This window comes from Phocoena sinus, chromosome 9 (assembly GCF_008692025.1).
Source record: "Phocoena sinus isolate mPhoSin1 chromosome 9, mPhoSin1.pri, whole genome shotgun sequence".
NCBI classification, from domain to species: Eukaryota; Metazoa; Chordata; class Mammalia; order Artiodactyla; family Phocoenidae; genus Phocoena; species Phocoena sinus.
In genome coordinates this window covers 96,367,702-96,484,919 of record NC_045771.1, presented here as the reverse complement: position 1 = coordinate 96,484,919, position 117,218 = coordinate 96,367,702, and the positions used below count along the sequence as shown (strand labels likewise).

Here is a 117,218-nt window from a genome sequence, read left to right as displayed (position 1 = left end):
CCAACCTTAGCCACTGGGGACAGACACAAAAAACAATGGGAACTACGAACGTGCAGCCTGCAAAAAGGAGACCCCAAACACAGTAAGTTAATCAAAATGAGAAGACAGAAAAACACACAGCAGATGAAGGAGCAAGGTAAAACCCCAGCAGACCTAACAAATGAAGAGGAAACAGGCAGTCTGCCTCAAAAAGAATTCAGAATAATGATAGTGAAGATGATCCAAGATCTTGGAAATAGAATAGAGAAAATACAAGAAATGTTAATTAAACAAGGACCTAGAAGAACTAAAGAGCAAACAAACAGTGATGAACAACACAATAAGTGAAATTTAAAATGCTCTAGAAGGGATCAATAGCAGAATAACTGAGGCAGAAGAATGGATAATTGACCTGGAAGATAAAATAGTGGAAATAACTACTGCAGAGCAGAATAAAGAAAAAAGAATGAAAAGAATACAGGACAATGTCAGAGACCTCTGGGACAACATTAAATGCACCAACATTTGAATTATAGGGCTCCCAGAAGAAGAAGAGAAAAAGAAAGGGACTGAGAAAATATTTGAAGAGATTATAGTTGAAAACTTCCCTAATATGGGAAAGGAAATAGTTAATCAAGTCCAGGAAGCACAGAGAGTCCCATACAGGATAAATCCAAGTAGAAACATGCCAAGACACATATTAATCAAACTGTCAAAAATTAAATACAAAGAAAAAATATTAAAAGTAGCAAGGGAAAAACACCAAATAACACACAAGGGAATCCCCATAAGGTTAACAGTTGATTTCTCAACAGAAACTCTGCAAGCCAGAAGGGAGTGGCAGGACATATTTAAAGTGAAGAAGGAGAAAAACCTACAACCAAGCTTACTCTACCCAGCAAGGATCTCATTCAGAATTTTTTTTCTTTGTTTTTTTCACACACACACTGTATTTTATTTTTACAAGAGATAAACAGACTGACACCAAGCATTGTAAATGGATAACTACAACAAAAGCAACAATGATTGCAATTACCAAGCATGAAGCACACTCACACTATGTCATAATATTGACATTCAGTCCAGGAATCCTCCACTGTAACAGCTCCTTTACTTTGCAGTGAAAATTGATTTGTATATTTTTTGCCTCTGAGTCCTTGTGGGATTTTTTTTTATTCAAACAGAAAGTCACAAAAATTATAATCATCCTCATCAGTTCACTCAGTCCCGTGTAATTAATTTTTTTTTCATCTTGACCTTTTGTTAGCACTTTTATGAATTCATCAGTTTTCCATTAGATTTCTGAAAATGCTTATTCATTCAGTTCAGCAGTATAGTCAGTTACCAGAAACCTGTACTTGTCAGAGTCTTTTCCATGAATTCCTTGAAGATGAAACCCTCCTATAGGAACATATTTGCAAAAGCATCAGAGTACACCCAACACTGTCTGTAAATGACAAAAGACTTAAAAATGACCACAGTTAAAGATTTGATGAAAGTTCATAATAATGCAATTGACAAGGAATTTAGTTATTTCTGAGATATACATTTTAAAGTAATAACTAGAATTATGACTTATAACATTATACCAGAACATATAAGATTTTTAGAAATTTCATGCAATGTCTGAAATGTTTATATTAACTCTCATTCAGATTTGATGGAGAAATTAAAAGCTTTACAGACAAGCAAAAGCTAAGAGAATTCAGCACCACCAAACCAGCTTTACAACAAATGCTAAAGGAATTTCTCTAGGCAGGAAACACAAGAGAAGGAAAAGACCTACAAAAACAAACCCAAAACAATTATGAAAATGGTAATAGGAACATACATATCGATAATTACCTTAAATGTAAACGGATTAAATGACCCAACCAAAAGACATAGACTGGCTGAATGGATACAAAAACAAGACCCGTATAATATGCTGTCTACAAGAGAACCACTTCAGACCTACGGACACATACAGACTGAAAGTGAGGGGATGGAAAAAGATATTCCATGAAAATGGAAATCAAAAGAAAGCTAGAGTAGCAATTCTCATATCAGACAAAATAGACTTTAAAATAAAGACTATTACAAGAGACAAAGAAGGACACTACATAATGATCAAGGGATCGATCCAAGAAGAAGATATAAAAATTGTAAATATTTATGCACCTAACATAGGAGCACCTCAATACATAAGGCATGTGCTAACAGACATAAAAGGGGAAATTGACATTAACACACTCGTAGTAGGGGACCTTGACACCCCACTTTCACCAATGGACAGATCACCCAAAATGAAAATAAATAAGGAAACACAAGTTTTATATGACACATTAAACAAGATGGACCTAATTGATATTTATAGACCATTCCATCCAAAAACAACAGAATACACTTTCTTCACAAGTGCTCATGGAACACTGTCCAGGATAGATCATATCTTGGGTCACAAATCAAGCCTTGGTAAATTTAAGAAAATTGAAATTGTATCAAGTATCTTTTCCGACCACAACGCCATGAGACTAGATATCAATTACAGGAAAAGATCTGTAAAAAATACAAACACATGGAGGCTAAACAATATACTACTTAGTAGCCAAGAGATCACAGAAGAAATCAAAGAGGAACTCAAAAGATACCTAGAGACAAATGACAATGAAAACACGACGACCCAAAACCTATGGGATGCAGCAAAAGCAGTTCTAAGAGGGAAGTTTACAGCAATACAATCCTACCTTAAGAAACATCTCAAATAAACGACTTAACCTTACACCTAAAGCAATTAGAGAAAGAAGAACAAAAAGACCCCAAAGTTAGCAGAAGGAAAGAACTCATAAAAATCAGATGAGAAATAAGTGAAAAAGAAATGAAGGAAATGATAGCAAAGATCAATAAAACTAAAAGCTGGTTCTTTGAGAAGATAAACAAAATTGATAAATCATTAGCCAGACTCATCAAGAAAAGAAGGGAGAAGACTCAAATCAACAGAATTAGAAATGAAAAAGGAGAAGTAACAACTGACACAGCAGATATACAAAAGATCATGAGAGGTTACTACAAGCAACTCTATGCCAATAAAAATGGACAACCTGGAAGAAATGGACAAATTCTTAGAAATGCACAACCTTTTGAGACTGAACCAGGAAGAAATAGAAAATATGAACAGACCAATCACAAGCACTGAAATAGAAACTGTGATTAAAAACTTCCAACAAACAAAAGCTCAGGACCAGATGGCTTCACAGGCAAACTCTATCAAACATTTAGAGAAGAGCTAACACCTATCCTTCTCAAACTCTTCTAAACTATAGAAGAGGGAGGAACACTCCCCAACTCATTCTATGAGGCCACCATCACCCTGATACCAAAACCAGACAAAGATGTCACAAAGAAAGAAAACTACAGGCCAATATCACTGATGAACACAGATGCAAAAATCCTCAACAAAATACTAGCAAACAGAATACAACAGCACATTAAAAGGATCATACACCATGATCAAGTGCGGTTTATCCCAGGAATGCAAGGATGCTTCAATATATGCAAATCAATCAATGTGATAAATCATATTAACAAATTGAAGGAGAAAAACCATATGATCATCTCAATAGATGCAAAGAAAGCTTTTGACAAAATTCAACACCCATTTATGATAAAAACTCTCCAGAAAGTAGGCATAGAGGGAACTTTCCTCAACGTAATAAAGGCCATATATGACAAACCCACAGCCAACATCATCCTGAACGGTGAAAAACTGAAACCATTTTCACTAAGATCAGGAACAAGACAAGGTTGCCCACTCTCACCACTATTATTCAAAATAGTTTTGGAAGTTTTAGCCACAGCAATCAGAGAAAAAAGAGAAATAAAAGGAATCCAAATTGGAAAAGAAGAAGGAAAACTGTCACTGTTTGCAGATGACATGATACTATATATAGAGAATCCTAAAGATGCTACCAGAAAACTACTAGAGCTAATCAATGAATTTGGTAAAGTAGCAGGATAGAAAATTAATGCACAGAAATCTCTAACATTCCTATACACTAATGATGAAAAATCTGAAAGCGAAATTAAGAAGACACGCCCATTTACTACTACAACAAAAAGAATGAAATATCTAGGAATAAACCTACCTAAGGAGACAAAAGACCTGTATGCAGAAAATTATAAGCCACTGATGAAAGAAGTTAAAGATGATATAAATAGATGGAGAGATATACCATGTTCTTGGATTGGAATAACCAACATTGTGAAAATGAGTATACTACCCAAAGCAATCTACAGATTCAATGCAATCCCTGTCAAACTACCACTGGCATTTTTCACAGAAATAGAACAAAAAATTTCACAATTTGTATGGAAACACAAAAGACCCCGAATAGCCAAAGCAACCTTGGGAAAGAAAAACAGAGCCGGAGGAATCAGGCTCCCTGACTTCAGACTATACTACAAAGCTACAGTAATCAAGACAGTATGGTATTGGCACAAAAACAAAAATATAGATCAATGGAACAGGATAGAAAGCCCAGAGATAAACCCATGCACGTATCGTCACCTTATCTTTGATAAAGGAGGCAAGATATACAGTGGAGAAAACATAGCCTCTTCAATAAGTGGTGCTGGGAAAATTGGATGGGTATATGTAAAAGTATGAAATTAGAACACTCCCTAACACCATACACAAAAATAAGCTCAAAATGGATTAAAGACCTAAATGTAAGGCCAGACACTATCAATCTCTTAGAGGAAAACATAGGCAGAATGCTCTATGACATAAATCACATCAAGATCCTTTTTGACCCATCTCAGAGAAATGGAAATAAAAACAAAAATAAACAAATGGGACCTAATGAAACTTAAAAGCTTTCGCACAACAAAGGAAACATAAACAAGATGAAAAGGCAACCCTCAGAATGGGAGAAAATATTTGCAAATGAAGCAACTGACACAGGATTAATCTCCAAAATTTACAAGCTGCTCATGCAGTTCAATCAAAAAAACAAACAACCCAATCGGAAAATGGGCAGAAGACCTAAATAGACATTTCTCCAAAGAAGATATACAGACTGCCAACAAACACATGAAAGAATGCTCAACATCATTAATCATTAAAGACATGCAAATCAAAACTACAATGAGATATCCTCTCACACCGCTCAGAATGGCCATCATTAAAAATCTTCAAACAGGGGTTTCCCTGGTGGCGCAGTGGTTGAGAGTCCACCTGCCGATGCAGGGGACACGGGTTCGTGCCCCGGTCCTGGAAGATTCCACATGCCGTGGAGTGGCTGGGCCTGTGAGTCATAGGCCACTGAGCCTGCGCATCCAGAGCCTGTGCTCCACAACGGGAGAGGCCACAAGAGTGAGAGGCCCGCGTACCACAAAAAAACCGCAAAACCAAAAAACAAAAACAAAATCTACAAACAAATGCTGGAGAGGGTATGGAGAAAAGGGAACCCTCTTACACTGTTGGTGGGAATGTAAATTGATACAGCCACTATGGAGAACAGCATGGAGCTTCCTTAAAAAAACTAAAAATAAAAATACCATATGATCCAGTAATCCTACTACTGGGCATATACCCTGAGAAAACCAGAATTCAAAAAGAGTCATGTACCAAAATATTCATTGCAGCTCTATTTACAATAGCCAGGACATGGAAGCAACCTAAGTGTCTATCAACAGATGAATGGATAAAGAAGATGTGGCACATACATACAATGGAATATTACTCAACCATAAAAAGAAACAAAACTGAGTTATTTGTAGTGAGGTGGATGGATCTAGAGTCTGTCATACAGAGTGAAGTAAGTCGGAAAGACAGAAACAAATACCGTATGCTAACACATATACATGGAATCTAAGGAGAAAAAAGGTTATGGAAAATCTAGGGGCAAGACGGGAATAAAGACACAGACCTACTAGAGAATGGAGTTCAGGATATGGGGAGGGGGAAGGGTAAGCTGTGATAAAGCGAGAGAGTGGCATGGACATATAAACACTACCAAATGTAAAATAGCTAGTGGGAAGCAGCCGCACAGCACAGGGAGATCAGCTCGGTCCTTTGTGACCGCCTAGAGGGGTGGGATAGGGAGGGTGGGAGGGAGGGAGACGCAAGAGGGAAGAGATATGGGAACATATGTATATGTATAACTGATTTACTTTGTTATAAAGCAGAAATTAACACACCATTGTAAAGCAATTAAACTCCAATCAAGATGTTAAAAAAAAAGAAACAGGCAATAAATACTGAACATTCATCACATCCTAATTATTTTACTACTTTATGCTATTATTTGTGCTTTTGAGGTACTTTTTGCGTATTGAATCTATACGGTAGAAATTCCGATTAATGATCTGACACTGTAAACCTCTTCCCAACTGCTTGTTCAGTGGGATCACACTGGTACCTGGAAATCAGACATGGTGGGGGTATTTACACCCTTGGAATTGATAAATGCTACAAATCAGGACTTGGTTTATTGGGTTTTTTTAATTGTCTATTCGTTAGAAAGTGATGGAGAAGATGTTAATAATGCAGATTGAAGTGTGTCTTTTCTATACCTGTTACATTTGGAATAGCACAAAACTGAGGAAATATTCTCCCAGTATTCAAAAAAATTATCCAGTTCATCATGGATGAATGAATGAGGGTCTAATACACGTTTTCATTGTTTCACTTTTGTCTTTCTAGTTAAAGTAAATGAAAATATCAAACAATATTCACTCATCTGTCAGGTGTAACCATAGGATGACTATGGATACAAAAATTTGCCAAAAATCAACATAAACTTTCCATGAAAATCAATTGACTTTATAGAACTTACAGCAAGAAGACTGTATATTTCATTATAATTTGTAAGAGGTTTGCTACACATCCTTTATATCAGTAAAATTTTCAATAAATGTGTGTATATTTCATTAGAAAAAAAAAAGCCAGTTTTTAAACATTTATCAGTATACCAGTGACACTAACTAACGCTGACTACAATACGTAAATTATTTTTCTTAACAGTAAGCCAACACTGATTGGCAGGGACTATGCTTAGGGGCAGGTATGTTAGGGCATCTTTACCCGAGGGCAGGATCAGGAGTGCAAGAACAAGGCAGGAGAACCAGGTATCTAGTCTCCAGGCAGATGGGTCTACAGGATCCATCCAGATCTACGGGATGGAGGGCTTGTGGCAGAAGCTGTTTTCACAGGGGAAAGGTTTAGGAAGCCAGTGTTACTGTGACCTCAACTGTAACCTAAGCAGTGAGGCCAAATGTAAATGACAGGTGAGCACCTGCACACAAAGACCACATCTTACACTCTTTGCTTCACAAACCAGCACCCACCCTCACAGAGCCTAGCAGACACTTGATAAATATTTGGTGAAACCTGTATTAAAATAAAGATGGATTGAGAGTTGCTTTCACTTTTTAATTGATAATTGTATACTACCGGCAGGGGTTTTGTATGTGCACTTCAGGGATGTCTGGGGAGGTTCCCTTGAAAGTTACAGCCAAAGTGGCACTGAAAATATACAGAAAGAAGAATATATTTGGTGCAAACAAGCCTAAGTCGATTTGGATACTCAAAACTGTTGGGTCCTTTGGATAGCCTCTAGCCATCAGAGGGGATGGAACTAGGGAGGCTTGTACCAGGGGCCATGGTGCAGTGGCAGGAAAGCTCCATCTCAGTTGGAAGCAAGCACTCATCACCCACAGGCTCACACAGTCATACAACTTGTTCTGTAGACTGGTCATGTCCCCAGGCTTTGTCTGATTATTTTACCCTCTGCAGGCAAAGGTGACTGTAAAACCTTCCAGGTCACATTGGACCTTTACTCATTTCACCAATGAAAAATTACTCCTAACATCCCTTGTGCTAATTAACGAATCTTTTAGGAATGATTTGGCTGGCGATAAATAAAGTTCAGCCATGCTCCGGGTAAAGAACTTTTGTGGTTTTACACAACCCTGAGGTATGGGCTTCTGATTAGGAAAATCTGGTCGTTACCTAACTTCTCTAAGATATAAATAAGGTAATCATAGTCTATGCTGCCGTATTTAATATGAACAATACACAGTACTAAATATATTAAAAACACACTTTTTTTGTATTCATCTGTTTTTAAAACTGGAAGTATCATTTTTGCATTTAGATATATTTGATCTCTCAGCCAAACAAACAAACAAAGCGTATATAAAATTTCCCCAAGTAACCTCTGGTCTTCCTTTTAATGGGTGAACATAGCCACATTAAGGGGTTCGGGTCCTAATAAAATATAAAAACTGTTCAATTTGAATATCACACCTAGGCTCTCACACACAGGGAACTTCTACTGAAGCACAGAACAACTCAAGCTAAGGTTGGCATTAATAACACACTTGGAGCTCTAAGATTGGGAGTAAGAACGTGATGTTACAATCTCCTTTGCTCTCAGTGCAGTAGATTTCAGCTTCACCTTTCATGTCTCACAAATAATACAGCTTGATTCAAACTGGAGCCCTTCGGTGGAGCTGTCAGCCGCTCTCTCCAGCATCCTAGGATGGCTATTTTCCGTGTATTATTTCCCATGGAAAGCAAGTATCTCTTCTGAGTGTCAACAACTTTGATGGTTTCTCATTGCAGGAGAAAAGTGGATGAATTATTCTGGAGAAAATACTTTCTGCTCTCTTGGTGATATCTGTAAAAGGCCCGGCACTTCCAAGAAACTGGTTGCTATTTTCTGGGGCCTTATCCTCTAGACAATATTATGTTCACGGTTTCATTAATTTAAGTCAGGTATTATGCTCCAGAAAGAAGATATTTTTCAGGAAGAGTTCTGAAAACGCCACTTTTTCAGTTGAGCTTTCCATTTCACTGAGCCCTCTCTAATTGAAAGAATATACAATGAAAGGAGCTCTGCAGGACTTAGACTGGCCCAGGACAGGGCTGGGGGCATCAGAATGGTGCAGCAGTTCGAAGCGTGAGCTACGCTTGGCTGTGTGGATGAAGAGCGTTGCCTGCCATATCAGTAAACAAAGGATGTTGCAGCCATCAAGCCACCAGCCACTGCAGCCACCACTGACTATACACCCTGAGAGGAAAACAGGTCCTAAATAGTTACGGTGCACATCAAAGGAATGATTTCAATGAACCCAGACTCTTGCATTTTCCCATACATAGAAAAGCGCTGAATTCACTACCTTGAGATGTCTGGTTTTCTCTAATTAACAGTAATCGTTTGATGTTCCCACTACCTGGGGTTTTTTTTCTTCTCCTTTTTTTTTTTTTCAAAAACTCCTATATATCCTGGCTCGTCCCTTACCTCTTCAGAGCAGTCCCTTAGAGCTAACTGAGAGGCTGCCTCCTGGGCTTAAGTCCTCAGAAAGTCTGCCAAATAAAACATAATTCTCAGTTTTTTTTTTACATCATTATTGGAGTATAATTGTTTTACAATGTTGGGTTAGTTTCTGCTGTACAACAAAGTGAATCAGCTATATGTATATATATCCCCATATCTCCTCCCTCTTGAGCCTCCCTCCCACCCTCCCTAGTTCTCAACTTTTGGGTTGTTTGTTTTTTTTTTTTTCTTTTTTTTTTTCAGTCAACAGCTGTACAGTCTCTAACTGTGGGAACCTGGGCACCTCTCCCTCACCTCTTTAAGCACCCACATTCTCACTTTTAAATTCAGGTGTAAGAGAACCCATGTCAGAGGGCTCTTGTAAGGATTAGATGAGGTAGAGCTTTAGAGTGACCAGTGCATAATAAACACCAAGCAGCTATTCAATAAATATAAACTATTATATAAAGCAGATGATTGGTAGACAGCTGTCTGGAGGCCAAGCTGTAGAATCATTTGATATTTGATAACGTCTTCTGGGTTACAAAGTCCCTCGCTTACTCCACCTAATTTATGGGCAACGTGGAAGACACGCTAAATTCCCGTCTATTATGACTAGCATTAAAACTAACTCCTACCTAAATGTCCGTCAACAGAGGAGTGGATAAAGAAGATGTGGTACTATATACAATAGAATATTACTCAGCCATAAAAAAGAATGAAATAATGCCCTTTGCAGCAACATGGATGGACCTAGAGATTGTCATTCTGAGTGAAGCAAGTCAGACAGAGAAGGACAAATATTGTATGATATTGCTTACATGTGGAATCTAAAAAAATGGTGCAAATGGACTTATTTACAAGACAGAAATAGAGTTACAGATGTAGAAAACAAATTTATCCTCACCGGGGGGAAAGGGGTGGGGAGGGATAAACTGAGAGATTGGGATGGACATATATATACTACTATATATAAAATAGATAACTAATGAAGACCTACTCTACAGCACAGGGAACTCTACTCAGTACTCTGTAATGACCTATATGGGAAAAGAATCTTAAAAAAGAGTGGTTATATGTATATGTGTATGTATAACTGATTCGCTTTGCTGTACAGCAGAAAGTAACACAACACTGTAAATCAACTAGACTCCAATAAAAATTAAAAAAGAGAAAAAACAAACCAACTTCCAATTCAGTACCTTCTATGTGCAAGAAGGCTTTTGGCTGTGTTCCTGGGGATAATCAGACAGGAATCCTGCCCACAGGAAGCAGGGGAGATAAGACAGGTACATGAAAGTCACACACCTTGTGATAACTTTTGACTTATTTTTCCTCTTTTCACTTAACTTCAGATATCTCAAAAGGCATTTCAAGTGCCATTTACCTGAACCGCCCACCAAAAGGAAACAGCGCATTTGACACAAACTGTCAAGAACTAAGCGTCTAGTTAAGTTTTCCAAATAAAAAATTTTCTCCTGTGAAATCTGATATCTTCTACTCTAAACAATGACATGTATGTATGGAGCAGACATTTTATCAAATGAAAAAATTATTTATACTTTCAACAGAATTTTGAAAAACATGTCACAGTTTTTTTTATTTTAAAAACTAAACTAAAATAAAAAGTTATCCCAAAATAAAGTTGCTGAGTACAAAAATGGCAAAAAAAAAAAAGTCACACAAAGTAGGGAGTGGTCAATGCCAAAGAAAGATAAGAATAAAATGTTACCGGTATTTAGGAGAGGGAGAGAGCACCTCCTGCAGCGGGGAGTAATGGGAAGATCCAAGAAGACTTCAAGGAGATGGACAGGCAGGGGGTAGAGAAGAGGGAAGGCAGAGGGGCAAGAGCAAAGGTGCCAGCATTTGTGCCCTTCCCTGTGTGCCAGACACCATGCTAAGCTCCATGTTTGCATGGACTCGTTTAATACTCCCAGAGGTTTGCTGAGGCACGTGCAATCATTCTCATGTTACTAACCATGAAACTGAGGCTCAGTGTGATTAAGTTACTTGCCTAGAATCACACAGCTGACACGTGGCAGTGCCATGGCTGGAGCTCAGGACTGTCTGACCCTGCAATACGTGCGGAATAAAATGGATGACAGAGCACATGGAGGACGGCTGGGTGGAATATACTGAACAACTTGCTTAGGGACCAGCCCAGCCCAGACCGATTCTTGTATCAGGTGAAAAACTCATTACGTAGTGGGAAGCACAGGGAATTTTTGAATGAGGGGTAATGTGACCAGAACTGAGAACTGGTAGAATAACTGGGAAAGTCCTCATCACCTATGGACTAGAGAGGGGAGCCCTAGGGCTTGGTTCTGCCAAGTTCTCTGAGCCATTAAGCCTCTTTGGGTGCCATTTACTATGGAAGCCAAGCCACTCAACCCGAAATCATAAAAAAAGGTAGTATTAATTCCTTCAGGGCCCAAGCGTTCTGTTTTCCAGAGTAGTAGTTCCAAATATTTTAACCATCATGGAAAAATGTTCATATGCAAATCACCAGAATATCTGCATACAATTTCAGGAAACTTCCGACCCTGAAACTCTAAAGAAGTGGTTCTCAAACGCCATTGTACAATAAAGAACAGCCAGAAGGGCTTGTTTAAAATGCAAATTCCCTAACTCCAGCCCTCAAAAGAGTAATCCAGGGGCTCTGGGGTGAGACCCAGGAACTTGCCTATTGACAGGCACTGCCAGGTGATTCTAATGCAAGTGGCCTCTACACAAACTTCCAGAAGCTCTGATCTAGAGGTCCCCAGACCCCAGAGGAAGAACCTCTATTCTACAGCATCACACACACATACTGAAAAATGGCCCCCAAATACAAAATAACAGCTGCTTCACAGCCCCTCACTATAGCTCCATTGTATAGGTCTTCTGGCTGTAGCCTGTCTCTTTCTTCTTCCTGAAAAAAAATATGGCACAGCAAAAGGAGACACTGGGGGTCTCTTTTACAGTGCCCCCACAAAGCACTTTGCACACAGTAATGGACTCGAGAATTGAATCCCGGGTTACAAAAGGTCCACTGTCATTTATCAGTAATTGCCCACTTTGCCACTCTGTGTGCAAATACCATCTCCATCAGGTAATCCATTTTTCCTCCTCAAGGGATACTTGCAAAATACATAAATATTATGCCAAGAAAATACTATGTGGCTCCCTGAGAAGAATTATCTAAAAGGTTACTCAGATGTGAGCACGCCATTAGCCACTGTGAATATTAAGAGGCAATGTGCTCTGGTGGGACAAGGGAAAAATAAAACTTGAGACATAATTAGATATTGAAAAGGCAGCAGAGCTCAGAGACTGTTAAAAATAAGGTATGACTGTAAGAAGGACTAGAATATCAAAAAACCCTCCATGAAAGGAGTGCTTTTATCAAAATGGGAAGTTTATGGAAAGGAAGTGAGTAAAATGCCACCCCGGCGCCCCCATGAGTTCTTTGTTACGTAAAAGCTTCATGCTCTTCCCAAAATGTTTCATCTTACACCATGGAGGAGATCTGACAAATGTTAGTAGATTTACTCTGCTTGCCTTCAAATCAGTAGCATTTTGGCAGCGATTTATTGTGTTTATAAAAAGCCTTTCATCTGAAAATTCACAATCTATAAGGTGAAGGAATCTCCTACCTACGTGAACAAGAATCAACCAGCATTGATGGAATATTTTGTTACTGAAACTCAGTCTTTGACATTCCAGAAGAAATTTTACTTTAAAAATGGAAATGTTCACACTAAAATTCTTTTAACCTTCCTACGTGATCGGAAATTTTCACAATAAAATATTGGGGAAATGATGTCAGGAAATCAGGAGGATGGGCGAGGATAGCACATAGGTAGTTGTGTAAACTACCCAGTTGTGCAGGACCCTAGGGGGCCTTCCCAGGACAGACCTCTCCATGTCCTCTGCCTGCCTTTTGTCTGTAGAAGAACTTTAGCCAAAGAATAAGTTTAATCAGAGAAGCAAGAAAATGCAGAAGTAAAGGCAAGCAATCAAACAGGACAAAGCAATAATGGTTTCGTCATTAAGCAAAGTCAAGGACTTCTAGTTCCTCCTTGAGGGCTACAGATAATATTCTGGGCCATTTCCTTTGAGCTGTTTTGCAGATACTAAAACCCCCACCGGGTGGAAGATGTTAACTACATGATGACCAGACTGTAGCCATGACATAGCTGCTTCATCTTACACAATTCCAATAACTGGCCTCAAGAAAATGGGAACTGACCCTGGAACTGAAGATGATCTGTACTTAAAACAATCAATGTGATGTTGATCAGACTACTGCATGACTAATTTCAAGGTGACTGTCAGAGCTGACTGTGCTGCTCTGCACATAGCCCCCTCCCTTTGCCTATACACCCTATACACTCCTCTAACTCCCCTTTAAAAGCTCTTGCCCCCTGATCAACAGTGGGAAGTTGGCTTTTTGACAAGAGTCCGCCTTCTCCCCAGGTTGCCAGCCTCCTGAATGAAGCAAACTTTCCTTTCCTACCAACACTTGTCTCTTGAAAGTACTGGCTTTCAAGTGGGAGCAGCTGAACCTGAGTTTAGTAACGGTTTCAGCTGTTCTAATTCTTAAATTGCAAGATGGGTTGGTTTCATTAATATGCCTCATCACTTACATATACATACATTTCTTTTTACCAAAGATTATAAAATAAAAATTTTAAACAGAACAACAACAGAACATGATCACAGGAAATTAAGTGTATCCCATTTGAGTTGCTTTGTGGTCAGAGAAAATGTCAACTATTTTAAATCATTCTATTTTGCTTACTATCCATGGACAGCCCAGAAGAGGCGTTTTGACAGTGTTCCCCATGGGTCAATGAGTTGGTTGAAATAAAAACTTTGTACATCTGGCAATAAGGAAACAAAATTCTCTAGAGGTGTTTTTGTTACTGTGAGCTGAAAATCTTGTTTTGTGAGCAAAAAAAGCTCTGAAGACTGAGGGCCCATTTCAGCACCTAAGAAGGTCCAAGGTAGGGCTGGAGAGTTATTTCTTGGTCCAGGCTGACACTGGGAGAAGACTGAGGAAGCAGGGCAGGAATTAGGGGTCATATCTTGGTCATATCGACAGTACACAGAACAAAGACAGTTTGGAGTGAGGAACAGAACAGTTGCAGAAGCTAAGGAAGAGAGAGTGTTTGGGGAGTGGGCTGGGAGGGGGCACTGCTCTGACACCACCTACCCATCATGACCCAGGAAACCCAGATTAATAATGTTCCAGCTTCTTCAAAAGAGATTTCCATGGATCCTTCAGTGGCAAAGATGATGCTTCAGACACTGGGGCTTTGTCAGGCACTAGGATAAAAAACCCCTCCCTATGCAGTAGGACATTTATGCCATCTTTCTGAGCCTACCTGAAATTCCACTTATCAGGATTCTTTTAAAATAACAGGCATCGAGGTAGGTGGTGGTGGTTATACTGTGAGTCATCCACACCCTGGGTAACTTAATTTAATCCGATTTTTTTCCTGACACAAGGTTAGGAGTGGACATCCTCTGGAAGGCAACATATGGTCACTGGTGCCACGGGAGTAACAATCATATCAGAACTTTACATCTGACTGTCCGTAAGAAGGTTAGTGTCTTCTCCTTGAGTCCCAAGATTTATTGCTTTCTTCACTACATAAGGAGCCTCCACTCCATGCCTAGTTTATCACCAACCTGAGGACCACTCTCAGGTGGCCCAGGTATGGTGGTCACTTACAACTGAAATCTGGGGTTTGCTGTCTTTTTTTTTTCCCCAGAGAACCCTAGTTTCAGATTAAATTTTACACAAAATCAAATTGTATCAAACAGAGAACCTTCAGCTGTAAGGGGTGGGAGGTCTGAACTCTTCCCCAGGACCTGAAACTTCTGTGAATATAGAGTGTGAATCACTGCCTTGGAGGGAATCAGGGTTAAGAACCCAAAACAGTGGGTACTTCAAGGCCCAGTTAGGGATTTAACAAGAGCAAACTAACAACCCAGGTAGGAGTGAAATGGTCTGGTTGTTTGTGTCCTCCAGCTGCTCATCTGTTCCATCCTGAGTTAAAAAGCATCCTTTTCACTGCACACATGGCTTTCTACAGAATCTCTTCATGCCGTGACCAAGGACTGCTTGTAATGCAACTGAGAAAATAAGAGTATTTCCCAACACCATGTATTCCTTTGAGCCTCTTATAACGAGGGCAGCTTTCTAATTGTCACATTGGTTCCCTATAGGGATCTGTGCCAGTTAAGAGGATTCTGAGCTCTGGGAGAGTAGAATAGGGTGAGAAGGGCTCAGCCCTAAGCATCTCACATCTCTTTTGATTGTTTATTTTCCTCAAACCTGAAACATGTTTATAAAAGTAACATTGAACCTTAATTAACACATTACATTCAAGTGACTATATAGTTTAATTAGTACATAAGTATAATTTGACCCTGTCTGTATGTGTTTGATTTCAAACACAGGCATACGTGAAAGAACTTATTTAAAAATTCCTAAGTCTCTAAAGCCCATAATGAAAATACTAAGAGTTGTAGTTTTCTTGTTTTTCACGTATAATGGACATAAATAACACTCAGTGACTGTAAAGATCTGGCATCTGCTCAAATATTCAACTCATCGGAACTTAAAGCTCACAGCACACAAATGACATTAAACTAATCTCAAAAGCTGTCAGACGAAATACCCAAAAAGTATTTTACTTTTATTACCTACAAGAACCATCTTCCTGGAAATGATTTCCTGCAGTGCAGCTGACAACAGGGAGAGGGTAAGAGCCTTTGAGGAAGAGTCTGTATTAAACACTTGCAAGTCTGATAGCTTATCATTCACAGGAAATTCTTTAAAATTTCAGAATTGGAGATTTTTCTAGGATATGATCTAAAATTCCCTCCCTTTTCCTTCCATTGTTTCTCATACCTCTGTTATGGTCCATTGCATTGAATTATATTTTATGAGACTGCCTTTTCCCACTAGGTTGTCTGAGCGGGGCTCATAAGTGTCCTATCCATGCGGCCTGGCCGGCGCATAGTGGCTTTACTGAAAGCATGATGTTTAAATTTTAAATGTTTACTCAAACTTTGAGCAGGACCTAAAGAAATACGACTTGAAAAATGAGATTTTATAACAACAACATAACAGAACTTAAACGTGTGTGTGTGTATACCTAGTGACTTAGAGTGGCTCAACGCTGAGTGAATTACGTTTCCCATCACTCAGGATCGTTTTGGAACTCCTTGATTGTAGAGTCATAATTTTCATCCCATGTAAGAAAGTCAACCACTTTATTTTTTTAATAAAATCACACACTTTCATTTGTTTTTATTTTAAAATTAAAATTTGAGAAAAGGAAGAATCAAATACAAATACACGAGCTTTTCATGCTTGCAGTCTCATGTCTAGCCCACCTGCCAACCTTTCATAAGTGGGCATGAATGCATACCAAGCCTTGATGGTATCACATTCTCCAAGTTAAAGGATGCTGGTTTCTTTAATGTTCCCCTTACTGCCTAATCTTTTGCAGGAATATTCTCCTTTCCTCGCTGTGTGCAAAAGGACCTTTGCCCTGCATATGTGCTGCTCCAGCCCCATTTCCGGCTGAACCCATCGTCTGACTTCCTTGGGATCTGCACACTTGCTGTGTCCCCACTGGCACCATGATCAGCAGAACCACTTTCACCTCTCATTGGCTGCTGGTATCTACTCAGTGGCTTCTTCCTCACCCTGCTCTCGCTCCCCAACCCAGCCTCCAGGCCTGGACGTTCCGTGACTTAACACCTTCTCTTCCCTTTGGACAAATCACACACAATCCCTAATGCTGCTGACAAGTTCCCCTGCTATCACTCTGACTTTGTTTTCCAGCTCTCTGATCTCTGCCTGTGCCTCCTCCCTTAAGGGTCTGTCCACAAGCTGTAATCTTATGGTGGCTGACCCCATCTTTTGGCTTAAACTAGTTTGTGTGGGTTTCTGTTACAACCGAGATCCTGAATGCATATATGACTAGAAGCCAAGTGTGTCCACTGGAATGATCATCTGTCCAGAGGCTCTGATGATGCTCAGCAGACAAAATAACCACTTCCTCTCTGTACCTGCACCACTCTGAGCTACCCTGGAGGGTCAAAACCTACCAAGCCTCGGCAAGTGGAGAGTTGCCCCTACCTGGGCGTGGGGAGTGTATCTAAGGTACCAAGATAAAAAAGCAACAAATATAATTTTGTCAAGGAATGTATAACAGCTGTTGTTTTAGGGAACAGCAAAGTACCATATATAAAAATTAAGTCCATTCTATTTTTTTCTCGCAGACATGGAATTGGGCTAAGTGTGATGCTTAAGTTCTTCTTCTGGGCTTTCCCTAGACCCATGGTTTTCCTTGGAGGTATGGGTGTGCCACCCAGGGGAGATCTGTCAATGTCTGGAGACATTTTTGGTTGTCCCAAATTGGGAGATGGGTATGTAACTGAGCAGGACGCTACGGGGCCTTCCTGGGACAGACCCTCCCACGTCCTCCCCCTGCTTCTTGTTTGCAGAAAAGTTTTAGTTTCCCAGGCCTCCCCTGAGTCACAAAAGCCTGGCTCAAGAATTAATGATTGAAAGAATGTGAACATCTAGTAACAAAAAAATAGCAGTTGGGCCAGGAAAACTCATAACAATTTAAACAGTAAATCAGCCATATAGCAATCACAGAATCTTTAGTTCCTCCCTGAAGGACACAGATAACAGTCATGCACAGTCCTGAGTTGTTTTACAGATACTAAAACCCCCACCAAATGGACAAAGTTAACTACATGATGACCTTGAACACGTAGCCCCCAGACCAGCTGGAGCCTGAGAATTGATAACATTAACCCCTGTGACACCCCTATTACCATGAACCAATCAGAGAATTGTGCACAAGCTGGTCACACACCATGCAACTTCCCTTCCTCACCTTGCCTTTAAAAGGTCTTCCCAGAAACCCATCAGGGAGTTCTGTCCCTTGAGCACAAACTGCCCTGACTCCTTGCTTGGCACCTGCAATAAACACTGCACTTTCCTTCACCACAACCCAGTGTCAGTAGATTGGCTTTACTGCGTGCAGTCATGCAGACCCAAGTTTGGTTTGGTAATCAGCAAAAGCCAGGGATGCTGCAGCACATCCTACATTGCAGAGGACAGCCCCCAATAACACAGAAATGCCTAGTCCAAAATAATAGTACTCCTCTTGAGAAACCCTGCTCTAGACACGATATTTCCCCTCTGGAAACTGCTATTTCCTTTATTTCCAGATTCCACCTTACTAATCCTTAAAATGTAATGGAAAGATAACAGAATTGGTAATGAAAGTCCTAATTTTTCTGCTGTGAAAGTAACAATGAATAACACAGATCATGATTCCTTGTAATTATCCAATAACGCAAAATGAGGAGAGGCAATGATTCCTTTCTTTATTAATTTAAAATAGACAAGTAAGGCATGAACACATTCTCCTAGTAAAACAATTTAAACATTACAGATAAAAATAGAGTTTCCCTAGCAACCACCTCCCTTTGCCCTCAGAAATAACCATTTCAGTTTATTCTCAGTTTGGTTTGTATTTTTCTGTGGTGATAACACAAATTTCCTGCCCTCCTTAAACTGTTTATCTCAGCAATCTGGTGGGAGTAAAATAATATTTCTTGTTGCTTAACTTGCATATTGTTAATTACAGGTAAAATTGAGTATATGATCGTTGACTCTTTATTTCCTCTGAGAATTGCTTTTTCATTTCCTTTGCTCATTTGTATCACTATATACGCATGACAATTACATGCGTATGTACTGCAAGTAGTCTCTCCCAGACTCTCTCTGGGGAAAAAACATCTCTCTTCTTTGCTTATATTTTATTTTTGTTACAGTCTCTTGGACAGAAGCTTTCAACACTGATAAGTCAAATTTGCCAAGTGTTTCCCTTCAAGGTATAGCTTTTGTGTTTTGTTTAAGAAGGTCTTCCCAAATCGGTTGATTTCCAAAACTGCCCCCAACTCTAAAATTCATTCTTTCAGAGTGCAGGCCTCCTACTATTCAGACAGCTCCTCCAATTCAGGGAGCCCAGGATGCAAAACCCAGCCCCTCCGACAACTGCACACAGAGCTGCACAGCTCACCAAGCCCCAAGCCAAAGCATTAACTCCCTTTCTCCCAAATGCTCCTCCCCTGAGGCCCACATCATAAGTCAATCTTGACCCCTCCTTTTCCCCACCCCCGCTTTTTTTTTTCATAGTGACTTGTACATATGTAGCAACAACATCATTTGTCACACTTCTTGCAGTCCCATAAAAATTAGTGTTTGGACAGTCATAACCTGACAATGTGGGAATCCTGCTACCATCTCTCCCAGCTTTTACTCACATACGGAAAGGAGAAAAAAATGACAAACATTAACTAAAAGGATGCTTATAATATGATACAGTGTCACTTATATGTACCACAACATATTACTTGGGTTAACATGAAACTCTCATAGACAGTTTGTGCGGTTGTCATTTTTTGCCTTCCACATCCTTCCCACAGTCAGTGGTTTTGTCTGGATAGACAGAGCCAACATAGTTATATTTGAAACATTCAGAGACACAGAAACTAATACTTAGCTACAATCCTTGATTTTCCTGAGACCTCGAAGCTCAGTGAGAAAAACTCAAATCCTATACCCTTCAATTAAGCTAAAGCCTTATGGAGACATGGCTGATGAAACAGGATAGGCATGCAAGGTCATGGCCAAGATAAAATCATCACAAGTTGTTAATTAGATAGAAAGACACGACTTCACAAGAGTGCTTGGACATTGGAAAGAACTAGTTGTGTTCTCATCTTTTCACAGAAATCTTTCTAAAATAGATTTACACAAAGGTGCTGTTTGAAACAATGAATTCGCTGATGTTTGAATGGGCTTTCAGTTACTTTGATGTGTTTTTGCTCTGAGAACCCTTCCAGGCCCACTCCCACTTCTGCCACCAAGTTCTTTTGATCCTACCTTCTAATGGCCACCACTTTTTTTTTTTAATTAAAAAAAATCTATTTATTTGGCTGTGCTGGGTCTTAGTTGCGGCATGTGGGATCTTCACTGTTGTGTGTGGGATCTTTGTTGTGGTGTGTGGGATCTAGTTCCCTGACTAGGGATCAAACCTGGGCCCCCTGCATTGGGAGTGCAGAGTCTTAACCACTGGACCACCAGGGAAGTCCCTGGTCACCACTTCTCGTCCCCTCTCTACACCTGGGCTGTCACCCCTGGCTTCTCACTGCCCATACTCTCCTCCTAGATACACAGCTGGCTCTCAGCTGACCCTCCTTCCTCCAGCCTCATCCCCTTTTAGCCTATCTTCCACCAGGAGGATGCCTAACAGCTCTCACCAGCACCTGAGTTTGATCCTTTGACTCTTCCACTCTTTAAAGTCTTTCCATCGTTTCCTCTGAATAAAGGTGAAACTCCTTGGCACAACACAAAACGTTCTGACGGTCTTGCCGCTGCCTACCCGACCAAGCTGATCTCTGGCCACCATCCTTCCCTCCCCGCCTTCAGCTATACTGAGCCACATGCAGGGCTCCAAACAGACCCTGCTCTGTCTGCCTGGAACCGTCCCCTCCAGGTGCAGCTCAGGCCTCAGAGCCCAGGAACCTGCCCTTCTCTGAACCTACCCTCTCCCTCCCCAGCAAGTCTGAGGTAAGTGCCCCCCTCTTAGGCACACCTCAAAGTCCTTATGCTCACCTCTACCTGGCACACAACATACTGTTCAATAACTGTACGTTTCCTTGTCTCTCTCTCACACAGGCAGGACATCTAATTGTATTCTGGATTATTACTATTCCTTTAGTCAGTGGACACTCATGAATATGATCTTTGTGCAATGCAAGGTGTAAGACACTGGGGGCACCAGGCAAAAGTGAAACGGGTCCAGATCCTGCCCTCAGGACATGTACACAAATCTATATATAAAAATAAACTAGCTAGAAATTGACAAAGGCCCAAAGAGAACTACAGACCACATGGCATGAGGGTTCAAAGAAAGGAAGACTAACTTTACCAGTAGGGGGTAGGGGTGGCAGTGGGAACATGTGATGTGTGAGTATTTGGGAGCCGTGGCTTTGGAGTGCCGTAGGCTGGTTCAAATCCCAGTTACAACATTTCTTTCCTAGCAAGTCACCTGACCTCTCCAAGACTCAGTGTTTTCATCTTTTAAATGGGGTGGGTGATCACAATAGTACCTGTTTCTGAAGAATGTTTAAGACTTAAATGAGATAATGCTAGCAACACTCTTAGCACAGCGCTAGCCATAAAGTGAGGGATAAAAGTGTTAGAGAGAGTGGCATATGAGCTAGGACTTAAATGACAGAAAACACCTAGATGTGTAGACAGCAAATTTTGTGAAGACTGTATTTCTAATCCATAAGCGTTCATCCTTCTTTTTAAACTTTCCTCCCTCATTCTGCCTAAACACACTCTTATTGAAACCTGCCTACCCAAGCTCTCGCTCCCTCCCCTTGTAGGTGCCTCCCTATAATATCTTCCCAGGTCCTTCTAGAATCTGATTATCTGAATCTCTTCCAACCTCTTCCCACCTGTAGTGGACTGACTAGTGTGCCCCCAAATTCATGTCTTCTTGGAACCTCAGAGTGTGACCTTACTTGGAAATTGGGTCTCTGTAGATGAATTAACTAAAGACCTCTAGATGAAATCAACCTGGATTTAGGGTGGATTCTAAATCCAATAGCTAGTGTTCTTATAAAAGGGGAAGTGCCCCCAAAGACACAGGGAAGAAGGCCATGTGAAGACAGAGGCAGTGATTGGAGTGATGTTGCCATAAACCAAAGAACGCCTGGGGGCCCCAGGTGCTGGAAGACAATATAGCAGGATTCGCCCCTACAGCCTCTGGAGGGAGCACGGCCCTACCCATACTTTGATATGAGACTTCTGGCCTCCAAAACTGTGAGAGAATAAATTCCTCTTGTTTTAAGACACCATATTTGTTATACAGCCCTAGGAAACGAATCCACCGTCCATCAGAGCGTAATCACCAGGATCTTTCTGAAACACCCCTCTCTAATCACGCCTCTTGCCTGTCTAGCATCCTTCAGCGGCTGCCCAGAACTCTGGCCTTCCTATCGGGCCATTTCTGAACTCTGCAGATGCTCCTGTCATCACTCTTGACCAGACACGCTTGTGCTGCCTTTCCTGGCCCCACCACCCAGCCTGGCATCTGGTAACTTCTACCCTTCTCTAAGATCAAGAAATCTGGGTATACATCTGAAGAAAATACTAATTCGAAAAGACACACGCATCCCAATGTTCCTAGCAGCATTATTTACAATAACCAAGATATGGAAGCAACCTAAGCATCCATCAACAGATGAATGGATATGTGTGTGTGTGTGTGTGTGTGTGTGTGTGTGTGTGTATACACATACATACAATGGAATACTGCTCAACCTAAAAAAAAAAGAATGAAATTTTACCATTTGCAACAACATGGATGGACCTTGGGGGTATAATGCTAAGATTATAAGACAATAGAGAAATAAGACAAAGAGAAAGACAAATACTCTATGTTATCCATGGAATCTAAAGCGTCAAACAAATGAATGAATAAAACAAGAAAGAAACAGACTCACAGATATGAAGAACAAACTAGTGGTTACGAGTGGGAGAGGGAAGAGCAGAGGGGCAAAACAGGGGTAGGGGATTAAGAGATACAAACATATAAAATAGGGCTTCCCTGGTGGTGCGGTGGTTGAGAGTCCACCTGCCGATGCAGGGGACGCGGGTTCGTGCCCCGGTCCGGGAAGATCCCACATGCTGCGGAGCGGCTAAGCCCGTGAGCCATGGCCGCTGAGCCTGCGCGTCCAGAGCCTGTGCTCCTCAATGAGAGAGGCCACAACAGTGAGAGGCCCGCGTACCACACACAAAAAAAAAAGAACGAAAAGAAAAAGAGATACAAACATATAAAACAGATAAGCTACAAGGATATATTGTACAGCACAAAGAATATAGCCAATATATTGTAATAAATTTAAATAGAGTATAATCTATAAAAATATTGAACCACTCTGTTGTACACCTGTAACTAATATACTATTGTAAATCAACTATACTTCAATTAAAAAAAATTCAAATGAACACCTCCACTCAACACAGAATGACTACAGAACCATTAAGGCCATTCACCTTAATCCCTTATTACTCTCTAATGGGCAAAGGCTCCTACTATACTTTCTCTCAAGTAACTAACCATCTATAATAATCTATAAAACATAATCTGAAATGTAATACACAATCTGTAATGTGAATTAAACAATTATTAACATTTTTTGGCAAAGGAAAGCTTTTTTAAAAAAAAAATGTGGTTAACTGCCATCCTTTCTAAAAATATCAATAATAATGCAGATTTGGCTCAGACGTCAACTTCCCCAGGCAACCTTCCCTCGCGCATCTCTGCCTTGCAGTTTGATTAGGTGTTTCTTTTATTTTTTTTAACATCTTTATTGCAGTATAATTGCTTTACAATGGTGTGTTAGTTTCTGCTGTACAACAAAGTGAATCCGTTATACATAAACATATATCCCCATATCTCCTCCCTTTTTTAGACTAGATAACGTTATATCCTGGGCAGCTTCTAGCTTAACACTTAGCATATTAAAATCATCCGATTCCTTGCCAATCTCCTTCACCAGATTGTAAGGCCTGTGCCCATGTACCATTCATCTTTGTGTCCCAGTGACTGTAAATGTGCTTTGAACCATGTGGGTGCTCATAAACACCGGTTGAAAAACTGAATGAATGAATGGACAAGGAGTTAGAAGGGAGGTCTCCTTTTGGGACCCAGAATCTCAACACATGCCAGTGGCTTATAACATGGTTTTTTACGTCTGGCACAATTGATTGGTAGACATAGTCTCTAACTTTATTTGTCTGAATATAAAGCTCATAACATGTTTTCATAACTGCTGGCATGATTGATTGATAGGGAAACCACTACCAAAAGAGTTAACTGATTATACTATGTTCACAATGCTTGTCTGTAGATTAAAAACTTCAAAGAAATGCAAAAAATTCTGTACAGGAAAGCCATGTCCTTTCCAAACACACAAAGAGCAAGAGGAAAAACACTCCAACGTTCTCAAAGTAATCTAAACTTCACAGAATAAAACTCTTATACCTTTATGGATAATTGAGTTGTTACTAATAACCTGTGATAGTGAAAGAAGACTGGATGTCAGAAGATGCTTTATTCACACTCACACACACACACACACACACACACACACACACACACACGTTTCCAAAAGTCCAGGCTCCTTGAAATTATTTTCTAATTTTGTAACCTCGTGATATGTATATTCTAACATAATTCATACATAGTGTATTAAAATTAGAAATTTCATATAAGTGGCTACCAATGTGTTTTGGAAATCTCCAACTCTGGACACATGAGTCTTTGAAAACTTCGGAAAAGGAAAAAAATATACATATTAATTTTATATATACACACATATATACACAATAAACATCACAAACAGTTCAGGAATGACCTGTAGTCACACTTGAAATACGTGCCAGTGAAAAATGAAAATCCTTCATTTTCATTATTTAGGGACTGAGAAACCCTTGACGTTAAAGCCAAACTTCAAACTAGACTAATTTATGGTATTTCTGAAAAAGTGGAAAGGTTCCAAAGCAGGTGAGTGGTTAAAAATAGACAGATATATTCCCAGCTCACAGACGGGAAGGGGCCAGTTCTTTCTTCTGCTACCAACCAGGAGTCCCCACTCCTAAGACACCCCCTGATAATGAGTTCTTATTGTCATGACCCGCGGACTGTGTGACAGCATCTAAATAAAGCAGCAGGTAAGTGCTGCTACACTCTCGGCATCTTTTGTGACTCTGTAAAGAAGGGTCTGTGCCTGTCCCCCAACTCTACCACACTAGGGCGTGCTTTCTCCTCCTCCACCCTCCTCCATCACTTCTCCCTCCTTCCACGCTAGGCTCAGCCAAGGTCACCAGGCTGGGCCAAGGTCGTGGCACGTGCAGGAGACCCTGGGGGTCGGCTCCCCCTCTGTGCAAATGGAAACGAAATGTGCCTCACTGTTCAGAAATGGGCTTCCACCTTTGGCTGTTGCTGTACTTTTTGTTAGATGGCTCCACTCTTTTTTTTTAAGTAACTGAGGTATAAATCAATCATAAAAACAAACGAGAAATAGTGAATGGCAATGGAGCAGCCATTCTTCCTCCTGCCTTCGCTGCCAAATCCCTGTCTCCAGTCCTTGCAGACAAGATGCCCACGCTGACTGCCCCTTACAGCCCAGCCTGGTCCGTGGCCTCCCTTCCAGGAAGGGAAAGACAACCCAGAGCATGTGCGAGTCCACGGGTCAGTGGTGACCACAGCAAGCTCAGGGTTGGCTGGCCGGTGGCCTTGACCTTCAGATGGGAGGTCCAGAGCTTGGTCACGGTGGGTTAGGGATGCAGACTGGAGCAGTGCCTGCTTCCATCTCCCGACTCTTTCTGGCACCTCCCTCCACACAGAACGAGGGAGGTGGCTGGCAGACAGACCGCAGTCCTGTCGCTGCACACAGGACAGGAGTGGGTGTGTGTGTGTGTCTCCATTCCATATCTGGTTCACAGCCCTCCCCAAGACCATATCTATTTGGTATCCCCAAACCAATGACAAATCTGATGGCCTTTGCATTCTTTCTCCAATAGCGTGGCAATGGAAGGAAACTGCTCTGGAAACTCAGCTGGGTTTTTTTGCTTTCTCTAAACTGGGATCCCTTCCCAAGGGACAGGACACAGTAGATGGCTTCGAGATTGTTCTCTAACTAACCTGAGCCACCTCACTCCTGGTCTACTTCCTCCCCTGCCTTTGCATGTGCAGGTCACAGGGGAGGCTGGATGGCGTCTGTTACTGTGCTGAACGGTCCTGGTTACCAATACAGGACTTGGAATCTACCAAATGGGACTCTCCCACCTACTGCTCACATGACCTTGGGCAAGTTCCTTAACTTCTCTAAGACTATAAGACAACACTAATAATAGTTGCTTCCTCACAGACCCGGATTAGCTGAAGTGTTGCTAGTAGAGTGAGTCAGAACAGTGCCTGGCACATAACAAGTGCTCCATAAATTATAGCTGCTATTATCGCATTACTATAACAGTCATATGGGATCTTTGTTGATAGAGACCACTAACTCAGCAGAAAGTGGCATCCCGAGGATAACCAAGTGAGACCTCACTCAGTTTCCTTTTCTCCCCACAAGATCTCCTGGCTTATTGCCATAGTGGCATGAATGGTGGTCCCCCAAACAGATATGTCCGAATCCTAATCATGGGAATGGTGAGTGTGACCATATTGGGGGAAAGGGTGCACATGTAATTAAGTTAAGGATCTTGAAATGAGAAGAACATCCTGGATTATCCAAGTGGGCCATAATCCAGTGACAAGTGTCCTTGTAAGAAACACATGGAGGAGAAACACAAGAGGAGGCAATGTGACCACGAGATAGACATGAAATTGATGCAGCCACCAGCCAAGGAACTCTTAAAGCCACCAGAAGTGACGAGAGGCCAGGAACTGATTCTCCCCAGAGACTTGGGAGGAAGCACAGCCCTGTGACACCTTGATTTCAGACTCCTGGCCTCCAGAACTTTGAGAGGATACATTTCTGTCATTTTTAAGCCACCAAGTTTGTGGTCATTTATTCTGGCAGCCACAAGAAACCCATACCCTTCTATGTGCTTTAAATTATCTTGGATTTATTTTTTACTTCCTTTTAAAAGTTTAATTTGTTTTGTAAAACAAAATGAAGCAAACAAAAACTAGCCAAAAGCGATTCAATCATAAAAGAGGTAAACATCCTGATCGATAAAACTTGACGTTCGCTGAAATGGACATCCAACTGTCTGTGGTGTTTAATAACATGGAATCATTTTTCTCCTTCCATCGTTTATAAAAAAAGAGAGATCACAGAGCAAGTGACAGATGGTTCCATCACATTTGCATATTCGATAAAGACAAATGGGCTTCGCAAGCTGCACGCAGATGAAGGGCAGAGGCATTTCCCAAGGAACTACCAGGAGGTGGAGGGTAGCTGCACTCATAATTTAGAGGACACACACGCACGCAAGCCACACAACAAACAAGCTTTGTACAGTAATGAATAAAGGGAACTAGGGCAAGGAGAAAAATGAAAGGAAGATTTTACAACATAAACTTAATTAGCCAGGAATAACAGAATCACTGGATCTTAGTGACACGGGGACCTCACCCTCCAAGAGAATGAAGGTAGTAATCACCTCCACAAAACCCACTGACAGCTATCCTTCAGCCTCTGCTTGAATACTTCCAGGAACAGGGAGTTTACTACCTCACAAGCCTGCATTACCTGAAAGCTGTCTTTGAAAGTTCCTTCTTAATCAAAACAAGATAAAATATATCTCCCTACATCATTCATCCACTGGTGATGGTTTCAATTTAAGAACTTTACAGATTTTTGCATTAGTTCATTGAACAGATAGTGACCAGGCCTATGGGGCAAGCACTATAATACACGAGGATCTAGAGGCTCCAGAACCAGTCTGCTCTCAGGGCTGGGCCAGTCACACAGGGTGAGGCAGGTAGGGAGCAGAAGGGACAGGGCAGCACTGCTCACACAGTTATGACAGGATATCTGAGAGGGGAAACCAGCCTGAAGGAGGAGATTAACAGAGAGTTTCCTGCAAGAGGGAGCCCATTAGTTGAGTCCTTAAAGTTGATTAAGTCTCAGCCTGATGAAGGGAGTGGGTATATGTGTTTTTGTGTATCTGTGTGTGTGCGTAGAAAACACAGGGCGCCTCTTGGCAGGAGAGGGTCCAGGCTTTCAATCGCTGAGTCAAATATTTTTGAGCCCACCTATATGTGCTGTTTTCAATGCTGAGGATACACAGAGAAGGAAATAAAACACCCAAGCCTCATGCAGCTTCCATTCTGGTAAAGGACACAGACAATAAATTAAATTGTTGACAATAGGGACAAAAACAAAATAACCAAGAAAATATATTGTCTATCTGGTGATGGCAAGTGCAATGGAATAAAATGTAAAGCAGAAAAAGGGACCAGAGAGTATTTGGGTGGAGAGGTTGATAATAAATAGGACGTGCTTAGCTGAGCAGAGCGAACCAGGGAGAAGTCCAAGGAAAACCATGTGCTGACTATTCTCTCCTCCAAGCCCCCAGGCTGGCCCTCAGCACATCTGACAGTGTCTAGCCAAACTTCCCTTCATCAGCTCGCTCTTCTCATTCTCAGGCTAAGTCTAAAACGTTATTGATATGAATACCACTAAACAGAATAATGAGAAAATAATTGTATAATAACATTTTAAAAAACCCAAAGTAATCTCAAAAGACAGTATCATAGAAACCAATAAATAACTGCACCTTTTGGGAAAGTGACACTAAATTAAATAATTTTGTCACCCTTCATGCCCAATCTTCATTCTCCATCAGTCAGGACAAACAGCCCCACCTGGACCCGGCAAGAGAGACCCCTGCCCTGGACCCCAAGCTTTCAAAGGCCCTGCCAACCCCTCCAGCCCTGCATCGCCCCCTGCCCTGGGTCAGGGGACACACACACCAGGAGCCCACATCCCCTCAAGAAAACTGCTGATACAGAAGGAGAAATTAGCTATATAATTGAGGGAAAGACAAGTTACAAAAATTAAATAAGGTAAATAAATTGGATAAGGTAAACAAAACAAATGAAATCAATGGACAAAGGGGCAGAACCCTGGACTGGAACAGTTGAAGTGTTGAAACTCATGAAAGAAAGAACTTGTTATTGAGGTGAAATTTGACACAATTTTTTGGCTTCTCTGAGGTGAGACAAAATAACATTTTCTTTGGAAGTAGTAAGCCATTATAATTGCTAAAGATATTTGGGGAGGGGGGAAAGAAACAAAATCAATGAAATGTATTAAAACATTTTAAATGTCAGTTAATTAAAAGTGAGACAGGTTCGACAAATCAATGGAACAAAAAGAAATTCTAAGAACAAACCCTACTACGTTTAAGACCTTGTAGTTGATAGAAGTGGCATTTCCAAATAATGGAGCATGGATGTATTATCCAACAAGTGGTTCTAGGACATTTATGGGGGGAAAACTATATGTCTTCTCAAAATAAAGTCTAAACATTGAAACATAAAAAGAAATCAACAAAAGTATTAGTGAAAAACACAGAGAGATAATTACATCCTGTTGGGGGTAAAGGTGGTTTTTGTTTTCTAACCATAAGGCTAAAACCCAACACCATAAAATGAAGGATTGATAGCTCTAAGAAAGGAAAAAATTCTTTGAAAAATAATCATAAACAAAATCTAAAGCCAAACATGAAACAGGGGGAAATTCTGAAAACATATATAAGACAAAGGTTGATATTCATTATAAATAAAGAGTATCTGAAATTATAAAACAAACAGACACCCAGAAAAATGGGCAAAGGTCATGAAGTTGCCACCCAAAAATCAATAAGTGCAGAGGGACAAAAGCATATGAAAAACCGATTAATCTCACTGGTTACCAAAATAACTTGAAGTTAAACAATAGTTTCATTTTCTCATTTATCAATTGGCGGGGATTTTAATGAATGATAAAATGCTCTACTGTATTTGCAAAGATACACAGAAATGCATACTTTCTCATATATCGGTAGGATTTTAAGTTTATAAAAACTTTCTGATGGGCAACCTGGCAGTAAAGACCAAAAAAAAATTTGCATACACATGGACCCAAGTTCTGCTTTTAGGAAAATTTTTGAAGGAAACTAACAGTTCTGTGTGTAATTTACCTAAAAGGATATAAATGTCAGAGTTACTTGATAAGGGAAAATGGATGGTTAAGTAAACTGTCAGATTCACACAGTGGAACAAATGTTTAGTGCAATGGTTCTCAAAATGTGGTGCCTCCAAGGAACATCTGGGAACTTGTTAAAAATACAAGTTCTCTGGCTCTTCCCAGACCTATTGAATCACAAATTCTCGAGGGTTATGCCCAGCGATCTCTGTTTTAAGAAACATTCCAGGTGATTCTGATGTGTGCACACTACAGTTTGAGAACCTCTCGCTGTGTGTAAATCAAAGGTTTTAGGAGGAACAGGATGGGACACTCAAATTGGGTAGTTTGAAGAATTTTTAAAAGGGACCATTTACAAAAGTGAGCTAACCACAAGAGGTGGTGCTGAGAGTGATAAGAGTGGGGCTGCATTCTTATGCCTGGAGGGGATGTAGCTAGACCCAGAGAGAGGTAGCTGGATGGGAATGACTATGACCTAGATGGGGGCCTCAGCAAACCCCCAGGGACCCCATAGCAGGGTAGCAGTAGAAAAAATACCTCTGCCTTGCTTGCCTTCCTCTTGCTGATCTCCTGCTGGGGGTCCCCACTGGATGAACCCAGAAGGCAGGGGGGCCCACTGATGTGGTCCACTCCAGCAAGTCCCCAGGCACAGGCAGGATGCAAGGGTAGAGGAGGGCTTGGAGGGGCAACTGAAGATACACAGCACGTGCAGCCATGGAAAAGGATTATGCAAAATATTCACGTGGAAGGTATTTATGAAATATCAAATTTTTGAAAAGCAGAAATATGATCCCTTTTTCATTAAATATATATATCATACATATTTTGTGTATACCCACACATATACATGAAAAAATGCTTGCAGGACATCTACCAAAGTATTAATAGTAGTTATTTCTAGGTCTTGAGATAATGAGTAAGTTCTTATTACCTGATTGTTTTTACTTGTCTCTGTTTCCTTGTTACTTGATTCTTTTTACTTGCCTATAGTTTCTAAAAGTTCTATAATAAACATGTAAGAATAAAAGTTAAGGCACTCAAACAAAATCATGAATAAAGGAATCTCAAAGAACCTTAGAAAACCAGTATGTTTTTCTAATCCTGACTTTATTGTTTATGAATAATACACACCCATATGAGTCAACATTTATTGCCTTTTAACTTTAAGGAATGCTGGAAACAATGTGACTATAGAAAGAGAAAAGGTAATGAGTAACAGTATGAATTAGTGCTGTTTAATAAAATTTCTTGAGTGACTACTATACATAAAGCATGTAAACACAGTGCTTCCTGCCTCAACTTAATCAATCCTCACAAGAAGCTTCAAAGACGGGAGCTTTACTTCTACTGCATAGATAAGAAAACTAAAAGTCTTACACATGAGAGTAACTAGCCTAAGACTTCACATCTTATCAGTGGGGGAGCAAGCATCAGATCAGAAAAAGGCCAAAATCTGTGCTCTACATATCTGCGGATGCGAGTGAATTTGATTTTTAAAAGAACATATCAATTCTATCCTTATAAAAGTAAACCCTGTAACAGAGCAGTTCACTGCATAATTTCACAAAGTAATTAATTAGCTTAAGAGCAGATGATGGTTTCATGTTGAGGTAAGTGAAAATTATTACTTTAATGGTCCAGAGAAAATTTATATATCAAATATGAAAACATTTCCATTTTTTCTGACTCCAGTCTTAGTACAGCCAGAGGAATGAATCTGCTGATAAAATATCTTCTGAGTATTTGACAGAAGCTACTGGTAAGAATTTGTTTTCAACTATGAAACTATGAGTTTAAAGATGTTTAATTCAAGCCACTGTACCTGAAGCAACACCTTCCACAACTTTTAATCCATCCTATAAATGTTAGACTTATTGTACGTACATAGGCTGACTGGCTCCTTTTTGTGCATCTACCTCTCCTATTTGAAGGTAAACTCCTCTGAAGTAAACATGCATATTTTACTAGCACGGGCCTCTGCTATGCCTAGCACAATGCCCATTGTGAATGGGTGTGTATTAGCTGTGAATGAACGTGCATCAGTGAGGACAGGCTAAATCACACTGTGGTAACAAATAAGATGCAACCCCAGGTCTCAATGGCTGAATCCAACCAAAGTGTCTTTTCTGAATCACACTGCAAGTCAAATCTGGGTTGGCAGGGGAGGTCTCTGTATCAGGAACAGACACGGATGGTAGCTTCCAAGTGACACATGCTTTCCCAAATACCTCTGGGTGGAAGAGAATGTGGTGAAGAGCCTCCTAAATCTCCCCCTAGAGGTAATGCCTATCACTTCCACTCACATCCCATTGGCCAGTGTAAGTCATATGGCTACACCTAACTTCCGTGGGCAGGGAAGTACAATCCTACCCCAAGCCTGGGAGATGGAAAGCAAGAAATATCTGATGACTATATTAAGGACTGCCACAAAAGGTTTCAAGAATGAATCATGAAGTTGTTAGTTAGTATTTGTTAATACATTTCCTCACTGGTGATGGTTTACAATGTCAGTTTATCATTTTAGGTACTAACAAGACCAAACAGAGAAATAGATAAGTTTTATATATCTCCCTGACACTACAGTTGTATCACTGCTGAACTATCTATTACTGATACTTCATCATGTGTGGCTAATTCATATTTATTATAAATTTTATTCCCTAGTTTCATCTTTCCATAGGTACAAAGACAAAAGAAATAACCACTGATTAGTAATGGCCAATAAGAAAGATGAGAGAAGAAAAAATGGCTTGAGGGCGCCCCATAATTCATTCACTTGATTCAGTGAACATCTACTGAGACCTGATACCTGAGAGATGCTAGGGTTATGAGGATGACTAAGCCATAGATTCTGGCCTCAGGCTGAAGGAAAGTGCACCAAAATATTAGAGTGTTGGAATGAATGAAATTTTTTCTTTATATGGTAGTCTTTCATGTATTAGACTTTTGATATCATGTGTTTCTTTTATAACTTTGTTAAAAAGTAATTTTTAAAGAAAACCTCTCTAATTATCTATCCTTTTCATCAGAGTTCAGAATTGGTATAATTTACTTTCCCTAATTAAGTGTTCTTAGGTACTTAACTGCAGCTGCTGATTTTCTTCTTTTCTAGCTGTCATAGGATTCATTCTGGATTTAATGTTTTAAACACTTAAACAAGAAAGGGACAAGTGAAATGTTTCTTGCCAGTTCAAGTGGCTTCATCCATGAATAAAAGACTGTACTGAGGGTTTCCCTGGTGGTGCAGTGGTTAAGAATCCGCCTGCCAATGCAGGGGACATGGGTTCGAGTCCTGGTCCGGGAAGATCCCACATGCTGTGGAGCAACTAAGCCCGTGCGCCACAACTACTGAGCCTGTGCTCTAGAGCTTGTGAGCCACAACTACTGAGCCCGCATGCCACAACTACTGAAGTCCATGTGCCTAGAGCCCATGCTCTGCAACGAGAGGCCACCGCACTGAGAAGGTCACGCACCGCAGCAAACAGTAACCCCCACTCGCCACAACTAGAGAAAGCCCACGCGTAGCAACGAAGACTCGACGCAGCCAAAAAGAAATAAATTCAATAAATTTATTTTTTTAAAAAGGACTTTATTGAGCACATGCTTCTTCTGTTCATTCATAAATTTATTAAACATCACACCCGTGAGATGATGCCAGGCACACAAGGTTGGCAGGACCTATCTGACCACAACAAGCCAGTGAGCGCAAGGGCTGCTACCAAGTCCATTTCATAAAACAGGTGTTTGTTGTATCCCACGATAAATGCCTGCTAGCTTTTATTATCTTGGAGATAATAAAAATTATCATAAAGAGCAAAACAATACTCAACAAATATATGAATACAGACTCATAGGAATACAGACCCAATAAATCTATCAACCAGCATGTTTAAATTATCTTCACACATTTAAATAATATATATTTACAATTCTTTTGCCAAAATATAATTCAATTTCCGTAAACACTGCATAGCCATTTTTAATAAACTCAGATTTCTTAAAACATAGATTTGTTTTCCCTGTTTGCTAATTTTACTTTACACTTTCTATGTGTTCTTTTCATGCTGTGTTTTATCAAAAAAAAAATGTCTCTAGTGAGTTCTAAACTTTTTTTGGTGCCAAAGTCCTCTTTGTTTTTCCCATTTCCAATTGCCGTGGATCCTAACTGGCTTGGTGAGTTCTTTGTTTATTGTTTATTTAAAACAATTTTATGTCCTTGAGGACATTTGAAAGAGCTGTTAAGTTTGACATCAGTACAGCACATCTTCATAAGGATGTTTACACTGATGTGCAGTTTCATACTTTGTACAAACTTTCCTGTATGTTATCTCATTTGGTAGAGCAACGTACAGGTTTGTTATTTTGAAGGTTATGCCACCAGTTAACCAGCCACCCAGAGGCTGTTAGGTACATGGATATACTTCATGGTTTGAAAACAAAAGGCAGACTCACTAAGGACTTCAAGCCACAGCCTCTGGTTTGCAGTCTGTACCCCTTAGAAGGTCATGCAAAATACAAACTCCTCCAGAACCAGAGGGGAGGGGGCTGTGAGACAGGCTGGGACCTTGAACCCTTTGCTGCAGTGCTTACACCTGGACAGACACCTCCTCCAGCAGCAGAATCCAAAGAAACGTTAAGGGACTAAAAGTAACTGTGTACATGCACAGTTGAGGCAAATTATGAACAACAAGACACAGAAAGACCAAAAACACAACTGCCAACTCTGAGGGGTCCGGAGGAAAAGCAGGGTACTGTGCATGATTCCTGCACACAGCACCATCAAAGGGATGAGTAGACAACTCAAGCCACCCCTCTGGCCCAGCCCATGGATCTGCCCCTACCCTCACTCCATTTAAGGGACCGGCCATGCCCTCCCCACCTCAGAGAGTGGGCAAGGGAACTGATTTCTTGTTTGTGCTGCATCATTAGTCCCAGTAAAGCCTTGCCTAAATTTCTCGTTTGGCACCTTATCAGTTGCTACTGATTAAGGAGTCCAAGAACCCTGGTCAGGAACAGGTGCACCCAGGTAGATTCAGAGGTGTTCTAATATTCTAGTTCGGAGGTTAAATACCTTCTTTTATATTTTAAAATTTATGTAATTTTAAAAAGAAAAATGATAACCCCTAATATTTCCACAGAATATTATTCAACTTGTTTCACTATGTAAGAAACATTACTCTGCAAAAATACATCTGAGAACCTACAAATGACAGTAGCTGTGAGAGAAGAGAGACACCTTTGGGAGGACTGTGACCTGGCCTTTGATGGAGACGTGATTAACAAACACCCCAGCATAGCTTAACACTCCTGCCTGCCTGCACTCAAATAGAGGGTGTTCTGGAAATTTCCTCATTATAATGCAAACCCAAGAATTGTTTTAAAAAATGCTATCAGAATTGATACGGAATTCAAGTAACACATCAGGATTAAAGATATTTCTCCAGAGAGAAATTGCTTTTCTAACAACTATCAAAGAATACTTAACAATATTGAAAGTAAACTTCCCATTTACTGTAACAACAAAAACATAGAATAAGTACACATGGATCTGGAAGTACCTTATGCTAATGAAATAGTAAAAAGAACTACTGATACCACAGAAGTCCACCCACTGGAGTGAAGGGTTTGAGCCACACATCTGGCTTACCAACCTGGGGGTCTGGCAACGGGAGGAGGAATTCCTAGAGAATCAGACTTTGAAGGCTAGTGGGATTTGATTGCAGGCCTTTGGCAGGACTGGGGGAAACAGAGACTACACTCTTGGAGGGCACACAAAGTCGTGTGCAAATCGGGACCCAGGGGAAGGAGCAGTGACCCATAGGAGACTGAACCAGACCTACCTGCTAGTGTTGGAGGGTCTCCGGCAGAGGTGGGGGGCAGCTGTGACTCATCAAGGGAGAAGGACACTGGCAGCAGAAATTAAGGGAAGTACTCCTTGGTGTGAGCCCTCCCAACGGCCACCATTAGCCCCACCAAAGATCCAGGGTAGGCTCCAGTGTTGGGTCACTTCAGGCCAAACAACCAACAAGGAGGGAAGTCAGCCCCACCTATCAGCAGACAAGTGGACTAAAGTTTTACTAAGCTCTGCCCAACAGAGCAACAGCCAGCTCTACCCACTACCAGTGCCTCCCATCAGGAAACTTCCACAAGCCTCTTAGATAGCCTCAACCACCAGAGGGCAGACAGCAGAAGCAAGAAGAACTACAATCCTGCAGCCTGTGGAACAAAAACCACATTCACAGAAAGATAGACAAGATGAAAAGGCAGAGGGCTACATACCAGATGAAGGAACAAGATAAAACCCCAGAAAAACAACTAAATGAAATGGAGATAGGCAATCTTCCAGAAAACGAATTCAGAATAATGACAGTGAAGATGATCCAGGACCTTGGAAAAAGATCGAGAAGATGAAAGAAATGTTTAACAAAGATCTAGAAGAATTAAAGAACAAACAAACATAGATGAACAATACAATAACTGAAATGAAAACTACACTAGAAGGAATCAATAGCAGAATGACTGAGGCAGAAGAATGGATAAGTGACCTGGAAGACAGGATGGTGGAATTCACTCTGTGGAACAGAATAAAGAAAAGAGAATGAAAAGAAACGAAGACAGCCTAAGAGGCCTCTGGGACAACATTAAACGCAACAACATTTGCATTACAGGTGTCCCAGAAGGAGTAGAGAGAGAGAAAGGACCAGAGAAAATATCTGAAGAGATTATAGTCGAAAACTTCCCTAACATGGGAAAGGAAATAGCCACCCAAGTCCAGGAAGCGCAGAGTTCCATACAGGATAAACCCAAGGAGAAACATGCTGAGACACATAGTAATAAAATTGGCAAAAATTAAAGACAAAGAAAAACTGAAAGCAGCAAGGGAAAAATGACAAATAACGTACAAAGGAACTCCCATAAGGTTAACAGCTGATTTCTCAACAGAAACTCTACAAGCCAGAAGGGAGTGGCACGATATACTTAAAGTGATGAAAGGGAAGAAACTACAACCAAGATTACTCTACCAGCAAGGATCTCATTCAGATTCAATGGAGAAATCAAAAGCTTTACGGACAAGCAAAAGCTAAGAGAATTCAGCACCACAAAACCAGCTATACAACAAATGCTAATGGAACTTCTCTAACTGGGAAACACAAGAGAAGAAAAGGACCTAGAAAAACAAACCCAAAATAATAAGAAAATGGTAATAGGAACATACATATCAATAATTACCTTAAACGTGAATGGATTAAATGCTCCAACCAAAAGACACAGGCTCGCTGAATGGATACAAAAACAAGACCCATATATATGCTGTCTACAAGAGACCCACTTCAGACCTAGGGACATATACAGACTGAAAGTGAGGGGATGGAAAAAGATATTCCATGCAAATGGAAATCAAAAGAAAGCTGGAGTAGCAATACTCATCTCAGATAAAATAGACTTTAAAATAAAGAATGTTACAAGAGGCAAGGAAGGACATTATATAATCATCAAGGGATCAATCCAAGAAGAAGATATAACAATTATAAATATATATGCACCCAACACAGAAGGAGCTCAATACATAAGGCAACCGCTAACAGCTCTAAAAGAGGAAATTGATGGTAACACAATAATAGTGGGGGCCTTTAACACCTTACTTATACCAATGGACACATCATCCAAAAAGAAAATTAATAAGGAAACACAAGCTTTAAATGACACAATAGACCAGATAGATTTAATTGATATTTATAGGACATTCCACCCAAAAACATCACATCACACTTTCTTCTCAAGTGCACACAGATCATTCTCCAGGATAGATCACGTCTTGGGTCACAAATCAAGCCTCAGTAAATTTAAGAAAATTGAAATCATATCAAGCATCTTTTCTGACCACAATGCTATAAGATTAGAAATCAATTACAGGGAAAAAAACATAAAAAACACAAACACATGGAGGCTAAACAATAAGTTACTAAATACCAAAGAGATCACTGAAGAAATCAAAGAGGAAATAAAAACATACCTAGAAACAAATGACAATGAAAACACAACGATCCAAAACCTATGGGACACGGCAAAAGCAGTTCTAAGAGGGAAGTTTATAGCAATACAGGCTTACCTCAAGAAACAATAAAAATCTCAAACAATCTAATGTTACACCTAAAGGAACTAGAGAAAGAAGAACAGACAAAACCCAAAGTTAGCAGAAGGAAAGAAATCAACAAGATCAGAGCAGAAATAAATGAAATAGAAACAAAGAAAACAATAGCAAAGATCAATAAAAGTAAAAGCTGGTTATTTGAGAAGATAAAAAAATGGATAAACCATTAGCCAGACTCATCAAGAAAAAGAGGGAGAGGACTCAAACCAATAAAATTAGAAATGAAAAAGGAAAAGTTACAAGAGACACCACAGAAATACAAAGCATCCTAAGAGACTACTACAGGCAACTCTATGCCAATAAAATGGACAACCTGGAAGAAATGGACAAATTCTTAGAAAGGTATAACCTTCCAAGACTGAACCAGGAAGAAACAGAAAATATGAACAGACCAGTCACAAGTAATGAAATTGAAACTGTGATTAAAAATCTTCCAACAACCAAAAGTTCAGGACCAGATGGTTTCACAGGTGAATTCTATCAAACATTTAGAGAAGAGCTAACACCCATCCTTCTCAAACTCTTCCAAAAAATTTCAGAGGAAGGAACACTCCCAAACTCATTCTATGAGGCCACCATCACCCTGATACCAAAACCAGACAAAGATACTACAAAAAAAGAAAATTACAGACCAATATCACTGAAGAATATAGATGCAAAAATCCTCAACAAAATACTAGCAAACAGAATCCAACAACACATTAAAAGGATCATACACCATGATCAAGTGTGATTTACCCCAGGATGCAAGGATTCTTCAATATACACAAATCAATCAATGTCATACACCATATTAACAAATTGAAGAATAAAAACTATATGATCACCTCAATAGATGCAGAAAAATCTTTTGTCAAAATTCAATGCCGATTTATGATAAAAACTCTCCAGAAAGTGGGCACAGAGGGAACCTACCTCAACATAATAAAGGCCATATATGACAAGCCCACAGCAAACATCATTCTCAATGGTGAAAAACTGAAAGCATTTCCTCTAAGATCAGGAAAAAGACAAGGATGTCCACTCTCACCACTATTATTCAACATAGTTTTGGAAGTCGTAGCCACAGCAATCAGGGAAGTAAAAGAAATAAAGGGAATACAAATTTGAAAAGAAGAAGTAAAACTGTCCCTGTTTGCAGATGACATGATATTATACATAGAGAATCCTAAAGATGCTACCAGAAAACTACTAGAGCTAATCAATGAATTTGGTGAAGTTGCAGGATGCAAAATTAATGCACAGAAATCTCTTGCATTCCTATACACTAATGAAGAAAAATATGAAAGAGAAATTAAGGAAACACTCCCATTTACCACTGCAACAAAAAGAATAAAATACCTAGGAATAAACTTACCTAGGGAGACAAAAGATCTGTATGCAGAAAACTATAAGACACTGATGAAAGAAATTAAAGATGATAAAAACAGATGGAGAGATATATCATGTTCTTGGATTGGAAGAATCAACATTGTGAAAATGACTATACTACCCAAAGCAATCTACAGATTCAATGTAATCCCTATCAAATTACCAATGGCATTTTTTACAGAGCTAGAACAAAAAATCTTAAAATTTGTATGGGGACGCAAAAGACCCTGAATAGCCAAAGCAATCTTGAGGGAAAAAAACAGAGCTGGAGGAATCAGACTCCCTGAAATCAGATTATACTACAAAGCTACAGTAATCAAGATAGTATGGTACTGGCACAAAAACAGAAATACAGATCAATGGAAAAGGATAGAAAGCCCAGAGACAAACCCATGCACATATGGTCACCTTATCTTTGATAAAGGAGGCAAGAATATACAGTGGAGAAAACATAGCCTCTTCAATAAGTGGTGCTGGGAAAACTGGACAGCTACATGTAAAAGAATGAAATTGGAACACTCCCTAACACCATACACAAAAATAAACTCAAAATGGATTAAAGACCTAAATGTAAGACCGGACACTACAAAACTCTTAGAGGAAAACATGAGAAGAACACTCTGACATAAATCACAGCAAGATATTTTTCGACCCACCTCCTACAGTAATGGATATAAAAACAAAAATAAACAAATGGAACATAATGAAACCTAAAAGCTTTTGCACAGCAAAGGAAACCATAAATGAGACGAAAAGACAACCCTCAGAATGGGAGAAAATATTTGCAAATGAATCATCGGACAAAGGATTAAGCTCCAAAATATATAACAGCTCATGCAACTCAAAATTATAAAACAACCCGATCCAAAAATGGGCAGAAGACCTAAATAGACATTTCTCCTAAGAGGACATATAGATGGCCAAGAGGCACATGAAAAGCTGCTCAGCATCACTAATTATTAGAGAAATGCAAATCAAAACTACAATGAGGTATCACCTCACACCAGTTAGAATGGGCATCATCAGAAAATCTACAAACAAGAAATGCTGGAGAGGGTGTGGAGAACAGGGAACCCTCTTGCACTGTTGGTGGGAATGTAAATTGATACAGCCACTATGGAGAACAGTATGGAGGTTCCTTAAAAAACTAAAAATAGAACTACCATACGACCCAGCAATCCCACTACTGGGCATATACCCAGAGAAAACCATAATTCAAAAAGACACACGCACCCCAATGTTCATCGCAGCTCTATTTACAACAGCCACGTCATGGAAGCAACCTAAATGCCCATCGACAGACGAATGGATAAAGAAGATGTGGTATATATATACAATGGAATATTACTCAGCCATAAAAAGGAACAAAATTGGGTCATTTGTAGAGACGTTGACGGATCTAGAGACTGTCATATAGAGTAAAGTAAGTCAGAAAGAGAAAAACAAATATCATATATTAACACATATAGGTGGAACCTAGAAGAGTGGTACAGATGAACCGGTCTGCAGGGCAGAAATCGAGACACAGATGTAGAGAACAAACGTATGGACGCCAAGGGGGGAAATGGCAGGGGTCGGTGGGGGGGGGTGGCGGTGAATTGGGAGATTGGAATTGACATATATACACTGATGTGCATAAAATGGATGACTAATAAGAAAATAAATAAATAAATAAACAAACATTTTTTTTAAAAAATGGGAGTACTGCATCCATGGAGAAATGAGACCAACCTGTAAAAGAAAAAGAAAAAAAATAAGAACTATTACTTTTTATCTCAATTCTGTATGCTTTTTACACAGACTCCTCCTAATTCTCACAACTCCACCAGGTGGCTGTTATGTCCCACTGGGACCAGTGGAAAATGAGGTCAGGACAATTGAGTAAACTGTCAGATGACACAGCTCTCAGCAGAGTCAGGCTAGGAACCTTTGTCCTTCTTCAAAGCCTCTTCAAAGTCTCTTCAGTCCCCACCATCCTTTGATCAGCACGACCCATACAGAGGAAGCTGCAAGATACTGCAGAGGGTGCTCGAACTGAATATAGATTCATCAATGTTCCCAGATGGGAAAACTGGATAGTAAAAAGAAACCTTTTTTTTTTTTCTCAAAATAACATACAGATTTAATGTAATATCAATCAAAATCCCAATGGGGGCTTCCCTGGTGGCGCAGTGGTTGAGAGTCCGCCTGCCGATGCAGGGGACATGGGTTCGTGCCCCAGTCTGGGAAGATCCCACATGCCGCGGTGCGGCTGGGCCCGTGAGCCATGGCCACTGAGCCTGCGCATCCGGAGCCTGTGCTCCGCAACGGGAGAGGCCACAACAATGAGAGGCCCGCGTACCGGTTAAAAAAAAAAAAAAAAAAAAAAAAAAAAAATCCCAATGGGACCTTCTTTTGGAGGGGGATAGCTTTTTTGCGGAAATGTTACTCCTAAGTTCATCGATATGCATAAACAGGGAATCAACGCACTATCTTAGCTCTGCCCCCTCCTTCCAAGCTGATGAGAAAGCAGAAGACTTTAAAAGCCATAAAGCCACAGGAACAATACAAGAGATAACGACAATGAATGAGATAATCCACATATTTTTTTGAACACTGGATGGTGGGGGGATAAGTGATTTAAAAAATAAAATGCAGAGAGCAAAGAACTAGCCCAAAGAAAGGGCAGTCAGTAGGAAACAAGCCAATTCACATCACAAAATCAAAGAAAGTTCCAGAACTGAAAGGGAGAGAAGAGGGGGCCAATAATAGGAGAAAGTGTATATAGAGTAAGCTGCCCTCTTCCCCACCACAGCAATAAATAGAAAGCTTATTTTCAGAGGAAATTTTTGAAAAGAACCTCCAGTTTTTGAGGCACCAGGCACAGAAGAGGGGAGAGGTGCATCAGTGAACTAAAGGATGCTGACCTCTGCCTGTCCCAGCTCCCAGAACTCTGGCAATCAAGCTCTGACCCACAGGAAGAAGTCTGGAGACTGCTTCTCCAGGAGAAAATGACCAGCCCGAGGGAAATACCTACAGATGTTAGGATTAGCAGCCTCTTCCAAAAGTGAGGTCCACCAACTGATAGACTGTCTCATTCTTAAATATGACCAGATAACCAAGGATGACCAGATATTTTAAGCAAGCTTCTAACAGGAAATACAGAGATGAAAACAAATAGGCATGTTAAAAGAATTTGGAAGAAACAAACATCAAGGAGCAGAAGAAAACTAACGACAACAACAAAAAAAGTAATGGTATGCCTTTATATGAGAGAGTTGGTCCATGAAAGGAGAACAAATATATAAATAAATAATAGTTAAATCTTTATTAAAAAAACAGAGTCTGTAAAAATAACAGTAAATAAAGCTCTCAAAAATTAAAAATAAAAGATTCGCCTCTCCACCATGTAATTTTTAGAAAAATCCTATGGAGCCTCAGTTCCAGATTGTTATTATGATGTTAATTTATGTGTCTTATTTAAGGATTTTCTTGTTCATAGTTATATTAAAGTTCCACACATTTCAAAACATATTTTGGCTTACCTATGAGATTACCAGTTTCAGTGCTATTTCGGGCACGCACTTTCCCTTTCATTGGTTCTATATTCCAATGGATTTTAATGAACATTTTTTCCAGAAATAATGCACTGATAGACTATTTCCTAAGAATTGACACGTCACAAGGTGTATTTCTTTTGTGCTGTACAAGTACTGGCTTGTCTCTACGAAGTACTCTAGGTCCACAATCCTGATGAATCTTGTTCCTTTGTCAGCAGGCAGCGTGGCAAATGAGCTATCTGCCAACACTACTGGTCTCCTCCATTTTTAAAAAATTTAAATGTTGATAGAATTTTTCTCTTTACCCGTGAAATTAAAACATATTGTTAGGATATGTATATGTTGTCTGTCTTTTTCAATACCTTATATAGGCTTGGGAGGATTTTTTCACCAGAAACCTCAAATCTTTCTTTAGCACAGATAAATTTTCTTTTATATATCTTTAAATATTACTACTTCCCCATCTGCTCCATGTTAAGAGTGGATGAGGGGAATAAACATATGTTAGATACACTAAATCTATCCTCTCACTTATCTTTTATAATTCCTACTTATTTATATTTTCACTCTATGTTCTGTGAATGTTCCTCAAAATAGTTTCTAAATCCCCATTTCAATTTTTAGCAGTGTTTAATTGGTATTTGTTGCCAATATTGGTGGGACTTTTCCAGCAATCAAATTTTCAATTTCCTTTTGCATAGCAGTCTACTTTTTTAGCACAATATCCCCCTCAACTTTCCTCGAGGTTGGTAATTGGGGTGTATTTAAATGTCTCTTCCGTTTAGATTAATTCTATTTAATGCATTTTCTCTGAACAATCAACATCTCCACCAATTTGCCCTGCTACTTTACTCCAACATAAAATAAAAAGTTAAAAAAAAAAACTTCCAGTTTAAAAAAGAAAAGATTCCTTATTGTTTGCCCATGTTTATCAAAGGAAAGTGTAAATCAGTCTTTCTCTGTGCCAAGCACAGTGCTAAAGTTTGTCACGTAAACCCCAAAATAATCTGAGATAAATGTTGTTATCCTCCCTGAGTGTCACCTGGAGGTGAAAAGACATAGGTTGCTGTGCTGAGTTAGGGATTCTGTCCAAACTGCTGAGGTCTTTTCGGCCCCTCAACCCCACTGGCTCTCCTAGCCTCTGATTGGGACCACAGGTTCATCTGTGCAGTCAGAGCTGCAGGTACCCAGAGGAAGTCTGGGAAGAGACCAAGAACCAATTTTTCTTTCTCTTTTCTCTGTATTTATTTATTTTTAAATTTTTTGGACGTGCCCTGCAGCATGTGGGATCTTAGTTCCCCCACCAGGGATGCAACCCGAACCCCCTGCGGTGGAAGCATGGAGTCTTAACCACTGGGCCACCAGGGAAGTCCCTCTCTGTATCTACTCTGCAAGTGCAGAGTCAGTGGAGACCTCCTGTCTTCTACCCAGGTGGGAGCCAGCCAAGGCCCAGACCCATGTCCATGTAACTAGCCAGGCAGCCACCAAGTAATGCTGGGGGTGAGACTACAGCTGTCCATGGGGGATGCTCAGGGACAACTATCAAAGTCCTTCTTCTCCCACCCCACCCTCCCAACCTCAGTGGCTCAAGGGCAGGAGTTTGCAGGGTCGCCCAGGACACCCATCTTCTCTGGACTCCCTGCTTGGCCTGTACTGGTCTGAGGATCAAAAGCCGCTGACTGACTTCTTGGTCATTCTACTCTCATCTTTAAAATGGTGGTTCAGTGATGCTACCCTTCCATGATAAAAATAAATATATCTGAAATCAATTGTTAATATTATTAAGCAGACATGTAGCTAAAAGCTTAGGTCCTGGACTAAGATAACCTTGGCTCAAATCCTGGCTTTAAAAATTATTTCGTGAGTGCTTCCCTGGTGGCGCAGTGGTTGAGAGTCTGCCTGCCGATGCAGGGGACGCGGGTTCGTGCCCCGGTCCGGGAAGATCCCACGTGCTGCGGGAGCGGCTGGGCCCGTGAGCCATGGCCGCTGAGCCTGTGCGTCCGGAGCCTGTGCTCCGCAACGGGAGAGGTCACAACAGTGAGAGGCCCGCATACCACAAAAAAAAGAAAAAAAATTACTACGTGAACTTGAGCAAGCTATTTTACTTCTCTAAATATTTCCTTTTCTGTAAATTCAAGATAATAATAGGGTTATTGAGAAGAATAAGGAGATAAGGCATTTGAGGCATTTAGCACAGTGCCTGGTTTGCAGTAAACACAATAGATGTTTGTTGTTATTTTTGACTGACCTCCAGAGTCAGTAAAGCTACCAAGGGATCTAAGATCGACACAGTGGTTTCGAATTGTTTGAGTTCTAGCTTTTTGGGGGGAAAGAGAGGTATAAATAAAAAATTAAGGGCAAAACCATCATCATTTGCAAGTGATATGATAAAGAAATCTAAAGTCTAAACAAATCTACTGTATGAGCATTTTTGTATATAAAAATGTCTGAAAAAAGTTTTAAAGAGTATATTCATAGATTTGTGGGGTTTTTACTTATTTTTAAATAATTTAGGCACATAGAAAAGTTGCAAAAATAGAACAGAGTTCCAGTTTACCTTCTACCAAGTATCCCTTACTGCTAACATCTTATACTATTACCATGATGCATCTGTCAAAACTAAGTATTTGTGCAATACTATAAACTAGAGACTCCATTTGCACGTTTTACTGTCCTTTTTTCTGTTCCAAGATCCAATCTGAGGCCCCCGTCCCCCAGTGTATTTGTCATGTCTCCTCGGCCTCCTGTAATCTGTAACAATCCTCCCGTCTGTCTTCCCTTGTCTTTCGTGACCTTGACACTTTTACAGAATGCTTGTCAGTTGTCTTGTAGGATACCCCTCTTTTTGGGTCTGATATTTTCTCATGATTAGATCGAGGTTGTGTGTTTTGCACAAGTATGCCTGTTAGTGATGCGTTCCTCTCAGTGCATCCTGTGGGGAGGTCAACATGTTTTACTACTGGTGATATCAACTTTGATCACTTGGTTAAGGTGATGTCTGCTATAAACTTATTTTCTTCCGTCTGTAATCAGTAAATCCTTGGTGAGAGATGCATTGATAGTACACAGATATCGTGTTCCTCCTCAAACTTTCACCCTCTAATTTTAGCACCCATCCACAGATCCTACCCGAAACAATAATTATAGGGATGCTCGGTGATAGTCGCTTTCCTTTTTTTCTTCTGTATTTACCGACCGGAATTCTTCTGTAAGGAAGAGCTGTCCCTAAATGTTTGAGACCCACTGAGTTTCAGAGCTGGAGGAGACTTAGGGTCTTCTGAGATCTCAGATGCCAGCAGCTTTGGCATCACCGGAGCACTTGTTAGAAATGCAGAATCTCAGGCCCCACCGGGACCTACTGGAACAGACTCTGCATTTTAACAAGATTCTTGAGTGAGTGATTCATGTGCTTCAAAGCTCATTTTAGCTCCACATTAATGGACTTGATAATTGAGGTCACACTTGGAATGAGTGGCAGGGGCAGCCAACGCTCCGTCTCGTGACTCCCAATGCATGCTCCTCTTCTAACTTGGCTGACCCGTTCCCAAAAGAAATCCAGAGCACTCAGGCTTTGAGCTCGGAGCAGAATTTAAATATTTAACACTGTTGTATCTATCTGCCTACCTATTCATTCTTAGGCAAGCTAGTCAACCTCTCTGAACTTCAGCTTCTGTATCTGTCAATTGATGGAAATATTAAATTACATTAAGGATAACAGTGAAGACAAGAGATAACATGTGGAAAGCACCTGGTGGAGTAAGCCGGCACCTGACAGACCCAGATGTGCATGCAGATGTGGCCCAGCTGTCGGGAGTGCTATCCATACACCCCTTCAGCTGTGTCTTCGGCCCTTCCAGGGTCTGCCTCGGTGGTAGAGAGCTGCCTCACCCAAGGTCAGGCCCTTCCAGTGGTGACCCGTATCCAAAGACAGGAATAGCAAGGCCCAGCCATTCTGGTCCCACATTATAACTCTGACAACCACTTCAGCTCCAGAGGCACACTCGGCTAAACATCCTAAACACCGAATCCCATCTCAGAGTCCATTTCTAGGGTGCAAACTGCCGTAGGATACAAAATAGATTCTTAAGAATCGGGAACAACTATTATGAATATGATCGCTATGCCTCGGGGATAACCTTTGCATACTGTCCATATCACTAAATACAAATTGACCCAAATATGTATTAAACACCTATAATGCATCTGGCACAGTGCTAGTTATAGAAATGTAGAGTGCAGCAAAACGATGCTTGCTGTCAAATAGGGAAGACTGAAAACTAAACAAGACCGTGCAATTAACCAAAACACCATTTTGGCAAAATTACTGTTGCCAGTGGCTGGTCCCTTCTCAATCCAAACTCTCCTAATATTTGAATCCTGATACAGCACCATCAAGGACTACCCATCACTGGAGAACCGTGGAGTTGGGAGGTGGAAGGTCACCAATTGCTTTCTAACAACAAAAAAATATAAAATAAAGACACGACCTGATTTTAAACTAAAGAAACTGAACAGCTGTTTCCTGGACAACTCTTTGCTTACCCTTGATACAAAAAAGTCCACAGATAAGTATCAGCAAGTTCCAGACATCCAAATCACAAAGAATGTGAAACTGAGTTTTCCAGCCCTGCTTTTAAAAGCACCTTTAAATGTTTCTCTACACCTTCATTCCAGCTGTTCTGTGATAACAAAAGGAAAACTACACTGTGTTTCTATTGCGACGGAATGTGCCTGAAAGCCAAGTGAAATCAAGTTTCTTCAAGAAAAGGGCAAAATTGCACTCTGTCACTATTTCAACAGGCAGAAATTGTGTAAAGCTCAATTATTTACTCTGATGAAAGCTCTCTTAGCCTGAAGTGTTGTTAAAACACACCCCCACACCACATTACCACATGATTAAATCTTCATTACCATGAGAAAAATCAGAACAGGCACGTTAAAATGCTCACCTGGGCACTACCTATGATTCTGGAGCTCTGGCTTTGAGAGCTTACTAAAGATTTCCTTGGATGACAGACAACCTAAATAGTCTTTCACAGAAAATTTAAAAAGTACAAAATTTCCATGACCTACTCCTGTCCAGAGGCAAGTCCCTCAAGGGGTACACCATTCTACTAGCACATAAAGCAGCCTTCAAATAGTTGTTAGAAGCAATAAGGCCCCTGACCACGGAGTGCCAAATAACCCAGTTCTGTGTCCCAATTTGATAATCTCTATGACCAACTCATGTTCTCTGCCTTGGTTTTTCCCCACAGTGTGTGGACGTGGGGCTTGGCCAGTGCCCTGCTACCGAGGGCTGCTGATCTGCCCCACTTGTCTTCCTGGTTTGTAAACGAGTGGAGTGGCTGTACCCAGAGGAGCTTGTCCATTACACTGCCCCTATTTCTCTGCTTCAGAAGCTTCTCTCCTTAAAAACACGGCGCCAAATTCTGCTCTGGAACCACCAGGTGAATATACCCCCAGGGATTCAGAACTGTTGTAATGATGCTGGGGCCAGACTTCAGACTATACTACAAAGCTACAGTAATCAAGACAGTATGGTACTGGCACAAAAACAGAAAGATAGATCAATGGAACAGGATAGAAAGCCCAGAGATAAATCCATGCACATATGGTCACCTTATCTTTGATAAAGGTGGCAGGAATGTACAGTGGAGAAAGGACAGCCTCTTCAATAAGTGGTGCTGGGAAAACTGGACAGGTACATGTAAAAGTATGAGATTAGATCACTCCCTAACACCATACACAAAAATAAGCTCAAAATGGATTTAAGACCTAAATGTAAGGCCAGAAACTATCAAACTCTTAGAGGAAAACATAGGCAGAACACTCTATGACATAAATCACAGCAAGATCCTTTCTGACCCACCTCCTAGAGAAATGGAAATAAAAACAAAAATAAACAAATGGGACCTAATGAAACTTCAAAGCTTTTGCACAGCAAAGGAAACCATAAACAAGACCAAAAGACAACCCTCAGAATGGGAGAAAATATTTGCAAATGAAGCAACTGACAAAGGATTAATCTCCAAAATTTACAAGCAGCTCATGCAGCTCAATAACAAAAAAACAAACAACCCAATCCAAAAATGGGCAGAAGACCTAAATAGACATTTCTCCAAAGAAGATATACAGACTGCCAACAAACACATGAAAGAATGCTCAACATCATTAATCATTAGAGAAATGAAAATCAAAACTACAATGAGATATCATCTCACACCAGTCAGAATGGCCATCATCAAAAAATCTAGAAACAATAAATGCTGGAGAGGGTGTGGAGAAAAGGGAACACTCTTGCACTGCTGGTGGGAATGTGAATTGGTTCAGCCACTATGGAGAACAGTATGGAGGTTCCTTAAAAAACTACAAATAGAACTACCATATGACCCAGCAATCCCACTACTGGGCATATACCCTGAGAAAACCAAAATTCAAAAAGAGTCATGTACCAAAATGTTCATTGCAGCTCTATTTACAATAGCCCGGAGATGGAAACAACCTAAGTGCCCATCATCGGATGAATGGATAAAGAAGATGTGGCACATATATACAATGGAATATTACTCAGCCATAAAAAGAAACGAAATTGAGTCATTTGTAATGAGGTGGATAGACCTAGAGTCTGTCATACAGTGAAGTAAGTCAGAAAGAAAAAGACAAATACCGTATGCTAACACATATATATGGAATTTAAGGGAAAAAAATGTCATGAAGAACCTAGGGGTAAGACAGGAATAAACACACAGACCTACTGGAGAACGGACTTGAGGATATGGGGAGGGGGAAGGGTGAGCTGTGACAGGGAGAGAGAGAGGCATGGACTTGTATATACTACTACCAAACGTAAGGTAGATAGCTAGTGGGAAGCAGCCGCATGGCACAGGGATATCGGCTCGGTGCTTTGTGACCGCCTGGAGTGGTGGGATAGGGAGGGTGGGAGGGAGATGCAAAAGGGAAGAGATATGGGAACATATGTATATCTGATTCACTTTGTTATAAAGCAGAAACTAACACACCATTGTAAAGCAATTATACCCCAATAAAGATGTTAAAAAAAAAATAATAAGCCTCTAATTTCTAGGTCCATATGTAAATACACCATTCCCTGCTTTTTTTCACCTGTTTAATGCTTATTTCATTATTTATTAATTTAACAGTTTGTACATTGCCTTATAGCCAAAAATATTTTAGTGATGACATAAATACATATAATCCAATGGTTCTCAACCAAGGAGCTATCTTGCTCTCCAGGAAACATTCAGAAACGTCTGGAGAAATTTTTACTTGTTACAACTGGGAGTGAGTGGGGTTGCTACTAGTGGGCAGAGGCCAGGGATGCTGCTAAACATCCTACAAAGCGTAGGGGCAGATCCCCACAAGAAAGGATTATCTGGCCCACGATGTCAATGGTGCTGAGTTAGAGAAACCCTAAATCCAACATTATAAAAAATCGAATGGAGGGACCTCCCTGGTGGTCCAGTGGTGAAGAACCCGCCTTCCAACGCAGGGGACGAAAGTTTGATCCCTGGTCGGGGAACTAAGATCCCACATGCCACGGGGCAGCTAAGCCTGCTTGCTGCAGCTACAGAGCCCATGTGCTCTAGAGCCTGCGTGCCTCAGTGAAAGATCCCTCGTGCTACAACTAAGACCTGATGCAGCCAGAGATAAAAAAATATTTTTTTAAAAAAGTGAATGGAAAAGCAAATAAGGACAATCCAAACATTAGAAGCAGGATGGTAAAATTCAGTCAGAGGCAAATATTTTGCTGTAAATGGACCACAGATGTGGCTCTCAGTTTCCTATCAGCCAAACCATAGAGGAACATACCGTGTGATTGAGGAAACTGACCATAAGATAAAAAACAAATCACCAACCACCCTGGGAAAGTTTCTGCTGGACCACAAGCCTGCAAGAATTCTTCCAGAGGCCAGCAGGAAGGAGATACAGAGTGATGGAGAGGACCCCATCTTCCTTCCTAAAGTCCCCAAATGATAAATCCAAGCGTGTTTCAGTGTGGCTAGTTCTCGCAGCAGCCCACAGTGCAAGGATGGGACAAAAATCAACACAAGAGCAAGTCTACAAAGGACAAAAATCAGTAGACCCAAGGTCCACATCTACTTAGTTTTCTTTTGCTCTTTTCTGCCCTTGGGGTAACCTGGAGAATAAAAAGTGTTGGGTAGGCCATAGATCTTTCAGGAAATGTTTTATGTGCCCTGTTTCTCACAACCACACCCTGATAATGCTTGGGCAGTGGAGAGTTTGAAGTTATCTTCTGTGGCAATAAATTAGAATAGACTTTTCCATTAAGAGATTTCCAGAGGAGTCAACTGAAAGAGCTCACAAGCAGCTAATGCAACACAAGGGACACTCACAGCAGGAAGACACACAGCCATTCCATCTAGAAATTGTTCATTAAGATATAAGAAAAAAGGAGATTAGATTGAGTTCACACAGCTTAACCCATAATCCAATCAATCAATATCTCAAGATTCAAAGGCCAAGGAAAAATTACTTAAAAAGTGTAAAATAAATCCTATTGAGGATAAACCAGTAATTTATTTTGGAAAAATGTAGAATATCTACTTTATGCTATGCACCAAAAACACAGCTCATATATTTAAAGATTCAAATGTTAAAAAATAAAGCCAATGGGCTTCCCTGGTTGTGCAGTGGTTAAGAATCCGCCTGCCAATGCAGGGGACACGGGTTCGAGCCCTGGTCCAGGAAGATCCCACATGCCATGGAGAACTAAGCCCGTGCGCCACAACTACTGAGCCTGCGCTCTAGAGCCTGCGAGCCACAACTACTGAGCCTGTGTGCCACAACTACTGAAGCCCGCGTGCCTAGAGCCCATGCTCCACAACAAGAGAAGCCACTGCAATGAGAAGCCCACACACTGCAACGAAGAGTAGCCCCTGCTCGCCGCAAACAGAGAAAGCCCGCGTGCAGCAACGAAAACCCACTGCAGCCAAAAAAAAAAAAAAAAAATGTTGCTACTACTTCTGTTTTAAAAAAATAAATAAAATAAAGCCAAGAAATAACTAAAAGGACATATGTGCATATTATTTATGTCTAAATTCATGGCATCCATCCATCTATTCTTAGAAAGAAGGCATTTCAAGTTTGTGCTTCTTGCAAAGCAAGAAAGTAGTAAGTAAAATATTGATAATTTTATTAAATAAGACTTAATTGCCATAAAATGCATCAAAAATGCCATAAAACCCAGGACCCAGATTTTAATGTCTAACTTCATTCTCCAGTAAAAGAAACCACCTCCTTGGAGAAATGGCTGATTCTAGGACTGAAACAGGAAAGACTCATGATGAACCTGGGTGCCTTTTTTTGTTTTTTTCTCTGGCCGCACCACGTGGCATGTGGGATCTTAGTTCCCCGACCAGGGATCGAACCCATACCCCCTGCCTTGGAAGCGTGGAGTCTCGACCACTGGACCACCAGGGAAGCCCCCTGAGTGTCTTTTATAGTGCCAGAAAGTAAGGAAATGATAAAAAAAAAAAACCACAAAAAAACGCACACAATGGTGAACATGTCAAAAGGACATGGGAGTCAACTGAAAGAGCTCCCAATGGCCAAATCTGGGACAATTGGAGCAACAAAATAAATAATGCATCACTGGATTTTAACTTGAAATATAAAATAAATACACGAGTCCATACTGACATAAATGATTGAATCAACTAATAAGTGGAGGAGAAGGGACAAATCTGTGGAGAAGAATTCTAAATAATTTACGTAGGTACTCTGCCCACAAGGAGGTGAAAGCATAGTCCTGACTCCTTGTGTGTGAGCTGTACATAGTGACTTCTTTCCAAAAAGCACTGTGTGGAAAGGGGAAGAAAGAGGAACTTTACAGTGGAAAAACCTGACAAGCACCATCTCAGGCAGTTGATCAAGGTCAGCATCAACAGTGACAAACTAGTCACGCTGATAGCATGTACCTCTGATATGACGTGATGAAAACAGCACTTCACCTCTGTGGTCTTCCAACTCAAAACACATAACCCCAGGCTAATCGTGAGAAAGTTCAGACAGAGGGACATGCTACCAATACCTGACCAGTACTCCTCAAAACTGTCAAGATCATCAAAAACAAGGAAAGTGAGATACTGTCGCAAGAAGAGGAGCCTAAGAAGGCAAGAGGACTGAATGCAATGTTGTATCCTGGGCTTAATGAATGGAGGTGTGGGGGTGAAACCGAGCAGGACCCTGTGGGGCTCCTGGGCATGGAAGCCTTTCTGTGTCCCCCATTTCTTGTTTGTAGGGAATAGACTCCAGCCTCCATGACCTTCCCTGAGTTCCAAAGGGCATATTTGAACAGTTGCTAATCAGCGAAGGGAGGGGCAGCCAAGAAACAATAGTGCAGCCTTGGGGCAGGGTCCTGGTTCTGCCTCAAGGGATACACATAACAATATCTCTGAGCTCTTTACACAGCTAAAACCCCCAACAAATGGAAGATGTTAGCATTCTTCATTCCAGAGAAGACCACCTGAAGTCAGAATAAAGGAACCAGAGAAGCTCATCAGGAGACCTCCTGAGACCAGATTAAAGGAGTGCAGGCCCTGCACACACCCTAATCTTATTAGCAGCCCCAGCCTTGAACCATTGCTATAAAACTCCTCACCAAATCCTCCCAGGTTGGAACACACAGTTTTGAGAGGCACAAGCCCGTTGTGTCTCCCTATACCTGGCAAAGCAATAAAGCTATTTTCTACTTCACCCAAAACTCTGTCTCCAAGATACAATTTGTCACCAGTGCACAGAGGCTGAGTTTTCAGCATAAGGGGCTTCCTTTTAACAAACAGGATAAGCCACACTATGCATACGTAGCCCCAGGACCATGCCTTCTCAGGGTTAATGAGGATAAATAAACCAAGCCTCAGAATGTCCTGGGAAACTGCCAATAGCAGAAGGTCTCCACATGTCCCTTACGTGCTCCTCTATCTACTTTGTAGATTAACCAGGCGAGTAAGGCAAAGTTACTGACACCTAATCAGAAAGGAAAGTGAGGTCTACAATATTTAAATGAATGAGTTGTCCTTTGATTAGAAAGCTGAGAAATCTTTTTAAAATTCAGAAGCATCTTCCCTGAGTTATAAAGTGACAAAAAAATTAAACTGTCAACCAGATCTGGGCCAGCCCAGGACCAACCACTGCTCTCAGCCAAACACTGCATCTCCCAAACTCATGTATGTTTTGTGTGTGTGTGGTGTTTTTTATTAAGTTACAGAAAATTTTTAGAAAGATTTAAACTTGCTAAGAAATAGTGGCACCCTTTTCAAATTCTGATTCACGTGTTCTATCACTAAGTGGTTCATTGTGTTTTGCCAGGGGTGTTTGGGGGGGGGGGTAAGTGAGGATATGTGTGTTTGAGCTCATTAACAGTTCTTTTCAAACTAGGAACTGGAATATAAACCTCAAGGTGCAGTAGATAAAATCTTAACTTATTAGGAGATAAAAGGGGAAAGCCCTGACTTAAGCTTCAGGGCTCTTCAGAGAGCACCAAGTCTCCCACTGAACCTGACTCTTTCTTCTCAGCCTGCGTCCAAGGAGCTTCAGGACACTTGTGTGTAAATTAAGATGAGTGTAGAATGAGCACTTGCTAATAATAGTGAACAATTACTGATACTTATTAAAGGCTACTTATTAAAGGGCCAGTCACAATGTTAATCACATTACATGTATTTCCTCATTTAAGCCAATAACAACCCTAGGAAATGAGTGCAAGAATCATTCCAATTTTACAGAGGAAGAAACTGAAGTTTTAAACTTGCCCAAGGCCCACGGCTAAAAATGGCTGGAGAGTTCACACTCTTGACCTCCACATTCGTCCACTCTGACAGCTGCTTCACAGATCTGCACGTTGTAACAGTGCTGAGAGGTCTATGACCCGATGAAGAGAGTCTGAGGTAACCAGGGAGGAGTGAGGGACCCACAAAGGGGTGGAAAGTCCAAAACCAGGTCACTCATCCAAAGATTATCAGAAGTGGACACTGCCAAAGGGAAAGACAGAGTGGGTAGTGATGTCCCAGGTGCTGACATGTCAGCTTCATCCAAGGTGATGGAGGGAGAAGCTGAGGCATCAGGGAGGTGACAGAGTAACACATATTTCCTTAGGGGCAAGTCCTGTACTTCCCGCTGACTGCACTGAAGGGGCTAAAGTAGAGGAGCCAGACCACTCCTCACAGTTCCCCACCCCGAACCAGCAGGGAGGGAGAGGACTCCCCAGTGAGTGAAGGGGGAGGCCCTACTGTGCTCCCATGGGCTGCTTTTCTTCCCAGCCCAGCAGGTGATGGAGCCAGCTGAGGGCAGGATGGTTGTGGATAGAGCAGCAGGCGGGCTACCAGCTCCATGAAGACCGACACCCTGGGCAAGCAGAAATAGCAGCTGGTCCTAGCAAAGGGTCCTCTTTCCTTCTTTGTGATCAGCACTGGGAACAGGTGGGGCTTGGTGAATCCATGTGGGGTGGGTGGCATCGGTGTTTGTGCCTGTGTTTGGCTCGATAACAAGGGCACCTAGGAGCTCTGTCTCAGAGCTTCCCTCCTTACAGGATGCCTCTCCCCTCCACCCTGGCAGAAGACTCCTCCTGGGGGTAGCAGATCAGATAAGAATTGTGGAGATACAAAAAGGAGAAGAGAGCTTTCAGGGGATGTCAGAGCCAATGTTGGTGACATCACTGAGACAAGGCACAGTGTGGGGTTTCCCGATGAGGGTAGGGGCTCAGGGTTTACAAGAAAGAAAGACCAGGGCCCAGGGACATCATGGGCAATGAAACATAGCTCCACCTCTGGGCACATACAGTGGATGTACGGCCCATGGGCCACTCAGCAGCTGCCTCCATCTCCATATCCACGAAGGCAGGTTAGGTTCAAGCAGGCTGTGGGGCAGGTCAGACCAGAGCTTGGCTAAACATTGCATTACCTCCTGAATCTACCCTGATCTCAACCCTGAGACTTGCACCCACTGCTCAAAGCGCTAGGGATGTGGTACTTTGTCTCTCCAGTTGGGAATGATGTGTAATGAGGGGTTTGAGCAAGTCCTCTGCAGTTCTTGGTGGGAAGGGTGTGGTCACTCCACATGCCAGGCTTTTGTGGAGAAAAGCAAAACCCACTCCTACCCCAGGGCATGCGAAGCCATTCTGCCAGGCAGTCAGTCAGGGCTGAGGCATTGTAAGGGAGAAAATACAGGTCCAAGTGGGTGGACAGAATAAAAGGTTGGCAGGGTGCGGGGGAGGGCTAGGAAAAAACCAGAAGCTTCAGGTGCCCTGACCCATTAATTTTGTAAGAATTAATTAATTAATTAAATTTAAATTTGGGGGCAATGATAGAGGTAACTCATTCTGCTCTAGTTGTGACTATAAGGTAGAACCTGGAGCAGCCTGCCCCCAACTACAGCTAAAGGACCCTGGTCAAGTCTTTCTTTTCCCTTAAGGTGTATATTTTTATTGAAAAGTCTCAGCCAACTCCCTGGGAGACCAAAAATCTTCATACACTGAAAGTTGGATGACAAAATAGGGGTCATGACAACTGACCATTCAAACTGAAACAAAATAAAAAGAGCAAGTGTTCAGGCAGAAGATTCAAAAATTTTGGATTACATAATTTACACAAAAGCAATGCTATCACCCTCCCCTGAGTGAACCTGGGTGAAGTCTGGGCCTTTCTCCTTAGGGAGACATGAGGAGGTGTTTGAGAAGGTATGGAACGTCCTCTAACAATGCATCTCATGATATCCGGAATGACTCTTTTAAAAAGGACAGCCAAAACACTCAGCCACATTGCAGATCTTTGGGGGATGCAACTTCAACTGACTGCTATCACCTTCACCATTCAACTTCTTAAATCCTGAGTCAACCAACAGTAAAAATAAATTTAAATAAATAAATAAACAAATACACCATGCCAATGTCATCTCATTTTCTGCACAAGTCAGGTTTTGTCGAGAAAGGATGTAACACACCGTCTACCTAGAAGCATTTTTGGTGGACAGTGGAGAGGCTAGACTCATGGAACTCCTGCTTGCTGATCCACATCTGCTGTAAGGTAGACAGTGAGCCCAGGATGGAACCACCAATCCATGCAGAGCACTCAGAAGTGTGATGATCTCAGTCTTCATCGTGCTGGGAGTCAGAGTGGGAATCTCCTCTATCCTGTTGGTGAAGCCTGGGTACACAGTGGTCCCACCAGAGAGCACCGTGTTGGAAAAGATGTCACATGTTGTGGACACCAATGTCACACTTCACAATGAAGTTGAAGGTAGTTTCATGGATGCTTCCAGATTCCATGCTCAGGAAGGAAGGCTGGAAGGGCCCCAGGGCAGTGGAACCACTTGCTGCCAATGGTGGTGACTTGGCCTTCAAGGCACACAGCTCTTCTCCAGGGAGGAGCTGGAGGTTGCAGTGACCATCTCCTCTCCAAGTATAGGGCAAAAGAGCAGAGCTTCCCTTGATGTCTTGCACAATTCCCTGCTTGGCCATGTGGAAAAGCTCTGTGAGGCAGTTCCTCAGGTCCCGGTTAAGTCCAGACACAGGATGGTGTGAGGAAAGGCATAGCCCTCGTAGACAGGCACAGTGTACGGGATTTCATTGCTGGACTCCATTACATGCCTGTGGCACAGGCCAGAGGCGTAAAGGACAGCATAGCCTAGATGGCCGTGTACGTGGCTGTGGTGCTGGAGGTCTTCAATATGATCTGGGTCTTCTCCTGGTTGGCCTCAGGGTTCAGGAGGGACTCAGTCAGCAGCATGGGGTGCTCCTCAGGGGCCACATACACTCGCTTTATAATGTGATGCTAGACCTTCTCCTTGATGGGCTATTCAGGGTAGAGTTCCCTCTTACTCTGGGCCCCATCACCCACCTAGGATGGGTGATGCCCACAGTCATGCTGTGGTTGCCCATGATGGAAGGGAAGACGGCTCCAGGGCCATGATCCTCTGAAAGGCTGGCCCTACACGTGCTGGAGCCACTGTCGACCATCGATGTGGCAATATCATCATCCATGCTGAGCTTACAGGGGGAGAAGTGGCAAGAGGCCAGTGCTTGGTCTTTTGCTCACCCCAAGATAGCAATCAGATAAGGCAAATAACTCAGTCTCCCCTGTCAGTGTACTTGGAATGGCCATGCACTTTTTGCAGATCGAACAAGCAGTTAGTGGCCAGGGAGATTTTTTCCCCAAAGTTCTTCAGGCAGTTGAAGTAACAGCTGCTTAAGGGTGCAGGGGCCAGGCTCCTACAATCACATCCCCAGCTTCTAACTGGGAGGTGAGAGCTGGCATCTGAAAATGTCCTTCCACTCTCCAGTCTGAAGCACACATTGCTGAGCCCAAGTACAGCTAACGCAGCATCCATCATCCTAAGTGAGCCTCACCCTCAGGACCCAGTCCTCTGTCTCCATCACACCACCGAAAGATGGGAATGGGATCCAGACAAGCAAGGACCCCTCACTTCTGAGCACAAGGCACACAAAGAGAAGAAGAAGATGCTGAAATTTGGGTCCTAAAAGAAGTAACGTTTAAGCTTGACAGATCACCCAAAAGATGTGTTTCAAATGCCAAGGGTAAAACAGAAAAGTGGAAGGCACATCTGCTGGGAAGAGAAGCCAGGCCTGTAGGAAGGGGATGTGGGATGGTGGGGAGCCAGGCTGGTGTCATTCCTGGGCTGAAATTAAGAGGACACATTGGCTCTGTGTGTGAACAGAGTGAGGCAGGGTGGTTTCCTTAGAAAAACAGCCCATCATCCTGGCACAAGGAGGAGCTAACTTCCTCCAGGCTAGTCTCTTGTGCCCCATTCCCTGAAGTGGATTCTCTGTGTAAATAAATTTCTAAGAAGTCTCTATATGGGATACAAAGCTGTACTAGAGGAACACTGAAGTGTGTGCGAGAATTACCCATGGGAACTTGTTTCAAAATGCTGATTTTAGGCAATATCCACAGCACTGTCCAATTCCCAGGGAGCAGATTCCAGGGACATACACTGGAGGGCAGAATCTGTATTTTTAATTAGGATCCCCCAAGTGATTTTGATGCAGGGTATCCAGGCCACACATTAAGAAACAAAAGCATACACTCGTTAACATATATGCACCCAATATAGGAGCACCAAAATACAGAAGACAAATACTAACAGACATAAAGGGAGAAATTGATGGGAATACAATAATAGTAGGAGACTTTACCACCCCACTGACATAAATGGACAGATCTTCCAGACAGAAAATTAATAAGGCAATAGAGATCCTAAATGACACAGTAGGACAGTTAGATTTAAGTGATATTTTAAGAATATTACGTCCAAAAAAACCCCAGAAAACACAATCTTTTCAAGTGCACATGGAACATTCTGAAGGACAGACCACATACTAGGACACAAAACAAGCCTTAACAAATTTAAGAGGATAAAAATTATTTCAAACATCTTTTCTGACCACAACAGCATGAAACTAGACATCAACCACAAAAAGAGAAACAAGGGGGAAAAAATGATTTCATGGAAAATAAGCAACATGCTACTAAAAAACCAATGGGTTAATGACGAAATCAAAGAGGAAATTAAAAAGTACCTCAAGACGAATGACGATGAAAACACAACCATATTAAACGTATGGCATGCAGCAAAAGTAGTCCTAAGAGGGAAGGTCATAGCAATACAGGCCTTCCTCAAAAAACAAGAAAAATCTCACATAAACAACCTAACCTACCACCTGAAAGAATTAGAAAAAAATAATAATAACCTCAAGTCAGCAGAAGGAAGGAAATAATAAAGATCAGAGATGAAATAAATAAAATAGAAATTAAAAAGCAACAGAAAAAAATCAATAAAACCAAGAGCTGGTTTTCTGAAAGGATAAATAAAATTGACAAACTTCTGGCCAGGCTCACCAAGAAGGAAAGAGAGAGGACCCAAATAAGCAAAATAAGAAATGAAAGCGAACAAATATCAACCAATACCACAGAAATACAAAAAACCATAAGAGAATACTATGAACAATTACATGCCAACAAATCGGACAGCCTAGAAGAAATTCTAGAAACATACATCCCACCAAATCTGAATCAAGAAGAACTAGAGAATATAAACAGACTGATCACTAGAAGTGAAATAGAATCTCTAATTAAAAAAAAAAAACTCCCTGCAAATAAAAGTCCAGGACCAAATGGCTTCACTGGGGAATTCTACCAAACATACAAAGAAGAACTTATACCAATCCTGCTCAAACTCTTCCAAAAGATTGAAAAGGGAACATTCCCAAAGTCGTCCTATGAAGCCAACATCACCCTGATACCAAAACCAGACAAAGACACTACCAGAAAAGAAAATATCTTTGAAAAATATAGATACAAAAATTCCTCAACAAAATATTAGCAAACTGAAGCCAACAACACCTAAAAAGGATCAAACACCATGATAAAGTTGGATTCATCTCAGGGTTACAAGGATGGTTCAACAAATGCAAATCAATGTGATACACCACACCAACAAAAGAAAAGACAAAAACAACATGAGCATCTCAGTAGATTCAGAAAAAAAGCATTTGATAAAACTCAATACACATTCATGATAAAAACTCTCACCAAAATGGGTATAGAGGAAACATCTCAACATAATAAAAGCTATTTATGACAAAACCACAGCCAACATAATACTCAATGGTGAAAAGCATAATACCTTCCGGCTAAAATCTGGAACCAGGATTCCCACTCTCACCGCTTCTATTCAACACAGTACTGGAAGTCCTAGCCACATCAATCAGACAAGAAATAAAATGTATCCAAATTAGAAGAGAAGAGGTAAAATTGTCATTATATGCAGATAACATGATACTCTATATAGAAAACCCTAAAGGCTCCACACAGAAACTATTAGAATTGATAAACAAATTCAGTAAGGTGGCAGGATACAAGATTAACATACAGAAATCTGTTGAATTCCTTTGCACTACCTATGAAATATCAAAAAGTTAAAAAAATATCCCTTTTAAAATCTCGTTTAAAAAATACCTAGGGGGGAAGATGGCGGAAGAGTAAGACGCGGAGATCACCTTCCTCCCCACGGATACACCAGAAATACATCCACACGTGGAACAACTCCTACAGAACTCCTACTGAAGGCTGGCAGAAGACCTCAGACCTCCCAAAAGGCAAGAAACTCCCCACGTAACTGGGTAGGGCAAAAGAAAAAACAGAGACAAAAGAATAAGGACGGCACCTGCACCAGTGGGAGGGAGCTGTGAAGGAGGAAAAGTTTCCACACACTAGGAAGCCCCTCCGCGGGCGGAGACTGCGGGAGGCGGAGGGGGGAGTTTCGGGACCGCGGAGTAGTGCACAGCGACGGGTGCGGAGGGCAAAGCGGGGAGATTCCTGCACAGACGATCGGTGCCGACCGGCACTCACCAGCCCGAGAGGCTTGTCTGCTCACCCGCCGGGGCGGGCGGGGCTGCGAGCTGAGGCTCGGGTTTTGGTTTTGGACGGAGCTCAGGGAGAGGACTGGGGTTGGCGGCTTGAACATAGCCTGAAGGGGTTAGTGCACCACGACTAGCCGGGAGGGAGTTCGGGGAAAAGCCTGCACCGGCCGAAGAGGAAAGAGACTTTTTCTTCCCTCTTTGTCTCCTGGTGCGCGAGGAGAGGGGTTTAAGAGCGCTGCTTAAAGGAACTCCAGAGACGGGCGCGAGCCGCGGCTAAAAGCGCGAACCCCAGAGACGGGCGCGAGCCGCGGCTGAGGGCGCGAGCCCCAGAGACGGGCGCGAGCCGCGGCTAAAACCGCGGACCCCAGAGACGGGCGGGAGACGCTAAGGCTGCTGCTGCCGCCACCAAGGGGCCTGTGTGCGAGCACAGGTCACTCTCCACACCCCTCTTCCGCGGAGCCTGTGCAGCCCGCCACTGCCAGGTTCCCGGGATCCAGGGACAACTTCCCCGGGAGTACACACGGCGGGCCTCAGGCTGGTGCAACGTCACGCTGCCTCTGCCGCCGCAGGCCCGCCCCGCACGCAGTGCCCCTCCTTCCCCCATCCCCCAACCCCCGGCCTGAGTGAGCCGGAGGCCCCGAATCAGCGGCTCCTTTAACCCCGTCCTGTCTGAGCGAAAAAACAGACGCCCTCCAGCGACCTACACGCAGAGGCAGGGCCAAATCCAAAGCTGAGCTCCTGTGAGCTGTGAGAACAAAGAAGAGAAAGGGAAGTCTCTCCCAGCAGCCACAGAAGCAGCGGGTTAAAGCTCCACAATCAACTTGATATACCCTGCATCTGTGGAATACCTGAATAGACAAGGAATGATCCCAAATTGAAGAGGTGGAATTTAGGAGCGAGATCTATGATTTTTTTCCCTTTTCCTCTTTTTGTGAATGTGTACGTGTATGCTTCTGTGTGAGATCTTGTCTGTATACTCTTGCTTCCACCATTTGTCCTAGGGCTCTATCCGTCCATGACTTTTTTTAAAAAATTCTTTTTCTTAATAATTAAGTTTAATTGTAATAACTTTATTATACTTTACCTTCGTTCTTTCTTTCTTTCCTTCCTTCCCTCCCTCCTTTAGACAACGAATCACCCCAAATTGAGGAGGTGGTCTCAGGGAGCAGGATTTATGATTTTTCCCCCTTTACCTCTTTTTGTGAAGGTGTATGTGTATGCTTCTGTGTAAGATTTTCTCTGTATAGCTTTGCTTCCAACATTTGTCCTAAGGTTCTATCCGTCCCTTTTTTTTTTTTTTTCTAAATATTTTTTAATTCAATAACTATATTATACTTTATTTTATTTTTACTGTATCATCTTTCTTTCTGTCTTTTTTCCTTCTTTCCCTCCTTCCTTCCTTCCTCCCTCCCTCCCTCCCTCCCTCCCTCCTTTCTTTCCTTCTTTGCTTCTTTCTTCCTTCCTTCCTTTCCTCCTTTCCTTCTTTCTTTACTCATACTTCTACTAATTCTCCCTACTTTTTCTCCCTTTTATTCTGAGCTGTGTGGATGAAAGGCTCTTGGTGCTCCAGCCAGGAGTCAGGGCTCTGCCTCTGAGGTAGGAGAGCCAACTTCAGGACACTGGTCAACAAGAGACCTCCCAGCTCCACATAATATTAAATGGTGGAAATATCCCAGAGACCTCCATCTTAACACCAGCACCCAGCTTCACTCAACAACCAGCAAGCCACAGTGCTGGACAACCTATGCCAAACAACTAGCAAAACAGGAACACAACCCCACCCATTAGCAGAGAGGCTGCCTAAAATCATAATAAGGCCACAGACACCCCAAAACACACCACCAGACGTGAACCTGCCCACTAGAGAGACAAGATCCAGCCTCATCCAGCACAACACAGGCACTAGTCCCCTCCACCAGGAAGCCTACACAACCCACTGAAACAACCTTAGCCACTGGAGACAGACATCAAAAACAACGGGAACTACGAACCTGCAGCCTGCAAAAAGGAGACCCCAAACACAGTAAGATAAGCAAAATGAGAAGACAGAAAAACACACAGCAGATGAAGGAGCAAGATAAAAACCCACCAGACCTAACAAATGAAGAGGAAATAGGCAATCTACCTGAAAAAGAATTCAGAATAATGATAGTAAGGATGATCCGAAATCTTGGAAGTAGAATGGACAAAATGCAAGAAACAGTTAACAAGGACCTACAAGAACTAAAGATGAAACAAGCAACGATGAACAATGCACTAAATGAAATTAAAATCACTCTAGATAGGATCAATAGCAGAATAACTGAGGCAGAAGAACGGATAAGTGACCTGGAAGATAAAGTAGTGGAAATAACTACTGCAGAGCAGAATAAAGAAAAAAGAATGAAAAGAACTGAGGACAGTCTCAGAGACCTCTGGGACAACATGAAACGCACCAACATTCGAATTATAGGGGTTCCAGAAGAAGAAGAAAGAAAGAAAGGGACTGAGAAAATATTTGAAGAGATTATAGTTGAAAACTTCCCTAATATGGGAAAGGAAATAGTTAATCAAGTCCAGGAAGCACAGAGGGTCCCATACAGGATAAATACAAGGAGAAACACGCCAAGACACATATTAATCAAACTGTCAAAAATTAAATACAAAGAAAGCATATTAAAAGCAGCAAGGGAAAAACAACAAATAACACACAAGGGAATCCCCATAAGGTTAACAGCTGATCTCTCAGCAGAAACCCTACAAGCCAGAAGGGAGTGGCAGGACATACTGAAAGTGATGAAGGAGAATAGCCTGCAACCAAGACTACTCTACCCAGCAAGGATCTCATTCACATTTGATGGAGAAATTAAAACCTTTACAGACAAGCAAAAGCTGAGAGAGTTCAGCACCACCAAACCAGCTTTACAACAAATGCTAAAGGAACTTCTCTAGACACGAAACACAAGAGAAGGAAATGACCTATAGTAGCGAACCCAAAACAATATATAAAATGGAAATAGGAACATACATATCGATAATTACCTTAAATGTAAATGGACTAAATGCTCCCACCAAAAGACACAGATTGGCTGAATGGATACAAAAACAAGACCCTTATATATGCTGTCTACAAGAGACCCACTTCAGAACTAGAGACACATACAGACTGAAAGTAAGGGGATGGAAAAAGATATTCCATGCAAATGGAAACCAAAAGAAAGCTGGAGTAGCAATTCTCATATCAGACAAAATAGACTTTAAAATAAGGACTATTAAAAGGGACAAAGAAGGACACTACATAATGATCAAGGGATCGATCCAAGAAGAAGATATAACAATTGTAAATATTTATGCACCCAACATAGGAGCACCTCAATACATAAGGCAAATACTAACAACCATAAAAGGGGAGATCAACAGTAACACATTCATAGTAGGGGACTTTAACACCCCACTTTCACCCATGGACAGATCATCCAAAATGAAAATAAATAAGGAAACACAAGCTTTAAATGATACATTAAACAAGATGGACTTAATTGATATTTATAGGACACTCCATCCAAAAACAACAGAATACACATTTTTCTCAAGTGCTCATGGAACATTCTCCAGGATAGATCATATCTTGGGTCACAAATCAAGCCTTGGTAAATTTAAGAAAACTGAAATTGTATCAAGTATCTTTTCCGACCACAACGCCATGAGACTAGATATCAATTACAGGAAAAGATCTTTAAAAAATACAAACACATGGAGGCTAAACAGTACACTACTTAATAATGAAGTGATCACTGAAGAAATCAAAGAGGAAATAAAAAAATACCTAGAAACAAATGACAATGGAGACACAACGACCCAAAACCTATGGGATGCAGCAAAAGCAGTTCTAAGGGGGAAGTTTATAGCAATACAAGCCCACCTTAAGAAGCAGGAAACATCTCGAATAAACAACCTAACCTTGCACCTCAAGCAATTAGAGAAAGAAGAACAAAAAAACCCCAAAGCTAGCAGAAGGAAAGAAATCATAAAAATCAGATCAGAAATAAATGAAAAAGAAATGAAGGAAACAATAGCAAAGATCAATAAAACTAAAAGCTGGTTCTTTGAGAAGATAAACAAAATAGATAAACCACTAGCCAGACTCATCAAGAAAAAAAGGGAGAAGACTCAAATCAATAGAATTAGAAATGAAAAAGGAGAAGTAACAACTGACACTGCAGAAATAAAAAAAATCATGAGAGATTACTACAAGCAACTCTATGCCAATAAAATGGACAATCTGGAAGAAATGGACAAATTCTTAGAAATGCACAACCTGCCAAGACTGAATCAGGAAGAAATAGAAAATATGAACAGACCAATCACAAGCACTGAAATTGAAACTGTGATTAAAAACCTTCCAACAAACAAAAGCCCAGGACCAGATGGCTTCACAGGTGAATTCTATCAAACGTTTAGAGAAGAGCTAACACCTATCCTTCTCAAACTCTTCCAAAATATAGCAGAGGGAGGAACACTCCCAAATTCCTTCTACGAAGCCACCATCACCTTGATACCAAAACCAGACAAGGATGTCACAAAGAAAGAAAACTACAGGCCAATATCACTGATGAACATAGATGCAAAAATCCTCAACAAAATACTAGCAAACAGAATCCAACAGCACATTAAAAGGATCATACACCATGATCAAGTGGGGTTTATTCCAGGAATGCAAGGATTCTTCAATATACGCAAATCTATCAATGTGATAAACCATATTAACAAATTGAAGGAGAAAAACCATATGATCATCTCAATAGATGCAGAGAAAGCTTTCGACAAAATTCAACACCCATTTATGATAAAAACCCTCCAGAAAGTAGGCATAGAGGGAACTTTCCTAAACATAATAAAAGCCATATATGACAAGCCCACAGCAAACATCATCCTCAATGGTGAAAAACTGAAAGCATTTCCACTAAGATCAGGAACAAGACAAGGTTGCCCACTCTCACCACTCTTATTCAACATAGTTTTGGAAGTTTTAGCCACAGCAATCAGAGAAGAAAAGGAAATAAAAGGAATCCAAATCGGAAAAGAAGAAGTAAAGCTGTCACTGTTTGCAGATGACATGATACTATACATAGAGAATCCTAAAGATGCTACCAGAAAACTACTAGAGCTAATCAATGAATTTGGTAAAGTAGCAGGATACAAAATTAATGCACAGAAATCTCTGGCATTCCTATATACTAATGATGAAAAATCTGAAAGTGAAATCAAGAAAACACTCCCATTTACCATTGCAACAAAAAGAATAAAATATCTAGGAATAAACCTACCTAAGGAGACGAAAGACCTGTATGCAGAAAATTATAAGACACTGATGAAAGAAATTAAAGATGATACAAATAGATGGAGAGATATACCATGTTCTTGGATGGGAAGAATCAACATTGTGAAAATGACTCTACTACCCAAAGCAATCTACAGATTCAATGCAATCCCTATCAAACTACCACTGGCATTTTTCACAGAACTAGAACAAAAAATTTCGCAATTTGTATGGAAACACAAAAGACCCCGAATAGCCAAAGCAATCTTGAGAACGAAAAAAGGAGCTGGAGGAATAAGGCTCCCTGACTTCAGACTATATTACAAAGCAACAGTAATCAAGACAGTATGGTACTGGCACAAAAACAGAAAGATAGATCAGTGGAACAGGATAGAAAGCCCAGAGATAAACCCACGCACATATGGACACCTTATCTTTGATAAAGGAGGCAGGAATGTACAGTGGAGAAAGGACAGCCTCTTCAATAAATGGTGCTGGGAAAACTGGACAGGTACATGTAAAAGTATGAGATTAGATCACTCCCTAACACCATACACAAAAATAAGCTCAAAATGGATTAAAGACCTAAATGTAAGGCCAGAAACTATCAAACTCTTAGAAGAAAACATAGGAAGAACACTCTATGACATAAATCACAGCAAGATCCTTTCTGACCCACCTCCTAGAGTAATGGAAATAAAAACAAAAATAAACAAATGGGACCTAATGAAACTTCAAAGCTTTTGCACAGCAAAGGAAACCATAACCAAGACCAAAAGACAACCCTCAGAATGGGAGAAAACATTTGCAAATGAAGCAACTGACAAAGGATTAATCTCCAAAATTTACAAGCAGCTCATGCAGCTCAATAACAAAAAAACAAACAACCCCATCCAAAAATGGGCAGAAGACCTAAATAGACATTTCTCCAAAGAAGATATACAGAATGCCAACAAACACATGAAAGAATGCTCAACATCATTAATCATTAGAGAAATGAAAATCAAAACTACAATGAGATATCATCTCACACCAGTCAGAATGGCCATCATCAAAAAATCTAGAAACAATAAATGCTGGAGAGGGTGTGGAGAAAAGGGGACACTCTTGCACTGCTGGTGGGAATGTGAATTGGTTCAGCCACTGTGGAGAACAGTATGGAGGTTCCTTAAAAAACTACAAATAGAATTACCATATGACCCAGCAATCCCACTACTTGGCATATACCCTGAGAAAACCAAAATTCAAAAAGAGTCATGTACCAAAATGTTCATTGCAGCTCTATTTACAATAGCCAGGACATGGAAACAACCTAAGCGCCCATCATCGGATGAATGGATAAAGAAGATGTGGCACATATACACAATGGAATATTACTCAGCCTTAAAAAGAAATGAAATTGAGCTATTTGTAATGAGATGGATAGACCTAGAGTCTGTCATACAGAGTGAAGTAAGTCAGAAAGAAAAAGACAAATACCGTATGCTAACACATATATATGGAATTTAAGGGGAAAAAATGTCATGAAGAACCTAGGGGTAAGATAGGAATAAAGACGCAGACCTACTGGAGAACGGACTTGAGGGTATGGGGAGGGGGAGGGGTGAGTTTTGACAGGGCGAGAGAGAGTCATGGACATATACACACTAACAAACGTAGTAAGGTAGATAGCTGGGGGGAAGCAGCCGCAAGGCACAGGGATATTAGCTCGGTGCTTTGTGACAGCCTGGAAGGGTGGGATGGGGAGAGTGGGAGGGAGGGAGACGCAAGAGGGAAGACATATGGGAACATATGTATATGTATAGCTGATTCACTTTGTTATAAAGCAGAAACTAACACACCATTGTAAAGCAATTATACCCCAATAAAGATGTTTAAAAAAAAAAAATACCTAGGGGGACTACCCTGGTGGCGCAGTGGTTGGGAATCCACCTGCCAATTCAGGGGAGACGGGTACAAGCCCTGGTCCGGGAGGATTCCACATGCCACAAAGCAACTGAGCCTGTGCGTCACAACTACTGAGCCTGCACTCTAGAGTCCGCAAGTCACAACTACTGAGCCCACATGCCACAACTACTGAAGCCCACAAGCCTAGAGCCCGTGCTCCACAACGTGAGAAGCCACTGCATTGAGAAGCCCGCACACTGCAATGAAGAGTGGCCCCCACTCACCGCAACTAGAGAAAGCCCACACACAGCAATGAAGACCCAACACAGCCAAAAATAAAATATAGATTAATTAATTTTAAAAAAAAACTAGGAATAAACCTGACCAAGGAGGTGAAAGATATACGCTGAGAACTATGAAACATTATTAAAGGAAACTGAAGATGATTCAAAGAAATGAAAAGATATCCCATGCTCTTGGATGGGAAGAATTAATATTATTAAAATGGCCATACTACCCAGAGCAATCTACAGATTTCATGCAATCCCTATCAAATTACTCATGACATTTTTCACAGACCTAGAACAAATAATTCTAACATTTATATGGAACCACAAAAGACCCGGAATTGCCAAAGCAATCCTGAGGAAAAAGAACAATGCTGGAGGCATAACCCTCCCAAATTTCAGACAGTACTACAAAGGTATAGTAATCAAAAGAGTGTGGTATTGGCACAAAAACAGACATATGGATCAACGGAACAGAATAGAGCCCAGAAATAAACTCATACACTTTGATCGATTAATCTTCGACAAAGGAGGTAAGAATATGACAATGGAAGAAAGATAATCTCTTCAGCAAGTGGTGTTGGGAATGCTGGACATCTGCACACAAATCAATGAAGTTAGAACACTCCTGCACACTATACACAAAAGTAACTCAAAATGGCTTAAAGACTTAAAAGGGGTTAATATCCAAACAGCACATACAACTCAATATCAAAAAAACAAACAACCCAATCAAAAAATGGGCAGAAGATATAAATAAACATTTCTCCAAAGGAGATATCCACATGGCCAATAGGCACATGAAAAGATGCTCAACGTTGTTAATTATTAGAGAAATGCAAATTAAAACCACAATGAGGCACCACCTCACACTGGTCAGAATGGCCATCATCAAAAAGTCTACAAGTAATAAATGCTGGAGAGGGTGTGGAGAAAAGGGAACCCTCCTACACTGTTGGTGGGAATGTAAATTGTTGCAACCACTGTGGAAAACAGTATGGAGGTTCCTTAAAAACTAAAAGTAGAGCTACCATATGATCCAGTAATCCCACTCCTGGGTATATATCCAGAAAAGATAAAAACTCCAATTTGAAAAGATACATGCACCCTAATGTTCATAGAAGCACTATTTACAATGGCCAAGATATGAAAACAGACCAAGTGCCCATCAACAGAGGATTGGCTTAAGAACATGTAGTGTATATATATATATATATATATATATATATATATATATATATATATATATATATATACACACAGTGGAATATTACTCAGCCATAAAAAGGAATGAAATATTGCCATTTACAGCAACATGAATGGACCTAGAGGAAATCATACTAAGCCAGGCAGAGAAAGATAAATATTATATCATTTAGGTGTGGAATTTAAAAAATAATAAAAATGAACCTATGTACAAAACAGAAGCAGACTCACAGAAATAGAAAACAAACTTATGATTACCAAAGGGGAAAGGGGCAGGGAGGGATAAAATAGATTGGGATTAAAAGATACACACTACTATATATTGATATAATAGATAAACAACAAGGTCCTACTGTATAGCACAGGGAACTATTGAATATATTCAATACCTTGTAATGACCTACAATGTAAAATAACCCAAAATATATATATATATATATATATAAAACTAAATCACTTTGCTGTATACCTGAAACTAACACAATATTGTAAATTAACTATACTTCATAAAAGAAATTAGTTTATATATACAGAGATGAACATTTTGCCTTACTATGGTGAGACAATTTATCATCAGTTTTACTCCTTTTTTATGAAGCATTTGAGACAACTGTTCATCTATAGAAGTAGGTGCAAATGCAAGGAGCTTAATTATAATAACATCCTTCACTTTCTTTAATTCTTTACAAGCTAAATACAAAACAAAAAACATAGTAATCAATCAACAGAATTAATTTAAATTGCCTATCCATGGACAATCTCTTTAAGTCTTCCTTCAGCTTTAATGAAAGCCAGGAATTGGAACCACCTGAGTTGCAAAAGGCAATCACGGCAATCACTGCAGCCATTCACTTTCTCAGCAAGCACCAGGATCCTGAAGTGCCCACTTGGTTGCTCCCTAGATGCTTTTCCACCCCCAAGCCAATACACATAGTAAGATCTAGAATGGGTGAGACTGATGCCTTTCCTTAATTACATGTGAAAGAGGAAGGGTGAAAGGAGAAGTTGGAAGCGAGAATCTACAGACCACTGGCAATTCTCAGGCAGATCAATTTCAGGAAAGCAAACATATGGGAACTGAGAATCTGGAATCATTGTTCCCGTTACTCCTGGGAATGCCATCATATATGCCCAGGGAAACATTTACCCCAGGTTGAAAACAGGTGGGATAGGTGAAAGGGGTAACACCTGGTTCTGAGAGAGAGAAATGTTAACTGCAGATGGCTGAGAAGTACCTGAGAGACAGAGGCCCGGCTGAGGTGGCAATGCTATTCCGAGCATATTTGTGAACTATTTCGCATGCCAGAGATCCCCAGAAATAGTTGGTGATAAAAACTGGATTTCTTGCAGTCAATGTGAAGGAATCCCAGAGTGTTTAACCATGTAAATGAAATAGCATCTGATTTTCAAATGAGAGGAAAAAGCTGTTGCCCCTATTCTCTCATGAGTCACCCAAAAGCAACAAGGAAACAAAAAGGCAAACTCCGTCTTCAATAAAACCTCTGAGCACAATATATGAAGTGCGGCCACCATATGCACTGGAGGTAAAACTGGGGTGTGGGAAGACACCAAGTCAAGATGCACGCGACTGCAAATGAGGAGAAAAAAGGCAGTGCACGCACCTTGGGATATACTGAAGAAATATGCAAAAGAATAAAAAGATATTGAAAGGTACACCATGTTCCTGACACGATAACAATTTCCACATGATAACAATTTCAGCACTTTCTTAATCTATATTTTTATGTGATCCCAATGAAACTACCCCTAGGATTTAGAATTAGAGAAGCTGATTCAAATTCTCCCATGGAAGAAAGAAAAATCAAGAACAAGATTCTAAAAGGGGAAAATAATGAGGAAAAAAATGCTGTAGGAGATACTTCACCATATTAGGAAGCTAGAGTCATTGAGTGTGGTGCTAGTACATGAGTTGCCATAGCCGAAAAACAGATTAGAAAGTCCATAAATAGACCCCCCCCCAATTTTTTTAAACCATAATAAAGGTGAATTTTCAAATTGGTGGAGAAAATATGGATTATTCAATGAATGGTGTTGGGACATCTAGACGGTAAATCAGGAAGAAGGAAATACATTTGGATTAATATCTCATACAATAGGAAAATTTCCAAATTGATCAAATATTTAAATTTTACAACCAAAACTATAAAAGCACCAGGGGAAAAAATGGAAGAACATTTTTATAATCTCAAAGTTGGAAAGGTCTTTCTACAGGTGAAGAAAAACCTCGAAGTCACAAAAGAAAACACGGATAAAACTCAACTCTGTAAAAATAAAAAAGCACATGTGGAACAGCCACCCTATATCAAAAGATAAATGACAAACCTGGAAAAATATTTCCAACTCATATTGTATTCAAGACCCTAATTCCTTTCATGTCTAAGAAACAGAAACAACGACCAAAGAAAAAGAAGCATGAACAAAGCATATCAAAAGATAGTACATAGAAAGGAAAATCAAACAATTCTAAAAATGAGAAGGTATTCAACCTTGGCCCCAATGAGAAAAAATGCTAATCAAAGGTACAACAAGCTCTGAGTTTTCACCTGTCCCGTCGGCAATGAGCATAAGTTTGAGAACTCACCGGGGTGATCTGCCAGGTTTTGAGCTGTCTGTCGACTCCATTCCCACCCTTCTAAACTCTGATGCTGGAGCGGAGACTGCTCACCTCATCTCTGCTTCGCCACCTGGCGCCTGCGCAGGCACTGCCAATAGGAGATACCAGAGGGGAAGAGGGAGGCTGAAAGAGGAAGAAGGGACTAGCTCCGCCCTCTCTGCTTCCTGTGCCGGTCCACGTTAGCCCAGCAACTGTTTCCACCTGCAGCGTCAGTGCTTCACCTTTGCAGCGGCAGAATCCAGTTTGTGTTTTTTTTCTAACACAGGAAGAGTCAGCCTGACCTTTCCTCCTTCAGTGAACCATCAGTAACCAATTAGCGCTCATTTCTCAGAAGTCCACTTGGGGACCATGGGGTCCCTCCTCCAAGCTCACAGCACCAGCTGAATAAAATCTTCTTCCGAAGAGGTCTGCATTTCAATACTGTGAGGTCCCTCCTCTAAGCTGAAATACCGAGTGTTATGAAAGAGAAAATGTGACAGTAATAACAGAGCAAAACAGGAGTGTCTATGCAGGAAATGGGTTCCCCCAGCATGGTCTGCCCACAGGGCTAACACGCAATCTTCAACACACGTATGCTATGAAGAGGGTCTTCTGAGCATTTCTGAGCCAAACTAGAGGCTAAACTCTAGCAAATCTCTAATTTTCCCTTGATGACAGGATTTGTAACAGCCCAGGCTGAGGTTTGACCCGGTGTTCTCCATTAAACACTATCTCTGAAAGATATTCTTTTAAGGAAAAAAGCCTCATGCCAGGTACTTCTGGAATGCCACTCTAGTCCCCTCTGTGGTCACCTCACTGGACCCCTCCCAGAGGCACAGTTCCCCAACAGTACCTGCACCAGTCTCTGCCAAAAGCACTGAGAAGTCCTGCAGCACAGAAACCTGTTTCCTTTTGTTCACACCGCCTTTTAATCGACCTTGGAAATCCGCCCCCACCGCCCCACCCCTGCTCTTTTCACAATGAATAAGCTCTGTTTTTACCCTAAACCAGTTTTATGGGAAGCACTTTGGAAAATGCTGTCCTAACAGTGGGTCACTTGGTCTAAGAGAGAGGACAGTCTTTTACTAAAGCACAGACCACTGTCCGAATTGTCCAATTTATTTAAAAGCAAATGTTATAGACATAAATCAGGAAGATGATGCTTCTGTGTGGCCGGTAAATATATCCGGCAGGCAGGCACATATGCAGACAGAAAAGTTAGGCCTTTTGTAACAGCAATTCAGGAACCAGAAATGTGGGGAAAGGGACATGATAAATGAGCTCCACCAAAGCGACCCTAAAGTCCTGCTTTCCAGAAGAAAAGCCACTTGGCCATTTGTGATTAATTTACTAGCAGTGATAGAGCAATCTGTGCTTTAGGAACACAAAACAAACAAAGAAAACAAAACAACAACAAAAAACCCACAAAAAAAACAGAAACGAAAACCCCCAGAAACTTGTGTTTTTACTAAAGAGATATTTAATCTTCAGCACAGATTCAACCATTGAACACGTGCTGAGAAAGTATAAAGCATAAAATGATAACTTCACCCCACATCCCAATAGTCCCTGTGCAACCGGGGTTATGCCAACCTGAGCAGCACAATTTCAAGTGCAGAGACTAACATCTTCTTACATTACCTCTCAAAGTGCGATGGTTATTATTCTGACTTATAGCTAGCGGGGAAAAAGGCCTACTTATTGCACATTCTTTTCAGGAATAGCACAAATAAGATACTTAAGTGAACGTGATGTGAAAGGAGTCACATACAAGGGTAAGCTGGGATGAAGTGAGAGAGGGGCACGGACATATATACACTACGAAATGTAAAATAGATAGCTAGTGGGAAGCAGCTGCATAGCACAGGGAGATCAGCTCGGTGCTTTGTGACCACCTAGAGGGGTGGGATAGGGAGAATGGGAGGGAGACACAAGAGGGAGGAGATATGGGGATATATGTAGAGCTGATTCACTCTGTTATACAGCAGAAACTAACACACCATTGTAAAGCAATTATGCAATAAAGATGTTTAAAAAAGTCACATACAAATCCACTGAAATAATTTCCAAATGTGTACATCTCTCTTATTTAGTTTATAATGACCAGAATCATTAAAAAAATATATATATCGGTCAGTCCAAACTGACAGCTGTATTTGAGCTGGGTCTTTGAGCAGGGGTAAGATCTAATCTGGTGATAAAAAATGCAGAAAACATTCTGCTAGAAAAAAGTCGTAAGTAAAATCTAAAATCTGATGATTAGTATAGCATGGATGTGTACAATAGACTAATGAGATGAGCATCATTTTGTTTTATTTTATTTATTTTATTTTAGTATTCATTTTAGAGAGTAGTGGGAAGTAGCACTGAGTGGATGAGTGGAATTCAACTATGAAAGGTCTCTGAACCAGATACTGCAGGTCAAAGGGAGGAAATGGCAGTTCCTCAGCAAAGCAGTAGCATCACTGAAGATCTAAAAGATCAACCTGAAATTGATCTGCCTCTTGAGAGGGACGGGGGAAGGGACATTAGGAAGGAGATGAGCAGAAATTCTCCTTCGGTGATTCATACGTGAAGTAATTAAATCCTTCACAATAGTGGCAGCAAGGAGAATGGAAAAGATGGAAAGTGAAATTCTGGAACAATCTCAACGGCATTTAGAGAGTGATACCTCTTGTGTCTGATGCTTAACTCCAACATGTTAACTTGGTCACGGGTCAAGTTTCAAGGGCTGGGAGAATTACAATGTCAGTGTAAGGAGGTCATAAATTGGGCTTTAGACGTATTAAACTTGAAACGATAAGAGGATTTCTCAGAGGAAATGCCTTGAAATCTCAGTGGGATCCGGCTTAGGTCAGCAAAATCCTGGGCTGGATCTGGCCACCACCAAAACAGAGGTGAGTGTGGACTTCCATTGAGGGTCAGGGTCCTGAAAGTACAGCCCTGGGAATTGAGGATACTGACCAATATTTTTAGCTCCCTGGAAGAAGTATCTCTTAGCTGCAGTGCGGATAAACTGGATTACAAAACTGTGATCTGCTCACGGGGTAACTTTGAAGAAAACGGGGGAGGCAGAGGGAGCTTCCACCTGTAGCGTACCATCCGATGCCAGAGATGAAGCAAGAGCCACACCCCGCCAGAAAATGTGCCTGGCTCCTCCAGCACTGGAGGAATTCCTTCCTCAGGTCATCTGTTTTTTACTGGCTCTCTTCCCTGAGTGCTCTCTCTTTACATCTTTTGGGAGATGAGGTCACCTCCCTCCCTATATTTCAATGCAGCTGAGGGAGCATTATCAGGCATATAAGATCTAACTTGGGGAAAGATCTAACTTTCCTGCAGAAATCATTCCAAGCAGGTAAAAACATCGTAAATATCACCCAAGAGTTGAGGTTGTGTATAGAACGGACGTGAGGAAGATACACTGAGCTGAGCATCCATTTTGGTGAGCAGTGGGAAGTAACACTGGGTGGATGAGTGGAATTCAGCCATGGAGGGTGGCTGAGTCTGATATCACAGGTCAGAGGGAGGAAACGGCAGTTCCTCAACGAAAAAGCATAACCAAGCAGGACCCTATGTGGCCTTCCCAGGTCAGACCTCCACCCCACTCCACCCAATGTCCTCTGCCTGCCCCTTGTTTGTAGAAAAGCTTTAGTCTCCCAGGCCTCCCCTGATTCTCAAAAGGCTGGCTCAAGAGTTAATGATAAGGAAATGTGAAGATGTAGAAACACAGAACCCTTGCTGGGCGGGGAAACTGGTAATTTAGACAATAAACCAGCCACAGAGCAGAGTCACTGAACTCCCAGTTCCCTGAACAATATAGATAAAGGTCTGACACACATTCCCAAGTTGTTTTTATAGGAAGCAGACCCCCGCCAGGTGAAAACTGCTGACCTCAAGCATGTCGACCCCACACCGGTTGAAACCAGAAGATGCTTGAAACTTCGCCTTGATGCCAACCAATCTAAGAACTGTGCACAAGCCAGTCGTGCACCCTCAGCCTCTCCCTCATACTGCCTTTAAAACCTCCTAACCAGCAACTTGGAGATGGTCTTAGGATATTAGTCCACCGTCTTCCCAGGTTGCTGGCCTCCTGAATAAAGCAAATTTTCCCACCAACTGTTGTCTCTCAAGTACTGGCCTTTTGAGCAGTAAGCAGCTGAACTTGGGTTCAGTACCGGCCTCGTCTGGTTAGAGGAGTAACATCACCAAGGCTCTACCCTGGGATGGGAATTGGCCTCCCTTGGGAAGGGAGAGGAAAAGCCCTGCAAGTACATCCCTGGAATTGTTATCTGGGGACAAACCCAATGCCAGTGATCAAAGAACCACATACAGCAACGCTGGGAAGCTACTTATTCAAAGTAAGCCTCACTAGATAAGCTCCAGTAGAGAAATGCCAAGGAGGCACTAAAATCTGGCTGGAGCTATGTATCTCAGCACACCCCTAGTTAACATTGGGACTCCTCTGATTCTGGCAGAACTCACATAGAAGTGAGGAGAACAGACAGGAACATGGGCCGCTAGTCATCTGGTAAACATCAGCCTGGATGGTTCTACTGTCCAAAGGTGAATAAACTGAAACAAAAATGTGTAACAGGTCGATAAGGGGAGTACAACTCTAAAGATTCAGGGAGAAGCATACTTTGAGCTACAGCAAATAATAGGGAAGTCTAAAGTGTATTTTGCATTCTGAATAAATGTCATAAATTCACGAAAGGCCTTGTGAGACCAGATGAAAGATGAGGTGGAAAAGAACTTAAGAAACTTAATTTCAGAGGAAACTTAAATTTGGAGATAAGAAGAAACTGAATGAAATGCAAGTTGAAATAACAACAAAACTATAGCAAGAAAAACTAAAAGTCAACAATAGAAATAAAATCTGCTTTGGAGTGAAAATTCAAATTAGAGAGGTAAAAGAGAAATAAAAAGCTCTCTAAGAATACAAAAGATAGGGTCAAAAGAAAAAGCAATGCATGAAAAGATGATAATTGTAGACAGTTTACCTTTAGGAAAGAGGTATTTGTTTATCAGAGAAGGATTTTGTTCAAAGATATTGACCAAAACAAGCCACTAATGGTGGCTTAGCCAAGAGACAAGTTTATTCTTCCCTCCTGTAGCAAGAAGTCCAGAAATGACAGATCTGGGCTGGTAGGGCAGTTACCTTACCAGGGACCCAGACTTTTTTTAGCCCTTGCTACACCATCTTTAGTCTGTGGCTCTCTTCCCCAGCTTACAAGATGGCTCCTGGCACTCCAGCCACCATAACCACATTCCAGATTGAATATGGAGGAAAAGGAAGAGCAAATGCAACATACCAGATGAGTCAGCTTCCCTTAAAGAGCTTCCCCAGAGGCCCCCACCCAATGACTTCCAAATATATCTCACTGGACTCAAGTATGTCATATAACTACTTTTACCTGCATGGAAGACTGGGAAATAGAGCTTTTAAACTGAGACCATTCCAAAATTAAAACAGAGTTCTATGAGTAAAGAAAAAGGAGAGAGGGGATATCAGTTGACAAAGAGCAGCTTATAACAAAATTCCTGAGATGAATGACAAAAGAGCAGAGCCAAGTCACAAAAATATACAGATGAAGATTGTCCTCTGCTGATTTCTTCCAATGCAAATCAGAAGATTTCAACATGTTTCCAGTAAAGTCCAATAAAAACAATAGCAAGAAAGACCTATATTCCTAGATATCTTGGCAAAATGCTCTAATTCCATTTTTTAAATCCTAAAAGTATCCAAGCAACAAAATTAAAAAAAAAAAAAGATTATCTAGAGAGAATATAAATTTAGGCTAACCTCAAACTTATCCATGATCTCCAAAAGTAGAGAATCACAAAATAATATCTCAAGAGTTTTGGGGCAAAAGTTATTACACAAAAATAATAGTCACAGTCCAAAAACTATTTATAGAAGTAAGAGAAATATACCCCCCAGAAATCAAAAGACTCAGAAAATAGCCACTTAAAAACTTGCTTAAACATATGTTTTCCTTCCAAATCTATGAATAGGAAACTCATTCTGTTCATGTTTAAGAATAAATTTATTCTGGATAGACCTAGAAGTTATCATACTATTCGAAGTAAGTCAGACAGAGAAAGACAAATATGATATCACTTATATGTGGAATCTAAAATATGATACAAATGAACTTATTTACAAAACGGAAACAGACCCACAGACATAGAAAACAGACATATGGTTACCAAAGGGGAAAGAGGGTGGGGAAGGGATAAATTAGGAGTTTGGGATTAGCAGATACAAACTACTATATATAAAATAGATAAACAACAATGTCCTACTGTATAGCACAGGGAACTGTATTCAATATCCTGTAATAAACCATAATGGAAAAGAATAGATGTATAAGAATAAACTTATTCTTAAAATTTAAGAGTGAGGAACATGGACTATAACAGACCATAATTTGGATAAACTGGAACACAGTAAAGAGGTCTTGCAACCAATTATATTTTCCAAAGATGGACACAGCCATACCTTCCATCCTACATGTGACGATGTACGGCTCCATGTTGAGAAGAATTCTTAGAACAAATCTGGCCTCAGCAGGAAAGGATGACTGGCTTAGAATTACTAACACGACAAGATGGGAATAAACAAGTTAGCTTTTTATCCAAGACAGCATAAAGAGAAAAAAGTAGGACTTTATGGGGCCTTCCCAGAACAGACCTCACCTCCAGTGTCCTCCACCTGCCACTTCTCTGTAGAAAAACTTTAGCCTCCTAGGCCTTCCCCAAGTTACAAAGTGTAAATTTAATCAGAGAAGTGAGAAAATGCATAAAGAAAGGGAAACAGTCAAGCAAGACAAAATAATAATACTTTAGCCATTATACAAAGTCAAGGACCTTTAGTTCCTCCTCAACAGCTATAGATAATATTCAGAGCCATGTCCTTTGAGCTGTTTTGCAGATACTGAAACCCCTGCCAGGTGGGAGAAGTTAACTGCATGCTGCCCACAAGCACCCAGACCCCAGACCAGTTGGAACCAGAAGGTTGATCATGTTGACTCCTGATCATCTCACCACCAACCAATCAGAAGAATGTCCACAAGCTGATCACACGCTTTACAACCCCCCTCAACCCTGTCTTTAAAAACCTTTTCCTGAAAGCCTAGGGGAGTCCAAGCCTTTTAAGCACTAGCTACCTGGACTCCTTGCTTGGTACTCTGCATGCACTGTCCTTCACCATAACCCAGTGTCAGTAGATCGGCTTTACTGCACATGGGCAAGCGGACCCAAGCTTGGTTCAGTAACATAAATAGTGCAATCACCACGAGATGAATGAATTAACCTATCAGATAGACCCTGAAAAGGCCTAAAGCCCAAGGAGAGTTTACAGATAAATGTTTTCTAAATTCCAGGTAATAACAGTCCTGACATCATATTCATTTTTCAAGAGAATTAAAACAACAGTTTCCTGATTCATTTTGATAAATGGCAAATACATAGTATAATAAATATGCAAAAAGTAATCTCATTCATTCATTTATATTTAGTTATATATAATACAATAAACATATTTATTACATGTATGCATATACAAAACTAAGCATACTGAATCAGCACAGAATTCAAAAAACATAAACAATGTTCAAATTGAGTGTATTTGAAGACAATAAAGATGGTTTAATTACTAGGAAACCTATTAATGTAATTGATCGTTTCATTAGGTTAAAGGAGAAAACACCCTGGTTAATTCAGTAAACTCCCCCTTGAATGCAATGTTTACAACATGATTCTGAACTAGGAACAGAGTAACACTAACTTTTTAAAAACTGAAATAAGCAGCCTGTACTATTTAATAGTGGAAAACTAAATCCAATTTAATTAAGGACAAGGGCAAAATAAGGTTTCTTTTTACCACTATTACTTAATATTGCTATGGTTTTAGCCAATGTTATAAACACCTCCTACCCCCAACCAAAGAGACAGAAAAGAAAGAAGGGATGGAGGGAAGGAAGGGTAGAAAATTACAAAGACATGTAAGCATTCAATTTCTCGTGTTTGAAATAACATAAAAGCTCCCATGGGCCAAAATTGTGTTAATTTGAGGATCAAAAAGAATCACAACTGTAACTGATTATATCACACTGAGTAGATAAAAATCTACTAGGACACAGTGATTTCTCTCCTCCCAAAAGAAGAGAGCAGAAAAAAAAGGAAAGCTCTTTTTCACAGAAGAATGGCAGCTAATAAACGTGGAAGGAATTAGATCATTGGAAAGTCACGAATTTGCAGTCCCCAGTGGATAACGGATTCTGAGAAGGAAACAGTGGAGGATAAAACAACTAAGTGACAGGTTATTGGGAAATAGGAATTTGTCCCTATTATTAATTGTAAAGACCAACTGTAACTTTTGTTGCAGACATCTGAAGATCACCAGTTTAACCAGCAAGTCATCATAGATAAAATTAAAAGACATATTACAACCACATCAAATATGATAGAGTTAATATCTATAATAATAAAGACGTCATACAAATTGGAAAAAGAAGCACCAAGGCCTTGCCTGGGGAGGAGGTGTTGGTAAAATACAGGTATAGAGGATTTACAGAAACAGCCTCACACTCCCTTTGTCCCTTCACTGGAAGTGGATAGGATGGCACCTGCCTGAGTGTCAGAACCCCAGCATCGGAGACTTCATTAATCTGGGGTATTTTTCCCATGAGGTACGCAGAGGGACCCAGGACCCCAGGCCTCTTTCCTTTTGCCTGCTATTCCTAGCCTGCAGCTTCCTGTCCTCGGCTGGAAGAAGTGGAAGGGCAAAGGGAAAAGACTTGTGCCAACCGAGCCTGTTATTTTTCATCCAGAAAAAACATCTTTCCCAGAAGTCACTCTCAGAGGAGTCACCTGGTCACAACCACCTACAGAGAGCGAGCCTCCAGCACCCCTCTTTCCTTGACAAAAGAGCAAAAATAAAATGGATAAATCATAGTACTTCGTACTGAATATTTGGAGATTGGCACTCACAGACCGTTGGTATATGGCATACGTTGTTACAACTTTTCTGAAAAGCAACTCTTCAGTGTGTTTAAGGAAACTTCAGTGTACCTCTAGATTCATCAGTTCTGCTTTGGGGAATCATTTCTATGGAAATAATGTGAAGTGCAATTAATGGTTTATGTACATTGATATTCATTAATGCAATATTTCTAATATGCAATCCCCTGACAAAAACAAAAGGATAAATTTAACAGTGTCCAGTAATAGTTGAGTGGTTGAAAATACAGGGTCAGTTGTCAGAGAGCTGGGTGGGTTGGCCACAGAAACACTTCAGGTCTCATTTGTAAAATGGAGTTAATAATACGTCCCACATAAGCACTTAGAAGGATTAAATAAAATTTTATATGTAAAACATACCTCAAATACCACAATAAGAATCAATGCATAATATAGGGAATTCCCTGGTGGTCCAGTGGTCAGGACTCCGCGCTTTCGCTGCTGAGGGCTGGGGTTCAATCCCTGGTCGGGGAACTAAGATCCCACAAGCTGGTGGCGGTGTGGCCCCCCCAAAAAAAATCATTGCATAATAGATATATACATGGAGTATTATATAGATTAATATATAGTCGATTAAAATAGCATAGATGTAGAATATTAAAAATTGTACGACGAGAAAATTCATCTGCTGTTAAATGAACACAAAATTGTGTTTATAGTGTGGTTTCAGTTTTATAATGTATATATGCATTAAAATACATTGAAAAGCCAACGGCTGTTACATCTGGTCATTGCAGGTGGTTGTTATTTTATCCTTTGTACGTGTTCTTGTTTTCAGATTATCTATCTGGTATAATCATTTTCATATAGATCAGGGGTCAGTAAACTTTTCCTTAAAGGGCCAGTTAGTAAATATTTTAGGCTTTTTAGGCCTTATGATCTCTGTCTTCGCTACTCAGCTCTGCTATAGAGAAAGCAGTCATAGATAACATATAAATGATGGGTGTGACTGTGCTCTGATAAAACTGTACAAAAACAGGACGCAAGCTAGCCCTAGTTTGCAGACCCTTGTTCTAGATAATGATAAATACATGCTGTATTAAAAAAAAATTTTTTTTAAGGTGGTGTACCAAAAATCAAGAAAAGAGGAATTTTCCTAGTGGTGAGTGGGGATGTAGAAGGTGAAGAAGGCTTGCACAATGTTTCATGGACAAGAGAGAACAGAGCAATTATGGGGGAAAATAGGAAGTAATCCCTTGGTAGAAGGAATAAAGCTGATGGGGTTTTCTATGAAAAAGAAAGAATGAGAGCTATATACACATAATTTTATCTCACTGGATTTGCCCTGAAAGCTTTTGACCCATTTCCCATGGCATACTGAGGCAGCAGGAGACTCCCACGATGACTGCAAAGCCAGTTAGAGAACAACCTTGGAGTTTATCACCAAGTCGGTCGTGGAAAGTGCCGGTACCCTAGGCCTCCATCCAGCCTCCCAACAAAGGGCCCAGTGACCTCTGCTCAGTGGCACCCTGGCACACTCATGCCTCATTCCTCTTAAATAATTCTGAGTAACAGAAAATACTTATTATTGAGCCAAAATCCTCTGCCCACTAGTTTTTTTCCGGACTTGGAGCAAGTACCTCTGCCACCTTTCAGATTTTAAATATTTGAAGCCATGATCACGGTCCTTTCTTTCCATCCTAGAAATCCTCAAAACACAGTTTTCCTAGAGGAGAAGTTGCACATTGGAGATTTACAGTTATGCCTGGCTGGGCCCACTGAGTATTGTAAAATCATTAAATTCACTTCGTAAAAAAAATCTTGAAATCATAAAATTTCTCTTAAATATCCAGGCTTTTGGTTTTCTTAGAAAAATCAGAAGAATTACTGACATTGGATCACCATCCACATGCCAACAGTTGGCTTGAAGATGACTAACAACAAGCATGAGCTCCTGGTCCAGTCCCCCTACCCGCCCCCCCAAACCTGAAACCCACATCTGCCTAGACCCCAAGGATATCCGAGTTTCCTGCTCTGATCTAGATGAGCTAGCAAAGGATGCTGCAGAGCACTGAGCCAGGAGCCCAGAGACAGCTTCCCATCTCAGGTTTAACAAATGCAAGTTCTGTGACCCTGGAGCTGGCTGTTACATCACGTGAAATATTAGGGGGTTAAGTGGGATATGGCTTAGGTTCCTTGCTCAGCCATCATTCCATGAATCTATAAATGGCTTAGCTAATTTTCAAATCTCACTGAGCTCATTGCCTGAAAAATGCCTGAAGTCATGAGTTCCACCTGCTAATAGCACTTTGAAAAAAAATAGATTGGAAAAATAAAATATCTGGATCTCTCAAAAGCAATTTGCAAATTCATACCAAGATATGCTAAATGTAAAAACAAAGCCATTCACTCTTTTGCCTCTAAAATGAAATTTCAAAGGCGAGAGTTCTAACAATTAAGAAAAAAATCCTGTCCCAAAGCTTAATGTTTCTGTAAAAAGAGCGCATCAATTACACTATTCAGTAGAGACAAATGAACCCTGGAAAAGGGGAGAGGTCAGGACCACAGAACTACGGGTGAGCTTGACACTTCTCCCACCCAATTCCTATCCTCCCCAGTCACTCCCACTCCCATACAATGTAGGTTTAGATTTCTTTTATTTCTCTTGCTGTAAACCCTGAACTTTCTCTATCCAGCTGAAATGCTTCATTCAACGCTTTCTCCAAGAAACTAAAAACTATGCCAGGTTAGCATCATCTACACCATTAAAGCAAGAGCAAGACGCAGACCTCTAGAGACAAGCGTCTGGCCTTCGGTAATCTTGTTTCCTCTCCCCTCCCCACCAGCATCCCACCCCACCAGAAGAGCTTCGATATCACTATTTCACAGCATAAGGTAGGCAAGCAGGCTGGGGCCTGGCATTCAGTGTAGTCTGTGAATATCAGACACCACTTGTGCACCAAGCCAGGCCATTCACTTCACCTGGTCCTGGGAGCCTGTGGGTCCACAGCAGGTGGCGAGTATGATAAGAAAAAAAAAAGTGCTTCTTGTTCCAGAAGATTCTCTGGATCAGTGTGAAAAGGAAAATTTGTGGCAAAGCTTCAAGTCAGGAGGGGAGCATGTTCCTACAACAGTGAGCTCTCAGGTAACAGACTCAGTGTCTTGGCCCTAAGGTGCCTGAGACCAATGACAGGAGCACTCAATTTTGGTAAAATTAAGCTTAATCAAAGAATATCACAGTAAGTAAGTTCTAAGTCCCTGACAAGGGAGATGTCTGTTTAATGACCAGGAAGCAATACTGTAAATTTGAGGACCTCACTCTAAGAATGTGACTGTTATCTATTCACCATGGTAATCCAGTTCCCAGTCCACTGTCTGGTATATAATAGATGCTCCATTAATAGTGTGAAAAATAAAATAATCACTCTTAAAGGACACAACTTTTTCAGTTTGTTGCCTCCTACAACTTGATGTTTCTCCGCGGCAGGGATTTAATTCTGCTTTTGTCTTTTGCACATTTTCACCTTAAACTGTGAGCAGATTTGTCTGGTTGGAAAAATCTCACACACAACAAAAACACTTTTACAGTCCTCATATAATAGTATGCATATATTATACTATACACACAACATAAATACTCATATAACAGAAGCTTAAGAAATGTCTTCTGAGTGAATGAGTAATTGAAAATTACTGGAAAAAAGTTAACAAGGATTTAAAATATATATATACATATATTTCTGTTATATATGCTTCTATATATTCGCATATATAAATGTGTGTTTACATACATATAATGAATTTTTATCTTTGTTTGTGATCCAACAGTCACTTGGTCAAATTTCTCATTCAAAGCCTGAAGCCTCCTCTTTTTAAACTTTTTTATTTATTTATTTTTTTTATTGGAGTATGGTTCCTTTACAACGTTGTGCTAGTTTCTGCTGTACAGCAAAGTGAATCAGCCACACGTATACACACATCCCCTCTTCCTTGGATTTCCTTCCCACTTAGGTCACCACCGAGCATTCAGTAGAGTTCCCTGTGCTATACAGTCTGTTCCCTTAGTTCCATATTTTATACATAGTAGTGTATATGTGTCAATCCCAATCTCCCAATCCATCCCACCCCCACCCCCCTTGGTATCCACACGTCTGTTCTCTACATCTGTGTCTCTATTTCTGTTTTGCAAATAAGTTCATCTATACCATTTTTCTAGCTTCCACATATATGCGTTAATATACAATATTTGTTTTTCTCTTTCTGACTTACTTCACTCTGTGTGACAGTATGCATATGGTGATATTTTTCCTCTATCCTGGGAAAAGGACGAAAATAACAATTTGTGACTTTCAACTCTTTTCCTCAGGGATGTCACATCATGATTTGAATGTATGTTTCTAAGAAAGATAAATTTTACTTGCTTGCAACAAAAGGATGGTGAACGTTCACAAAGTTCCTGTGGGAGATATCTCATCTGAAACTGTGCTAGGTTGCCATTGGAAGTTTCGTAAAGATGGGGAGTAGCATTGCCAATAAGGCCCCCATTGAAATTGTGAGTGAGTAACTTCACTGCCAATTATTTCTACCACTGCAGAGATTCTGAGACACACTGACCACCTCATCGTTCCAAGTAGACACCACGTCTAAGCAAGAGTCCCAAGCACAGCCCACCAAAGTCAAGGGTCCACATCTGCTTAGGTATCTGCATTTGCAAAATGAATGGAACACACAAGCAGAAAGAGAACCAGTGTGGGAACAAATACATGTTGTCTCCTGTTGCAGAGTCTCTGAGTCCTTTGAAATTCTGCTGTTTCTACTTTGTTGCTTCTTTCAAATGATCTAAAAAGTTAGGCTTCTTCTGAAGAAGGAAGTCCCTCAGACAGTATTGGTAGGGAAGCAACACTGGTGAGCATCACCAGTGTTGGAAAAGGATAACAGGCATTCTTCCTTCAGCTCTGACACTATTCATGGAAGAAAACAAGTTCCCTGTCCAGCTGTGTGATCTCAGGAAAGCCTCTCCAGTCCACAGGTTTGCTCAGTCTTATAACAAGGATATTGGAAACTGAAGATGTCATCCAGCTGTAAACTGCATTCAGTCTTTAAATAGTTATTGTGTTCTGTTACCGAGCACTGTTCTTGGCACTTAGGAGAATCAATGAGCAAAGCAGATAGAAATTCCTGTCCTGTAGAGTTCACCTCTTCCTTGTTCTACTTACCATTATGATACGCATTCCATGGATGCACACATGATGTATAATGCTGTTCTAGAAGTAATAAAATACAGACCTTCTCAACTCATTCATTTAACGTTCAGAGAAGGACCTGCAGAGAAGTACCTTCAGGATACTAAGGTAAATGTGACACAGTCTTAACCTTGGGGAGTCATCATCTGGTAGGGAGACTAAAAGGCAGGATAGTTAGTCACGAGCACACAGTGATACCCATCGCAGGGGAGCTCAGTGTGGGAGAGTCATATCTATTGGGAGACTGAGTGATGGCTCCTGTTACAAGGTGAGGTTTAGGCTAGATCTTAAAAATGGGTAGATTTATAGAGGAGTGGGGAATCTAAGAGTAGAAAAAGCATAAGGAAAAAGGTACATAATTATAGGAAAGCACAGAGCATGTTTAGAGAAATGGAAAAAAGATCCATTTGGCTGTCGCTGAAGCCAAATGGTACACTGGGCACAGGGCGGGCCACAGCCCACAGACCTATGAGGCCAGCCTGGGGAGCTGGTTCTTTATTGCATAGACTTTGGCAGCTCCCAGGGTTTTGAACACAGGAATGACAGGCTCACACTGAAGATGACAAAGTCAAGTGGCCCAGAGGAGGCAGAGACCAGAGGGCAGAGAGCAGTTTTATCAAGTCTTGGCAACAACAGTAAAAACATAGAGGGGATATGGGGATATAAGTATACGTATAGCTGATTCACTTTGTTAAAAGCAGAAACTAACACAACAATGTAAAGCAATTATACTCCAATAAAGATGCTAAAAAACAAAACAAAACAAAAACTTAGGAGGGGCCAATTCAACAATAACTGAGTGACCAGTGGCTGCCTGTTGGATGTTGAGGAGGAAGCAAAGACAAGCTGGAGCTCTAACTGTCAGAGAACACCGGCCAGGATAAACAACACAGAGACCCAGTATCAACAGATGCCCACCTTGAGGAGTGGGGGAAAGAGTTTTGGAAAAGAAAAAGTATTCTCAGAGGATCCAGAAGCCTAAAAATACCATCCAAGCTCGAATCCAGCAGGTTCTAAAGGGACTTTTATCCTGTAAAGGATGTCCATTATATTCCAAGCACTGTTCCAGGCACTGGGCAAAGAGACAGGTCCCTGACTGAATGAGTTTACAAGTTAGAAGGGGAAACAGACAATAGACACATAAGAAAGAAAATACGTAACAACGGATTGGTTCAAGATGGCCAAGTAGAAGGACATGCGCTCACTCCCTCTTGTGAGAGCACCAGAATCACAACTAACTGCTGAACAATCATTGACAGGAAGACACTGGAACTCACCAAAAAAGACACCCCACATCCAAAGACAAAGGAGAAGCTGAAATGAGACGGTAGTGAAACAGGAGGGAAGGAGGCAGGGCACAACCTTTGAAAGGGTGACATAGCCAGAGGACATGACATAAACTGATTAGAACCAAATGGATCCAAGATGGTGGACGAGTCGACTTTTTCCACTACACCTTGAGCCTCAGAATCAGCAAGCTCACATCAGCAAGCTAAATGACACACCCACAGGCGCCATGACAGTTCCAAGACTGACAGTAAGGATCAAAAGTGGGCAGCGGCCCAATTTCTGGAAATCCCCACCCCTTCCTAAAATACCTGGAATATTCCTCCCACTCATTAGCCTAAGAAATTACCCACCCCTATAAAAACTGACAACCCCATACTCTGGTGCCTTTCTCACCTTCTGAGATGGTCCACACTCTGTCTATGGAGTGTGTTTCTCTCTAAATAAATCCACTTCTTAACCTATCACTTTGTCTCTCACTGAATTCTTTCTGCAATGGGACATCAAGAACCTGAGCTTCATTAAGTCATGAAACCAGGTGTGTGATCTCAGTTGGAAGACTGTGGGTTTTGGCTGGGTTCAAGTCCCGGCCGTGTGGGTTCTAGTCTCAATCAGGATTTTGGCCAGGTTCAAGTCCCGGCATGTGGGTTCAAGTCCAAATCTGAGGTGCACAGTTTCAGTATGAGGGGCGCAATCACAATAAAATCAAATCCTATAACTGCTGGGTGGGTGACTCACAAACTGGAGAACAAAAATACCACAGAAGTCCACCCACTGGAGTGAAGGTTCTGAGCCCCACGTCAGGCTTCCCAACCTGGGGGTCCAGCAAGGGGAGGTGGAATTCCCAGAGAATCAGACTTTGAAAGCTAGCGGGATTTGATTGCAGGACTTTGACAGGACTGGGGAAATAGAGACTCCACTCTTGGAGGGCACACACAAGTAGTGTGTGCATCAGGACCCAGGGGGAAGGAGCAGTGAATGCATAGGAGACTGAACCAGACCTACTGGCTAGTGTTGGAGGCTCTCCTCACTGTGGGGACAAGGACACTCACAGCAGACGTTCTGGGAAATACTCCTTGGCATGAGCCCTCCTGGAGTCTAGCATTAGCCCCACCAAAGAGTCTGTAGCCTCCAGTGCTTGGTTGCCTCAGGCCAAACAACTAACAGGGAGGGAACTCAGCCCCACCCATCAGCAGACAAATGGATTAAAGTTTACTGAGCTCTGCCCAACAGAGCAACAGCCAGCTCTACTCACCACCAGTCCCTCCCATCAGGAAACTTCCACAAGCCTCTTAGACAGCCTCATCCGCCAGAGGGCAGACAGCAGAAGCAAGAACAACTACAATCCTGCAGCCTGTGGAACAAAAACCACATTCACAGAAAGACAGACAAGATGAAAAGGCAGAGGGCTATGTACCAGATGAAGGAACAAGATAAAACCCCAGAAAAACAACTAAATGAAGTGGAGATAGGCAACATTCCAGGAAAATAATTCAGAATAATGATAGTGAAGATGATTCAGGACCTCAGAAAAAGAATGGAGGCAAAGATTGAGAAGATGCAAGAAATATTTAACAAAGACGTCAAAGAATTAAAGAACAAACACTTAGAAGAATTAAAGAACAAACAAACAGAGATGAACAATACAATAACTGAAATGAAAACTACACTAGAAGGATCAATAGCAGAATAACTGAGGCAGAAGAATGGATAAGTGACCTGGAAGACAGAATGGTGGAATTCACTGTCATGGAACAGAATAAAGAAAAAAGAATGAAAAGAAATGAAGACAGCCTAAGAGACCTCTGGGACAAAATTAAACCCACCAACATTCACATTACAGGGGCCTCAGAAGGAGAAGAGAGAGAGGAAGTACTGAGAAAATATTTGAAGAGATTATAGTCAAAAACTTCCCTAACATGGGAAAGGATATAGCCACCCAAGTCCAGGAAGTGCAGAGAGTCCCAGGCAGGATAAACCCAAGGAGAAACATGCCAAGACACATAGTAATCAAATTGACAAAAATTAAAGACAAAGAAAAATTATTAAAAGCAACAAAGGTAAAACAACAAACAATATACAAGGGAACTCGCATAAGGTTAACAGCTGATTTCTCAGCTGAAACTCTACAAGCCAGAAGGGAGTGGCATGATATACTTAAAGTGATGAAAGGGAAGAACCCACAACCAAGATTACTCTACTCAGCAAGGATCTCATTCAGATTCAACGGAGAAATCAGAAGCTTTACAGACAAGCAAAAGCTAAGAGAATTCAGCACCACCAAACCAGCTCAACAAATGCTAAAGGAACTTCTCTAAGTGGGAAACACAAGAGAAGAAAAGGACCTACGAAAACAAACCCAAAACAATTAAGAAAATGGTAATGGGAGCATACATATTGAGAATTACCTTAAATGTGAATGGATTAAATGCTCCAAAAGACACACAGGCTCACTGAATGGATGGAAAAACAAGACCCATATATATGCTGTCTACAAGAGACCCACTTCAGACCTAGGGACACACACAGACTGAAAGGGGATCAAAAAAGACATTCCATTCAAATGGAAATCAAAAGAAAGCTGGAGTAGCAATTCTCATAACAGACAAAATAGATTTTAAAATAAAGAATGTTACAGGAGACAAGGACACTACATAATGATCAAGGCAAGGGATCAATCCAAAAAGAAGATATAACAATTATAAATATATATGCACCCAACATAGGAGCACCTCAATACATAAGGCAACTGCTAACAGCTATAAAAGAGGAAATCAACAGTAACACAATAATAGTGGGGGACTTTAACACCTCACTTACACGAATGGACAGATTATCCAGAGAGAAAATTAACAGATGAATGGACAAAGAAGACGTGGTACATATATACAATGGGATATTACTCAGCCAGAAAAAGGAATGAAATTGAGTTATTTGTAGTGAGGTGGCTGGGCCTAGAGTCTGTCATACAGAGTGAAGTAAGTCAGAAGGAGAAAAACGAATACCATATGCTAACACATACATATGGAATCTAAAAAAAAACGTTCTGAAGAACCTAGGGGCAGGACAGGAATAAACACGCAGATGTAGAGAATGCACTTGAGAACACAGGGAAGGGGAAGGGTAAGCTGGGACAAAGTGAGAGAGTGGCATGGACTTATATATACTACCAAATGTGAAACAGATAGCTAGTAGGAAGCAGCCGCATAGCACAGGGAGGTCAACTCGGTGCTTTGTGACCACCTAGAGGAGTGGGATAGGGAGGGTGGGAGGGAGACACAAATGGAGGAAATATGGAGATATATGTATGTGTATAGCTGATTCACTTTGTTATAAACCAGAAACTAACACACCATTGTAAAGCAATTATACTCCTATAAAGATGTTTTTAAAAAAAAGAAACACAAGATTTAAGTGACACAATAGACCAGATAGATTTAATTGATATTTATAGGAAATTCCATCCAAGAACAACAGATTATGCTTTCTTCTTAAGTGCACATGGAACATTCTCCAGGATAGATCACATCTTGGGTCACAGATCAAGCCTTTGTAAATTTAAGAAAATTGAAATCATATCAAGCATCTTTTCCGACCACAATGCTATGAGATTAGAAGTAAATGACAGGTAAAAAACGTAAAAATCACAAACGCATGGAGGCTAAACAATACGTTACTAAATAACCAAGAGATCACTGAAGAAATTAAAGAGGATTTGAAAAAATACCTAGAGAAAAATGACAATGAAAACACGACAATCCAAAACCTATGGGACGCAGCAAAAGCAGTTCTAAGAGGGAAGTTTATAGCTATACAATCCTAACTCAAGAAACAAGAAAAATCTCAAATAAACAATCTAACCTTACACCTAAGGGGACTAGAGAAAGAAAAACAAACAAAACCCAAAGTTAGTAGTAGGAAATAAATCATAAAGATCAGATCAGAAATAAATGAGATAGAAACAAAGAAAACAATAGCAAAGATCAATAAAACTAAAAGCTGGTTCTTTGAGAAGATAAACAAAACTGATAAACCCTTAGCCAGACTCATCAAAAAGAGGGAGGGGAGGGGCTTCCCTGGTGGCGCAGTGGTTGAGAGTCCACCTGCCGATGCAGGGGACACAGGTTCGTGCCCCGGTCTGGGAAGATCCCACATGCCACAGGGTGGCTGGGCCCGTGAGCCATGGCCGCTGAGCCTGCGCGTCCAGAGCCTGTGCTCCGCAACGGGAGAGGCCACAACAGTGAGAGGCCCGCGTACCGCAAAAAAAAAAAACAAAAAAAAAAACAAAAAAAAAAAGAGGGAGGGGGCTTCCCTGGTGGCACAGTGGTTGAGAGTCCGCCTGCCGATGCAGGGGATACGGGTTCATGCCCCCGTCTGGGAGGATCCCACATGCCGCGGAGTGGCTGGGCCTGTGAGCCATGGCCGCTGAGCCTGTGCGTCCGGAGCCTGTGCTCCACAACAGGGGAGGCCACAGCAGTGAGAGGCCCGCGTACAGCAAAAAAAAAAAAAAAAAAAAAAAAGTGGGAGAGGACTCAAGTCAATAAAATTAAAAATGAAAAAGGAGAAGTTACGATGGACACTGCAGAAATACAAAGCATCATAAGAGAGTACTACAAGCAACTCTATGCCAATAAAATGGACAACCTGGAAGAAACGGACAAATTCTTAGAAAGGTATAACCTTCTAAGACTGAACCAGGAAGAAATAGAAAATATGAACAGACCAATCACAAGTAATGAAATTGAAACTGTGATTAAAAATCTCCCAACAACCAAAAGTCCAGGACCAGATGTCTTCACAGCTAAATTCTATCAAACATTTAGAGAATAGCTAACATCCATCTTTCTCAAACTCTTCCAAAAATTTGCAGTGGAAGGAACACTCCCAAACTCATTCTATGAGGCCACCATCACCCTGATACCAAAACCAGACAAAGATACTACAAAAAGAAAATTATAGACCAATATCACTGATGAATATAGATGCAAAAATCCTCAACAAAATACTAGCAAACAGAATCCAACAGCACATTAAAAGGATCATACACCATGATCAAGTGGGGTTTATTCCAGGAATGCAAGGATTCTTCAATATATGCAAATCAATCAGTGTGATACATCATATTAACAAATTGAAGAATAAAAACCTTATGATCATCTCAATACATGCAGAAAAATCTTTTGACAAAATTCAATGCTTGTTTATGATTAAAAAAAACTCTTCAGAAAGTGGGCATAGAGGGAACCTACCTCAACATAATAAAGGCCATATATGACAAACCCACAGCAAACATCATTCTCAATGGTGAAAAACTGAAAGCAATCCCTCTAAGATCAGGAACAAAACAAGGATGTCCACTCTGACCACTGTTATTCAACATAGTTTTGGAAGTCCTAGCCACGGCAATCAGAGAAGAAAAGGAAATAAAAGGAATACAAATTTGAAAAGAAGAAGTAAAACTGTCACTGTTTGCAGATGACATGATATTATACATAGAGAATCCTAAAGATGCTACCAGAAAACTACTAGAGCTAGTCAATGAATTTGGTAAAGTAGCAGGATACAAAATTAATGCACAGAAATCTCTTGCATTCCTATACACTAACAATGAAAGATTAGAAACAGAAATTAAGGAAACAATCCCATTCACCACTGCAACAAAAAGAATAAAATGCCTAGGAATAAACCTCCCTAGGGAGATAAAAGACCTGTACTCAGAAAATTATAAGACACTGATGAAAGAAATCAAAGATGACACAAACAGATGGAGAGATATATACCATGTTCTTGGATTGGAAGAATCAATATTGTGAAAATGACTATACTACCCAAGGCAGTCTACAGATTCAGTGCAATCCCTATCAAATTACCAATGGCATTTTTTACAGAACTAGAGCAAAAAATCTTAAAATTTGTATGGAGACACAAAAAACCCCGAATAGCCAAAGCAATCTTGAGGGGAAAAAAATGGAGCTGGAGGAATCAGGCTCCCTGAGTTCAGACTATACTACAAAGCTACAGTAATCAAGATATTATGGTACTGGCACAAAAACAGAAATATAGATCAATGGAACAGGATAGAAAGCCCAAAGATATACCCACGCACCTATGGTAAACAATCTATGACAAAGGAGGCAAGAATGTAAAATGTAGAGAACACAGTCTCTTCAATAAGTGGTGCTGGGAAAACTGGACAGCTACATGTAAAAGAATGAAATTAGAACACTCCCTAACACCATACACAAAAATAAACTCTAAATGGATTAAAGACCTAAATGTAAGACGGGACACTACAAAACTCTTAGAGGAAAACATAGGAAGAACACTCTTTGACATAAATCACAGCAAGATCCTTTTTGACCCACCTCCTAGAGTAATGGAAATAAAAACAAAAATAAATAAATGGGACCTAGTGAAACTTAAAAGCTCTTGTACAGCAAACGAAACTATAAACAAGATGAAAAGACAACCCTCAGAATGGGAGAAAATATTTGCAAACAAATTAATGGACAAAGGATTAATCTTCAAAATATATAAACAGCTCATGTAGCTCAATATTTAAAAATCAAACAACCCAATCAAGAAATGGGCAGAAGACCTAAATAGACATTTCTCCAAAGAAGACATACAGATTGCCAACAAACACATGAAAGGATGCTCAACATCACTAATCATTAGAGAAATGCAAGTGAAAACTACAATGAGGTATCACCTGACACTGGTTAGAATGAGAATCATCAGAAAATCTACAAACCACAAATGCTGGAGAGGGTGTGGAGAACAGGGAACCCTCTTGCACTGTTGGTGGGAATGTAAATTGATACAGCCACTATGGAGAACAGTATGGAGGTTCCTTAAAAAACTAAAAATAGAACTACCATACGACCCAGCAATCCCACTACTGGGCATATACCCAGAGAAAACCATAATTCAAAAAGACACATGCACCCCAATGTTCATTGCAGCTCTATTTACAATAGCCACGTCATGGAAGCAACCTAAATGCCCATCGACAGACGAATGGATAAAGAAGATGTGGTACATATATACAATGGAATATTACTCAGCCATAAAAAGGAACAAAATTGGGTCATTTGTAGAGATGTTGACGGATCTAGAGACTGTCATACAGAGTGAAGCAAGTCAGAAAGAGAAAAACAAATATCGTATGTTAACGCATATACGTGGAATCTAGCAAAAATCATATAGATGAACCTGTTTGCAAGGCAGAAATAGAGACACAGATGTAGAGAATAAGCATATGGACACCAAGGGAGGGAAGCGGGGGTGGGGATGGTGGTGGTGGGATGAATTGGGAGATTGGGATTGACATATATACACTAATATGTATAAAACAAATAACTAATAAGAACCTGCTGTATGAAAAAATTAAATTAAATTAAATTAGAAAAATAAAAAGAAAATACATAACAAATGGGTGGTCCTAAGGGGTGTGAGGAAAGAGGGGAGGTAGATGGCACAGTGTAAACAGAGGGTCAAGGAAAGCCTTCCTGAAGGTTTGTTATTTCATTAACTGAGAGGGCAAGCTCAGGGAGCTGGGAGAGATGCCCTCGGTCCAGGGAACAGCACGTGAGATGAGAATGTGCGCGGCATGTTCTAGGAAGAACAAGGAGATGGGGGACTGGGACCCAGTGAGCAGGATGAAGAGAGAGTGAAGCAGGAGCTGTAGGCCCAGGTATATAGAGCCTTGGAGGCCAAGTAAGGGGTCTAGATTTCATTTTGAGCAGGATGGAAACATTGGGGGATTGTGGGCAAAGATATAACAGGGATTTGTGACTGTTTGTGTCGTGTTTACGTTACATGCCAACATTTAAAATAATGCCTGACACATGGAAGATATTTAGTCAATATTTATTGAACGAATGAATGATCATTTGGGCTGCTGTATAGAGACTAGATTGCAGATGGGCAAGAAATGCAGGAAACTGGTTAGGAGCCAAATGCAAAAGTCAAGCAATCGTGCTAGCTTAGTTAGGGGTGGTGGTGCTGGATGAAGCGGGTGAGGTGGAGAAAGAATCATCTACTGAAAACTAGATTTGGGTGAGAGAGAGAGAACTCAGGGGACTCAAAGGCATTTGGCCTGAGCAACTGGAAAAACAGAGCTGCCGCTTACGGAGATCACTGGAGGGGAAGCAGGTTTGGGGAGTGAAAATCCGGAGTTGTGTTTTGCCCTATAAATTTAATAATGCGTGGCATTCACGGGGAGGTGCTGGTGGTAGTATATTCAAGTCGGGCATTCCGGGAATGAGTCAGGACTCAGGAAAGAAACTGGGGATCACCCGCATGAAGGCAGTATTGAGACCAAAGGCGGGAACATATAGGTACCAAGAGACCTGAGAGCTAAGTCCTGCAGAATTCCATCATGTAGAGGTCAAAATTCAGTAGGTCAGTAGGGATAGAACTTCAGGGGCCCTCAAGAATGCCTGAGAAAGAAGACTCAGAGAGGCAGCAGGAAAACCTGGAGAACCCAGTGTCCTAGAAGCCAGGGGCTCGAGAAAGAGGGAGTGGTCCTCGGTGTGAGATGCAGCTGAGAGATGGAGAACCGTCTTCTCCTCCACAGGGCAGACAGCACTGGTGACTGTCACGGGAAGAGTGGAAAGGATGGATGGGGACAGGAGCCTGGCTGGGGTGCTGCCGAGAAAGGCCGAGGGAGAGATGAGACAGGGGCACCAAGACAGCCTCAAAGGAACGGACGGTGCTCTGGTCTCAGGCTGCATGGCGGGTATTTGTTTTGCTTTGCTCATAATCTACATGTGTGTTAAGTGTGTTATTTGTCTAAACCAAACATTATACATTAAAATGTGTTTTAACAGCCTGAGATGGAGAGAGTGGAGAAACCCCGTGTAGACCACTTTCTCGAGGCTTGTTCTAGAAGAGGAAACAGACCATCGATGATGGGGGCTGTGGAGTCAGGGGAGGGATCTGTAAGGTGTAATATGTTAAGAGTGCACTTGTGCACCCACTGTTTCCTTACCACGGTCCCCTTTAGCTGCAGGTGCTGTGCCTGGTCACTGACAGAGCAGACACGGAGGGCTGGGGGGAGGGGAGAGAATGCCAGCAAAACCCTCAAAATGATTGTTTTTCCCTCAGCTTCAAAAAACTCACTGCCACAAAAATAACTTGTGCTCAAAATAGAGGGACACGTTTGTTAATTAAGTAGTTTTAAGTTTTGATGGCAAAGGGGATTAGGAATAACAGTAAAGAAAAAGAGAAGTCCCTTTAAGGAGAAAAATCTATTGATTGTGTTCTGTAGTTTTTCGGCTGGTCAGTGTATTACAGGAAGGAAGATGATGAATAGCTCGTGGGTCCATTAGCTTTGCTACTACCAGTAAGTAAGCAAGGTCTAATGTGTTTATTTCTAGTCTCCCCATCTTTTTCCCCCCTTAACCTGAATCTCTGAATTTCAATAATGTGTAGGACTGAGATTTCTGTTTCTGAAACTGATGTGACTTAAACCCCGAAAGCAAAAGCAGGAAAATTTGTACAAGTTAAATGGGTGTCGATTTAAGGACAAAGTGATTGAATTACAATCCGTGGCCGTGGATGTGAATTCTGGTCCTTTTTTTTTTTTTTCTTTCACACGCATGATATTTCCCTGACATCTGTGCAATACAAATAGATCTAGAAAGTGTGAAAGGGAAAATCTGCTCTACTAAATATATAAAAGGGACCCCGCATGAAGTCTCCATGATAACATTCGTCATCATGGGCACAGATGGCGTCCTTTCCCAGCTCTCCCCACCTGCCCCCCCTCCAATACCGGTTTAAGCTCCATCCACTGAATTCTCCCCAAGATATTGCAATGCCATAGATGCCCGATCACACCAGAAGAGCCCGTCTGTACAATATATCCTCATTTTTCAGTCCTCCCGTGTGCTTCAAACTTGGGGCTATAAATCAGGTGGGTTCTGAACTAATCCTGTGAACAGCGCACATCACTTGTTGCTATGGAATCCAGATGTTTTCTCCAGTGACCTGGGAGCTTAGTGGTCCTTGTGATATCTTGCCAAGAAGCAGCGGTATTATTGTCATCCCACACCGACTACTTATTTTCCCTTCAGTGCCCATGTTATAGAACGTGACAGCCACTTACCAATACCCACACATCCAAATATTATGGAGTGAGATATATAAAACATCTATCTAGTGCTTTGTTTCCTGTTTAAGGAGGCTTTAAGACAGAAAGGCCCAGTGGTCAGAAAGTCTGTGAGGCACACACAACTACTATAAGCACCATGAACCGATGAGCAGGTCTGCCTCTATCCCTCTTTGTATCTTAACTTGAGAAGCAAAGCTCATGAAGAAAGAAAAGGCTGCGACAAGGAGGAAAGGTATGAGGCTTCGACACCTGCATTTGGTGGGGCAGGGTGGCCAGTGCCACTGCAGGCGTATGTTTTATAGGTGGGACAGGGGGTCAGCGGAGTTTAAGGAAGAACAAAACCAAGAAAGAGCAAAATGAGAAGCAGACAGAAATGGAAAGGGACGTTGCTGGATGAATCTCAGGGAATACTTTCGAATGCAAGAGTTAGTTACTCAGCTGGGAGACACACTCAACGACCAGAATAAAAATGCTTTACAGTAGCTCTTGGAACCTTTGACCGTCAAACCCTAAAACCCTAAGCGTTTGATCCAGGATTTAGAGATGGTTTGTTCTTCCACCACTGCCCTCCTCCCTGGGATCAGGAACTGCCACAGACCTTTGCCTTTAATACAGCAAGTTTTACAAATAAGAAAGAATTACTATCCTTATAAAGAAGAGAGTTAACAGAGGGCTCAAAGGGATTATTAGATAACCCGAAGCTGACACATGTGGCCTTAAGTATTTCTACTCTATATATCACAAAGTTAAATTCTCGCTGATATATTTTGCTCTCCAACTGGCACAATTGCATAAACCAAGAAAAACGATCACAGAATCATGGCGTTAATCCTTTGGGATTACCTGGTTCAACTCCCTACTTTTAAGGAAGAAGAAAGTAAACCTCAGAGAGGAAAAGTGTCTTGATAAACACCCCTTTATCACACTTTTTTCTCTAAAAGTCCATGAACAGCAAACATGCCCAGGACTGAATTTTAGAAATGGCACGTGGGCACTTAACTTCCTGGTTTTCTAACCTTAACCTGTCCTGTTTTCTAAGATGGAAAGGAAGGAGGTGATGGGAGAGAAGCAGGGGTCTCTCTGATGTGAGATCCTGTCAGGGTGGGCTGGCCAGCAACAAGGGTTGTCTATGGGCTAACTGCTGGCTTGTTTCAGAAGCTCAGCTGAGGGTGGTTAAATGTGATTTGAACAAACAATGGGTCCATCAGTGGCTTTCCCTGGATGACTCCATCATCCTAGCAACCTCTGGGTGGTGGGACCAAGACGTGGAGAGAAGGAGGGCTGAGGGGTGCTCATCCCTTCCGTGTAAGTGCAGGTAAGAGGACAAAGTGCTTGGGCTGGACACATTTCCTTCTAAGGCTACACCAAGAACAGAGCAGTGGTCAGCTTGGGGTTTCTCCACTCTCTCTGTCTCAGCTCGATTTGTCAAAATGGACAATCCAGGTCTTAAAAAGTTTTTAAAAAGTGCTTTTAGTTTAAAAAATAAAATAAAAATAAGTAAAAAAGAAAAGATTTTAAAAAATAAAACAAAAAATAAAGAGCCCCAAGCTGCAGGATCTGAACTTGCAGTCTACATGGCTTTTTACTGAGGGTGGGGCTGGAACCTCTCTCTGCCTGGATTTGAGTCCCGGCTCACTGGTTCCCTTCAGCGTCTTACATAACCTCTCTGATTCGCCCATCTGATTCACGAAGGGAAGAATTCCCACCTACTTGCTGCCTAAACAAGTAGAGGACATTTTTCTGACCTGAAACCCACTCAGTCAATATTCCTGAGAACACACCGTGCTCAGGGCAAAGTCTGAGGTGCCAGAGAGACGAGAGATGAATTTAACAATGCCCTTGTCCTCAAGAAGCTCACACCAGGAGTGACACCGGGGGACTGTGCCCATTCACAACTCATGTAACTGCAATATGATAGGTGATGCCTTAGCGGTGTGGGCGAAAAGGCTGTGGGAAAACAAGACCGGAAGTGATACATTATGCTAGGCAGGTACTGTTATTCCAGGATGTTATTTTGTTCGTAACTTAAAAAAAAAAAAAAAAGAGCACACTACTGGGGAAACTTGTGTGGATGAGCATATATCATTAACCAAATACCCCAACTACCCCTAAATTGTAAAAATTGCTACAAGCACGTGAAAACACTTTGCTTGCCTGTTTAAAATAATTGTTGCCTTATCATTTTTATAACAGCCAACAGTCCTAGCAAGTTTTATGAGCAACACCAGATTCGATCAGGGAAAGTAAGTTGGATGCTACTGACGGTTGCTACGTAGGATTAAACAGCTACCCAGAGTCTCTCATTCAAAGCAGACTAACAAAATCAATGATTGGAAATAAGCTACATTCGTGATTATCCACAAAAGATGGGGCAGGAGTCGATAATGAAGCCACAATAAGGAGAAAATCTGTTATCCAATTAATTCAACATTCTTCTCTGTCCCCCCAATCCCAATTAAATCTCTTGATATAGTGGAAAGAAAAATGAACTGTTGGCTAATTGCATCTATGGGAAAAATGCAGACGCTGAGGTTAAAAAAATACAGGTGTAAAAATAAACCATAAATTCTATAATCAGTCCGTGGTTTGCTCGTATAGTTTGGGGCTATAGTTAGCCTGGCTAAATTGGGTGACTTTTCTTACTTCTCTACCATTATCATATAATGCTGGAACTGGAAGGAACCACAGAAATCAACTAGTCCAACTTACGTTACAGATAAGGAAGGGGACCGCAGAGGCTTGCCCTCCCATGGTCACATCTGGCCTTTTAGCATTTCCTATATTAACGGTCATATCTGATGCAAGTACCGTAGAAGGTAAAACTTAAAACAACCTTTGAAAGCACCCATCCTTAAAAGCCAGAAGTGTAAAAGGAACCAAGTGATGCTATGTGCACACATCTCAGCGGCTGCAGTCCCTCAATACTGATGCATTGATAGGCTGTTCCGGCTTGGGTTGTGGTCTCCTTATCCAGTCAGTAATGTCATAGTCTGAACAAACTTAGGTGATTCGCCTTCATGAAATAAGTACCCCAGACAAAAACAACTGGCATTCCACAAAGCTGCCAACTTGCACTAGCCTGGGATCCCAGAATTAGTCAGAACATGGTTTATTAAGCAAAACACTCTGAAGTCCAGCATGCCTGTAGGTCTAGGAATTAAAATAGTGCTATGTTGTCTCAATGCCACACTCCAGAGGAGGGAGCGAACAGGAGGGGGCAACAGGAAATTCTACCACACTCTATCTCTCTACCAAACAGACACACACATCATACCAGGGTAGACATGTGGACTCTAATCCCTTCTTAGTGGAAAACACACATTTTCAAAATGAATCCCCGATCTAGGATGAATTACCGTAAGAGCCACAGCCGGAGCTAGTCCGCTGATGAGAAACGCAGATCTGGCCACCTGCTTTGAGATGCCTTGGGCCACGACACTGCCGGGGTCTTTAAAGGCTGGCCTTTTCTGATAGGGCATCTGCCCTCCTCAATCGCGTTTAAATTCCAGAAAAAGAGAGACGATGCCTCCCTTGGTCTTTGAACTATGCTGCTCTTCCTGTATCCATTTCTGCTGAACACAGCTTTATCTCTTCAAAGAGAAAAAAAATAAAAACAAGAGGAGAATTGCACCACTGCAGATCCCAAGAGAAGTAGGCACAAAACTACAGCAACGTCAAATAATATCTTCAGCAACTAGGAAAATCCCCACACGCTAGCTGGTGTCAGCCCAATGCAGACTGGGGCGCGCTGTGCCCGGAACCACAAGAAGCCGGGCAGCTCTGCAGCCTGTGTCCCTGCCAGCTCCCCCCACGCGCTGAAATTCGGCAGGAAGAACTTACGATGCCCAGCCTCTGTATGCAAGACAGACAGACAGATCACGCACCCACACACTGCAAATCTGCCAAGGGGCCGGGACATCAAAGAGGCAGAGCGATCAGAAGGCCCTGGAGAAACGGGTGATGGAGCGGCCACAAGGTTTGAGCCCTCGAATTTTGCTGCACTGTCACGATCCAGGAATGTAGCGGCAGGAGCAAAGGCACCTCCAGCCAAAAATGGAGCGGACGCGTTTTTCCCAGCGGCTCCCTCCCCGCCTGTGTGCAGGTCGCAATACGGTAGGCGAAAGGACCGGCCGTTCCCGCTGAAACTCGGCTGGCAGGCCCGGCTGAGCGGCCGGGGACGGAGCGGCGCTGGAGCAGCCTGGATGCGCCGCGCATCCTCCCCGCCTGCCACCACCCAGGGGAGCAGGGGCCGCACCTGCCACGCGCCCCCTGAGCCAGCACCAGCGAGCACCTGCGGGGCTGCGGGCGTTCGCTCGGCTAACCCAGGGCATTGCCTGGGACACAATTGTCCAACCCAAAAGGGAGCCCGAGGCAAAGCCCAAATCCAGGGCTTTGGTTCACAAGGGGTGGGTGTGGGCTGGGAAGGGGGATTACGTAGGTCTCTCCGCCCCCTCCCCTGATACCTCCTCACCACTGGGAGGGCGCCGGGGGGGAGGGAGGGAGGGAGGGAGGCGGGGGCGCCGCGAACCCGCTTGGGGGCTTCTTTGTTTCTCTCCGTGCCCGGCAGGAGGGCCCGGTGTGCCCGCCGTACCCAAGCCGGGGTCGCCACCCGGGGACGCCTGCCCAGCCCGGGTGGCGGCACGCCCCAAGCTGACAATTGAACCTCGCGGGAGAAGCAAGAGGGTGGGGAGGAGGGTGGATCCAGGGCCCTAGGGAGGGAGGGCGCTGACGGGGCCTCGGGAGCGGCGGGGAAGCCGCCCAGAGGAGGGCGGGGGAAGGGGCGGTAGGTAGAGTCCCCGCCCGGAGCCCGCTTACCTTGGCAGCCCCGGCCTGGGCACAGATCATGCTCCCATCCGCGCGCAGGTTGGAGCCGGGGGGCGCACGTGCCCTGCCTGGCGCGCCGGACGCTGGGGACCTGCCGGGGGCGGTGATGACCCGGGCGCTCACCCGCTCTCGTAACGCTCCTGGTGCCTGGGGAGAGCGGCGTCCACGGCCACGGCGGAGGGGCGCGTATGACTTGGTGAGTGTATGCGCGAGGAGAGGGCCGGCTGGGTCAGAGACGCACCGTATTCCTGCTCCAACAACCGCGCCTGATGCGCGGTAACGCGGCGCACTTCATCGCTTTATCCTCCCGCCCGCATCCCCTCCCTCCCTGCCTGCTCTTCTGTGGGTACCAGACTCCCGAACCAACCACAAGACGGGCTTGCTCTCATTAGCGCTGCCCCGCCCTGCAGCCTCCGCGCACCCGCCTCCCTCGCCCCCGCCGTAAATATATATTGATTCCTGTTACCGCCGGTCCCATCCTTCCAACCCCCAGCACGAGTACTGGGCATATCCAGCCCCAGCCCCAGCCCTTTTGTGTGTGTGCAAACAGTGCGTTCAGAAAGGATGTGGTAGAGACACCCCAGCAGGTACCCTGTGACAGGTGTTCTTGGCCTCTGTCTTACACACTTTCCTTATCTACGTTATGCACCGTTGTGCGCACTCACACACGTCTGGGGCACTCACACATGTCTGGGCACCGTCCTGTATTTGCACCGCAAACACACGAAACAAACATGGTAATTACAAAGGCAAAGGATGAAAATCGCTCCCCGCCCCCCGAAAATCTATTGTTGGGCAAGACTGGCTTTCACACTGGGTTCTACATTAAACCGCACACGGTGTCAGAATGCCGGAACTGGAAAGACATAACCTCCACAGTCTGTGATTTCCTGACCAAACTGCGTTCTTCACAATGCTTTTTTTTTTATTTCTTCCATCTCCTGCCCAGCATCCTTTACAGTAGATGTTTTTTCACATCCTGAGAAGTTATCTTTATTCCCACATGCCAAATGCAATCCTCCCTAAACTAAACGAAAGACCCTGACTCCAGACTCCTGACTGAACACCAGAGGACAGACCTCCCAAGTCCCAGACTGTATGATGGGCTGCTTTTCAGTGGCTCTCATTTCACTGACCCGCCTCTTGGTTTTGATTTCTCTCTCATGACCAGAACTTTCCAGAAGTGGAAACCTTGGAAGATGTGAAGGCAGCTTCACCAGCTGTACCCCTTTCTCCAAGGAGGCACACACATCATCAAGCCTTCCCTTTCCGCATTGCCCTGGCGATGGGGGTGCCCAGGCCTCCGCCTTCCCTGAGAGACACCATCTCTTTGCCTGACGCCCTTAGATCTCAAACCTCAGCTAAGGATCCATGCAGAAAGCTGGGCACACATTTCTCCAAGAGATTTTTACACTTCAATTATTATCAACTCCTAGATGAAGAAAACCCTCCAAGAATAGACTAGGGCAGGCTGAAGCAGTGAAGAGCAGCATTAACCAACCATGTGATGTTTCCAAACAGAGACTTGCATGGAAACAAGAACTCTGCATTAATCAGCATCCATGGTTTCTAAATTGGCACAGGATCACCAAACCACAATAAAGGCTTTAATTAATTTTTAAAAAGCCAATATTTCACAACAATGGTAAATGGAAAATAACCTTCAAAAATTGTATGATTGAAAAAAAAAAAGACCGATGACAAGATTTTGGAGAAGACTAGTAAGTTATTCTTCGCAAATTTAAAAAAGAAAAAGGGTAATTCTTTACGTCAATTAATTGCCAGGATGTTCACCTCATTGTCTTCAGTGATGAAGCATCAACTTGGCTCAGAGATCCTTCCCTCTGTTCTCTCTATCAAAGAGATAACTTGACAAGTCAACGTCTCTCCTAAAGATTATTGATGTAACAATCCTGAGATGGGCTTTATTTTCCTCTGGAGAGTTTCTTTTCTTATACTGAAGGGAAAAAATATGAAAGAAGAAGTACACTAAGTTTCACATTTTAACATGTTGGATTGATAAAGTCCTTGTCAAGCACCTCCTACACGCCAAGTGCAATGGCAACGTACACTCCTGTGTTTTGTCCTGTTTATCTCTCACCTCACATGGTCTCATTTATTCCTCACGGTCCCACTGCAGTCTGAGAATAATAGCATCATCTTATTTTACAGAGGAGAAAAGCAAGGCTACATAGGGCTCTATAATTTCCTTAAGGTCTCATTGCCGGCAGAAGACCTCAAATCTAACGTTAACTGACTTCAGCTACCCTAACCTTAAAGTGAGGCATATTTGGTGGAGAAATGACAAGACTTGCCATGGATTTTAAAGCCATCCATTTATTAATCACATTTATCAAGCTTCTAAGATACTCCAAAAACTGTTAAAATACAATAGTAATGTCACAGTCCCAATGCCCCCAACAATACTAACCTCATATAATGGCATAAGATGGTGAGGGCATTTGCAGAAGCACATAGAAACGCCGTGTACTATCGTGATGCCAGCACATCCCCATGTTCCCATCTTTTGTAACTCAGGGTCCAGCGCGATGCAGGCAGGGACTGGCATGCCTGCCCATCTCAGGCTACATGCAGGGAAAGGCGAGCAAACAGGGCAAGTGGTGCCTACTGTGCTGAGAAAGCTATGACTTGGGCTGACCAGGGGCTTCACCTTGGGGACCAGACCTTCATCATAATGTCAGAAGTAAATACCCTGTGGCTAAGGGAGGGAAAGGACCAAGCTGTTGGACCTGCACTCCTGGTGTCAAGTCTGACACAGTCCATCACCGCAGGACTAACTCTAGCCAATGATACCAAATTGCAATTTGAAGACCCCTCTGGTCCTAAGGTTTAGGATACTAACCCAGAGGGCAGGTGTCTGACTTGGTCAGCTGAGCAAGTTACCAGAGAAAGCAGGCCTCCTCTGATGAAAGGATTTTAATTTTGAAGGGTGATTATACCTGCACATGGCTGAGGAGTGGCAGTGGCTGTCTTGGCAGCTATGAAAACCTTGGGTGGTTTTGGGTCAGGGAGGTCAAGCAGAGCCTGAGATTACATGAAGTAGCATTGGGCTTTTCTTATGTGAATTTATTCACTCAGTCTACCATTTGTAATACGCTAATTTCTGGAGACGTAACATTAAAGATGGAGTCTCTGACCGTGGAGATCAGAGTTGAGACTATTAACATCTTTAATTAAACCAGTTAGCACTACATATTTGATAGATGAAGCAATAGGTCAAATGGAGGGCCATCATCACAGGTTACAAAGGCCACTAATCTAGACCCAGGTGAAGGGAGTGAGGCTGGAGTTCCAAGGGCAGACTTCTTGGAATCAATGGTGCCCACCTGAGTCTTAAAGGATCCGTAGCAGTTGGCAGGTGAAGGGAGTGAAGGAAGGGCATCCCAGATGAATATGGCAACGTCAGAAGACAGCCAGAAATGTCTGTAGTATATTCAAGAAAATTTCTGTCCTATTGAAATGCAGGCAGCTGCATACATGTAGTAGAATCTTTCTGTGATTTTAATTTGCATTTTCTTAATGACCAGTGAGGATGTGCATCCTCATAAGTGCTCATTTTCCATTTTTGCTGAAGTGTTTGTTTAAAACTTTTGCCCATTTTTAAATGGGTTATTTCCCTTCAGGTTGTGAGTTTCGAGAGTGCTTTCTATGTTCTAGATATAAGTTTTTGTCAGACTGTGATCTCTAAGTATTTCCTCTCAGTGTGTGGCATACCTTTTCATTCTCTTGGTAACATCTTTCACAGAGCAAAGATTCTAAGGCTGATGGAGTTAAATTTATCAACTTTTTTTTTGATGAATCAAGCTTTTAGCATCATATCTATTATAAAACCCCTTGGAATAACCCAAGAGTTCTGTTCATGTTTTGTTTTACAAGTTTTACAGTTTTATATCTTACACTCAGGTCTTTGGTTCATTATTTTTTAGTGAAGGCATGGGGTTTTTGGTGTTTTTGCATAAGGATGTCCAATTATCTCAGAACTATTTATTGAAAAGACCATCTTTTCTTGATTGAATTGCCTTTACAAGTTTTCAAAAATAAGTTGACCAAATCTGTATGGATCTCTTTCTGGAATCTCTATTCTGTACCACTGATCTATCTATCCTTTTGCCAATACTGCGCTATCTTAATTACACAGATTTATATGGTCTTAAAATCAGATAGTGTGAGACCCGTGCCCCCTGCAGTGGAAGTACAGAGTCTTAACCACTGAACCACTAGAAAAACTTTGTTTTTCTTCTTTCAAAATTATTTTGGCTATTCTTATTTCTTTGCCTTTCCATGTAAATTTTAGAATCAGTTTGTCAATATCTACTAAAAGTTTCTGCTGGGGTTTTGATTGTGATTGTGTTAAATTTATAGATCAATATCAGAAAAACTGAAATTTTAACAATCTTCCAAATTCTTATAGTATTCCAATCCATAAGCATGGTATGTTTCTGTATTTACTTAGGTTCTTTGATTTATTTTATCAGTATTTGGAGTTTTCAGCACACAGATTTTACACATTTTTTTGTTAGATATATACCTATGAATTTCTTTTATTTGGTACTATTGTAAAAGGCATTGATTTTAATTTTGAATTTCACCTTGTATTAAAATGTATCTGGGATTTATTTTAATCAATTATGGACATGCAGACACAAAAATGATTTTCAAGAAGGAATAAGTTTATACACACAGATCCCTAGAAACAGGAGCCATGAGGGGCCGCGTGGGGAAGCACAGGGGTCAATCAGGAGGCAGAGGGGCAAGAGGAGAGCATGGCCCAGAGCATCTATTTTGTTCTCTGCAGGAAAGGGTAGAAGAATCAGACCAGGCAAATTTGAACAAACTTAGGATTTGATAATGTGAATAATTTTAGAGGGCTCTGGGCTAGAGGGGTAATCTTGGGTTGTTCTGTACTTGGCCCTGGAGTGACTTAGGGCAGGAAAAATACTGGCTTGATGTGTGAGAGTTAGACATAGGAGGTGGCAGGGATCATGGCCTCAGAATTAATTGGTTTGTATATGGAAGATGTGCTCATAGGACAGTTGTTTGCTGTCTCTAGGAATTAACTAGTCCTGGGAGGGGATCTCTCCCCAGACAACAAGGCCCCTAAGATTTCAAAACATCATGAAATACAGAAAATAAAAAACATGATTAATACAGACTTGTTCATTGCAAGAACAGGGAAAAATGTGGGTTTTTTTTTTTTTGTATATTTACTTAGTATCTTGTGATTTCGCTAAAATCATTTATTAGATTTTTTTTTGTTTTTTTTTGCGGTACGCGGGCCTCTCACTGTTGTGGCCTCTCCCGTTGCGGAGCACAGGCTCCGGACGCGCAGGCTCAGCGGCCATGGCTCACTGGCCCAGCCGCTCCGCGGTATGTGGGATCTTCCCAGACCGGGGCACGAACCCGCGTCCCCTGCATCGGCAAGGCAGGCGGACTCTCAACCACTGCGCCACCAGGGAAGCCCTCTAGGAGCTTTTATGTAGGTCTCTTGGAATTTTCAGTGTAGACAATTATGTTGTCTGTGAATAGAGAGAGTTTTATTTCTTCTTTTTCAATCCGTATGCCTTTTGTTTGTTTCTTTTTTTGTATTGCCTTTTCTATTCCTTGAATATATTTTAATGTTATTAATTAATTCAATAATTCATTATTTGCTGAGCTTCAGTTGGAAGATGAATAATATTTAAAGAGCAAAAAATGTGTGGTCAAGTTAAATAGTTAAGTACAATATGATGTAAGCGCTAAGACGGATGTGTGCTGTCAGTGTGACAGGAGTGAGCTTGCTAACTATGGCCAGGGAGACTGGATGCCTCCAGTAAGAGAGTTTTAGAGGAATAACAGGAGTTTGTTGAAAGACCAAAAGGAGAAGTGCATCCTAAGAAGAAAGAACAGCATAGAGACTGAAGGAATAGAATGTACTTGAGAAATGGTGAAGAAGAGCTCAAATTAACTGGAGAAAAGAGAGAGTAGGGTCAGGGATAACTGGAAAGAAAGATTTGGGACAGATTATAATGAGTCAAACATGCCCTGCTCCAGATTTTAGAATTAATTTTGTGAGTGATGAAGAACCATAAGGATTTTAAAGTCAGGAAGTAGAATAACAATATTTGTAATTTATATATACAGCAAAGCAAAATTTACATTGTGACTTCAAGTTTGTAACGTTTTGATAACAGAAGTGTCAGGTTAGGATGGCAGTTGACTAACTTGCCCTCACCCACCTTTCTATCAAAATACTTCTTAAAGAGCACAAGACATAGAAAAGTGGCAGACGATTATGAGGTATGAATGTTTAGCAACAATTTATCTCACTCCAGAAGGATTTTCACTAATCCTTCATGGATTAGACATTGAAACACAGCCAGAGAGAAAAAAAAAAAAAAAAAAACGATCTGACTGGTTTCCCTTTCCTCAGAAGTGCAATGCCTCCATTTAGGAAAGGAGGATAGTGGTGAAGAGTTTGGACTCTCCAATGATCTGGTTTAAAAATGTGATTCTACTATTTACTTGTTCTGTGTTCTTCAAACATTTATTTAAATTCAATTTTCTTTTATGTATAAAATTGACTTATGTATATTATTTACCTTAAAGATTGTTGAGGTTATGTGGGATAACACATGTGAAGTTCATAGCATTTTGCTTAACATACAAGAGTATTTAATGTTCCTTAGCTTGTTCCATTAATAATGTTCTTTATAAATCCATTGGAAGATTCCAGCATGCTGTAATGCATATGACTAAGTTTTAAAGTGTTTGCACAAAAGTTAGATATTCAAAATATGTAAAGAGTTTTTCAAAAAGATTTTTAAAAATCAATTTGTATAAGAGAAAAATGGGACAACATTCAAAAACTCTGACAGATGATTTAAAATTAACAATGAATGCATGAAAAAATTTTAAATACCCCTATGAATCAAAGAAGTGCAAATTAACAGACCATTTTCACTACTTAGGTTGCACCTAAAAAATACACGTTTAGGAAATTCCCTGGTGGTCCAGTGGTTAAGACTCTGTACTTCCACTGCAGGGGGCACGGGTCTGATCCCTGGTTGGGGAACTAAGATCCCTCATGCCACGCAGTGCAGCCAAAGAAAAAAAAGTACACATTTAGCATAATTGCTACTTAGGGTGCAGTGTATTTCTGCTGGTGAGAAAGTAGATCGTTCCAACTTATCTGAAGAGAAATTTGTGACTTGTTTCACAGATCTTTAAACAACTCATGTGTCTAAATGCAGGTGTATTAGTTAGTCGTTGCTGCAAAACAAACATCCCAAATCTTAGTTGATTAAAACAACAATCATATATTATTTCTCATGAGTCTATAAACTGGCTGTAAATTGCTGATCTGGGCCAGACTAAGCTGATCTCAGCTGGACTCATTTTTATGGGCAGTTGACAGATTTCCTGAGAGCTGGCTGATCTCAGACAACTTCATCTGGGACAACGGTGCTCTCTTCCAAGTGATCCCTCATCTTCTCACAAACTGGCCCAGGCTTGTCCTCATGGCAGTGGCTGGGGCTGAGGAGAGAGGGCAGAAATACATGAAGCTTCTGAAGTCTAGGCTCCCATTGACCATAGCCCGTCATAAGACCAGCCCAGGCACAAGGGGAATGGAAATAGATCCCACCCCTTGATGGGAGGAACTGTGAGGTCCCATTGTAAAGGGTAGGAATATAAAGAAAGATTGAGAATTGAGGCCCCAAAAGTGACCGTTATGAGAAACAAGAGACAAGACCACATTGACCAAGATCTTGGATTTGAACAATTACATCCTTGATACGAAGGACTGAGAAGTACGATCTTGGACTATACTTCACAAGTTCCATCCTTTAGCATAGATCATATGACACCAAATAAAGTAAGCTAAAACTCTGGACCCTCTCCCATTTTTCTGCAATCTTCTGAACTAGCTAAAGAAAATCTTGCAACTGCCTCCTTTTTTTTTCTCTATGCATCTACTCAGATCTCTATTTCACAAAATAGACATAACAAAGAATAGAACGGCCAGCCATGGATGCATTGCTCTCCAGAATGCTTATTTATCCATGATAAAAGCTTTACAATCTAAGCTTGAGCCAGGATAAGCTGTGGAAACAGTGGATACTGCAGTAGGAGTACAGACTAAAATAAACCATGCTGTTCAACAAAACTGCAAACTGAGTCTCTAATTTAGTTAAATAACCTGAGCTGTCAAAGGAAGCATACATTTAACCACAATCCTGCACGCCCAGGTCACCTGCAAGTTTCTGAATATTAAGTGGAAACTGTGCACCCACAGCTGACTTTCAGGTTTATATCCTGAAACCATCAAATGAGCAATGACAGGGCTAAGAATGTTCCAGCCAGCCCATGTCCACTGAAACTGGATAACCCTCTGGCCATAAGACAAACAATCCAAAAACAAAAATGGGTGTTCTGAAAGTATACTTTAGTGAAAGAAAGAGAGAACATTGCTCCTAGAAATTAAAAAGCGTATCTATGAAATGACTTTTTATTGAAAAAATATTTTTACAACTTGGAAGGTATAAGCTAGGTACCTTCATGAAGTTGACAAAGGAAATAAAAAGAGAAAAACTCTGATGCAGGTAGAGATGTAAAAAGGAGAGTGAGAAACAAAAAAATGCAAGAAAACTTCAAATGCAGGTATGGACTGAAAATCCATATTGGAGACTGAAAGGGGAGAAAAGACACTACAAGAAAAAAAAAGATTGATATAATGATATAAGGATAACCCTGAGAAAAGTGTCAAACTCTAGAGGAAATGACAATGAAACAAATGAGAGAAAAAAATGAAAGCCATATATAGCAGGTGAAGGAGCTCCACCCTTAAAACTGTTATGTATTCCTTGGGAGAATGGGGAAACACTTGAACCAACAAATCAAAAACATTTTAGAAGCAGTCTTTCCCAGGATGAAGTAATCCTTGGGTCTACAAATCTAGAGGATTCTTCTGTTCAAAAGAATAATAATCCTACACCTTAATATGTGCTAAACTTTAAATCATAATCAATACAGAAAAAAATTTTACAGGTTGCCAGATTAGAAATAGAAGTAAAACAAAGGAACTAACAAAATCTGGCTGGACTCAGATTTCTACTCTGCAACATCAAATGCTAAAACACAATGAAAGAGCATTGGGGAGGGCAAAATGTTTTGTAAATAAAAATTCTCTATCTTTTCAAGTTATTCACTTGCAAAAGTGACAGAAGCTATCTCAAGATACAGAGGAATTCAGAAACATAACACTCATGTTCTCCCCCCCAAAATAATTCCTCTAAGACATGTCAAGGCAGCAAGATATAAGTGAAAATGAAGAAATGCAGGACTACGCATGAGCATTGAAACAAAATACATATGTAGAGTTCCGTGTGACTTCGGTAAATAGAGTCACATCAAATGCAAAAAAAAATTTTAAACCTCTTATTGAAATAGATCTGTAAGAAAAAAATCATAAAATAATAATTGTGTGATGATAAATTAGCTTGATAAGGACAACAAAATTAATGTCAGGTGGGAGGTAATGATATACCGTATTTCCTGTTCTGATTCTTATAATTTAAAAAGTACATAGTTAATCAAAAATTTTTTGGCAAATCATAGAAGAATTTAAAATAGGGATTCAGGACTTCCCTGGTGGTGCAGTGGTTAAGAATCTGCCTGCCAATGCAGGGGACACGGGTTCGAGCCCTGGTCTGGGAAGATCCCACATGCCGCAGAGCAGCTAAGCCCGTGCGCCACAACTACTGAGCCCATGTGCCACAACTACTGAAGTCCGCGCACCTAGAGCCTGTGCTCCGCAACAAGAGAAGCCACCGCGATGAGAAGCCCGCACACCGCAACGAAGAGTAGCCCCCGCTCGCCACACGTGCAGCAACAAAGACCCAACACAGCCAAAAATAATTTAAAAATAAAGTTGGGATTCGACTACTTAAATGTGGACTTTAAAACAGGATTTTATCTACATAAATAGTAGATTTTAAAACAAAATTTTAATTGTTTCTTTAATCCAGAAGATAGAAACAAATAATAGGTCGTATTCTTAATAACATAAAACAATGACAGAATTGAGGTTAAGGATACTGTTTTGGGCTGATAGAAGTTACCCCATTTAAAACCAACGGGTTAAATTCCCCTATTAAACTTCTTCAAAAACAAAATACAACAAACTAAATCACATATATAAATTATATATGCATATATTAAAAGCCTAAAAATGCTAACATAAATTAAAAATCAACAGTAGACAAATTAGGATAAGCAAGTGAATACATTAAAATAACGTTTGCGACCCTGTTAACAGGCAAAATTCCAGCCTTAAAAATACCAACAAAGCAAAAAAATGCATAATAAATAATTTTACATTGATATGAATATAAGAAGTATATATAAGAAGTTTTAAAAGTCAAAATGTAGAGAGTAGCCTTCTATCAAAATGTTTACAAGTGTTAAGCACAGAGATTTGTTCCTAATATCTTTTTTTAGGAGACTTTAGCATGTCTCCAGCAGTCAAGGTAGACTGCCTAGGGAAATTTAAAGTACATATGGTTAGAAAAATATGATGGAAAATCTCAAGTATGAGACCTATATCAAACGTTTTAGAACTCAAACAGATGTGTTTTATTTAACCAGCCATGAAACATTTATAAAAATGGACTATATACAAGGCTACAAAGTAAACCTCTAGAACATCTAAAGTAAGACATTTTATACTCCATATATTATATTAAAACTTTTGCATTCGCTCACATTTTCCTCCACGGGATAAATATTTTCTGGTTATTTCTTCCTAGGTCTCAACCGCAAAATCTCAGATCTTGCTGGTACACATTAGCCAGGTCCTGCAGTTCCTTCAGTGTGAAACCTATTTCCTTCTGGAAGATAGACAGTGATCATTAGTACTTGACCCTAATTTGTCAGAATGATGACAAGGACAGGAGATGAAGGATAAGCGTCATCTTGTAACCCGTGCCAGGTGAACCTCTGCAAGGCTTTAAGCTGGGGAAGCTTCTCTCCTCTAACAAGGGACATTGTCCCATGCCTGGGACTTTTAGGGCAATCAACCAAATAGCCCATTCTCAGTTCTCAGGGTCCCACTGTTTTCTTATCAGAGACCTAACTTTGACATAGGGGACCTATCACTACCTTACAATAAGATCCTAGGTCCGATTTTCAGCAGCGCCTGCCCTGCGGCTGAAAGACCTAAGGGTTTCCCAAAACCCTGCCTAGAGACCTCTGGTTTTTTGTAGTGTGCTGTAAGTGGATAGCTTGTTAAAGAATTCCAAAGCAATTAAAAAAGACTGAGCCAGGATATCATTCCTGCGCACCTACAAAGAGAGGGTTATACATTTGTTTTGCTTCGTTGCAAATAGTGTGCTTCCAAAATGGTACCCATCCTCTTTCACTGCCGTAATCTTCACCCAAGTAGTCAACGCCTTCGTGACCTAGATGTCATGTGGAACCTCTGTTCACTATGGTTCTTGATATCTTCATGACTGGCTCAAACTCTAATTCCACACTCTGAGCAAGTTCAAAGCCTTTTCAAGGGTTCTTCAAATTGCTAGTGTGCATGCCTCTTCACAGGCATCGCCGGCCGTGGACAACTTCTTCCGTGTGTTTTCATAATGCACAGATGTGATGCTGTTCTTCACGTAACCAAAAAGGAAAAACGAAAACAAAAAACAACTACTGACAAAAGTATTTCTGGATGTTGGGGGTAGGTTGTGGGAAGGAGAGGTGGCATTGTGGACATTTCCTGAATCAACATTTAACAATCTCTTTGTTAAAATTCTTTTTGGGCACCCTGTCACAAGAGCTTTGCCCCATCCCACTGACTCTTCTCTTTTCTCTGTTCCTCGTTTCCTCCCACCCAGATTGCCTGGGAAACCAAAAATTTTTCTCCTCACCTTTGTAGACAGCGATTCAGCTTTCTGCTAACTCTTACTCCCAAACTGTCCCACACAAACTCTTCGGCCAAACCGGAAAGGCTGCTCTTCAACTCCAACTACACAGACCGTAAATAATAAAAACTTTTTTCTCTTACACTTTTCTGATTTTATGACTTCTTGTTATCTTCCAGTAGTCCCAGAGATGTAGCTCCTAAGTACCTTCTGCCAACTCTTTTATGAAGTTGCAAGAATACTCTTCAAAGGTCAAGGTTTATTTATCCCATGGTAAAAACTTCTCAAATTCTGCCATACTTTATCACCTTATGTAGCCCTAAAGCCCAGTTCCTTCTTTTTCTAATTTTTTCCAGCAAAAGTGGCTCAAGTGTCTTTGGGCATGTTTTTCAACCTTTGTGTCAGTTTCCTTCATTTGAAAATGAGAAGAATAATAATGTCCTCAGCATAAAGTTTGTTATGATGATTAAATAAATACACTTAGAACAGTGTCTACCTAGCACAAATAAGTGTTCAGTGTATGTTAATCATTTTTGTTTTCATTATACTTATCATATACAGACCCAAGAGTCTCTTAGTTGCCCCAAAGAATAAAGTAAACAAGCATAATGTCACAGAATGTCAGCTAGGGGCTGGGGCTGGACAGGGGCTATTTGAAAACCCTACTGCAGGGTTAAAATAGAACTCCCTACAAAATCCCATTTTGTTCCTAACATCTGACTCCATATTTAATTTAATACCTCTCTAGCTAGAGACGATCAAAATAGACTGAGTCCCATGTTTTCTCCACATACACCTACACTTACATATACACAATGTATGAAAAGAGAAGCCTAGATAGTATCAGAGAGATTGGAGAGAAGATCCACATGACATCTTTTCTAGCCATGCCTCAAAAACCTCCAGATTTCAGAGCTTCCTCCTAGACATAAAGCCCATCTGTGACAGTCCTGTTTCTATGCATTTGAACAGCACATTTTCTCTCCCAGGGAATATTGGGAACATGCACTGCCAACATCCTGGCAGAGCCTTCCTGGGGAACCACGCTCCTCATTTACTTTGGCTCTCAGAAGTCACTTATACTCAAATTTGCCTTTGTCAAATGGAGAAGACAAGCAGTGTGTCTTAAATAGCACTCTTATAGTTAGAAATATGCGTGCAAAGATTCATTTTGGAATTTATGCTTTTTTTTCCCCCTGAAGAGCATAATTTTCTAAAACCTTGGGGGAAAAAAAGTTTATGTTCTCACTACCTTTTTAAAAACAACAGTCTCAAGAAACCTTCTTTTTCCCTCAAATTTCATCTTGCAAAGTGAATTTTGTAAGTTGAGCATAAATGCAAAATGCAAATGGTAAGAAAAACGAGGCAACTTTTTTGGTCACCCATAGGATGGAGAAATCCATATTTAAAGATTACAAATTGATGAGAAAATGGAGTGATCTATTAAAGAAAAAAAGTAATCTAGATATGAAAGAATTGCAAGTGACTAAAAAACATGAAAAATGTTCCACCTAACTAGTAATCTAAGATAAACAAATTTTAAAACAATAATGATGGAACTTCCCTAATGGTCCAGTAGTAAAGAATCCGCCTTACAATGCAGGGGACGTGGGTTCGATCCCTGGTCAGGGAACTAGGATCCCACATGCCGCGGGGCAACTAAGCCCGAGTGCCACAACTACTGAGCTTGCGCTCCTCAGCTAGAGAAGAGAAAACCCACATGCCACAACTAGAGAGAAGCCTGTGTGCCACAATGAAAGATCCTGCATGCCTCAACGAAGATCCCGCGGGCCGAAACTAAGACCTGACGCAGCCAAAAATAAGTAAGTAAATAAATCCTAAAAAAAAACACAAAACAATAATGATAGCTCATTTTTGCCTAAGAAATGTGCTGATACTAATGATAAAGTAAAAAGAAAAATATTTGATTTTGGTGATGGGGTGGTAAATTGACACTCTCTTATAGTATAGAATAGAAGGAGGAGAATTTGGTTCAAATTTTGTAG

The 117,218-nt window shown here is 41.2% G+C and overlaps 1 pseudogene; it reads right to left on the bottom strand.

Moving 5' to 3' along the window:
- Nucleotides 1–57,138: 57,138 nt before the first annotated feature.
- LOC116759173 lies at nt 57,139–101,955 on the bottom strand (annotated as a pseudogene).
- Between the last annotated feature and the right edge of the window lie 15,263 nt (nt 101,956–117,218).